The 144179-nt window shown below is 36.1% G+C and overlaps 3 long non-coding RNA genes across 7 annotated transcripts; 1 reads left to right on the top strand and 2 right to left on the bottom strand.

Moving 5' to 3' along the window:
* Positions 1 to 35712: 35712 nt before the first annotated feature.
* Positions 35713 to 128989, bottom strand: LOC141376630 (uncharacterized). Its single transcript, XR_012387219.1, has 2 exons — positions 128273 to 128989; positions 35713 to 36045 (listed from the first exon to the last, which is right to left on the bottom strand). It is a non-coding gene; the product is annotated as an uncharacterized lncRNA (long non-coding RNA).
* LOC101884747 (uncharacterized) lies at positions 51091 to 52561 on the top strand. Its single transcript, XR_224457.6, has 2 exons — positions 51091 to 52121; positions 52178 to 52561. It is a non-coding gene; the product is annotated as an uncharacterized lncRNA (long non-coding RNA).
* LOC137496711 (uncharacterized) lies at positions 67861 to 73761 on the bottom strand. Of its 5 annotated transcripts, none has more exons than XR_012387216.1 (7): positions 73713 to 73761; positions 73032 to 73229; positions 72404 to 72437; positions 70987 to 71042; positions 70746 to 70893; positions 70558 to 70634; positions 67861 to 69234 (listed from the first exon to the last, which is right to left on the bottom strand). It is a non-coding gene; the product is annotated as an uncharacterized lncRNA (long non-coding RNA). The 5 variants fall into 5 exon arrangements; XR_012387217.1 differs by having other exon boundaries at positions 73036 to 73229; XR_012387215.1 differs by having other exon boundaries at positions 73045 to 73229.
* Positions 128990 to 144179: the final 15190 nt, after the last annotated feature.

Below are 144179 nucleotides of genomic sequence, written 5' to 3'. Positions count from 1 at the left end.
AAATCAAATAAAATGACGAAAAGACTCACTAGTTAACCCTTCACTATCTGTTTTACTATAATACGAGGAGTTCTTTTGAAAATGTGAATTTTTATGATAATTAATACTAGAGGATGACATTTAAAATATTGTCTAGCTAGCTCGTCCTGATTTTGCCAAGTGCTAGTTGTCCTGAGATCAACATATTTTATGATGACCCAGGGACAACATCTCTATCAGCCAATCAAACGTTATTACTACATCATTATGAGCCTCCTGCAGAGTCCGCCAAAAACGCAAATTCAAAAAAGAAAACACACCCACCCACACACAGGCAACTGCCATTTTCACCAGTGAAGAGGACAGGTGAAGAGGACAAGTGAAGAGGTGAGATCACCGGTTTTCTTCTGTAAGTTTACAGAAGCAGTAATGATTGTAAAATTCATATGTGTTTATGGATTTGTCCCTTTTTTCCAGCGAAGTGAACGAGCAACGTTTAACTTTTGTTTGCATTAAGTTAGCCTAATTAGCCGTCCCTACCTAACGTTAGATTAGCGTGCTGCTCTACCGTTACTGTGATTTACTTTCTGGTATTAATTAAAACAAGCTAACAATATTTTTGAATATTTAAATCTAGGAAACGTTATTAAACGGGACTAAACTTGCCCTCTGGCTAATTTAGCGAAATTTTTTTTCTAATAATTTGGTTTTTAGCATGTATTATGTCAATTTCATTTAAAGACACGCCAGAAATGTGGACCAAAACAGCACTAGTTTAAACACAAGACAGTAACGTTAGTACAGTAACGTTATTTGAGGTGTTAACTTATCTACTGTGAATCGCTGCTGCAAAATTCAACTAACGTTAGTGATATAATTTAATTATTCTGTTAATTATGTTGACCTCAGGTCATGATCGCTTATTTATTTATTTATATATATATATATATATATATATATATATATATATATATATATATATATATATATATATATATATATATATATTAATCTCAGGCCATCATCACTGATTTATTAATATTATTAATACGTTAAACTCAGGTCATCATCACTGATTTATTAATTCGTTAGAGGTCATCATCACTGATTTATTAATAATAATATGTTAACTTCAGGTCATCATCACTGATTTATTAATATTATTAATATGTTAACCTCAGGTCATAATCACTGATTTATTAATATTATTAATATGTTAACCTCAGGTCATCATCACTGATTTATTAATACGTTAACCACAGGTCATCATCACTGATTTATTAATATTATTAATGCGTTAATCTCATGTCATCATCACTGATTTATTAATATTAATAATATGTTAACCTCAGGTCATCATCACTGATTTATTATTATTATTATTAATACTTTAACCACAGGTCATAATCACTGATTTATTAATATTATTAATACATCATCATCACTGATTTATTAATATTACTAATACGTTACAGGTCATCATCACTGATTGAATAATTAATATTAATATGTTAACCTCAGGTCATCATCACTTATTTAATTATATTATTAATATGTTAACCTCAGGTCATCATTGATTTATTAATATTAAGATGTTAACCTTAGGTCATCATCACTGATTTGTTTATATTATTAATATGTTAACTTCAGGTCTTCATCACTGATTTATTATTATTAGTAATTTGTTAACCCCAGGTTATCATCGCTGATTTATTAATATCATTAATATGTTATCCTCAGGTCATCATCACTGATTTATTAATATGTTAACCTCAGGTCATCATCACTGATTTATTAATATTATTAATACGTTAACCTCAGGTCATCATCACTGATTTATTAATATCATTAATATGTTAACCTCAGGTCATCATCACTGATTTATACATATTTTTAATATGTTAACCTCAGGTCATCATCACTGATTTATTAATATTATTAATACGTTAACCTCAGGTCATCATTGATTTATTAATATTATTAATATGTTAACCTCAGGTCGTCGATTTATTAATATGTTAACCACAGGTCATCATCACTGATTTATTTATATTATTAATATGTTGACCTCAGGTCATCACTGATTTATTAATATTATTAACATGTTAACCTCAGGTCATCATCACTGATTTATTAATATTATTAATGTGTTAACCTCAGGTCATCATCACTGATTTATTAATTATAAATTGTTAACCTCAGGTCATCATCACAGATTTATTAATATTATTAATATGTTAACCTCAGGTCGTCATCATCACTGATTTATTTATACGTTAACCTCAGGTCGTCGATTTATTAATATTATAAATATGTTAACCCCAGGTCATCATCACTGACTTTTTAATATTATTAATACATTAACCTCAGGTCATCATCACTGATTGATTAATTAATATTATTATGTTAACCTCAGGTCATCATTGATTTATTAATATTATTAATATATTAACCTCAGGTCATCATCACTGATTTATTAATATTATTAATATGTTAACCTCAGGTCATCATCACTGATTTATTAATATTATTACTACGTTAACCACAGGTCATCATTACTGATTTATTTATATTAATAATGCGTTAATCTCAGGTCATCATCACTGATTTATTAATATTAATAATATGTTAACCACAGGTCATCATCACTGATTTATTTATATTATTAATATGTTGACCTCAGGTCATCACTGATTTATTAATATTATTAACATGTTAACCTCAGGTCATCATCACTGATTTATTAATATTATTAATGTGTTAACCTCAGGTCATCATCACTGATTTATTAATTATAAATTGTTAACCTCAGGTCATCATCACAGATTTATTAATATTATTACTACGTTAACCACAGGTCATCATCACTGATTTATTTATATTAATAATGCGTTAATCTCAGGTCATCATCACTGATTTATTAATATTAATAATATGTTAACCTCAGGTCATCATTACTGATTTAATAATATTATTAATACATTAACCACAGGTCATCATCACTGATTTATTTATATTATTAATGCGTTAACTTCAGGTCATCATCACTGATTTATTAATATTATTAATATGTTAACCTCAGGTCATCATCACTGATTTATTAATATTATTTATACATTAACCTCAGGTCATCATCACTGACTGATTAATTAATATTAATATGTTAACCTCAGGTCATCATTGATTTATTAATATTATTATTATGTTAACGTCAGGTCATCATCGCTGATTTATTAATATTATTATTATGTTAACCACAGGTCATCAGCATTGATTTATTTATATTATTAATATGTTGACCTCAGGTCATCACTGATTTATTAATATAGTTAACATGTTAACCTGAGGTCATCACTGATTTATTAATATTATTAATATGTTAACCTCAGGTCATCATCACTGATTTATTAATATTATTAATGTGTTAACCTCAGGTCATCACTGATTTATTAATTATAATTTGTTAACCTCAGGTCATCATTAAGGATTTATTAATATTATTAATATGTTAACCTCAGGTCATCATCACTCATTTATTAATACGTTAACCTCAGGTCGTCGATTTATTAATATTAATAATATGTTAACCCCAGGTCATCATCACTGACTTATTAATATTATTAATACATTAACCTCAGGTCATCGTCACTGATTGATTAATTAATATTAATATGTTAACAGGGTTCAACGCTAAGGATTTTTTCTACTGGCCCGATTGGACCAGTGGTTCAGATTTTTACTTACCCTGCCAAAATTTTCACTGGCCCAATAAAAGAAATAAAAAAGTTAGCCACATATATTAAATAATGTTTCACGAAATAATGTCAGGCGGTTCATTCCACTGTGGCGACCCCAGATTAATAAAGGGACAAAACCGAAAAGAAAATGAATGAATGAATGAAATTATTGTCAGTAGTTGTAGAATTTAAATATTTGAAAAATATTTAGCAGTAAAATATAGCAGTATGGAAAACGTGCACGTATTTTATTGCAAAACAAAAGGTGGCTGACTTAAAAGTGACGGCAAACTAAGCAAAACATCACATTTATTTCGTCATGCTGTACCCATTTAAATGTTTCCACAAAGTTAGAAACAGACATTTCCTTTAGCCTCATAATTTAATGTCGCGGTCATGTTGCCGTCTATTAAAATTTTGTGACAAGGCAGCACTGCCCCGATCGGGCCAGTAACAATTCTGTCTACTGTCCCGAGCATCTCTCACACTGGCCCCGGGCCATCGGGAAGTCCTTACTGTAGAGCCCTGGTTAACGTCAGGTCATCATTGATTTATTAATATTATTAATATGTTAACCTCAGGTCATCATCACTGATTTATTAATATTATTAATATGTTAACCACAGGTCATCATCACTGATTTATTAATATTATTAACATGTTGACCTCAGGTCATCACTGATTTATTCATATAATTAACATGTTAACCTCAGGTCATCACTGATTTATTAATATAATTAACATGTTACCCTCAGGTCATCACTGATTTATTAATATTATTAATAAGTTAACCTCAGGTCATCATCACTGATTTATTAATATTATTAATGTGTTAACCTCAGGTCATCATCACTGATTTATTAATTTTAATTTGTTAACCTCAGGTCATCATCACTGATTTATTAATATTATTACTACGTTAACCACAGGTTTTAATCTCTGATTTATTAAAATTATTAATACGTTAACCTCAGCTCGTCGATTTATTAATATTATTAATATGTTAACCTCAGGTCATCATCACTGATTTATTAATATTATTAATACGTTAACCACAGGTCATCATCACTGATTTATTAATATTATTAATGCATTAATCTCAGGTCATCATCACTGATTTATTAATATTAATAATATGTTAACCTCAGGTCATCATCACTGATTTATTATTATTATTATTAATACTTTAACCACAGGTCATCATCACTGATTTATTAATATTAATACATCATCATCACTGATTTATTAATATTACTAATACGTTACAGGTCATCATCACTGATTGAATAATTAATATTAATATGTTAACCTCAGGTCATCATCACTTATTTATTTATATTATTAATATGTAACCTCAGGTCATCATTGATTTATTAATATTATGATGTTAACCTTAGGTCATCATCACTGATTTTTTACATTATTAATATGTTAACTTTAGGTCATCATCACTGATTTATTATTATTAGTAATTTGTTAACCCCAGGTTATCATCACTGATTTATTAATATGTTAACCTCAGGTCATCATCACTGATTTATTAATATTATTAATATGTTAACCTCAGGTCATCATCACTGATTTATTAATATTATTAATACGTTAACCTCAGGTCATCATCACTGATTTATTAATATTATTAATACGTTAACCTCAGGTCATCATTGATTTATTAATATTATTAATATGTTAACCTCAGGTCGTCGATTTATTGATATTGTTAATATGTTTACCACAGGTCATCATCACTGATTTATTTATATTATTAATATGTTGACCTCAGGTCATCACTGATTTATTAATATTATTAACATGTTAACCTCAGGTCATCATCACTGATTTATTAATAATATTAATGTGTTAACCTCAGGTCATCATCACTGATTTATTAATTATAAATTGTTAACCTCAGGTCATCATCACATATTTATTAATATTATTAATATGTTAACCTCAGGTCATCATCACTGATTTATTAATACGTTAACCTCAGGTCGTCGATTTATTAATATTATTAATATGTTAACCCCAGGTCATCATCACTGACTTATTAATATTATTAATACATTAACCTCAGGTCATCATCACTGATTGATTAATTAATATTAATATGTTAACCCCAGGTCATCATTGATTTATTAATATTATTAATATGTTAACCTCAGGTCATCATCACTGATTTATTAATATTATTAATATGTTAACCTCAGGTCATCATCACTGATTTATTAATAATATTAATACGTTAACCACAGGTCATCATCACTGATTTATTAATATTAATAATATGTTAACCTCAGGTCATCATCACTGATTTATTAATATTGTTAATACATTAACATCAGGTCATCATTGATTTATTAATATTATTATTATGTTAACCACAGGTCATCAGCATTGATTTATTTATATTATTAATATGTTGACCTCAGGTCATCACTGATTTATTAATATAGTTAACATGTTAACCTCAGGTCATCACTGATTTATTAATATTATTAATATGTTAACCTCAGGTCATCATCACTGATTTATTAATATTATTAATACGTTAACCTCAGCTCGTCGATTTATTAATATTATTCATTTGTTAACCTCAGGTCATCATCACTGATTTATTAATATTATTAATACGTTAACCTCAGGTTATCATTGCTGATTTATTAATATCATTAATACAATAAACTCAGGTCATCATCATTGATTTATTAATATACTGGTCATCATCACTGATTTATTAATATTATTAATATGCTAACCTCAGGTCATCATCACTGATTTATTAATAATACGTTAACCTCAGGTCATCAATGTTAATATTGTGGATTTTTACTTTATATTAGCAAATTCGGGTCAAAATTGGTATTTGCTAGATGTTGATTTCATGCATTGCATAAATAGTTTTTTCTAGAGAAGGTAAATAACAGTAAACAACAAAATGCATTCTTTGGAGAGCAAACATTTGTAATATTTTGTATTTGTTTTCTCTATCTTAAAGTTTATAGTATTTATTTTTTAGGTGTTTTATGGTTGATAAAGACCAGGCTGAAGTCAATGCCATCCGTAAGGTGTTCAACGAGTCAGACATTCTCCTTTGTTGGTACCATGTAACGCAAGTAAGTACTAAGTTAAGATACTGCTTTTGTTTTTCCTCATTTTATAGATTCATATTCTATTTTTATCAACTGTCATATTAATATATTTTTTATGTAAATCTCTAACAGTATTACCATTCAAATTTTTTTTTATCTTCAGTTGCTAATGAATCAGTGGATTGAGCTTAAGCTTATTTCACATTGCAACATGTCACACAACATACTGTAATATTACTTGACATTATCTGGGTATTATTGTGTGTTTATGTCAGTCATCGATGCACTTAAGCAAAAAAAAAAGTTCAAACTTTTGCTGAGCTATAGCAATAACATATATTGTTTTTACTTTGATTTAAGTACCCCTTAACTTGAAGCTTATAATACTTGATCCTAATAATGTCGAATGTGTCATGGAAGTTCTGACCATATTAAGAATGTTGTGTTACGTTTTTCCACCATTTTTTACACACAGGCAGTAACTCGTTGGCTGTCAATATCTGAATCTGGTGTGAGTGGACCTGAAAAGGCAGATTCAAGAGCGCACATCATACAGTTTATGTCAGAGATGAAATGCTGTTCAAAGGTGTGTTGCTATTTGTTTTAGGATGCTTTCACACCTACACTTTTGTTTCAGAACCTGTCTTGTTTGGCCAGTTAGCGCGGTTCGTTTGGCATATGTGAACAAGGCAATTGCGCTCTATTCCACGCCAAAGTAATCGCTCCGAGACCGCCTGAGTGAGGTAGTCTCGGCTCGATTGAAACGAACCCTGGAGCGCGTGCACGCCTTGTCAATCACCACCAAACCACCACCAAACCACCACCTCTCCTGACAGCTGAGCGGAACGCTGCAAAATAAACCCTGGCACTCTGACCAATGTGAGGAGAGTTTACTCGCACGTGACTTGTATTAGCTCTTTTGGTCCGATTAGAAATTTTGCAGTGTGAAAACGAACCGCTCCAAGAGCAAAGAGCAACAATGTTAACATTTTTAATCTCTTTTTCGGAACAACTAAATCAATTGACAGGTGTGAAAGCACCCTTATAGTACAATTGTATGTTCTAATGTGTCATTCTACTTTGGTAACAAGCTTGTAACATGCATTATTAATATGTGAAAAAATTATGTTAATGACAGCTAATATAAAATGGTAACCCACATACAGTATGAAGAGTTCAGATGCAAAAGCCTCTAAGTCAGGTCTCAAACTGCTGACCCTCAAACCATTTGCGGCCCTGCCTCCTCCATCCGGCCCACAACTGACATCAAAAATATAATGATATTTAGCCCATCAAAACATATATTTTTGAATCGCTATCATTGTTGTGCTATCACATACTTCTGGTTTTGACTCCCTACCTACTGGACATTTAAAGTTACATTTTAAGTGACAGGGTTACTTTCGATTTCTCTCAGTGTGCGGTCAAGAGTAACACATGCAGAATATTTCCGGGGCTGATTTAAATATTGAAAAATATGTCCGCAAGCGCTCTGTTTTTGTAAATATTCAAGGGTCATTTGATTATAATCCGTTTTATACCCCCTGTACTTTGTTGTACAAACACCTCTTTATGGCTTACACATGTTTGTGTAAATATGATAGTTTTGCTAATATTCGATTCAAATGGTCTCATGAATAGATTTTCCTCATATACATATTAAGATTTGGATAAATGTGCATTAGTAAAATTTTACTGTTGGCTGTATTGAACATGTTAAAGTAAATATGAATATGTACATCCTTATCCCCTCTTTATTTTATTTTTACCAAAAAGAATGATATTGAGAAAAACGATTGCCAGCAACGTCAATAAAGTTACCCAAACTACATTCTACTGTCGTACGCTGAAAATTTGCATATTTTCCAGCCTTTATTATTTATGCTGTTATTTAACTTTAAAGGCAATGAAAAAAACACACCTTACCATAAAAGTTCAATTACAGAACCTACACACAGGAGCTGTAGAAAAAAAATTCTAATTTTAAGAGAAATTTTCAGATAACACTTGCATCTGGCCTCTTCTCACTCACACACAATTACTCTCCTTCAAAAATGAATTTATGCTGCTTATCAACTGTGTTCAGAAATAAACTAGGCTAGGTGTGCAGAGTTTCATAGATTAACTTTACATATTTTACACACATTTGTAAGCATTCCATTTATATTAACAACCTTAATTAATACCTTTTTAGGTCAGTTTAAAGTACATTTTACAGCATGAGCTAAATGTTTTTGTTTTAAATAAAGATATATTTTAATTCTGTTCTGAATAACATTTCAGATCATGGATCTTACATAGTCCAAAAGGAATTGATTAAATTTATAATAATTTGATTAAATGTGAAACTATGATTTTATAATTTATGATAACTTTTCTTTTTTGTTATAAACATGGATTGTTTGGTGGGTCTGTTTTAGTTACTGCAAATAGTATTATGTTATGTTGTTTTATCCAGTCATAGACCTACAGTGATTTAGACAGTATAAGAACAATAAAGATTCTCAGTAGATTTACCATACACACTGGGGTATATGTCTGTGTGAAGGATTATTTAATGACCTAAAAATCTACAGCAGTTCTTATGCTAACATCATGAAACATGATTTTCCTTGTCAATTTTTACAGGCACAAGATTTTAAGGAAAAGGCTGAGATGTTTCACTGCCAGTTTAGGAACTTCAAATATGTCTGCAAGTACTTCAGGAACAACTGGGAGACAATTGGTCATCTGTGGTCTAACTTTGGAAGATGCTATAAACAGAGACTCTGACACAAACAGGGTGACTGGTCTGAAATACGCGATACCCCCATGAAAAATGGAAGTGTTGGCAGGTGTGCTCACCAGTTTAATATTTGATCTGCTATAGTTAGAAATCAGACTATTATATCTTTTAAACGTAACGCCTGTTTCACACCGCAAGTGTCAGCGGCGCGTGTTTTTTTGGCATCCATGTTAACAGATTAGAACTTTCATACCGCACGCAGCAGCAGCGCGTCAGCGAGCCGTGAGCATCGCTGAAGCAGCAGTGCAGCAATAGCGCTGCTCACGCTCAATTAAAGTGACAGTGCATTGATAATGACCTAAATACATTGAATAACAGTAAAAAGTAACAATTTTACCCAATAAATGTCAATAATATGAACTGATTTACATATAGTCAATCAAATGAACTTAAACTAATAAAAACTGCAACAAACCTTTATTTCGGCTCGAACTACAAAACCAATAGTAAAACAGTTTTAGTATCAGTTTTGTTGGAGAGGGGAAGTTATTTACGGGAATTGTAGTCCATAGCAAAGTGTATTGTGGGTTCGACACGCATGCTGGATGATGTGAACTCGCTGTGTGCTGTGCTGCTTAAGCAGAGGAAGAAAGCTTTATTTGGCTTTGCTTTATGTTTGCTCAAGTTATTTCACCTGGGAGCTGTTTGCACTGTGAACCTGACAACACGAAAATAAGTAAAAGAAGGGCATGCATTGATCACTTTTATCTGTCTCATCCTTTGCACGAGCATAAATTAACATGCAGTTACTCTGCCGCTGGACATTACTGAAGTGGATTATGTATAAATATCATTATAACTACTGTATAGATATAACTATAGGCTTACAACATCCTGTCAATCAAAAACCAAATATCACTGGCGATTGTCTTCTGACGTACTCCTCATAGAGTTTGAGAAGCATACAGTACTGTTTGATCTATAAAATTTGTAAAATAAAGATTTGCAGGTTAAAGAAACAGCAAAGGAGGAGGTTGCCGTTGGTCTTGTTGCAGATAAAAAGTTTGAAAAGTGTATTTGTATATAGAGAGACATAAGTAACTAGATAGAATAGACAGCGATATGTTGATCTCTGCAGCAGCTGCCGAAGAGCTGCGCGTTGCAGACGCAGCTGGTGTGAAAGGCAAACACCTGCGTGCTGCTTCTGCTCGACATACGCGCTGCTCACGCACTGCTTTCGCTTGCGGTGTGAAACAGCCATAAGGACTTATTATGCTGTTCTGTCGCCATCTTGTGGATAGAAAACGTCAACTGTCGCTGACGAGCTGTCTCTCAGAAATTGAAAATATTTTAAAATAAGCACTATTCTTGCAAATTAACTGCATAGTCGCAATCAAAACAACTACATTCTCGACTAAAAAAGCCTCAAAAGTATATTTTGTTGTGTAACAGCAATAATATTTGTCAAACTGTAGTGTCTGCTGTATGTGGGCGGAGTTATACACAAAGGGTAAAAAGGGAGTACGGATGCTTAAATTACTTAAATATATCACGGCTATCAGCCAATTCAAAATCCAGACAGAACTGTTGTGTGTGTATGTATATGTGTGTGTGTGTATATATATATATATATATATATATATATATATATATATATAGTTAAAAAATATTTACTATTTTCCCAAGTGTATATAACCACTACTGTAAGAAAATGTCAGAATCTGGTACATTCTTTCTGTATTATCTTTGCTTGAACTGACCCGATCTAATCCTGTTTATATTAATTGAACCTGCTCCCGACCAGGTTTGAGCTACCAGAACTCGGATCAGTTTTGAAGAACGAAACGATCCTGGATCGTGTCAAATCGTCATTATCCAAATCCAGCTAACCGAGTAATCCACGTACGAAGAACTGACCCTAGATGTCAGTTTTGCTATTAAACCAAGAAGAAAACGCAAAGAAAACAAAAGTTTTTTTATTTTTTTTTATTTTGTACAGTATATCTGATATCAGTTTAGAACATAACATTTACAATAGAACAACTGTCTAAAATGAAATAAAATTCTAATTGTAAAAACGTAATCTGAGTTTTGTTTTTGTTTACCACCTTAGTTGTGTACTAAGCTTATTTCAGGCAGTCCTCTAGAAAGGAAGAAGAAAACATCAACTGCGAGAGGTTCCAAGAAATAAGTTGCCAAATCAAAGCATGATTCAGGGCCCAGGTTTTGCACATTTATCTTGTTCAATGCTCCTCCTGAAAAACAAACAAACAATAATGTTACTTGCAATCACAAGTTGCCTGTTATACAAAATTACAAAAGATGCTAGATTTTCATTTTCTAGTTGATAAATTGACTTCTTGATAAAGGGACTAGACAACAGGCTGAAAAGTTTGTACTATGTTAATATTACAATAAAACACATCACGTTTAATAAAACACTATAACATCTCCAAAAACTGCTACTTTTCCATGTCATAAGAGAGTTTGTGCTGCTGGGCCTAGTAAATCTGAAATGGTTTTACACAAAACTAAAATCTAGAAGCTCAATCCTTAAAATGTGTTTAAATTTCAGCTTTAAACAGACTTAAAGAGTTTATTAGGTTTTAAAGAGTTAAGGAAGTCTGAACAAAATATTTATTGCTTGTTTTTATGTAAAAAAAACACACACACACACACACACACACACACATATATATGTGTGTGTATATATATGATTTTTAAAAGATGATTTTAATAAATCCGGGATGATGACCTGAAGTTAACGTACTAATAATATTACAAATCAGTGATGATGACCTGAGGTTAACATATTATTATTTTTAAAAAATCAGTGATGATAACCTGAGGTTAACATATTAATAAATCAGTGATGATGACATGAGGTTAAGATATTATTAATATTAATAAATTAGTGATGATTACCTGAGGTTAAGATATTAATAAATCTGTAATGATGATGTATTAATAAATCAGTGATGATGACCTGAGGTTAAGATATTAATATTAATAAATCAGTGATGATGACCTAAGGTTAACATATTAATAAATCAGTGATGATGACGTATTAATAATATTAATAAATCAGTGATGATGACCTGAGGTTAACATATTAATAATATTAATAAATCAGTGATGATGACCTGTGGTTAACATATTAATAATATTAATAAATCAGCGATGATGACCTGAGGTTAACATATTAATAATATTAATAAATCATTGATGATGACCTGAGGTTAACATATTAATAATATTAATAAATCAGGGATGATGACCTGAGGTTAACATATTAATAATATTAATAAATCAGTGATGATGACCTGAGGTTAACATATTAATAAATCAGTGATGATGATGTATTAATAATAATATTAATAAATCAGTGATGATGACCTGAGGTTAACATGTTAATATTATTAATAAATCAGGGATGATGACCTGAGGTTAACATAATAATAATATTAATAAAACAGTGATGATGACCTGTGGTTAACATGTTAACATTAGTAAATCAGTGATTATGACCTGTGATTAACGTATTAATAATATTAATAAATCAGTGAATATGACCTGAGGTTAACATATTATTATTATAAATAAATCAGTGATGATAACCTGAGGTTAAGATATTATTAATAAATCAGTGATGATGACCTGAGGTTAAGACATTATTAATATTAATAAATCAGTGATGATGACCTGAGGTTAAGATATTATTAATATTAATAAATCAGTGATGATGACCTGAGGTTAACATTAAATATATTAATAAATCCTTGATGATGACCTGAGGTTAAGATATTATTAATATTATTAAATCAGTGATGATGACCTGAGGTTAACATATTAATAATATTAATAAATCAGTGATGATGACCTGAGGTTAAGATATTAATAATATTAATAAATCAGTGATGATGACCTGAGGATAACATATTTATAATATTAATAAATCAGTGATGATGACCTAAGGTTAACATATTAATAAATCAGTGATGATGACGTGTTAATAATAATTATAAATCAGTGATGATGACCTGAGGTTAACATGTTTATAATATTAATAAATCAGAGATGATGACCTGAGGCTAACATAATAATAATATGAATAAATCAGTGAGGATGACCTGAGGTTAACATATTAATAATATGAATAAATCAGTGATGATGACCTGAGGTTAACATATTAATAATATTAATAAATCAGTGAGGATGACCTGAGGTTAACAAATTAATAATATTAATTAATCAGTGATGATGACCTGTGGTTAACATGTTAACATTAGTAAATCAGTGATTATGACCTGTGGTTAACGTATTAATAATATTAATAAATCAGTGATGATGACCTGAGGTTAACATATTATTATTATTAATAAATCAGTGATGATAACCTGAGGTTAACCTATTAATAAATCAGTGATGATGACCTGAGGTTAAGATATTATTAATATTAATAAATCAGTGATGATGACCTGAGGTTAACATGTTAGTAATATTAATAAATCAGTGATGATGACCTGAGGTTAACAAATTATTAATAAATCAGTAATGATGACCTGAGGTTAAGATATTATTAATATTAATAAATCAGTGATGATGACCTGAGGTTAACATTAAATATATTAATAAATCCTTGATGATGACCTGAGGTTAAGATATTATTAATATTATTAAATCAGTGATGATGACCTGAGGTTAACATATTAATAATATTAATAAATCAGTGAGGATGACCTGAGGTTAACAAATTAATAATATTAATTAATCACTGATGATGACCTGTGGTTAACATGTTAACATTAGTAAATCAGTGATTATGACCTGTGGTTAACGTATTAATAATATTAATAAATCAGTGATGATGACCTGAGGTTAACATATTATTATTATTAATAAATCAGTGATGATAACCTAAGGTTAACCTATTAATAAATCAGTGATGATGACCTGAGGTTAAGATATTATTAATATTAATAAATCAGTGATGATGACCTGAGGTTAACATGTTAGTAATATTAATAAATCAGTGATGATGACCTGAGGTTAACAAATTATTAATAAATCAGTAATGATGACCTGAGGTTAAGATATTATTAATATTAATAAATCAGTGATGATGACCTGAGGTTAACATTAAATATATTAATAAATCCTTGATGATGACCTGAGGTTAAGATATTATTAATATTATTAAATCAGTGATGATGACCTGAGGTTAACATATTAATAATATTAATAAATCAGTGATGATGACCTGAGGTTAAGATATTAATAATATTAATAAATCAGTGATGATGACCTGAGGATAACATATTTATAATATTAATAAATCAGTAATGATGACCTGAGGTTAACATATTAATAAATCAGTGATGATGACGTGTTAATAATAATTATAAATCAGTGATGATGACCTGAGGTTAACATGTTTATAATATTAATAAATCAGAGATGATGACCTGAGGCTAACATAATAATAATATGAATAAATCAGTGAGGATGACCTGAGGTTAACATATTAATAATATGAATAAATCAGTGATGATGACCTGAGGTTAACATATTAATAATATTAATAAATCAGTGAGGATGACCTGAGGTTAACAAATTAATAATATTAATTAATCAGTGATGATGACCTGTGGTTAACATGTTAACATTAGTAAATCAGTGATTATGACCTGTGGTTAACGTATTAATAATATTAATAAATCAGTGATGATGACCTGAGGTTAACATATTATTATTATTAATAAATCAGTAATGATAACCTGAGGTTAACCTATTAATAAATCAGTGATGATGACCTGAGGTTAAGATATTATTAATATTAATAAATCAGTGATGATGACCTGAGGTTAACATGTTAGTAATATTAATAAATCAGTGATGATGACCTGAGGTTAACAAATTATTAATAAATCAGTAATGATGACCTGAGGTTAAGATATTATTAATATTAATAAATCAGTAATGATGACCTGAGGTTAACATTAAATATATTAATAAATCCTTGATGATGACCTGAGGTTAAGATATTATTAATATTATTAAATCAGTGATGATGACCTGAGGTTAACATATTAATAATATTAATAAATCAGTGAGGATGACCTGAGGTTAACAAATTAATAATATTAATTAATCAGTGATGATGACCTGTGGTTAACATGTTAACATTAGTAAATCAGTGATTATGACCTGTGGTTAACGTATTAATAATATTAATAAATCAGTGATGATGACCTGAGGTTAACATATTATTATTATTAATAAATCAGTGATGATAACCTAAGGTTAACCTATTAATAAATCAGTGATGATGACCTGAGGTTAAGATATTATTAATATTAATAAATCAGTGATGATGACCTGAGGTTAACATGTTAGTAATATTAATAAATCAGTGATGATGACCTGAGGTTAACAAATTAATAATAAATCAGTAATGATGACCTGAGGTTAAGATATTATTAATATTAATAAATCAGTGATGATGACCTGAGGTTAACATTAAATATATTAATAAATCCTTGATGATGACCTGAGGTTAAGATATTATTAATATTATTAAATCAGTGATGATGACCTGAGGTTAACATATTAATAATATTAATAAATCAGTGATGATGACCTGAGGTTAAGATATTAATAATATTAATAAATCAGTGATGATGACCTGAGGATAACATATTAATAATATTAATAAATCAGTGATGATGACCTGAGGTTAACATATTAATAATATTAATAAATCAGTGAGGATGACCTGAGGTTAACAAATTAATAATATTAATTAATCAGTGATGATGACCTGTGGTTAACATGTTAACATTAGTAAATCAGTGATTATGACCTGTGGTTAACGTATTAATAATATTAATAAATCAGTGATGATGACCTGAGGTTAACATATTATTATTAATAAATCAGTGATGATAACCTGAGGTTAACCTATTAATAAATCAGTGATGATGACCTGAGGTTAAGATATTATTAATATTAATAAATCAGTGATGATGACCTGAGGTTAACATGTTAGTAATATTAATAAATCAGTGATGATGACCTGAGGTTAACAAATTATTAATAAATCAGTAATGATGACCTGAGGTTAAGATATTATTAATATTAATAAATCAGTAATGATGACCTGAGGTTAACATTAAATATATTAATAAATCCTTGATGATGACCTGAGGTTAAGATATTATTAATATTATTAAATCAGTGATGATGACCTGAGGTTAACATATTAATAATATTAATAAATCAGTGAGGATGACCTGAGGTTAACAAATTAATAATATTAATTAATCAGTGATGATGACCTGTGGTTAACATGTTAACATTAGTAAATCAGTGATTATGACCTGTGGTTAACGTATTAATAATATTAATAAATCAGTGATGATGACCTGAGGTTAACATATTATTATTATTAATAAATCAGTGATGATAACCTAAGGTTAACCTATTAATAAATCAGTGATGATGACCTGAGGTTAAGATATTATTAATATTAATAAATCAGTGATGATGACCTGAGGTTAACATGTTAGTAATATTAATAAATCAGTGATGATGACCTGAGGTTAACAAATTATTAATAAATCAGTAATGATGACCTGAGGTTAAGATATTATTAATATTAATAAATCAGTGATGATGACCTGAGGTTAACATTAAATATATTAATAAATCCTTGATGATGACCTGAGGTTAAGATATTATTAATATTATTAAATCAGTGATGATGACCTGAGGTTAACATATTAATAATATTAATAAATCAGTGATGATGACCTGAGGTTAAGATATTAATAATATTAATAAATCAGAGATGATGACCTGAGGCTAACATAATAATAATATGAATAAATCAGTGAGGATGACCTGAGGTTAACATATTAATAATATGAATAAATCAGTGATGATGACCTGAGGTTAACATATTAATAATATTAATAAATCAGTGAGGATGACCTGAGGTTAACAAATTAATAATATTAATAAATCAGTGATGATGACCTGTGGTTAACATGTTAACATTAGTAAATCAGTGATTATGACCTGTGGTTAACGTATTAATAATATTAATAAATCAGTGATGATGACCTGAGGTTAACATATTATTATTATTAATAAATCAGTGATGATAACCTGAGGTTAACCTATTAATAAATCAGTGATGATGACCTGAGGTTAAGATATTATTAATATTAATAAATCAGTGATGATGACCTGAGGTTAACATGTTAGTAATATTAATAAATCAGTGATGATGACCTGAGGTTAACAAATTATTAATAAATCAGTAATGATGACCTGAGGTTAAAGTATTAATAATATTAATAAATCAGCTATGATGACCTGAGGTTAACATATTAATAATATTAATAAATCAATTATCATGACCTGTGGTTAACGTATTTATAATATTAATAAATCAGTGATGATGACCAGAGGTTAACATATTATTATTAATAAATCAGTCATGATAACCTGAGGTTAACATATTAATAAATCAGTGATAATGACCTGATGTTAAGATATTAATAATATTAATAAATCCATGATGATGACCTGAGGTTAAGATATTAACAATATTAATAAATCAGCGATGATGACCTGAGGTTAAGATATAAATAATATTAATAAATCAGTAATGATGACCTGAGGTTAAGATATTAACAATATTAATAAATCAGCGATGATGACCTGAGGTTAACATATTAATAATATTAATAAATCAGTGATGATGACCTGTGGTTAACATGTTATCATTAATAAATCAGTGATTATGACCTGTGGTTAACGTATTAATAATATAAATAAATCAGTGATGATGACCTGAGGTTAACATATTATTATTATTATTATTAATAATAAATCAGTGATAATAACTTGAGGTTAACATATTAATAAATCAGTGATGATGACCTGAGGTTAACACATTAATAATATTAATAAATCAGCGATGATGACCTGAGGATAACATATTAATAAATCAGTGATGATGACGTATTAATAATATTAATAAATCAGTGATGATGACCTGAGGTTAACATATTATTAATAAATCAGTGATGATGACCTGAGGTTAACATATTAATAATATTAATAAATCAGTCATGATGACCTGAGGTTAACATATTAAATATATTAATAAATTAGTGATGATGACCTGAGGTTAACATATTAAATATATTTATAAATCAGTGATGATGACCTGAGTTTAACATATTAAATATTTAATAAATTAGTGATGATGACCTGAGGTTAACATATTAATAAATCAGTCATGATGACCTGAGGTTAACATATTAATAATATTAATAAATCAGTGATGATGACCTGAGGTTAACATATTAAATATATTAATAAATTAGTGATGATGACCTGAGGTTAACATATTAAATATATTTATAAATCATTGATGATGACCTGAGTTTAACATATTAAATATATTAATAAATTAGTGATGATGACCTGAGGTTAACATATTAATAAATCAGTGATGATGACCTGTGGTTAACATGTTATCATTAATAAATCAGTGATTATGACCTGTGGTTAACGTATTAATAATATTAATAAATCAGTGATGATGACCTGAGGTTAACATATTATTATTATTAATAATAAATCAGTGATAATAACTTGAGGTTAACATATTAATAAATCAGTGATGATGACCTGAGGTTAACACATTAATAATATTAATAAATCAGCGATGATGACCTGAGGATAACATATTAATAAATCAGTGATGATGACGTATTAATAATATTAATAAATCAGTGATGATGACCTGAGGTTAACATATTAATAAATCAGTGATGATGACCTGAGGTTAACATATTAATAATATTAATAAATCAGTGATGATGACCTGAGGTTAACATATTCATAATTTTAATAAATCAGTCATGATGACCTGAGGTTAACATATTAATAATATTAATAAATCAGTGATGATGACCTGAGGTTAACATATTCATAATTTTAATAAATCAGCGATGATGACCTGAGGTTAACATATTAATAATATTAATAAATCAGTGATGATGACCTGAGGTTAACATATTAAATATATTAATAAATTAGTGATGATGACCTGAGGTTAACATATTAAATATATTAATAAATTAGTGATGATGACCTGAGGTTAACATATTAATAAATCAGTGATGATGACCTGAGTTTAACATATTAATAATATTAATAAATCAGTGATTATGACCTGAGGTTAACATACTCATAATTTTAATAAATCAGTGATGATGACCTGAGGTTAACATATTAATAATATTATTAAATCAGTGATGATGACCTGAGGTTAACATATTAAATATATTAATAAATCAGTGATGATGACCTGAGTTTAACATATTAAATATATTAATAAATTAGTGATGATGACCTGAGGTTAAAATATAAATGATATTAATAAACCTGTGATGATGCCAACATATTTAACAGAATAAATTATGAAATCACTAACGTTAGTTGAATTTTGCAGCGATTCACAGTAGTTAAGTTAACACATCAAATAACCTACTGTCTTGTGTTTAAACTAGTGCTGTTTTGGTCCACATTTCTGGCGTGTCTTTAAATGAAATTGACATAATACATGCTAAAAACCGAATTATTAGAAAAAAGGTCGCTAAATTAGCAAGAGGGCAAGTTTAGTCCCGTTTAATAACGTTTGCTAGATTTAAATATTCAAAAAAATACTGTTAGCTTGTTTTAATTAATACCAGAAAGTAAATCACAGTAACGGTAGAGCAGCACGCTAATCTAACGTTAGGTAGGGACGGCTAATTAGGCTAACTTAATGCAAACAAAAGTTAAACGTTGCTCGTTCACTTCGCTGGAAAAAAGGGACAAATCCATAAACACATATGAATTTTACAATCATTACTGCTTCTGTAAACTTACAGAAGAAAACCGGTGATCTCACCTCTTCACTTGTCCTCTTCACCTGTCCTCTTCACTGGTGAAAATGGCAGTTGCCTGTGTGTGGGTGGGTGTGTTTTCTTTTTTGAATTTGCGTTTTTGGCGGACTCTGCAGGAGGCTCATAATGATGTAGTAATAACGTTTGATTGGCTGATAGAGATGTTGTCCCTGGGTCATCATAAAATATGTTGGTCTCAGGACAACTAGCACTTGGCAAAATCAGGACGAGCAGAATTTAGTTCCAGCCCTGCTTCAACACACTACCTTTAGATTTAGTTTGATCAGGTGTGTTTAATTAGTATAACTGCAGTGTTACCCTGTAGATTGTGCAGTAAATAACTGTAAAATAGCCAGTGTTTTGATGTAATAAAAGGAAACAGTATTTTACTGTAAAAGGAGTAGACTTTGTATGAAATTGTGTAGTGCAAAGAATAAATTACAGTAATTTATTTTATGTACTCATTACAACTTTGACAATAAATAGCAAATTACTGTACAACCATACCGTCCCATCCACTCTGATGCTTTATGTTGCTAGACGTGCATTTTGAAGGCTGAAAACAATGATTTGGGCATCACCACACACTCCCACAGGCTGTCTGTCTTAAAAAGTTTTCAGAAAATGCTGGCCCTTTAAGGGAGTCAGGTGTTTGATTTGTTTACTGCTGAGTGTGCTTCATTCTCTGTCCATCAATTCAGATGTAGAGTCTGATATGTTTTAGGCTTTAAATAAGAATCTACAATGAGTAAGTAAAATGTGTTTCTACAATGAGTAAGTAAAATGTGTTGCCGACTTTATTTTTGTTTATATAATTATTTGTAACTTTTTATTGAGAATTGAGTTTTTAATTATTTTAAACTTTAACATTTAAAATATATATATTTTTTTTTGCATGGTCAGCATTGAGGAGAGAGTAACACATTTCACCGCAGCACTTTGTGTGTGTGTGTGTGTGTATAATACCTATACCTGCTGCAGTCAACCTAAAACCTACAGTAGGTTGACATAAAACGAAAATAACACCCATTCTTGTCTTAGGACATTTTATTTGGCAAATTTTAAAATAACAGTAAGTATATGTGACATGTTAAATATATAGTATAATTTGCTGGTTTTAAACATACAGAATAATAATAAATATAGTTATGAAACAACCATAACACCAAATGTTGACTAATGAAAGTACATTTATAACAACTATTTATTTGTTAGACTTCTGTATTGTCAAACCATGTTGCATACAAATGCATTCAACAGACCTATATGACAGTGCATTGCTGTAGAGGACAAATAAAACACGAGACAGGTGTTTAGAAAGAGTATAGTTTATTTAGTTTGACATGCAAACTTATCTAAACAAGACACACTTTCAGAAAACAGCCCGGAAACATTATAATGCGCGCGCTCGTGAATATAACCCGCGGTTGTCTTCAACTGTTGTCTTCAATAGTCCTTCTTTGCTCAACAACTGAGCTGAAAAACAAAGCAAAACATTACAACAGTCAGACATGGAGCAAAGAGCATAGAATTACCAAGAGGCGACACTCTACAATTTGGGAAACAATAACGCGCTTTTTGAATAAAATAAATAAATAAAAAGCAGCTGCTTTCCATCGCGACAGCAATGACGAGCGATCGCTATCACTTGAAACTGGCGGAATCCGGGTCTGTTGCTCTTGGTCATTCTAAGCTCTTTGCTAAAGGTTTAATCATAACAGTTACCATGGTTTCTATTTCAAACTATAGTAAACTAAAGTTTGAATCTATAGTTTAAAATAGAAGATGAGTGGGCCTCGCTACTCCCACCCACCATAACCCTCGCAGCGAGGCCCCACTACCGGCCGCCCGTGTTTCCCCGAGGGTCCTCGGGGGTAGTGTTCTCCCTGCCTAGGGCTCAAAGGCCGCCTCGCTGACAGAGCACACGAGCTTTATAGGAATGCATATGCAAATTTTTACAAGGCACGTCACTGTTGTCTCGCTGTCATGGCGAGCGCTGAGGAGGGCTCCCCTGATTGGTCCACAGAGACTAGGGAATCTGCGTCAGGGCGAGTTGCCGTCTGCTGTGGACAAAAATATATTAAATATATTTAATATATATTTTTACATTTTTGGTGCTGTGTAATATTCTGATATACTTTATACGGTTCCTTTTACAGCATCCATGGTGTAAATTAAGCGTTTCCGGCGAATTGAATGCCAATGCAAAATCCGGTGCGTTTAAGGTCTGTTTTCTTTCAAAATCAGCGATCTCCACAAGCTGAGTGATATCCGATTTAAAGTGGGTCTCAGATTGTACAAGAAGCACTGCATTAAATTACATTTCCCCCGCCATATCCTTATAATATGAGCAATATATTTTACCCCAGTGTATTCAATGGAGCTTCTGCGTTAGCCTGCCGATTCTGACGGGCGCGTGCGAGTAAACAGCTTTTTGTCTCGTTTTACGCTTGAGCAACTAAATAAATGCAAAAGTTTATTTAACTGAATGTATGTTAATGACATTACAACATCGATGCTGTAAGGAACCGTATAAAATGGAAAAAAAGTTCACAATAACAGGTCACCGGAAGTGTATCAGCATGGAAACAGCGCTAGCTCGGCATATACCCTATTTAAATAGGAACTTATATACATCTAATATATCTAGAAAACTACAGGAGTATTACATACTAAGCAACAGAATCCTGTGGTGCCACAGAAATGTTTAAGTGATACCACACACTACCACAAGAATACCGCAGGAGTATTACATACTGTACAACACAGAATCCTGTGGTAAAACATCCCAAAAAAACAACAAAGTACTACACAATCATCACATGGTTTTTGTTTTGTACATTTGATGGTTTACCACATGAAATACCACATGCTAACACAAAAATATTACAGGAATATAACAGTAATACCACACGCTCTACCACAAGAATATCCCAGGAATATTACATATTGTATAACAGAATCCTGTGGTAAATACTACCACAATATGAAAGTGATACACTACCACAAGAATACTACAGGAGTATCACATACTGTACAGCACAGAATCATGTGGTAAAACGTCCCAAAAAACAACAAAGTACTACACAGTTACCACATAACATTTGATGGTTTACCACATAGAATACCGCAGGTAATGTTTGTAATGGAGGGTGTCGGTCATCTTGTTGTTTCAATTGCAAATTTATTCCAGTACACAAACATTTGCACACTGAAAAGATTTTACAATAAATATGAATGCATGTGATGTTACTTTGTAAGAATAGGTATTTCTTAATTAAACGACTTAAATGCAGAACATACTGATTTTACCTTGCACTGAGAAAAAAAAAATGTTTTAGAAAAAAACAGAACAAAAAAGCTAATTCTTGTGATATTGTACTGCAGAAATTGCTGTAGCAATCCTGTGATATTTAGCTGTGTTGGTATTACCACACAAAAACAACAGAGAAACCACATACTTTATCCAATGGTAAATTCCTGTGAAATTTCACTGCAGAAAGTGCTGTAGTAATCCTGTCATATTTAGCTTTGCTCATTTTTTTGTGTGGTAAATTTATGTTGTACTGCTGAAATACCACAGGATTACCACAGGACATTTTTGTAAATCCGGTCGCACACCAGAAGCGAACTTAAGTCCAACTTTTGTGCTACAGAAAAGCCCAACAGTTTGTAACGACATAAGGGCATGTGCTAGCTAGACAATATTTTAAATGTCATCCTCTAGTATTAATTATCATAAAAATTCACATTTTCAAAAGAACTCCTCGTATTATAGTAAAACAGATAGTGAAGGGTTAACCAGTGAGTCTTTTCGTCATTTTATTTGATTTCTTTTTTATTACTACAGGTTTGGAACAACATGAGGATCAGATTATTTATTATTATTATTAATTTATTTTTTTGCTTTGGATGAAGTTTTTATATTTTTATTGTTTTTATTCAATGATATGTGCATGATTGTGATAAATGTAGGCAGTTCCTTTGAAAATATGCTATGTACCAGGGATGTCAAACTCCTGGAGGGCCGCAGCCCAGCAGAATTTAGTTCCAGCCCTGCTTCAACACACTACCTTTAGATTTAGTTTGATCAGGTGTGTTTAATTAGTATAACTGCAGTGTTACCCTGTAGATTGTGCAGTAAATAACTGTAAAATAGCCAGTGTTTTGATGTAATAAAAGGAAACAGTATTTTACTGTAAAAGGAGTAGACTTTGTATGAAATTGTGTAGTGCAAAGAATAAATTACAGTAATTTATTTTATGTACTCATTACAACTTTGACAATAAATAGCAAATTACTGTTCAACCATTACCGTCCCATCCACTCTGATGCTTTATGTTGCTAATTATAGAGACGTGCATTTTGAAGGCTGAAAACAATGATTTGGGCATCACCACACACTCCCACAGGCTGTCTGTCTTAAAAAGTTTTCAGAAAATGCTGGCCCTTTAAGGGAGTCAGGTGTTTGATTTGTTTACTGCTGAGTGTGCTTCATTCTCTGTCCATCAATTCAGATGTAGAGTCTGATATGTTTTAGGCTTTAAATAAGAATCTACAATGAGTAAGTAAAATGTGTTCAAATGTTTTTGAGGGTTTCTAAAATAAGGCTGTGTTTTAAGTTATATTGTTGTTATCTTGAACTGTGTACTTGAAAGCTACATTGTTAGCCCCTCCTCATATAACTTCTTACATTTATTGTATATTGCATACTGCCATAATGTACAGATGTTAACAGTTTTATGTATCTTTCTGGCAACTAAGCCAAAATTAAATTCCATCGCCTCAGTAAGGTAACATGTGCACAGAAATCATCACAGGGAATCACAAAAACATATGATACACTTAACCATCCACACACAAAAGCTCCACTGTCAGCTCCCAGGTTGTGAGTTTGTTGCTATAAGTATTTTTCAGAGCTGTGTTTCCACCTATGAATTTATATTAGAAACAATAGAAAAGTTTGTTGTCATGAGATTTTTTAAGTATAAAATATTGGATTCTTTGGTTTTTCGGTGTTGCCGACTTTATTTTTGTTTATATAATTATTTGTAACTTTTTATTGAGAATTGAGTTTTTAATTATTTTAAACTTTAACATTTAAAATATATATATATATTTTTTTTGCATGGTCAGCATTGAGGAGAGAGTAACACATTTCACCGCAGCACTTTGTGTGTGTGTGTGTGTGTGTGTGTGTGTGTGTGTGTATAATACCTATACCTGCTGCAGTCAACCTAAAACCTACAGTAGGTTGATATAAAACGAAAATAACACCCATTCTTGTCTTAGGACATTTTATTTGGCAAATTTTAAAATAACAGTAAGTATATGTGACATGTTAAATATATAGTATAATTTTCTGGTTTTAAACATACAGAATAATAATAAATATAGTTATGAAACAACCATAACACCAAATGTTGACTAATGAAAGTACATTTATAACAACTATTTATTTGTTAGACTTCTGTATTGTCAAACCATGTTGCATACAAATGCATTCAACAGACCTGTATGACAGTGCATTGCTGTAGAGGACAAATAAAACACGAGACAGGTGTTTAGAAAGAGTATAGTTTATTTAGTTTGACATGCAAACTTATCTAAACAAGACACACTTTCAGAAAACAGCCCGGAAACATTATAATGCGCGCGCTCGTGAATATAACCCGCGGTTGTCTTCAACTGTTGTCTTCAATAGTCCTTCTTTGCTCAACAACTGAGCTGAAAAACAAAGCAAAACATTACAACAGTCAGACATGGAGCAAAGAGCATAGAATTACCAAGAGGCGACACTCTACAATTTGGGAAACAATAACGCGCTTTTTGAATAAAATAAATAAATAAAAAGCAGCTGCTTTCCATCGCGACAGCAATGACGAGCGATCGCTATCACTTGAAACTGGCGGAATCCGGGTCTGTTGCTCTTGGTCATTCTAAGCTCTTTGCTAAAGGTTTAATCATAACAGTTACCATGGTTTCTATTTCAAACTATAGTAAACTAAAGTTTGAATCTATAGTTTAAAATAGAAGATGAGTGGGCCTCGCTACTCCCACCCACCATAACCCTCGCAGCGAGGCCCCACTACCGGCCGCCCGTGTTTCCCCGAGGGTCCTCGGGGGTAGTGTTCTCCCTGCCTAGGGCTCAAAGGCCGCCTCGCTGACAGAGCACACGAGCTTTATAGGAATGCATATGCAAATTTTTACAAGGCACGTCACTGTTGTCTCGCTGTCATGGCGAGCGCTGAGGAGGGCTCCTCTGATTGGTCCACAGAGACTAGGGAATCTGCGTCAGGGCGAGTTGCCGTCTGCTGTGGACAAAAATATATTTAATATATATTTTTACATTTTTGGTGCTGTGTAATATTCTGAGATACTTTATACGGTTCCTTTTACAGCATCCATGGTGTAAATTAAGCGTTTCCGGCGAATTGAATGCCAATGCAAAATCCGGTGCGTTTAAGGTCTGTTTTCTTTCAAAATCAGCGATCTCCACAAGCTGAGTGATATCCGATTTAAAGTGGGTCTCAGATTGTACAAGAAGCACTGCATTAAATTACATTTCCCCCGCCATATCCTTATAATATGAGCAATATATTTTACCCCAGTATATTCAATGGAGCTTCTGCGTTAGCCTGCCGATTCTGACGGGCGCGTGCGAGTAAACAGCTTTTTGTCTCGTTTTACGCTTGAGCAACTAAATAAATGCAAAAGTTTATTTAACTGAATGTATGTTAATGACATTACAACATCGATGCTGTATAAGGAACCGTATAAAATGGAAAAAAAGTTCACAATAACAGGTCACCGGAAGTGTATCAGCATGGAAACAGCGCTAGCTCGGCATATACCCTATTTAAATAGGAACTTATATACATCTAATATATCTAGAAAACTACAGGAGTATTACATACTAAGCAACAGAATCCTGTGGTGCCACAGAAATGTTTAAGTGATACCACACACTACCACAAGAATACCGCAGGAGTATTACATACTGTACAACACAGAATCCTGTGGTAAAACATCCCAAAAAAACAACAAAGTACTACACAATCATCACATGGTTTTTGTTTTGTACATTTGATGGTTTACCACATGAAATACCACATGCTAACACAAAAATATTACAGGAATATAACAGTAATACCACACGCTCTACCACAAGAATATCCCAGGAATATTACATATTGTATAACAGAATCCTGTGGTAAATACTACCACAATATGAAAGTGATACACTACCACAAGAATACTACAGGAGTATCACATACTGTACAGCACAGAATCATGTGGTAAAACGTCCCAAAAAACAACAAAGTACTACACAGTTACCACATAACATTTGATGGTTTACCACATAGAATACCGCAGGTAATGTTTGTAATGGAGGGTGTCGGTCATCTTGTTGTTTCAATTGCAAATTTATTCCAGTACACAAACATTTGCACACTGAAAAGTTTTTACAATAAATATGAATGCATGTGATGTTACTTTGTAAGAATAGGTATTTCTTAATTAAACGACTTAAATGCAGAACATACTGATTTTACCTTGCACTGAGAAAAAAAAAATGTTTTAGAAAAAAACAGAACAAAAAAGCTAATTCTTGTGATATTGTACTGCAGAAATTGCTGTAGCAATCCTGTGATATTTAGCTGTGTTGGTATTACCACACAAAAACAACAGAGAAACCACATACTTTATCCAATGGTAAATTCCTGTGAAATTTCACTGCAGAAAGTGCTGTAGTAATCCTGTCATATTTAGCTTTGCTCATTTTTTTGTGTGGTAAATTTATGTTGTACTGCTGAAATACCACAGGATTACCACAGGACATTTTTGTAAATCCGGTCGCACACCAGAAGCGAACTTAAGTCCAACTTTTGTGCTACAGAAAAGCCCAACAGTTTGTAACGACATAAGGGCATGTGCTAGCTAGACAATATTTTAAATGTCATCCTCTAGTATTAATTATCATAAAAATTCACATTTTCAAAAGAACTCCTCGTATTATAGTAAAACAGATAGTGAAGGGTTAACCAGTGAGTCTTTTCGTCATTTTATTTGATTTCTTTTTTATTACTACAGGTTTGGAACAACATGAGGATCAGATTATTTATTATTATTATTAATTTATTTTTTTGCTTTGGATGAAGTTTTTATATTTTTATTGTTTTTATTCAATGATATGTGCATGATTGTGATAAATGTAGGCAGTTCCTTTGAAAATATGCTATGTACCAGGGATGTCAAACTCCTGGAGGGCCGCAGCCCAGCAGAATTTAGTTCCAGCCCTGCTTCAACACACTACCTTTAGATTTAGTTTGATCAGGTGTGTTTAATTAGTATAACTGCAGTGTTACCCTGTAGATTGTGCAGTAAATAACTGTAAAATAGCCAGTGTTTTGATGTAATAAAAGGAAACAGTATTTTACTGTAAAAGGAGTAGACTTTGTATGAAATTGTGTAGTGCAAAGAATAAATTACAGTAATTTATTTTATGTACTCATTACAACTTTGACAATAAATAGCAAATTACTGTTCAACCATTACCGTCCCATCCACTCTGATGCTTTATGTTGCTAATTATAGAGACGTGCATTTTGAAGGTTGAAAACAATGATTTGGGCATCACCACACACTCCCACAGGCTGTCTGTCTTAAAAAGTTTTCAGAAAATGCTGGCCCTTTAAGGGAGTCAGGTGTTTGATTTGTTTACTGCTGAGTGTGCTTCATTCTCTGTCCATCAATTCAGATGTAGAATCTGATATGTTTTAGGCTTTAAATAAGAATCTACAATGAGTAAGTAAAATGTGTTCAAATGTTTTTGAGGGTTTCTAAAATAAGGCTGTGTTTTAAGTTATATTGTTGTTATCTTGAACTGTGTACTTGAAAGCTACATTGTTAGCTAGTTAGCCCCTCCTCATATAACTTCTTACATTTATTGTATATTGCATACTGCCATAATGTACAGATGTTAACAGTTTTATGTATCTTTCTGGCAACTAAGCCAAAATTAAATTCCATCGCCTCAGTAAGGTAACATGTGCACAGAAATCCTCACAGGGAATCACAAAAACATATGATACACTTAACCATCCACACACAAAAGCTCCACTGTCAGCTCCCAGGTTGTGAGTTTGTTGCTAAGTATTTTTCAGAGCTGTGTTTCCACCTATGAATTTATATTAGAAACAATAGAAAAGTTTGTTGTCATGAGATTTTTTAAGTATAAAATATTGGATTCTTTGGTTTTTCGGTGTTGCCGATTTTATTTTTGTTTCAAGAGTTCCCACTTAGCTGATAATCAATAAAGCGTATTTGGCATGCTGTCCCGGGAGAGAGCCCTGAGCTCGTAATATCCTCGAGCCCGGGGCTCCCTCCCGTTAGAAGGGCGAGAGGGGAATTCGAGGTCAGGTAGGTCTCGAGAACTCCCCTGCTGGTCACCGTGAGAAGTGTAAACTCAGGTTGTATTGGGTGATAATTTGTTTTAGTCGATTGCTATGGTTTATGTTTTTGGACGGTGGGAGGAAACCGGGGAACCCGGGGAAAACCCACGCGAACACGGGGAGAACATGCAAACTCCACACAGAAACACCAACCAGCCCAATGGGTTGGACTAGCGGTGTTCTTGCTGTGAGGCAACAGTGCTAGCTACTGGGCCACCGTGTCGCCCGATCAGAAAAAGTGGGAGGATGTAGGGGTGGAAGGGGGGAGCTTCAAGACGAAGATAACTGGAGTGGAAAACTCAGGTTATTTATAATGCTTCCGTAATCATCTAATAGGGCTGATTACGGAGCTAACAAGGAGCCAGCCGTGTTGATTATAAGCACGTGATCCTCTCGAAATTAGTTTATGAATAAACCACACTTCAAGAGTTCACACTTAGCTGATAATCAATAAAGCGTATTTGGCATGCTGTCCCGGGAGAGAGCCCTGAGCTCGTAATATCCTCGAGCCCGGGGCTCCCTCCCGTTAGAAGGGCGAGAGGGGAATTCGAGGTCAGGTAGGTCTCGAGAACTCCCCAAAAGGCAAAGGTTTTCATCTCGGGACAGCAGCCGCGTATTGAAGTGCCCCCCAAAAGGCGAGAGGTCAGTGCCATATCCGGCTGCTGAATGTAAATCGAAGTGAGATAGGTTACTGCAGGAGAAAAGTTGAAACTGATTCTTAGGAGAGGCTGGGGACTCTGTTGGAGTTGGGTTCGGGGAGGCAGGGTTGGGGAGCCTAACGGAAGAAAGGAGAGTAGCAGAGGGATTTGGTGCTAGAAATAGGAAAGTAGCGGAGGAACTCAACGCTGGGAAAGTGGAATGTAGTGGGTAGGGGAGAGGGGTTATAGAGGGGGTGGAGAGAAGAGCGGAAGCATTCGACGCTGGAAGGAAGTAAAGAGGGTGCGGAGGAACTCAACGCTGGGAAGAAGAGAGCATGAGATGCGGAGGAACTCGACGCTGGAAAGGTAAAGAAAAGAAACCTATGGGGATCAGAGCTCTGGGTCAACTCCGTGGGAGTTAGAGCTGTAGGATTGGACTACTACAGGAGTCTGGGAAGGGAGGGAGAGGTGGAGACTCCTGTAGGTGGTGGGCTGAGCAGGACTCCGGGGGAGTCAGAACGTGGGAAGACTCCTTGGGAGTCAGATTGGTGAGTGATGTTTTTGAAATATAGAAAGAGTAGCGGAGGAACTCAATGCTGAAAATAGTAAAGTAGCGGAGAAACTCAACGCTGAAGAAAGAAAGTAGCGGAGAAACTCAACTGAAAGGGGGATTGGGAGTTAAGGGTGGGGAGAGGAGAGAAGTTGTAAGAGGGGGGAGAGGAAAGAGCGGAAGCATTCGACGCTGGAAGGAAGAGAAAGAGATGCGGAGGAACTCAACGCTAGGGAATATAGGACAGGAGATGCGGAGAAACTCAACGCTAAAAGGTAGGAAAGATGCATATTTGGCCGGGGCGAGAGAGAGAGGGGAGGGGGGACTCCGTGGGAGTCTTAGCTCTGGGGGTAACTCCGTGGAAGTTAGAGCTGAAAGATTAGGCTCCTACAGGAGTCTAAATGGGGAGGGGGTGGTGGAGACTCCTATAGGAGGTGGGCTGGGCAGGACTCCGGGGGAGTCTAAGCTTAGACTGGAAAGGTAAGAGTAGCGGAATACTCAACGCTAGAAGGAAGTGATAGTAGCGGAGCAACTCGACGCTGAAAAAGAAAAGAAGCGGAGAAACTCGACGCTGGAAAGGGGGTAGGGAGTAAAATATATTGAGGAGGTGGGGGGAAAGTGGGAGGGGATGGAGGAAAGAGCGGAAGCATTCGACGCTTGAAGGAAGGAAAGGAGGTGCGGAGGAACTCAACGCTTTAGAACATAAAATAGGAGATGCGAAGGAACTCAACGCCAGAAAACAAGAAAGTTGTCGATTGTGGAGGGGGGGGTTTGGGGTAATTGATTGACTCCGGGGTAGTCAGGCCTTGAATGGTGATACTTAGGCTGAAGAGATGAGAGTAGCGGAAGAACAACACTAGAAGGAAGAGATAGTAGCGGAGCAACTCGACGCTGAAAAGAAAAAAGTAGCGGAGAAACTCGACGCTGGAAAGGGGGTAGGGAGTAAAAGATGTTGAGGCAGTGGGGGGAGAGTGGGAGGGGATGGAGGAAAGAGCGGAAGCATTCGACGCTTGAAGGAAGGAAAGGAGGTGCGGAGGAACTCAACGCTTTAGAACATAAAATAGGAGATGCGGAGGAACTCAACCCCAGAAAACAAGAAAGTTGTCGATTGTGGAGGGGGGGGTTTGGGGTAATTGATTGACTCCGGGGTAGTCAGGCCTTGAATGGTGATACTTAGGCTGAAGAGATGAGAGTAGCGGAAGAACAACACTAGAAGGAAGAGATAGTAGCGGAGCAACTCGACGCTGAAAAGAAAAAAGTAGCGGAGAAACTCGACGCTGGAAAGGGGGTAGGGAGTAAAAGATGTTGAGGCAGTGGGGGGAGAGTGGGAGGGGATGGAGGAAAGAGCGGAAGCATTCGACGCTTGAAGGAAGGAAAGGAGGTGCGGAGGAACTCAACGCTTTAGAACATAGAATAGGAGATGCGGAGGAACTCAACGCTAGAAAACAAGAAAGTTGTCTGTTTTGGGGGCGGGGGGGGGGGGGGTTTGGGGTAATTGATTGACTCCGGGGGAGTCAGGCCTTGAATGGTGATACTTAGGCTGAAGAGATGAGAGTAGCGGAAGAACAACACTAGAAGGAAGAGATAGTAGCGGAGCAACTCGACGCTGAAAAGAGAAAAGTAGCGGAGAAACTCGACGCTGGAAAGGGGTAGGGAGTAAAAGATGTTGAGGTGGTGGGGGAGAGTGGGAGGGGATGGAGGAAAGAGCGGAAGCATTCGACGCTTGAAGGAAGGAAAGGAGGTGCGGAGGAACTCAACGCTAGAAAGGAGAAGAAGGAGGTGCGGAGAAACTCGACGCAGGAAGGAAGTGAAGACTGAAAAGATTTTATACTGGTAGCCTTGGGGAAAAAAAAGTCGTGCTCCTGTTGGGGTCGGGGTTCAGGCACTCTTGGGAGAGAGATAGGGGGAGATTATCTGCTGAACTGGGAGCGCTGAAAGACGGGGGGGGGGGGGGGGGGGGGGGGTTGGGGAACAGGCAGAATTAAATTTCTGTCCTTGTATTCAAGATAGTGGATGTCGTGAGTGCGAGCTGTGAGGATGAATTGATATCCTCTCCAAATGTATACATGCATCACGCTGAGGCTGTTACGTGTAATTGAGCTAGACGATAATAACGAGTAAACGCTTTTATGGAGGCGTTTAAACTGTTGTGAAGTGTCGATAGTGGTATGTTGAATGGAAGTGTATGTGAGCTCAGGCAGAGCGTCACTGCTGCGACAGTGAAGCGGGGGGGAAAAGAAGCTCTGCAGCTTCTCTGCTGTTGCAGAGGTGTGGTGGAAGTCAATTTCGGGAGGCGGGTACGCTTTCCCGAAAATGTATAACTGCTGTGCAGTGTTGGGGAGTGGGAAGGAAAGGAGCTGCACTGTGACAGTGGTGCAATGGGAGAATAAGGCTTGGCTGAGCATCTCTGCTATTGCAGGTACGGTGGTAGTCAGTATTGGAGCATTATAGGTGCTCCCACAAAAATATTAAATATCAGAAGTGATGTGTGGAGATGAAAGTAAGTAGGGGCTCAGGTAGAGTGTCACTGCGGTTGTTGTGATGCTATGGTGAGTGTAGCTCAGCGGAGCGCTACTGCTATTGGATAGGTGCAGTAGTGATCGGTATTGGAGAGTTTTGAATGCTCTCGCAAGAATATTAAATACTGTTAGTAGTGATATGTAGAGAGGAAGTGAATAAGGGCTTAGCTACAGGTGCAATGGGTGAGGATGGCACAGTGGAGCGATTCTGCTGCTGCAGAGGATCAGTATGGAGACAATGTGTGCTCCTGCAGAAGCATTTACTGCTGTATTAGTGCAGGGCAGTGTGACGAGTGTTATTGGACTTGTAAGTGTATAGAGCTTGCTTAGAGCATCCCTGCTGCAGTAATAGAAAAATTTAGGCAACCCCTAAATAAGTTGGAACTGTGGTGAGTGAAAATGTATGGGTGTATGGGATAGTTTAAGTTGTGCTTACACTTAAAACATTTGAATTGTGTGAGTGGGGTAAGGGATGTCGAAAATGTATATAGGACATGCTTTGCCGAAATAATCGGTTTGCTTGCTTAATGGAGAGAGATAGTGTTCCTCCAGTCAGATCAGATATGGTGAGGTGGATAGTGGGATTGCAACTGATGGTAATTCAGAGAATCTCAAAACCCGAAGACTAGTGTGAATATGGCATTATGGATGTGGGCTGTATGATTGGAAATGCATCCTTGTGTAGATTGTGATTGCATTTGGAATGGATGTGGAGTGTAATAGGTTGGATGAAGGTCAGCTTCTGGGCCGGCTGTCCTAATGTCTGGAATGAGAAACAAGAAAAAAAAATCAGAAATTTAATTTACAACATGATACATGTATAGCAAACATGACAAAATTGTTTTAGCTGATATCTAATGCAAGGCATCTTAATAAGAGCATGGACAATTGTGAGCTTCGTTGTCGCAGTCTGCGAGGATGATCGAGGTGGGCATTTGTTCCCCCACAGGATAGCAGGTGGATGCAGAGCTGGGGATATGGGGTGTAGCTTGTCTGGTGGTCCTAGAAATTCTTCTTGAAGATTTATTTAAATGTCCTATTCATGCAGTCAAGCGAAAAGTTAGTTTCTTTACCATTTTCACCTCCAGCCGGCGTGCCATTATAAGTTACATATGGCACTGTATATGCAAGTATGGGTCATTGACGTATTACGATTGGACTTTTGTGTTAAATTCTCACTGGTTGGGTAGTAGTCTTTACAGAAGTTAAATGCTATCAGATCTGGCAGAGGTTTTTATTTATTTTATTTATTTATTATTTTATTATTATTATTAATTCATTTATTATTATTATTATTATTATTATTATTTGTCAATTTATTTATTTATTATATCAAATCCCAACATCAAACGCTTAATTCACTACTTAATGGAAACTGTATGAATGAAATGTTTGTTATGGGCTTTACTTAATTTGTTTAAATACATGTTAGGAATCTTAACTTCTAAAATTCTTAATCTTAACTTAATTTGCAAGCATGTCTGTCTCAGTTCATTCACGAGTCTTTTATGGCTGGGTTCATTCATGAATTGTTGAGAGGGCGGAACCATATCGAGTTTTAAAAGCGCATTGGATGAGGGCGCTGCTCCTTCGCTATTGGCTCGATGGGGCGTCAATCAAAATCGGAGGCCAAGTTTGTTTACCAGTGTTGTGTGAAGACACTGCGGCACACCAGCGGCTAGTTTGGATGATAACAGCGCGGTCCATCGACGTATCAATATGTCGTGGATTAATGTCGTGCTCTTTGCAGTGATTTACTTATGGATTTGTGGACGGGCTTGAAGGGTGAGTTCTTATGAATCTTCTAATCACGCAAGTCTTGTTTTTAAAAGATTTGTAAATGGTTTAGTCTTTGATGGAGATTAGTTGTTTCCGCGATGCTTCCCCTTAAAAGCGTACTATACGTTACCGAGGGTGCACCGCTAGGAAGCAGTGAGTTAGGCTTTTGCGATGTTTTGGATCGTCGACGCCTAGAGTTTAGGTGGAGTTGTGGACTGCGTTTGCGTGAGGCAGTTTGAAGTGGAGATGGAAGAGCTGGTGGGCAGCACCGGCGTTTTTGCGGGAATTTAGGCTCGATTTTGGCGAGGCTGCGGCTGAATTCTCAGGGAGAGTGGAGCTCTGGCTGGAGTTGTTGTTGTTGTTGTTGTTGTTGTTGTTGTTGTTGTTGTGTGTTCTTCCGTATCGATAGGTTAAATGGTGCGATGCTGGAGCGTTTTGTAGCGGGAAGCGAGCTTCAAGACGAAGATAACTGGAGTGGAAAACTCAGGTTATTTATAATGCTTCCGTAATCATCTAATAGGGCTGATTACGGAGCTAACAAGGAGCCAGCCGTGTTGATTATAAGCACGTGATCCTCTCGAAATTAGTTTATGAATAAACCACACTTATATAATTATTTGTAACTTTTTATTGAGAATTGAGTTTTTAATTATTTTAAACTTTAACATTTAAAATATATATATATATATATATTTTTTGCATGGTCAGCATTGAGGAGAGAGTAACACATTTCACCGCAGCACTTTGTGTGTGTGTGTGTGTGTGTATAATACCTATACCTGCTGCAGTCAACCTAAAACCTACAGTAGGTTGACATAAAACGAAAATAACACCCATTCTTGTCTTAGGACATTTTATGTGGCAAATTTTAAAATAACAGTAAGTATATGTGACATGTTAAATATATAGTATAATTTGCTGGTTTTAAACATACAGAATAATAATAAATATAGTTATGAAACAACCATAACACCAAATGTTGACTAATGAAAGTACATTTATAACAACTATTTATTTGTTTGTATTGTCAAACCATGTTGCATACAAATGCATTCAACAGACCTATATGACAGTGCATTGCTGTAGAGGACAAATAAAACACGAGACAGGTGTTTAGAAAGAGTATAGTTTATTTAGTTTGACATGCAAACTTATCTAAACAAGACACACTTTCAGAAAACAGCCCGGAAACATTATAATGCGCGCGCTCGTGAATATAACCCGCGGTTGTCTTCAACTGTTGTCTTCAATAGTCCTTCTTTGCTCAACAACTGAGCTGAAAAACAAAGCAAAACATTACAACAGTCAGACATGGAGCAAAGAGCATAGAATTACCAAGAGGCGACACTCTACAATTTGGGAAACAATAACGCGCTTTTTGAATAAAATAAATAAATAAAAAGCAGCTGCTTTCCATCGCGACAGCAATGACGAGCGATCGCTATCACTTGAAACTGGCGGAATCCGGGTCTGTTGCTCTTGGTCATTCTAAGCTCTTTGCTAAAGGTTTAATCATAACAGTTACCATGGTTTCTATTTCAAACTATAGTAAACTAAAGTTTGAAACTATAGTTTAAAATAGAAGATGAGTGGGCCTCGCTACTCCCACCCACCATAACCCTCGTAGCGAGGCCCCACTACCGGCCGCCCGTGTTTCCCCGAGGGTCCTCGGGGGTAGTGTTCTCCCTGCCTAGGGCTCAAAGGCCACCTCGCTGACAGAGCACACGAGCTTTATAGGAATGCATATGCAAATTTTTACAAGGCACGTCACTGTTGTCTCGCTGTCATGGCGAGCGCTGAGGAGGGCTCCCCTGATTGGTCCACAGAGACTAGGGAATCTGCGTCAGGGCGAGTTGCCGTCTGCTGTGGACAAAAATATATTAAATATATTTAATATATATTTTTACATTTTTGGTGCTGTGTAATATTCTGAGATACTTTATACGGTTCCTTTTACAGCATCCATGGTGTAAATTAAGCGTTTCCGGCGAATTGAATGCCAATGCAAAATCCGGTGCGTTTAAGGTCTGTTTTCTTTCAAAATCAGCGATCTCCACAAGCTGAGTGATATCCGATTTAAAGTGGGTCTCAGATTGTACAAGAAGCACTGCATTAAATTACATTTCCCCCGCCATATCCTTATAATATGAGCAATATATTTTACCCCAGTATATTCAATGGAGCTTCTGCGTTAGCCTGCCGATTCTGACGGGCGCGTGCGAGTAAACAGCTTTTTGTCTCGTTTTACGCTTGAGCAACTAAATAAATGCAAAAGTTTATTTAACTGAATGTATGTTAATGACATTACAACATCGATGCTGTATGAGGAACCGTATAAAATGGAAAAAAAGTTCACAATAACAGGTCACCGGAAGTGTATCAGCATGGAAACAGCGCTAGCTCGGCATATACCCTATTTAAATAGGAACTTATATACATCTAATATATCTAGAAAACTACAGGAGTATTACATACTAAGCAACAGAATCCTGTGGTGCCACAGAAATGTTTAAGTGATACCACACACTACCACAAGAATACCGCAGGAGTATTACATACTGTACAACACAGAATCCTGTGGTAAAACATCCCAAAAAAACAACAAAGTACTACACAATCATCACATGGTTTTTGTTTTGTACATTTGATGGTTTACCACATGAAATACCACATGCTACCACAAAAATATTACAGGAATATAACAGTAATACCACACGCTCTACCACAAGAATATCCCAGGAATATTACATATTGTATAACAGAATCCTGTGGTAAATACTACCACAATATGAAAGTGATACACTACCACAAGAATACTACAGGAGTATCACATACTGTACAGCACAGAATCATGTGGTAAAACGTCCCAAAAAACAACAAAGTACTACACAGTTACCACATAACATTTGATGGTTTACCACATAGAATACCGCAGGTAATGTTTGTAATGGAGGGTGTCGGTCATCTTGTTGTTTCAATTGCAAATTTATTCCAGTACACAAACATTTGCACACTGAAAAGTTTTTACAATAAATATGAATGCATGTGATGTTACTTTGTAAGAATAGGTATTTCTTAATTAAACGACTTAAATGCAGAACATACTGATTTTACCTTGCACTGAGAAAAAAAAAATGTTTTAGAAAAAAACAGAACAAAAAAGCTAATTCTTGTGATATTGTACTGCAGAAATTGCTGTATCAATCCTGTGATATTTAGCTGTGTTGGTATTACCACACAAAAACAACAGAGAAACCACATACTTTATAAAATGATAAATTCCTGTGAAATTTCACTGCAGAAAGTGCTGTAGTAATCCTGTCATATTTAGCTTTGCTCATTTTTTTGTGTGGTAAATTTATGTTGTACTGCTGAAATACCACAGGATTACCACAGGACATTTTTGTAAATCCGGTCGCACACCAGAAGCGAACTTAAGTCCAACTTTTGTGCTACAGAAAAGCCCAACAGTTTGTAACGACATAAGGGCATGTGCTAGCTAGACAATATTTTAAATGTCATCCTCTAGTATTAATTATCATAAAAATTCACATTTTCAAAAGAACTCCTCGTATTATAGTAAAACAGATAGTGAAGGGTTAACCAGTGAGTCTTTTCGGCGTTTTATTTGATTTCTTTTTTATTACTACAGGTTTGGAACAACATGAGGATCAGATTATTTATTATTATTATTAATTTATTTTTTTGCTTTGGATGAAGTTTTTATATTTTTATTGTTTTTATTCAATGATATGTGCATGATTGTGATAAATGTAGGCAGTTCCTTTGAAAATATGCTATGTACCAGGGATGTCAAACTCCTGGAGGGCCGCAGCCCAGCAGAATTTAGTTCCAGCCCTGCTTCAACACACTACCTTTAGATTTAGTTTGATCAGGTGTGTTTAATTAGTATAACTGCAGTGTTACCCTGTAGATTGTGCAGTAAATAACTGTAAAATAGCCAGTGTTTTGATGTAATAAAAGGAAACAGTATTTTACTGTAAAAGGAGTAGACTTTGTATGAAATTGTGTAGTGCAAAGAATAAATTACAGTAATTTATTTTATGTACTCATTACAACTTTGACAATAAATAGCAAATTACTGTTCAACCATTACCGTCCCATCCACTCTGATGCTTTATGTTGCTAATTATAGAGACGTGCATTTTGAAGGCTGAAAACAATGATTTGGGCATCACCACACACTCCCACAGGCTGTCTGTCTTAAAAAGTTTTCAGAAAATGCTGGCCCTTTAAGGGAGTCAGGTGTTTGATTTGTTTACTGCTGAGTGTGCTTCATTCTCTGTCCATCAATTCAGATGTAGAGTCTGATATGTTTTAGGCTTTAAATAAGAATCTACAATGAGTAAGTAAAATGTGTTCAAATGTTTTTGAGGGTTTCTAAAATAAGGCTGTGTTTTAAGTTATATTGTTGTTATCTTGAACTGTGTACTTGAAAGCTACATTGTTAGCTAGTTAGCCCCTCCTCATATAACTTCTTACATTTATTGTATATTGCATACTGCCATAATGTACAGATGTTAACAGTTTTATGTATCTTTCTGGCAACTAAGCCAAAATTAAATTCCATCGCCTCAGTAAGGTAACATGTGCACAGAAATCATCACAGGGAATCACAAAAACATATGATACACTTAACCATCCACACACAAAAGCTCCACTGTCAGCTCCCAGGTTGTGAGTTTGTTGCTAAGTATTTTTCAGAGCTGTGTTTCCACCTATGAATTTATATTAGAAACAATAGAAAAGTTTGTTGTCATGAGATTTTTTAAGTATAAAATATTGGATTCTTTGGTTTTTCGGTGTTGCCGACTTTATTTTTGTTTATATAATTATTTGTAACTTTTTATTGAGAATTGAGTTTTTAATTATTTTAAACTTTAACATTTAAAATCTATATATATTTTTTTTGCATGGTCAGCATTGAGGAGAGAGTAACACATTTCACCGCAGCACTTTGTGTGTGTGTGTGTGTGTGTGTGTATGTGTATATAATACCTATACCTGCTGCAGTCAACCTAAAACCTACAGTAGGTTGACATAAAACGAAAATAACACCCATTCTTGTCTTAGGACATTTTATTTGGCAAATTTTAAAATAACAGTAAGTATATGTGACATGTTAAATATATAGTATAATTTTCTGGTTTTAAACATACAGAATAATAATAAATATAGTTATGAAACAACCATAACACCAAATGTTGACTAATGAAAGTACATTTATAACAACTATTTATTTGTTAGACTTCTGTATTGTCAAACCATGTTGCATACAAATGCATTCAACAGACCTATATGACAGTGCATTGCTGTAGAGGACAAATAAAACACGAGACAGGTGTTTAGAAAGAGTATAGTTTATTTAGTTTGACATGCAAACTTATCTAAACAAGACACACTTTCAGAAAACAGCCCGGAAACATTATAATGCGCGCGCTCGTGAATATAACCCGCGGTTGTCTTCAACTGTTGTCTTCAATAGTCCTTCTTTGCTCAACAACTGAGCTGAAAAACAAAGCAAAACATTACAACAGTCAGACATGGAGCAAAGAGCATAGAATTACCAAGAGGCGACACTCTACAATTTGGGAAACAATAACGCGCTTTTTGAATAAAATAAATAAATAAAAAGCAGCTGCTTTCCATCGCGACAGCAATGACGAGCGATCGCTATCACTTGAAACTGGCGGAATCCGGGTCTGTTGCTCTTGGTCATTCTAAGCTCTTTGCTAAAGGTTTAATCATAACAGTTACCATGGTTTCTATTTCAAACTATAGTAAACTAAAGTTTGAAACTATAGTTTAAGATAGAAGATGAGTGGGCCTCGCTACTCCCACCCACCATAACCCTCGCAGCGAGGCCCCACTACCGGCCGCCCGTGTTTCCCCGAGGGTCCTCGGGGGTAGTGTTCTCCCTGCCTAAAGGCTGATTTATACTTCTGCGTCAAACACCGGCGTATGCTACGGCGCTGACGCATAGCCCATCGCCGTGGCCGTCGCCGTCACTGACGTGCACCTCTCAAAAATTGTAACTACACGTCGCAACAACGCGTAGCGCAAGCTCTGTGATTGGTCGGCTTGCTAGCGCCGACGAGTATGGGCGGGACCGAGAGCCGCGCGAATGGCGCGAGCGATTGTTTACAAGTGTGGAGTCCCGTGAAGGAGCTCCGGATGGAAAGTTTTGTTCTTTGTTTACCTCATGGTTAAAGTTGTTGCACGTCCGCTGGTTCCTGCCTCAAAATGAGCGAGTTTGAGTCACTTGTACATCCAGGAAGTGTTCAGAATAGCAAAACAGAAGCGAAGAAACTCGACACAGAGGAACATTTACACCTCACTGCCCACTAGCGTTTCGGAAGTGTTAATGCAGACCAACGGAGACAGCGCGCAGAAGTATAAATGCCCAGCCACGCGCGTTGCCTGCGCCGTGAGTTGCGCCGGTCACTTGACGCAGAAGTATAAACCAGGCTTAAGGCTCAAAGGCCGCCTCGCTGACAGAGCACACGAGCTTTATAGGAATGCATATGCAAATTTTTACAAGGCACGTCACTGTTGTCTCGCTGTCATGGCGAGCGCTGAGGAGGGCTCCCCTGATTGGTCCACAGAGACTAGGGAATCTGCGTCAGGGCGAGTTGCCATCTGCTGTGGACAAAAATATATTAAATATATTTAATATACATTTTTACATTTTTGGTGCTGTGTAATATTCTGAGATACTTTATACGGTTCCTTTTACAGCATCCATGGTGTAAATTAAGCGTTTCCGGCGAATTGAATGCCAATGCAAAATCCGGTGCGTTTAAGGTCTGTTTTCTTTCAAAATCAGCGATCTCCACAAGCTGAGTGATATCCGATTTAAAGTGGGTCTCAGATTGTACAAGAAGCACTGCATTAAATTACATTTCCCCCGCCATATCCTTGTAATATGAGCAATATATTTTACCCCAGTATATTCAATGGAGCTTCTGCGTTAGCCTGCCGATTCTGACGGGCGCGTGCGAGTAAACAGCTTTTTGTCTCGTTTTACGCTTGAGCAACTAAATAAATGCAAAAGTTTATTTAACTGAATGTATGTTAATGACATTACAACATCGATGCTGTATAAGGAACCGTATAAAATGGAAAAAAAGTTCACAATAACAGGTCACCGGAAGTGTATCAGCATGGAAACAGCACTAGCTCGGCATATACCCTATTTAAATAGGAACTTATATACATCTAATATATCTAGAAAACTACAGGAGTATTACATACTAAGCAACAGAATCCTGTGGTGCCACAGAAATGTTTAAGTGATACCACACACTACCACAAGAATACCGCAGGAGTATTACATACTGTACAACACAGAATCCTGTGGTAAAACATCCCAAAAAAACAAAGTACTACACAATCATCACATGGTTTTTGTTTTGTACATTTGATGGTTTACCACATGAAATACCACATGCTACCACAAAAATATTACAGGAATACAACAGTAATACCACACGCTCTACCACAAGAATATCCCAGGAATATTACATATTGTATAACAGAATCCTGTGGTAAATACTACCACAATATGAAAGTGATACACTACCACAAGAATACTACAGGAGTATCACATACTGTACAGCACAGAATCATGTGGTAAAACGTCCCAAAAAACAACAAAGTACTACACAGTTACCACATAACATTTGATGGTTTACCACATAGAATACCGCAGGTAATGTTTGTAATGGAGGGTGTCGGTCATCTTGTTGTTTCAATTGCAAATTTATTCCAGTACACAAACATTTGCACACTGAAAAGTTTTTACAATAAATATGAATGCATGTGATGTTACTTTGTAAGAATAGGTATTTCTTAATTAAACGACTTAAATGCAGAACATACTGATTTTACCTTGCACTGAGAAAAAAAAAAAATGTTTTAGAAAAAAACAGAACAAAAAAGCTAATTCTTGTGATATTGTACTGCAGAAATTGCTGTAGCAATCCTGTGATATTTAGCTGTGTTGGTATTACCACACAAAAACAACAGAGAAACCACATACTTCATCCAATGGTAAATTCCTGTGAAATTTCACTGCAGAAAGTGCTGTAGTAATCCTGTCATATTTAGCTTTGCTCATTTTTTTGTGTGGTAAATTTATGTTGTACTGCTGAAATACCACAGGATTACCACAGGACATTTTTGTAAATCCGGTCGCACACCAGAAGCGAACTTAAGTCCAACTTTTGTGCTACAAAAAAGCCCAACAGTTTGTAACGACATAAGGGCATGTGCTAGCTAGACAATATTTTAAATGTCATCCTCTAGTATTAATTATCATAAAAATTCACATTTTCAAAAGAACTCCTCGTATTATAGTAAAACAGATAGTGAAGGGTTAACTAGTGAGTCTTTTCGTCATTTTATTTGATTTCTTTTTTATTACTACAGGTTTGGAACAACATGAGGATCAGATTATTTATTATTATTATTAATTTATTTTTTTGCTTTGGATGAAGTTTTTATATTTTTATTGTTTTTATTCAATGATATGTGCATGATTGTGATAAATGTAGGCAGTTCCTTTAAATATGCTATGTACCAGGGATGTCAAACTCCTGGAGGGCCGCAGCCCAGCAGAATTTAGTTCCAGCCCTGCTTCAACACACTACCTTTAGATTTAGTTTGATCAGGTGTGTTTAATTAGTATAACTGCAGTGTTACCCTGTAGATTGTGCAGTAAATAACTGTAAAATAGCCAGTGTTTTGCTGTAATAAAAGGAAACAGTATTTTACTGTAAAAGGAGTAGACTTTGTATGAAATTGTGTAGTGCAAAGAATAAATTACAGTAATTTATTTTATGTACTCATTACAGCTTTGACAATAAATAGCAAATTACTGTTCAACCATTACCGTCCCATCCACTCTGATGCTTTATGTTGCTAGACGTGCATTTTGAAGGCTGAAAACAATGATTTGGGCATCACCACACACTCCCACAGGCTGTATGTCTTAAAAAGTTTTCAGAAAATGCTGGCCCTTTAAGGGAGTCAGGTGTTTGATTTGTTTACTGCTGAGTGTGCTTCATTCTCTGTCCATCAATTCAGATGTAGAGTCTGATATGTTTTAGGCTTTAAATAAGAATCTACAATGAGTAAGTAAAATGTGTTCAAATGTTTTTGAGGGTTTCTAAAATAAGGCTGTGTTTTAAGTTATATTGTTGTTATCTTGAACTGTGTACTTGAAAGCTACATTGTTAGCTAGTTAGCCCCTCCTCATATAACTTCTTACATTTATTGTATATTGCATACTGCCATAATGTACAGATGTTAACAGTTTTATGTATCTTTCTGGCAACTAAGCCAAAATTAAATTCCATCGCCTCAGTAAGGTAACATGTGCACAGAAATCATCACAGGGAATCACAAAAACATATGATACACTTAACCATCCACACACAAAAGCTCCACTGTCAGCTCCCAGGTTGTGAGTTTGTTGCTAAGTATTTTTCAGAGCTGTGTTTCCACCTATGAATTTATATTAGAAACAATAGAAAAGTTTGTTGTCATGAGATTTTTTAAGTATAAAATATTGGATTCTTTGGTTTTTCGGTGTTGCCGACTTTATTTTTGTTTATATAATTATTTGTAACTTTTTATTAAGAATTGAGTTTTTAATTATTTTAAACTTTAACATTTAAAATATATATATATTTTTTTTGCATGGTCAGCATTGAGGAGAGAGTAACACATTTCATCGCAGCACTTTGTGTGTGTGTGTGTGTGTGTGTGTGTATAATACCTATACCTGCTGCAGTCAACCTAAAACCTACAGTAGGTTGACATAAAACGAAAATAACACCCATTCTTGTCTTAGGACATTTTATTTGGCAAATTTTAAAATAACAGTAAGTATATGTGACATGTTAAATATATAGTATAATTTGCTGGTTTTAAACATACAGAATAATAATAAATATAGTTATGAAACAACCATAACACCAAATGTTGACTAATGAAAGTACATTTATAACAACTATTTATTTGTTAGACTTCTGTATTGTCAAACCATGTTGCATACAAATGCATTCAACAGACCTATATGACAGTGCATTGCTGTAGAGGACAAATAAAACACGAGACAGGTGTTTAGAAAGAGTATAGTTTATTTAGTTTGACATGCAAACTTATCTAAACAAGACACACTTTCAGAAAACAGCCCGGAAACATTATAATGCGCGCGCTCGTGAATATAACCCGCGGTTGTCTTCAACTGTTGTCTTCAATAGTCCTTCTTTGCTCAACAACTGAGCTGAAAAACAAAGCAAAACATTACAACAGTCAGACATGGAGCAAAGAGCATAGAATTACCAAGAGGCGACACTCTACAATTTGGGAAACAATAACGCGCTTTTTGAATAAAATAAATAAATAAAAAGCAGCTGCTTTCCATCGCGACAGCAATGACGAGCGATCGCTATCACTTGAAACTGGCGGAATCCGGGTCTGTTGCTCTTGGTCATTCTAAGCTCTTTGCTAAAGGTTTAATCATAACAGTTACCATGGTTTCTATTTCAAACTATAGTAAACTAAAGTTTGAAACTATAGTTTAAAATAGAAGATGAGTGGGCCTCGCTACTCCCACCCACCATAACCCTCGCAGCGAGGCCCCACTACCGGCCGCCCGTGTTTCCCCGAGGGTCCTCGGGGATTGTGTTCTCCCTGCCTAGGGCTCAAAAGCCGCCTCGCTGACAGAGCACACGAGCTTTATAGGAATGCATATGCAAATTTTTACAAGGCACGTCACTGTTGTCTCGCTGTCATGGCGAGCGCTGAGGAGGGCTCCCCTGATTGGACCACACAGACTAGAGGGAATCTGCGTCAGGGCGAGTTGCCGTCTGCTGTGGACAAAAATATATTAAATATATTTAATATATATTTTTACATTTTTGGTGCTGTGTAATATTCTGAGATACTTTATACGGTTCCTTTTACAGCATCCATGGTGTAAATTAAGCGTTTCCGGCGAATTGAATGCCAATGCAAAATCCGGTGCGTTTAAGGTCTGTTTTCTTTCAAAATCAGCGATCTCCACAAGCTGAGTGATATCCGATTTAAAGTGGGTCTCAGATTGTACAAGAAGCACTGCATTAAATTACAGTTCCCCCGCCATATCCTTATAATATGAGCAATATATTTTACCCCAGTATATTCAATGGAGCTTCTGCGTTAGCCTGCCGATTCTGACGGGCGCGTGCGAGTAAACAGCTTTTTGTCTCGTTTTACGCTTGAGCAACTAAATAAATGCAAAAGTTTATTTAACTGAATGTATGTTAATGACATTACAACATCGATGCTGTATAAGGAACCGTATAAAATGGAAAAAAAGTTCACAATAACAGGTCACCGGAAGTGTATCAGCATGGAAACAGCACTAGCTCGGCATATACCCTATTTAAATAGGAACTTATATACATCTAATATATCTAGAAAACTACAGGAGTATTACATACTAAGCAACAGAATCCTGTGGTGCCACAGAAATGTTTAAGTGATACCACACACTACCACAAGAATACCGCAGGAGTATTACATACTGTACAACACAGAATCCTGTGGTAAAACATCCCAAAAAAACAACAAAGTACTACACAATCATCACATGGTTTTTGTTTTGTACATTTGATGGTTTACCACATGAAATACCACATGCTACCACAAAAATATTACAGGAATATAACTGTAATACCACACGCTCTACCACAAGAATATCCCAGGAATATTACATATTGTATAACAGAATCCTGTGGTAAATACTACCACAATATGAAAGTGATACACTACCACAAGAATACTACAGGAGTATCACATACTGTACAGCACAGAATCATGTGGTAAAACGTCCCAAAAAACAACAAAGTACTACACAGTTACCACATAACATTTGATGGTTTACCACATAGAATACCGCAGGTAATGTTTGTAATGGAGGGTGTCGGTCATCTTGTTTTTGTAATTGCAAATTTATTCCAGTGCACAAACATTTGCACACTGAAAAGTTTTTACAATAAATATGAATGCATGTGATGTTACTTTGTAAGAATAGGTATTTCTTAATTAAACGACTTAAATGCAGAACATACTGATTTTACCTTGCACTGAGAAAAAAAAATGTTTTAGAAAAAAACAGAACAAAAAAGCTAATTCTTGTGATATTGTACTGCAGAAATTGCTGTAGCAATCCTGTGATATTTAGCTGTGTTGGTATTACCACACAAAAACAACAGAGAAACCACATACTTCATCCAATGGTAAATTTCTGTGAAATTTCACTGCAGATAGTGCTGTAGTACTCCTGTCATATTTAGCTTTGCTCATTTTTTTGTGTGGTAAATTTATGTTGTACTGCTGAAATACCACAGGATTACCACAGGACATTTTTGTAAATCCGGTCGCACACCAGAAGCGAACTTAAGTCCAACTTTTGTGCTACAGAAAAGCCCAACAGTTTGTAACGACATAAGGGCATGTGCTAGCTAGACAATATTTTAAATGTCATCCTCTAGTATTAATTATCATAAAAATTCACATTTTCAAAAGAACTCCTCGTATTATAGTAAAACAGATAGTGAAGGGTTAACTAGTGAGTCTTTTCGGCATTTTATTTGATTTCTTTTTTATTACTACAGGTTTGGAACAACATGAGGATCAGATTATTTATTATTATTATTAATTTATTTTTTTGCTTTGGATGAAGTTTTTATATTTTTATTGTTTTTATTCAATGATATGTGCATGATTGTGATAAATGTAGGCAGTTCCTTTGAAAATATGCTATGTACCAGGGATGTCAAACTCCTGGACGGCTGCAGCCCAGCAGAATTTAGTTCCAGCCCTGCTTCAACACACTACCTTTAGATTTAGTTTGATCAGGTGTGTTTAATTAGTATAACTGCAGTGTTACCCTGTAGATTGTGCAGTAAATAACTGTAAAATAGCCAGTGTTTTGCTGTAATAAAAGGAAACAGTATTTTACTGTAAAAGGAGTAGACTTTGTATGAAATTGTGTAGTGCAAAGAATAAATTACAGTAATTTATTTTATGTACTCATTACAACTTTGACAATAAATAGCAAATTACTGTTCAACCATTACCGTCCCATCCACTCTGATGCTTTATGTTGCTAGACGTGCATTTTGAAGGCTGAAAACAATGATTTGGGCATCACCACACACTCCCACAGGCTGTCTGTCTTAAAAAGTTTTCAGAAAATGCTGGCCCTTTAAGGGAGTCAGGTGTTTGATTTGTTTACTGCTGAGTGTGCTTCATTCTCTGTCCATCAATTCAGATGTAGAGTCTGATATGTTTTAGGCTTTAAATAAGAATCTACAATGAGTAAGTAAAATGTGTTCAAATGTTTTTGAGGGTTTCTAAAATAAGGCTGTGTTTTAAGTTATATTGTTGTTATCTTGAACTGTGTACTTGAAAGCTACATTGTTAGCTAGTTAGCCCCTCCTCATATAACTTCTTACATTTATTGTATATTGCATACTGCCATAATGTACAGATGTTAACAGTTTTATGTATCTTTCTGGCAACTAAGCCAAAATTAAATTCCATCGCCTCAGTAAGGTAACATGTGCACAGAAATCATCACAGGGAATCACAAAAACATATGATACACTTAACCATCCACACACAAAAGCTCCACTGTCAGCTCCCAGGTTGTGAGTTTGTTGCTAAGTATTTTTCAGAGCTGTGTTTCCACCTATGAATTTATATTAGAAACAATAGAAAAGTTTGTTGTCATGAGATTTTTTTAAGTATAAAATATTGGATTCTTTGGTTTTTCGGTGTTGCCTACTTTATTTTTGTTTATATATATTATTTGTAACTTTTTATTGAGAATTGAGTTTTTAATTATTTTAAACTTTAACATTTAAAATCTATATATTTTTTTTTTGCATGGTCAGCATTGAGGAGAGAGTAACACATTTCACCGCAGCACTTTGTGTGTGTGTGTGTGTGTGTGTGTGTGTGTGTGTGTGTGTATAATACCTATACCTGCTGCAGTCAACCTAAAACCTACAGTAGGTTGACATAAAACGAAAATAACACCCATTCTTGTCTTAGGACATTTTATTTGGCAAATTTTAAAATAACAGTAAGTATATGTGACATGTTAAATATATAGTATTATTTGCTGGTTTTAAACATACAGAATAATAATAAATATAGTTATGAAACAACCATAACACCAAATGTTGACTAATGAAAGTACATTTATAACAACTATTTATTTGTTAGACTTCTGTATTGTCAAACCATGTTGCATACAAATGCATTCAACAGACCTATATGACAGTGCATTGCTGTAGAGGACAAATAAAACACGAGACAGGTGTTTAGAAAGAGTATAGTTTATTTAGTTTGACATGCAAACTTATCTAAACAAGACACACTTTCAGAAAACAGCCCGGAAACATTATAATGCGCGCGCTCGTGAATATAACCCGCGGTTGTCTTCAACTGTTGTCTTCAATAGTCCTTCTTTGCTCAACAACTGAGCTGAAAAACAAAGCAAAACTTTACAACAGTCAGACATGGAGCAAAGAGCATAGAATTACCAAGAGGCGACACTCTACAATTTGGGAAACAATAACGCGCTTTTTGAATAAAATAAATAAATAAAAAGCAGCTGCTTTCCATCGCGACAGCAATGACGAGCGATCGCTATCACTTGAAACTGGCGGAATCCGGGTCTGTTGCTCTTGGTCATTCTAAGCTCTTTGCTAAAGGTTTAATCATAACAGTTACCATGGTTTCTATTTCAAACTATAGTAAACTAAAGTTTGAAACTATAGTTTAAAATAGAAGATGAGTGGGCCTCGCTACTCCCACCCACCATAACCCTCGCAGCGAGGCCCCACTACCGGCCGCCCGTGTTTCCCCGAGGGTCCTCGGGGGTTGTGTTCTCCCTGCCTAGGGCTCTAAAGCCGCCTCGCTGACAGAGCACACGAGCTTTATAGGAATGCATATGCAAATTTTTACAAGGCACGTCACTGTTGTCTCGCTGTCATGGCGAGCACTGAGGAGGGCTCCCCTGATTGGACCACAGAGACTAGAGGGAATCTGCGTCAGGGCGAGTTGCCGTCTGCTGTGGACAAAAATATATTAAATATATTTAATATATATTTTTAAATTTTTGGTGCTGTAAGAATTGAAATATTGCAAATATTCTGATGTCTTTGACAATTCAAAACATGAGCTGAAAACAGAGACTGGTAACTTCACAACTCAGCAAGGGGAATGCGGGAAAAACCAGTTCCTGCTGCATTTGCATCTGAGTCTGCTTCATCCCCCCAACTCACACATATGGTCATTTCAATGTTTGAATGTTCTAGAATTAACCAAACTGACTTTAACTATCATGTTTGATATCATTTGAAATGTCTCAGTGCGATTGGTACAATGGTCTCATTCTCTCAGAAATAGACATAATCAGAACAATAAATATATAACTTCAGGCATCTTTTGATCCACTGTGAGGGGTGTGACACTAAGTGTGAATGCCTTTTGTTATACATTCACACCCCCTTCCTTGAGGGAATTCTTGGATTATTTAAGGTAAGGCCTAAGAAGGACTCAGGGCGATTCTGCCTAACCAGATTAGCCCATAACATGGGGTTTGCCCCATGTTATGTATATTTCAAAGTCAGGAATGCATCTTTTTCATCTTGGATTTATCTTTGATAATTTGATGTTTTGTATTGATCATTTATGAATTGACTGATTGAATTGGCATAATACATTTACCTGACTAATAAATTGTTATGTTTTGAATGATTCAAACAGAGTTCGTGTTATTATCACTGATAAATGTTGTTGTCCATAGCACTACAAGCCACTGTACAGGTTAGTAACGGACTAAAACATGTTAGACGGAGCAGCGTGGCACGCTATTCAATGTTGTTAGAGATCCGACTAACAAATTGGCATTATTTCATGTATACTTGGACTGTAAAAGGCCAACTATTTAGAACAACAAAATATTGTTGAAACTACTTTAAATGTGGATATTTAGGCCTTCATCTACAATAGTATAATCCTGCGTGATTATTATTAAAATACTCTGTCTTGAATTAGTAGATAACAGATCTATGGGGACCACATAAAAATCTCCTAAATTGAGTAAGTAGTGTTCTGCCTTTCTAGGAGAGTGGTTAATCGCCTCTGTTTAATGACCAAGACTGACAAGCTTGTAGTAAGAGATTGTATACCCGGCCGGTGCAAGACTCGAGATGCTATCGGAATCTGAGTAAATGAAAATAAGGTATAATAACAAATCAAAAGAATATTCAATCATAATCTAAAATAATGTGAAAGGAAACAAAATAATCTTCTCAATGTTTTATAATTGGAGTCAGATAAAACGAGGATAAACATATTAATATTCTAAACCATCTCATACTAAAATTGGAGTCAGATATGAGTTAAGTTTAATGTAAATCAACATTGTGCACTGGAAAGACCGAACATGCAGTGAACCTTCATCCACCATTGGATACCGTCATTGGACCAACTGGCTGGACCCTACAAAATGGTGACCCATCTCCGTGATCTCCCAACTCAGGCGAGGTACGTCTTTCCAGCACAAAATGGATTTATATCAACCAAGAGGTTTGGATCTTCTATTCTATCTTCAGAGGTTTGGATCTTCTATTCTATCTTCAGAGGTTTGGATCTTCTATTCTATCTTCAGCTGCTGTGGTAAGTCAATTCTTCTTTGCCTATTAGAAATGTTGAGGGAAAGCTGGACGCACCCTATATAAACACATTGATAGAATGAGTCGGAAATGCTCAAAAATGTTAGACCGGAATGCGTTATCCGGTGGGGTTGAGAATTAGACAAAACCACTTTGATTATCAGGGACATGATAGCAGCAGTATAGATTAATGCCATCCCTTGCTCTGAAATCTCTTTGTCTGCTAGGCAGCAAGAGTTGAAGCTTAAAATTGGAATAACATCATCCAAATTATATTCTGGGACTCAGTGGAGAGTCATAAATTAGATCCTAAAAGTTTAAATCAAAAACTATCCATTGTTTTAAATCTACTGTTTTATAAAAAAGAGAAAAATGGAAAAAAGGAAAACAGGAAAAAAATGGTTTAAGATTTAAAAACAATTGTAAACTTTTAAATTGGATTAATAACAACAGTCTGTTTAAGGCATTTGCATGTGAAAAATAAAGGTGAGCAGAACAGAATGATTTGATTGCAAAAAGACAAATAAGCTCTAATGAAAACTCTGCCTTTACAAATCAGAAATTTGCCATTTAAATTTAATGGTGATAAATTCAAATATGATGCTGATCAACTACACTGTAATCCCGAATAAGTTGACAAAACTCAAAAAATTTGAGGCAATCAGTTATGTCAAATTTTTTAAGTTATGAAATTATCTATTTTAAGTGAACAGAAACATTCAACTAACTTAAAATACCCAAGTTACTCAACTTATACATTTTAATTGCAATTAACTTAATTATTTAAATTTTTCCAAACTTTAAATACTTAGTCACCCAGCTCATACATTTTAATCTTTAATTTCTTTCAACTTTAAATACTTAAATCACCCAGCTGATAGCATTTTTTACTCATTAAGGTTAATTAAGATAAACGAATTTTAAGGATTTAAGTTAATAGAGCTCAATTCAATTAATTAGTAACGCATTAGGGTTTACAGTGTAAAATATCCACTATACTTTAATTTAATCTCAAAACAAACTAAATATAAAAGAAATTCTAAGATTTTAACTTTAAATCAGCCCTTAGACCTCCTAATTGCTCAAACCTTTTCATATTCAAATGTCCTGACAGAGAGCAGAGAAATCTCACCTCAGTGATAATAAGATGCTCAGAATGTGTTTGCTGTATTTGCATAAAACAATTACATTCTTCCATTTGGCCACGAGCCTTTGCTGACCCTTTTGTTCTCCATGCAACTTACAAGCAAACACAGCCCTGATCACAAGATAAAAGCATTAAGCTAAAATGCACTGTTGTTCTAAAAACACTCTCCAGAGACCAAATTTAATTAAATTTTAATATTTACTATTTTAATATAATATAATTACATTAGGAATAAACAATAATGAACATTATATTATAATCGCCAATCATGGCACTAAAGACTAAAGATGAAACATCTTTCATCTTGAGGAGGTTCGCTTTCTTTATGCTTAATGAAAACACTGACAGAACTACAATAGCATAACTGATTGTAAACCAATATAATCCTCGCTGAAAAAACACCACCTACAATTAAAATTTGATCAGAGAGTTAAACTCACCAGAAAAATAATGAAAGGGGGATGGATATGATAACATTCAGAGTTACCAAAGTTTTTATGGGTCAAAAGATCTAAGAATCTGTGAGTCACACCATAAAATGACAACCGTTAAGCAGAGAACACCAAAAGGGTGAAATGATTTCTGCCAACAGATCTGACTGTTAATGAGAGCAAAAAATGAACTATGGGTATCGGCCCATTAGATTGTGAACTAAAATTAGTGAAAAATCATTGATTGATTCAGAAAAATGTCCCCAGCGGAACTGGGAGATAATGCTCAGAATACAGCAGACTGTGTAAACAGGTGTTACACACTCACAATATGCTGAAATCAACGACAGCAATTCAGATCTGACCAGCAACATCATGTGGCTTCCAGAATTAATATTGCAAAATGATGCATTAACATTAATTCCACATGATTGAATTTGAAACTGATGAAAATTATAAAATAACTATGGTTCTTCTCTGCTTTTGTTCTCACCTTAGGCGGACAAATAACAAAGAACACTCAAGATCCGGTCCACATCAAACAAATACAAATGAGGGCAACAAAAGGTTAGGCCATAACCTGAGAGGCCAAAAGTCTTCCGTCTTGCATCTCAAAGCAAGAACCCCTGTGGTGCTAACACCTCACCTGCAGTGAGTCCTCTGAAAAAAGTCTTTGATCAGTCATCAGAATAACAATTATCCACAGCTGATCTTATCAATGGATTCAGCACTGTAGGAGGCTTTGTGATTTCACAAAACATCTTACTTCAACTAAGATGTAAATTTACATGTTAAATGAAACAGAGACACAAAAAGATCTCATAGTTAAAATCTTCCCAAATTGCTTAATAGCAATGGGACTAAAACCCTGGTTACCTAGAGGCGATAAAGAACTTTACTGCATTGTTCCTGCAAAGACCAATAGCAACAGACTCTATTGTCACAAATCCTAGTGGCATTTTTAAATTTGTTTTTATACTATTCACATGTTAAACCACATGTCCTGTATGAAAATGGAATTAACTATGTTGAAATTCATGATATTTGTTTCTTTGATCTCCAAAAGTAGAAAACTCTGCTATCCCCTGTATAGCTGCAGTTTGAACTACAAACAGGAGTATAGAGTGTGATAATTAAATTAACCATGAAAATGCATTTTTTACAGGATCCAGCTTTGAACATTGCACCTTAACATGCTCCGTAAAAGATATTATATGGAATCAATTTGAGCCGGAACACACCTCATGTTCACATTCTTATGCTGGCTCCCTGGTATAACAGGACTAAAATTTTGCAACACAATTATAAAAGTTGATTACCATTGTTCGGAGCATTACACGGACACATAGCCACAGGTAAACCCAGGCACATAGATAACACCTTAGTCTTCAAAGACCCAGGAGTCAAATCTCCTTAATTGAGATCGTTTGTCCATGTTTATACAAACAAAACACATTAGCCTCACACACATAGAACAGAATAATTAATCTGATGACAGACGAGACAACAAACACCCTCTGACACCCTCTGTCAGCTGAAAAGAAATTACACATTTGCATGGCTTTGACAACAAATTGATGGTATAAAACTTCAATAGAGGCGAACTTGCCAATAAATTTAAGATAGATACACTGACTGTTATGAGGATGGTTGACAAACCAGAGGGCCCCTGGTTTTCCAATCTATCACCAATAACAGGTATAAGTGCTAAAGTGATTAAAATTAAACCGAAGTGAGGACACTTCTAATAATCACTAGGACATTTAAATTTGACAAATACCATCAATTGTGTTCAAGCCCCCCCACACACACATAAACACACAAACACACACACACACACATAAACACACACACACACACACACACACACACACACACACACACACATATACACACACACACACACACACACACACACACACACACACACACACAAACACACACATTATTATAGATATACCTTCATAATTATGGTTAAATAATGTGATTACTATCATGTATGACAAATATCTTCACGTTTTTTCATTTTGAAAATGAATGTCATTTATTTGAATGTATTGTCATGATGATATGTTTTATGATGCATACTGCCTGTTTTACTGTTTTAATAAGTTGCACTGACCTTTTGATAGCTTTACCTTGAGTAATTCAAACCAAGAATATTTAATATTCTCCCTATCATTATACCCTATCTCAGTGGTGACAAAGAATTATCTGTTTTTGATTGGACCATTTAAACAGATTGAAAGAGACCTGAGACCAGTTGTACGACTCGCACTTGCTGACTTTTATGCTTTGATCATATATTTTATGCTTAACCTCATGACTTTCTCCAATGCAGAATGACACAAGTTCATAACTGTTCAATCGCTGAGCCATCAAGTTGCTGTTTAGGTGTCCGAGAGAAGGCAGTGTATACACACTGTAGACCCCCACATGCCGATGTCTGCATATCTGGAGGTGACCAGATTCATCAGAAGAAGCAGACTATGAGAAGCCCACACGACGTGGACACTTTTGTCAGGGGAAGGACACAGTGGAAGCTATGAAGGCCTGTATGGACTGAATGAGCAGTGCATTCGGGTCAGGCTCATCAAAAGAGGTGAAAACGAGCCTGGACCTGTTTAGCTACCTGCTGAACACGACTTACAACTGATAATGCTGCAGAGACTGTCTTGAACTGCCCCTGAACGACCTCAACAAGGATACATAGTGACCCCATGGACACATTTATATCTGACCCACGGGATCAAATGGGGGTTATCTGTAAGAATTGAAATATTGCAAATATTCTGATGTCTTTGACAATTCAAAACATGAGCTGAAAACAGAGACTGGTAACTTCACAACTCAGCAAGGGGAATGCGGGAAAAACCAGTTCCTGCTGCATTTGCATCTGAGTCTGCTTCATCCCCCCAACTCACACATATGGTCATTTCAATGTTTGAATGTTCTAGAATTAACCAAACTGACTTTAACTATCATGTTTGATATCATTTGAAATGTCTCAGTGCGATTGGTACAATGGTCTCATTCTCTCAGAAATAGACATAATCAGAACAATAAATATATAACTTCAGGCATCTTTTGATCCACTGTGAGGGGTGTGACACTAAGTGTGAATGCCTTTTGTTATACATTCACACCCCCTTCCTTGAGGGAATTCTTGGATTATTTAAGGTAAGGCCTAAGAAGGACTCAGGGCGATTCTGCCTAACCAGATTAGCCCATAACATGGGGTTTGCCCCATGTTATGTATATTTCAAAGTCAGGAATGCATCTTTTTCATCTTGGATTTATCTTTGATAATTTGATGTTTTGTATTGATCATTTATGAATTGACTGATTGAATTGGCATAATACATTTACCTGACTAATAAATTGTTATGTTTTGAATGATTCAAACAGAGTTCGTGTTATTATCACTGATAAATGTTGTTGTCCATAGCACTACAAGCCACTGTACAGGTTAGTAACGGACTAAAACATGTTAGACGGAGCAGCGTGGCACGCTATTCAATGTTGTTAGAGATCCGACTAACAAATTGGCATTATTTCATGTATACTTGGACTGTAAAAGGCCAACTATTTAGAACAACAAAATATTGTTGAAACTACTTTAAATGTGGATATTTAGGCCTTCATCTACAATAGTATAATCCTGCGTGATTATTATTAAAATACTCTGTCTTGAATTAGTAGATAACAGATCTATGGGGACCACATAAAAATCTCCTAAATTGAGTAAGTAGTGTTCTGCCTTTCTAGGAGAGTGGTTAATCGCCTCTGTTTAATGACCAAGACTGACAAGCTTGTAGTAAGAGATTGTATACCCGGCCGGTGCAAGACTCGAGATGCTATCGGAATCTGAGTAAATGAAAATAAGGTATAATAACAAATCAAAAGAATATTCAATCATAATCTAAAATAATGTGAAAGGAAACAAAATAATCTTCTCAATGTTTTATAATTGGAGTCAGATAAAACGAGGATAAACATATTAATATTCTAAACCATCTCATACTAAAATTGGAGTCAGATATGAGTTAAGTTTAATGTAAATCAACATTGTGCACTGGAAAGACCGAACATGCAGTGAACCTTCATCCACCATTGGATACCGTCATTGGACCAACTGGCTGGACCCTACAGTGCTGTGTAATATTCTGAGATACTTTATACGGTTCCTTTTACAGCATCCATGGTGTAAATTAAGCGTTTCCGGCGAATTGAATGCCAATGCAAAATCCGGTGCGTTTAAGGTCTGTTTTCTTTCAAAATCAGCGATCTCCACAAGCTGAGTGATATCCGATTTAAAGTGGGTCTCAGATTGTACAAGAAGCACTGCATTAAATTACATTTCCCCCGCCATATCCTTATAATATGAGCAATATATTTTACCCCAGTATATTCAATGGAGCTTCTGCGTTAGCCTGCCGATTCTGACGGGCGCGTGCGAGTAAACAGCTTTTTGTCTCGTTTTACGCTTGAGCAACTAAATAAATGCAAAAGTTTATTTAACTGAATGTATGTTAATGACATTACAACATCGATGCTGTATAAGGAACCGTATAAAATGGAAAAAAAGTTCACAATAACAGGTCACCGGAAGTGTATCAGCATGGAAACAGCACTAGCTCGGCATATACCCTATTTAAATAGGAACTTATATACATCTAATATATCTAGAAAACTACAGGAGTATTACATACTAAGCAACAGAATCCTGTGGTGCCACAGAAATGTTTAAGTGATACCACACACTACCACAAGAATACCGCAGGAGTATTACATACTGTACAACACAGAATCCTGTGGTAAAACATCCCAAAAAAACAACAAAGTACTACACAATCATCACATGGTTTTTGTTTTGTACATTTGATGGTTTACCACATGAAATACCACATGCTACCACAAAAATATTACAGGAATACAACAGTAATACCACACGCTCTACCACAAGAATATCCCAGGAATATTACATATTGTATAACAGAATCCTGTGGTAAATACTACCACAATATGAAAGTGATACACTACCACAAGAATACTACAGGAGTATCACATACTGTACAGCACAGAATCATGTGGTAAAACGTCCCAAAAAACAACAAAGTACTACACAGTTACCACATAACATTTGATGGTTTACCACATAGAATACCGCAGGTAATGTTTGTAATGGAGGGTGTCGGTCATCTTGTTGTTTCAATTGCAAATTTATTCCAGTACACAAACATTTGCACACTGAAAAGTTTTTACAATAAATATGAATGCATGTGATGTTACGTGATGTTACTTTGTAAGAATAGGTATTTCTTAATTAAACGACTTAAATGCAGAACATACTGATTTTACCTTGCACTGAGAAAAAAAAAATGTTTTAGAAAAAAACAGAACAAAAAAGCTAATTCTTGTGATATTGTACTGCAGAAATTGCTGTAGCAATCCTGTGATATTTAGCTGTGTTGGTATTACCACACAAAAACAACAGAGAAACCACATACTTCATCCAATGGTAAATTCCTGTGAAATTTCACTGCAGAAAGTGCTGTAGTAATCCTGTCATATTTAGCTTTGCTCATTTTTTTGTGTGGTAAATTTATGTTGTACTGCTGAAATACCACAGGATTACCACAGGACATTTTTGTAAATCCGGTCGCACACCAGAAGCGAACTTAAGTCCAACTTTTGTGCTACAGAAAAGCCCAACAGTTTGTAACGACATAAGGGCATGTGCTAGCTAGACAATATTTTAAATGTCATCCTCTAGTATTAATTATCATAAAAATTCACATTTTCAAAAGAACTCCTCGTATTATAGTAAAACAGATAGTGAAGGGTTAACTAGTGAGTCTTTTCGGCATTTTATTTGATTTCTTTTTTATTACTACAGGTTTGGAACAACATGAGGATCAGATTATTTATTATTATTATTAATTTATTTTTTTGCTTTGGATGAAGTTTTTATATTTTTATTGTTTTTATTCAATGATATGTGCATGATTGTGATAAATGTAGGCAGTTCCTTTGAAAATATGCTATGTACCAGGGATGTCAAACTCCTGGAGGGCCGCAGCCCAGCAGAATTTAGTTCCAGCCCTGCTTCAACACACTACCTTTAGATTTAGTTTGATCAGGTGTGTTTAATTAGTATAACTGCAGTGTTACCCTGTAGATTGTGCAGTAAATAACTGTAAAATAGCCAGTGTTTTGATGTAATAAAAGGAAACAGTATTTTACTGTAAAAGGAGTAGACTTTGTATGAAATTGTGTAGTGCAAAGAATAAATTACAGTAATTTATTTTATGTACTCATTACAACTTTGACAATAAATAGCAAATTACTGTTCAACCATTACCGTCCCATCCACTCTGATGCTTTATGTTGCTAATTATAGAGACGTGCATTTTGAAGGCTGAAAACAATGATTTGGGCATCACCACACACTCCCACAGGCTGTCTGTCTTAAAAAGTTTTCAGAAAATGCTGGCCCTTTAAGGGAGTCAGGTGTTTGATTTGTTTACTGCTGAGTGTGCTTCATTCTCTGTCCATCAATTCAGATGTAGAGTCTGATATGTTTTAGGCTTTAAATAAGAATCTACAATGAGTAAGTAAAATGTGTTCAAATGTTTTTGAGGGTTTCTAAAATAAGGCTGTGTTTTAAGTTATATTGTTGTTATCTTGAACTGTGTACTTGAAAGCTACATTGTTAGCTAGTTAGCCCCTCCTCATATAACTTCTTACATTTATTGTATATTGCATACTGCCATAATGTACAGATGTTAACAGTTTTATGTATCTTTCTGGCAACTAAGCCAAAATTAAATTCCATCGCCTCAGTAAGGTAACATGTGCACAGAAATCATCACAGGGAATCACAAAAACATATGATACACTTAACCATCCACACACAAAAGCTCCACTGTCAGCTCCCAGGTTGTGAGTTTGTTGCTAAGTATTTTTCAGAGCTGTGTTTCCACCTATGAATTTATATTAGAAACAATAGAAAAGTTTGTTGTCATGAGATTTTTTAAGTATAAAATATTGGATTCTTTGGTTTTTCGGTGTTGCCGACTTTATTTTTGTTTATATAATTATTTGTAACTTTTTATTGAGAATTGAGTTTTTAATTATTTTAAACTTTAACATTTAAAATATATATATATTTTTTTTGCATGGTCAGCATTGAGGAGAGAGTAACACATTTCATCGCAGCACTTTGTGTGTGTGTGTGTGTGTGTATAATACCTATACCTGCTGCAGTCAACCTAAAACCTACAGTAGGTTGACATAAAACGAAAATAACACCCATTCTTGTTTTAGGACATTTTATTTGGCAAATTTTAAAATAACAGTAAGTATATGTGACATGTTAAATATATAGTATAATTTGCTGGTTTTAAACATACAGAATAATAATAAATATAGTTATGAAACAACCATAACACCAAATGTTGACTAATGAAAGTACATTTATAACAACTATTTATTTGTTAGACTTCTGTATTGTCAAACCATGTTGCATACAAATGCATTCAACAGACCTATATGACAGTGCATTGCTGTAGAGGACAAATAAAACACGAGACAGGTGTTTAGAAAGAGTATAGTTTATTTAGTTTGACATGCAAACTTATCTAAACAAGACACACTTTCAGAAAACAGCCCGGAAACATTATAATGCGCGCGCTCGTGAATATAACCCGCGGTTGTCTTCAACTGTTGTCTTCAATAGTCCTTCTTTGCTCAACAACTGAGCTGAAAAACAAAGCAAAACATTACAACAGTCAGACATGGAGCAAAGAGCATAGAATTACCAAGAGGCGACACTCTACAATTTGGGAAACAATAACGCGTTTTTAGAATAAAATAAATAAATAAAAAGCAGCTGCTTTCCATCGCGACAGCAATGACGAGCGATCGCTATCACTTGAAACTGGCGGAATCCGGGTCTGTTGCTCTTGGTCATTCTAAGCTCTTTGCTAAAGGTTTAATCATAACAGTTACCATGGTTTCTATTTCAAACTATAGTAAACTAAAGTTTGAAACTATAGTTTAAAATAGAAGATGAGTGGGCCTCGCTACTCCCACCCACCATAACCCTCGCAGCGAGGTCCCACTACCGGCCGCCCGTGTTTCCCCGAGGGTCCTCGGGGGTTGTGTTCTCCCTGCCTAGGGCTCAAAGGCCGCCTCGCTGACAGAGCACACGAGCTTTATAGGAATGCATATGCAAATTTTTACAAGGCACGTCACTGTTGTCTCGCTGTCATGGCGAGCGCTGAGGAGGGCTCCCCTGATTGGACCACAGAGACTAGAGGGAATCTGCGTCAGGGCGAGTTGCCGTCTGCTGTGGACAAAAATATATTAAATATATTTAATGTATATTTTTACATTTTTGGTGCTGTGTAATATTCTGAGATACTTTATACGGTTCCTTTTACAGCATCCATGGTGTAAATTAAGCGTTTCCGGCGAATTGAATGCCAATGCAAAATCCGGTGCGTTTAAGGTCTGTTTTCTTTCAAAATCAGCGATCTCCACAAGCTGAGTGATATCCGATTTAAAGTGGGTCTCAGATTGTACAAGAAGCACTGCATTAAATTACATTTCCCCCGCCATATCCTTATAATATGAGCAATATATTTTACCCCAGTATATTCAATGGAGCTTCTGCGTTAGCCTGCCGATTCTGACGGGCGCGTGCGAGTAAACAGCTTTTTGTCTCGTTTTACGCTTGAGCAACTAAATAAATGCAAAAGTTTATTTAACTGAATGTATGTTAATGACATTACAACATCGATGCTGTATAAGGAACCGTATAAAATGGAAAAAAAGTTCACAATAACAGGTCACCGTAAGTGTATCAGCATGGAAACAGCACTAGCTCGGCATATACCCTATTTAAATAGGAACTTATATACATCTAATATATCTAGAAAACTACAGGAGTATTACATACTAAGCAACAGAATCCTGTGGTGCCACAGAAATGTTTAAGTGATACCACACACTACCACAAGAATACCGCAGGAGTATTACATACTGTACAACACAGAATCCTGTGGTAAAACATCCCAAAAAAACAACAAAGTACTACACAATCATCACATGGTTTTTGTTTTGTACATTTGATGGTTTACCACATGAAATACCACATGCTAACACAAAAATATTACAGGAATATAACTGTAATACCACACGCTCTACCACAAGAATATCCCAGGAATATTACATATTGTATAACAGAATCCTGTGGTAAATACTACCACAATATGAAAGTGATACACTACCACAAGAATACTACAGGAGTATCACATACTGTACAGCACAGAATCATGTGGTAAAACGTCCCAAAAAACAACAAAGTACTACACAGTTACCACATAACATTTGATGGTTTACCACATAGAATACCGCAGGTAATGTTTGTAATGGAGGGTGTCGGTCATCTTGTTTTTGTAATTGCAAATTTATTCCAGTACACAAACATTTGCACACTGAAAAGTTTTTACAATAAATATGAATGCATGTGATGTTACTTTGTAAGAATAGGTATTTCTTAATTAAACGACTTAAATGCAGAACATACTGATTTTACCTTGCACTGAGAAAAAAAAATGTTTTAGAAAAAAACAGAACAAAAAAGCTAATTCTTGTGATATTGTACTGCAGAAATTGCTGTAGCAATCCTGTGATATTTAGCTGTGTTGGTATTACCACACAAAAACAACAGAGAAACCACATACTTCATCCAATGGTAAATTCCTGTGAAATTTCACTGCAGAAAGTGCTGTAGTAATCCTGTCATATTTAGCTTTGCTCATTTTTTTGTGTGGTAAATTTATGTTGTACTGCTGAAATACCACAGGATTACCACAGGACATTTTTGTAAATCCGGTCGCACACCAGAAGCGAACTTAAGTCCAACTTTTGTGCTACAGAAAAGCCCAACAGTTTGTAACGACATAAGGGCATGTGCTAGCTAGACAATATTTTAAATGTCATCCTCTAGTATTAATTATCATAAAAATTCACATTTTCAAAAGAACTCCTCGTATTATAGTAAAACAGATAGTGAAGGGTTAACTAGTGAGTCTTTTCGTCATTTTATTTGATTTCTTTTTTATTACTACAGGTTTGGAACAACATGAGGATCAGATTATTTATTATTATTATTAATTTATTTTTTTGCTTTGGATGAAGTTTTTATATTTTTATTGTTTTTATTCAATGATATGTGCATGATTGTGATAAATGTAGGCAGTTCCTTTGAAAATATGCTATGTACCAGGGATGTCAAACTCCTGGAGGGCCGCAGCCCAGCAGAATTTAGTTCCAGCCCTGCTTCAACACACTACCTTTAGATTTAGTTTGATCAGGTGTGTTTAATTAGTATAACTGCAGTGTTACCCTGTAGATTGTGCAGTAAATAACTGTAAAATAGCCAGTGTTTTGATGTAATAAAAGGAAACAGTATTTTACTGTAAAAGGAGTAGACTTTGTATGAAATTGTGTAGTGCAAAGAATAAATTACAGTAATTTATTTTATGTACTCATTACAACTTTGACAATAAATAGCAAATTACTGTTCAACCATTACCGTCCCATCCACTCTGATGCTTTATGTTGCTAGACGTGCATTTTGAAGGCTGAAAACAATGATTTGGGCATCACCACACACTCCCACAGGCTGTCTGTCTTAAAAAGTTTTCAGAAAATGCTGGCCCTTTAAGGGAGTCAGGTGTTTGATTTGTTTACTGCTGAGTGTGCTTCATTCTCTGTCCATCAATTCAGATGTAGAGTCTGATATGTTTTAGGCTTTAAATAAGAATCTACAATGAGTAAGTAAAATGTGTTCAAATGTTTTTGAGGGTTTCTAAAATAAGGCTGTGTTTTAAGTTATATTGTTGTTATCTTGAACTGTGTACTTGAAAGCTACATTGTTAGCTAGTTAGCCCCTCCTCATATAACTTCTTACATTTATTGTATATTGCATACTGCCATAATGTACAGATGTTAACAGTTTTATGTATCTTTCTGGCAACTAAGCCAAAATTAAATTCCATCGCCTCAGTAAGGTAACATGTGCACAGAAATCATCACAGGGAATCACAAAAACATATGATACACTTAACCATCCACACACAAAAGCTCCACTGTCAGCTCCCAGGTTGTGAGTTTGTTGCTAAGTATTTTTCAGAGCTGTGTTTCCACCTATGAATTTATATTAGAAACAATAGAAAAGTTTGTTGTCATGAGATTTTTTTAAGTATAAAATATTGGATTCTTTGGTTTTTCGGTGTTGCCGACTTTATTTTTGTTTATATAATTATTTGTAACTTTTTATTGAGAATTGAGTTTTTAATTATTTTAAACTTTAACATTTAAAATATATATATTTTTTTTTTGCATGGTCAGCATTGAGGAGAGAGTAACACATTTCACCGCAGCACTTTGTGTGTGTGTGTGTGTGTGTGTGTGTGTGTGTGTGTGTGTATAATACCTATACCTGCTGCAGTCAACCTAAAACCTACAGTAGGTTGACATAAAACGAAAATAACACCCATTCTTGTCTTAGGACATTTTATTTGGCAAATTTTAAAATAACAGTAAGTATATGTGACATGTTAAATATATAGTATAATTTGCTGGTTTTAAACATACAGAATAATAATAAATATAGTTATGAAACAACCATAACACCAAATGTTGACTAATGAAAGTACATTTATAACAACTATTTATTTGTTAGACTTCTGTATTGTCAAACCATGTTGCATACAAATGCATTCAACAGACCTATATGACAGTGCATTGCTGTAGAGGACAAATAAAACACGAGACAGGTGTTTAGAAAGAGTATAGTTTATTTAGTTTGACATGCAAACTTATCTAAACAAGACACACTTTCAGAAAACAGCCCGGAAACATTATAATGCGCGCGCTCGTGAATATAACCCGCGGTTGTCTTCAACTGTTGTCTTCAATAGTCCTTCTTTGCTCAACAACTGAGCTGAAAAACAAAGCAAAACATTACAACAGTCAGACATGGAGCAAAGAGCATAGAATTACCAAGAGGCGACACTCTACAATTTGAGAAACAATAACGCGCTTTTTGAATAAAATAAATAAATAAAAAGCAGCTGCTTTCCATCGCGACAGCAATGACGAGCGATCGCTATCACTTGAAACTGGCGGAATCCGGGTCTGTTGCTCTTGGTCATTCTAAGCTCTTTGCTAAAGGTTTAATCATAACAGTTACCATGGTTTCTATTTCAAACTATAGTAAACTAAAGTTTGAAACTATAGTTTAAAATAGAAGATGAGTGGGCCTCGCTACTCCCACCCACCATAACCCTCGCAGCGAGGCCCCACTACCGGCCGCCCGAGTTTCCCCGAGGGTCCTCGGGGGTTGTGTTCTCCCTGCCTAGGGCTCTAAAGCCGCCTCGCTGACAGAGCACACGAGCTTTATAGGAATGCATATGCAAATTTTTACAAGGCACGTCACTGTTGTCTCGCTGTCATGGCGAGCGCTGAGGAGGGCTCCCCTGATTGGACCACAGAGACTAGAGGGAATCTGCGTCAGGGCGAGTTGCCGTCTGCTGTGGACAAAAATATATTAAATATATTTAATATATGTTTTTAAATTTTTGGTGCTGTGTAATATTCGGAGATACTTTATACGGTTCCTTTTACAGCATCCATGGTGTAAATTAAGCGTTTCCGGCGAATTGAATGCCAATGCAAAATCCGGTGCGTTTAAGGTCTGTTTTCTTTCAAAATCAGCGATCTCCACAAGCTGAGTGATATCCGATTTAAAGTGGGTCTCAGATTGTACAAGAAGCACTGCATTAAATTACATTTCCCCCGCCATATCCTTATAATATGAGCAATATATTTTACCCCAGTATATTCAATGGAGCTTCTGCGTTAGCCTGCCGATTCTGACGGGCGCGTGCGAGTAAACAGCTTTTTGTCTCGTTTTACGCTTGAGCAACTAAATAAATGCAAAAGTTTATTTAACTGAATGTATGTTAATGACATTACAACATCGATGCTGTATAAGGAACCGTATAAAATGGAAAAAAAGTTCACAATAACAGGTCACCGGAAGTGTATCAGCATGGAAACAGCACTAGCTCGGCATATACCCTATTTAAATAGGAACTTATATACATCTAATATATCTAGAAAACTACAGGAGTATTACATACTAAGCAACAGAATCCTGTGGTGCCACAGAAATGTTTAAGTGATACCACACACTACCACAAGAATACCGCAGGAGTATTACATACTGTACAACACAGAATCCTGTGGTAAAACATCCCAAAAAAACAACAAAGTACTACACAATCATCACATGGTTTTTGTTTTGTACATTTGATGGTTTACCACATGAAATACCACATGCTACCACAAAAATATTACAGGAATATAACTGTAATACCACACGCTCTACCACAAGAATATCCCAGGAATATTACATATTGTATAACAGAATCCTGTGGTAAATACTACCACAATATGAAAGTGATACACTACCACAAGAATACTACAGGAGTATCACATACTGTACAGCACAGAATCATGTGGTAAAACGTCCCAAAAAACAACAAAGTACTACACTGTAAATTCTAACATGTTCAGTTTACTTAAAAAAAGTTTGGAAACCGATTGCCTTATTTTTGCAATATAAACTTACAAGGAAATCTTAAGTTAAGTTTAATTATTGCCTTGTAGTAAGAAAACTAAAACTTATAAAGTAAACTAACTGTTAAAAATTAAGTAAGTTTAATAGAAAATTCTAGTTAACATACTTGTCATTATTTAGTAATCTTACTTAGGGTTTTATAGTAAGATTACTTTAATAACTCTATTTAACTAATACTGTTCTACCATGTTCAGTTAACATCTTGAATGCTAGTAGTCTCAACATTGTTTTAATCCACCATTTTAAGTAATGTCAACTAAAGAAACTACGTGCAATCGGTTTCCACATTTTCTTCAATTAAACTGAACATAAAATATGTAGTTCAACCTACAAGTAATGACATTACACAGGTCTTAAATGTAAACATTTTATTTGACAAAATTAGCAGAATTTCACAATACACTTGTGATATTTTAGAATCACAATACACTTGTACACAATACAGTTTTGTAAAAACCAATATAGACAAAAAATACAGACAAAAAATATAATAAACAATACAGATACAGACATGCAATACAGACAAAAAATATAATAAACATGTTCAACCCTAAAACACAAGTTTTCGAAAAGGTTTGAAAATCTATCAAAAAAACTTTAAATACTTGACACTTGGAAAAAAAGATACTTGAATTAGTGTAATTAAACATGCCATTGCACCAGCACCTTAAACATGGCAGCATATAGACACTCACAGAGGAACAGATATTAAGCTTTAAAGCTAATTTGTTAGACTGTGTAGTTTAGATTTTCCTACAGAAAATATCACATTAGTGTGGTCAAAAGTATTGAGTTTGGTATCAATCAATACTGAAATATTAAAAATATCCATTTTCCACCAGCATTTGAGTGCTACTGAGCTCGTTCTTAAACACCATTGATTGGCCACTGTGTTCACATGCTCAACAGAAATGACTGTGATTGGCTGTGACTGTCATAGGTTTACCATTTTTCACTGAGTCCAAACAAAGTTACACAGACACTGAAGTGTTTCAAAGCCATGTCGATAGCTGATTTGTTTAGAAGCTAAAATATAGGCTATCTGGTGATGAATCGACTGATCGACAGTGCTTTGAAGTTATCCAGTGTCTTTGTATCTTTGCACCTGGTGAACAGTGGTGAAGTGTGGTAAAAATAATGACCTTCAAAGCCAATCAGTCATATCTACTGAGCATGTGAACACAATGGCCAATCAGTTCTTGCAATGTTAGTGGGAAATGGATGGACTTTTTTTTTTTATTTCAGTACCGATTGGTACCAAACTCAATACTTTTGACAACCCTATAAATCACAATACACTTTTTTGGTAAAAAAAAAAATTGTTTTAAACACCAAAATGCTGCAGTTCTAAATGTAACACTGCAAACAGCAACATGTTAAAAAGCAACACTTTGTAATTAAACATGCCATTATACCTGAACCTTTAAACATAAAGCACAGCAGTATATAGGCACTCGCCGAATAAAACACATTACGCTTCCCTCCCAGCAAAAGCAACACACGTTGAACAAATTCAAATGCATTGCTCAAAGTCTTTGGGTAGTCCGAATTCAGTGTGTAAATCAAAGCAAAAAAAGAGACATACTGCATGTGGCAAAGTCCATAACCACTTTTCCTTCCAGTATAAAGGCCCACATTGCATCCATAATGAGGTTCTTTAGACATCTTCACACACGACAGTCAGCAGGCCAACATCTTCTGCACTGAAGTCCGACTCTACAATTACATCCTATGAATAGAGAAAGAAAAATAAGTAAAGTTTGATATTCTAAATGGCACTAATAAAGCCTGTAGTGGCCAGGAGACCAAAAGCAGAGGTGAAAAAAAATACAATTCCTTGTGCTTAATTTAGTAACACTTTAGTAGGAACCAATTACCCTATTAACTAGTTGCTTATTAGCATGACTATTTGTGTTTATAGTACATTTTACATTCAAATGCTTCTTATAAGAAGGCCTTGCTATGGTGCTCCTGCTTCAATGTAGACCAACACGATGGATTTGCCTGTACTGCTTCTACTAGGCTTGTCATGATAGTGGAATTTATTACCAATCCATATAGTAATTTTAAAAACATCCATTTCCTGCTAACATTTGAGCATTGTTGAGTGTCATTTCTGTTAAGCATGTGAACAGAATGGCAAAACAGTGCTGTTTAAAAATGTGCTCAAAAGTGCTTAAAATGTTAGCATGAAATTTGCTGCTTAAAATTGCAGCAGAGATTGGTACTAAATTCCAGTATCTTGAACATGATACTATTCTAAAGGAACAATAAATTTTTTTAATTAAAGAAACACTGTAATGTAATAAAACAAACTGCAGTAAAAGTACTTTTAAAACATTTTCAAGAAATTAAATGCAAATGTGTGAGAGACCAATTGGTGATACATAATCAGTATAAATATTTTGTAGGGAAAACTTAATAAATTGGGAACCGATTCATGAATGCATTTGGTTTTGCTAGATTAAAGCAGTGAGTCAAGTTTGCATTATTTAGCACACTTTTTAAAAATGTATTAATAACTATTTTTTAATAAGAAAATTGATGTTTTAGTATGGCTTTTAGAACAAGGGTGCAGCCATCTACAATCCCACAGCAGGTGACTTCACAGGGTTGGTTATAATACGGAGCACCTTTGACTTTGTGGCTTTTAACACAATCTTTTTACATCTTAATCCAGCAGGTTCTTTCAACTGAAATTATATTTCTCTCAACATATTACATAGGTATTACACTTATTAAGATTTTTTTTTTCAAGCTAATCTTCCTCCTTTTCAAAACAAGTGTGTTTAAAAATTAAAGAAATGCATTCATTACTTCACTGGCCTATGAAGCTAACTGACCCTGTGACGGCACAAGCTGCTGTATTTGCAACATAGCAATGCTCTTGCTCCAAAGGCCATAATATAACATCCCTCTTACTTTCAAATACTTACATTAAATGCATTTGTTTTATTTTTATAAAATTGAAAATTTTTATTAATAAGTGAAGTAAACTGGAATGACTGCTTCATTTCCAGTCTAAGAAAGCAGAAACAATAATACTACTTACAAAACACATCCTGAAAATTTCTTTAGACTCATCCCTCTAAAGGACTGAAAGACCCCGGAGAACTGCTGCCAGATGACCTTGAAAAAGTAAAGACAGGTAGACATGCATTATAGCCCAATGAAAACATCAAATGCAATTTATTGCAATCAAATGCAAATTATGATTCAAAGATGATGTCACAAAAATACCTTTGAATTAACATGTTGAAAATTTCTTCTAGTTTTCTTCTGCAATTTTCTCCTGTTTTTTTTTTTTTATTTCAATCAAACGAGCAGTGTGTGTCCAATGCAGCGTAGAACTTGGATCTCACATTTCTTCCTGATATTCGATTGAATTCTGCAAAGATCCAATCAAAACATTATTAGTCATTAATAACATTCAAAAACACAAATTCACAAAATCACACAAAGTTTTGAAAAGAAAACAAACCTTCTGCAGCACTTGCATCAGCTGGTGTTTCCTCTATGACTTCCTTCTGGATGTCACTGTTGTGCACAAAAACGTAAAGTGTTATTGACATGGCTAAGCGAAATTCTAAAACAAAAAACAGAAATCAGAAACACATGCAATGATACAATGCAATGCCATTAAGCAACAGATGTTACACTTTAACATGACATAGTTAAATGTTCTTGAATAATAAAAGCTGCCAAATACTCCCGGCGCCTGTCATCAAAAGCATGAGCTATACTTGTCACCAAACAGTAATAAACACAACCCCCGATTAAATATAATCATGGCATTGTTGCTGTGCCTTACTTTTATGCGCATTAAAAGTGGAATAAATATTTGTCTCAATTGATGTCTTTAAAAGGACACTGAACTTTCTGACTAGGGTTGCACGGTTTACCGGTACTATGGTAGTATCGTGATACTATGGCTCCAAGATACTGGCGGTGCCACTGTAGTTTGTAAACGGTAGTATTGTCATTAACAGTCTGCCTACAATACATAATGCTGCATGTGAAAAAGTCACTAAAATACTTACACGATTCAGCAACAATAGATCATTGTATTTTAATAGTCTATGGAGCCTTCTAAGGTTGTAAAACTGTAGAATTTGCGCCTTTTATAGTAGCCTATTGCATATTTTGTGATGGTTCATTTTGAATCGGAATTCGTTTATTTCTGTTCCTGTCAATATGATATAATAGCTACAACAACCGTGACAATCTATTAAAAAGAATGACTCATAAAGTGAAATTTTGAATTACTTTGGATTCTTATCCGATAATAAGTGTGAAAAAAGTATGATAGATGAAAAACCCAAAATAGCAACAGGAAACAATTTTTGACCACTTCATATAGCCTAGGTTTGTTGGAAAAATGCTTTTTTCTTTATGTATCTTTATTTTAATGTATTTTTTTTGCTGGAATGAATACATTTTAGGTGAAGAGATGTGCAAATACTTTTTTCAACAATAAGGGAATTATTTAAATTCAAGTAGGCCTATAATAACATATACAATATATTATTTCTGACATTTTTCTTTATTTCATGGATTTAAGTTATGAATTACAGTATTGCAATACTACTTGGTATCACCATACTTCAGCTGGTATAGTATTGTAACATAAATTAATGGTATCACAACACAACAACCCTATTTCTAACTAGTCCTCAGATGATTATTCAAATGGACAAAATATTCGGACTATTCTTGATCATGCAGTTCTTTGCTGAGAATTTTGTTAAATGTACTTTTAATGCATTAAACGATTTAAAATTACCCTGACACTCAGTATGGAGACAAGGTAACGTTAATAGAACAATTCATGAATATGTTCTATGGCTTGTGCGGTATTGTTCAAAAAGTTTTCTTTGATGTGTAAGTGCAAAACTTACATTTCCACTGCATATCAGCTCACAAACTGGTAGTCTGAAATAAAAAATAAATAAAGGGTATAATGATATTACAAACCAAATATGCCACTCACAATACTCTAATGGTGTGCTACATTTTAAACAACCTTGTAATTGTTCAAATTTATTTGCCCTAAATTGTTAAAAATTTGTGAAACCTTCTTTAAAATGCAAACTAACAGGTTTGGCAAAGCCTGTTTCTTTACAGAAAGTTTGCTTATAACAAAGGCTTGTTGATGCCTTTGTGTGATATTGAGCAAACAAAGGGATGTTTCTGTGCTTGGTTGTACGAGTTATACCACTTCATCATTAACGTTATCCATCACACATATTCAGTCGCGTCTGGTCAGATTTATTTGTCATTACAGCAAAACAAAACACTCAATAACGTAACGGCAACACTGGAATAAACCTTCAAAACGGCATAAAGAAAAGACAAATAGCATATGAAACAAATAAATGAGTTAATTAAATATCTCTCGCATTTTCATAAGTTTAACTTTAAGTTTCATAGGGATTGTTAGCATAAGCACACTTTAGCATCATGTGTAAATATGTATCTGCCTCATACAGTGACACAAATCGTAATCGCATCGAAATCCTAAATTACCTACGACACTCACGGGTCCATTTTGAGCTGAAACTGCTTTATAATGTTCTAAAAGCCTCGGCGGGTTAAAACTGCTGCTGCCCCGGCGATCATGGAGAAAAAAACGACTGGTCTGGTCATGAGCCGCTCGCTGACGCCGGACCGAATCACAGCTGATCTCCTCACCTGCTTCCTGCAGGTGATCTCATAAAAGTAAATCTTTAAAAAAACACGCATATTTTCGTCACAACAAGCGCCACTAAAGTTCAGCGATAACTAACGTTACTGTATTTGTAATGCGGATAAATAGGTTTCGTTTTCTTTTTTAAAAATGTAGACCTACAGCTATGTGTTAACTTTACATCTATTTGAACGGATCATTGCGCGCGCTCTTGCTCTCTCAGTGCATCATTTAAAATGGCGCGGCCCGCTCTTTTAGAGCATAACGCACACTTTACAAATTACTACTAACTTTACAAATTATTAATAGTTATTAAAAAGGACTAAGCAGCTAAAAATAGCTTATCTAGTAAAGTAGACAGTATTGCAAATAACGTGCAGTGGTCAAAACGTTTAGTCACAACATCATGGGCTATTAATTAGTTCACAAAACAGCAAACAATTTCACAAAGTGCAGGAAATAAACAGATTACTGATACTATACAAATAAAATCAAAGTAGTAATTAAAACGAAAAGTTTACCTTGATTTACAGCAGTACATCTTCTCAATATGAAATCCTGTCCTTCAATGGCGGTGCTGGGTGGCGGTTGGTTGTGACTCGGGATGGGGGATGGGAAATCACCACCCAGTACGCATGCGTAACAGCATGGCTTAGCCCTTATAAGCAATTTTACTCAAATTACATTAGTTATGGGAACTTTATACCTTACTATGTCAGCAACACTAATGCATTTCTAGTAAACTCAACAATTAGCTTAAAATTAAGTAAACACACTAGAATTTTGATAGTAAGGAATACTATTCGCATTTACAGTGTACACAGTTACCACATAACATTTGATGGTTTACCACATAGAATACCGCAGGTAATGTTTGTAATGGAGGGTGTCGGTCATCTTGTTGTTTCAATTGCAAATTTATTCCAGTACACAAACATTTGCACACTGAAAAGTTTTTACAATAAATATGAATGCATGTGATGTTACTTTGTAAGAATAGGTATTTCTTAATTAAACGACTTAAATGCAGAACATACTGATTTTACCTTGCACTGAGAAAAAAAAAAATGTTTTAGAAAAAAACAGAACAAAAAAGCTAATTCTTGTGATATTGTACTGCAGAAATTGCTGTAGCAATCCTGTGATATTTAGCTGTGTTGGTATTACCACACAAAAACAACAGAGAAACCACATACTTCATCCAATGGTAAATTTCTGTGAAATTTCACTGCAGAAAGTGCTGTAGTAATCCTGTCATATTTAGCTTTGCTCATTTTTTTGTGTGGTAAATTTATGTTGTACTGCTGAAATACCACAGGATTACCACAGGACATTTTTGTAAATCCGGTCGCACACCAGAAGCGAACTTAAGTCCAACTTTTGTGCTACAGAAAAGCCCAACAGTTTGTAACGACATAAGGGCATGTGCTAGCTAGACAATATTTTAAATGTCATCCTCTAGTATTAATTATCATAAAAATTCACATTTTCAAAAGAACTCCTCGTATTATAGTAAAACAGATAGTGAAGGGTTAACTAGTGAGTCTTTTCGGCATTTTATTTGATTTCTTTTTTATTACTACAGGTTTGGAACAACATGAGGATCAGATTATTTATTATTATTATTAATTTATTTTTTTGCTTTGGATGAAGTTTTTATATTTTTATTGTTTTTATTCAATGATATGTGCATGATTGTGATAAATGTAGGCAGTTCCTTTGAAAATATGCTATGTACCAGGGATGTCAAACTCCTGGAGGGCCGCAGCCCAGCAGAATTTAGTTCCAGCCCTGCTTCAACACACTACCTTTAGATTTAGTTTGATCAGGTGTGTTTAATTAGTATAACTGCAGTGTTACCCTGTAGATTGTGCAGTAAATAACTGTAAAATAGCCAGTGTTTTGCTGTAATAAAAGGAAACAGTATTTTACTGTAAAAGGAGTAGACTTTGTATGAAATTGTGTAGTGCAAAGAATAAATTACAGTAATTTATTTTATGTACTCATTACAGCTTTGACAATAAATAGCAAATTACTGTTCAACCATTACCGTCCCATCCACTCTGATGCTTTATGTTGCTAATTATAGAGACGTGCATTTTGAAGGCTGAAAACAATGATTTGGGCATCACCACACACTCCCACAGGCTGTCTGTCTTAAAAAGTTTTCAGAAAATGCTGGCCCTTTAAGGGAGTCAGGTGTTTGATTTGTTTACTGCTGAGTGTGCTTCATTCTCTGTCCATCAATTCAGATGTAGAGTCTGATATGTTTTAGGCTTTAAATAAGAATCTACAATGAGTAAGTAAAATGTGTTCAAATGTTTTTGAGGGTTTCTAAAATAAGGCTGTGTTTTAAGTTATATTGTTGTTATCTTGAACTGTGTACTTGAAAGCTACATTGTTAGCTAGTTAGCCCCTCCTCATATAACTTCTTACATTTATTGTATATTGCATACTGCCATAATGTACAGATGTTAACAGTTTTATGTATCTTTCTGGCAACTAAGCCAAAATTAAATTCCATCGCCTCAGTAAGGTAACATGTGCACAGAAATCATCACAGGGAATCACAAAAACATATGATACACTTAACCATCCACACACAAAAGCTCCACTGTCAGCTCCCAGGTTGTGAGTTTGTTGCTAAGTATTTTTCAGAGCTGTGTTTCCACCTATGAATTTATATTAGAAACAATAGAAAAGTTTGTTGTCATGAGATTTTTTAAGTATAAAATATTGGATTCTTTGGTTTTTCGGTGTTGCCGACTTTATTTTTGTTTATATAATTATTTGTAACTTTTTATTGAGAATTGAGTTTTTAATTATTTTAAACTTTAACATTTAAAATATATATATATTTTTTTTGCATGGTCAGCATTGAGGAGAGAGTAACACATTTCATCGCAGCACTTTGTGTGTGTGTGTGTGTGTATAATACCTATACCTGCTGCAGTCAACCTAAAACCTACAGTAGGTTGACATAAAACGAAAATAACACCCATTCTTGTTTTAGGACATTTTATTTGGCAAATTTTAAAATAACAGTAAGTATATGTGACATGTTAAATATATAGTATAATTTGCTGGTTTTAAACATACAGAATAATAATAAATATAGTTATGAAACAACCATAACACCAAATGTTGACTAATGAAAGTACATTTATAACAACTATTTATTTGTTAGACTTCTGTATTGTCAAACCATGTTGCATACAAATGCATTCAACAGACCTATATGACAGTGCATTGCTGTAGAGGACAAATAAAACACGAGACAGGTGTTTAGAAAGAGTATAGTTTATTTAGTTTGACATGCAAACTTATCTAAACAAGACACACTTTCAGAAAACAGCCCGGAAACATTATAATGCGCGCGCTCGTGAATATAACCCGCGGTTGTCTTCAACTGTTGTCTTCAATAGTCCTTCTTTGCTCAACAACTGAGCTGAAAAACAAAGCAAAACATTACAACAGTCAGACATGGAGCAAAGAGCATAGAATTACCAAGAGGCGACACTCTACAATTTGGGAAACAATAACGCGTTTTTAGAATAAAATAAATAAATAAAAAGCAGCTGCTTTCCATCGCGACAGCAATGACGAGCGATCGCTATCACTTGAAACTGGCGGAATCCGGGTCTGTTGCTCTTGGTCATTCTAAGCTCTTTGCTAAAGGTTTAATCATAACAGTTACCATGGTTTCTATTTCAAACTATAGTAAACTAAAGTTTGAAACTATAGTTTAAAATAGAAGATGAGTGGGCCTCGCTACTCCCACCCACCATAACCCTCGCAGCGAGGTCCCACTACCGGCCGCCCGTGTTTCCCCGAGGGTCCTCGGGGGTTGTGTTCTCCCTGCCTAGGGCTCAAAGGCCGCCTCGCTGACAGAGCACACGAGCTTTATAGGAATGCATATGCAAATTTTTACAAGGCACGTCACTGTTGTCTCGCTGTCATGGCGAGCGCTGAGGAGGGCTCCCCTGATTGGACCACAGAGACTAGAGGGAATCTGCGTCAGGGCGAGTTGCCGTCTGCTGTGGACAAAAATATATTAAATATATTTAATGTATATTTTTACATTTTTGGTGCTGTGTAATATTCTGAGATACTTTATACGGTTCCTTTTACAGCATCCATGGTGTAAATTAAGCGTTTCCGGCGAATTGAATGCCAATGCAAAATCCGGTGCGTTTAAGGTCTGTTTTCTTTCAAAATCAGCGATCTCCACAAGCTGAGTGATATCCGATTTAAAGTGGGTCTCAGATTGTACAAGAAGCACTGCATTAAATTACATTTCCCCCGCCATATCCTTATAATATGAGCAATATATTTTACCCCAGTATATTCAATGGAGCTTCTGCGTTAGCCTGCCGATTCTGACGGGCGCGTGCGAGTAAACAGCTTTTTGTCTCGTTTTACGCTTGAGCAACTAAATAAATGCAAAAGTTTATTTAACTGAATGTATGTTAATGACATTACAACATCGATGCTGTATAAGGAACCGTATAAAATGGAAAAAAAGTTCACAATAACAGGTCACCGGAAGTGTATCAGCATGGAAACAGCACTAGCTCGGCATATACCCTATTTAAATAGGAACTTATATACATCTAATATATCTAGAAAACTACAGGAGTATTACATACTAAGCAACAGAATCCTGTGGTGCCACAGAAATGTTTAAGTGATACCACACACTACCACAAGAATACCGCAGGAGTATTACATACTGTACAACACAGAATCCTGTGGTAAAACATCCCAAAAAAACAACAAAGTACTACACAATCATCACATGGTTTTTGTTTTGTACATTTGATGGTTTACCACATAAAATACCACATGCTACCACAAAAATATTACAGGAATATAACAGTAATACCACACGCTCTACCACAAGAATATCCCAGGAATATTACATATTGTATAACAGAATCCTGTGGTAAATACTACCACAATATGAAAGTGATACACTACCACAAGAATACTACAGGAGTATCACATACTGTACAGCACAGAATCATGTGGTAAAACGTAAAAAAAAACAACAAAGTACTACACAGTTACCACATAACATTTGATGGTTTACCACATAGAATACCGCAGGTAATGTTTGTAATGGAGGGTGTCGGTCATCTTGTTGTTTCAATTGCAAATTTATTCCAGTACACAAACATTTGCACACTGAAAAGTTTTTACAATAAATATGAATACATGTGATGTTACTTTGTAAGAATAGGTATTTCTTAATTAAACGACTTAAATGCAGAACATACTGATTTTACCTTGCACTGAGAAAAAAAAATGTTTTAGAAAAAAACAGAACAAAAAAGCTAATTCTTGTGATATTGTACTGCAGAAATTGCTGTAGCAATCCTGTGATATTTAGCTGTGTTGGTATTACCACACAAAAACAACAGAGAAACCACATACTTCATCCAATGGTAAATTCCTGTGAAATTTCACTGCAGAAAGTGCTGTAGTAATCCTGTCATATTTAGCTTTGCTCATTTTTTTGTGTGGTAAATTTATGTTGTACTGCTGAAATACCACAGGATTACCACAGGACATTTTTGTAAATCCGGTCGCACACCAGAAGCGAACTTAAGTCCAACTTTTGTGCTACAGAAAAGCCCAACAGTTTGTAACGACATAAGGGCATGTGCTAGCTAGACAATATTTTAAATGTCATCCTCTAGTATTAATTATCATAAAAATTCACATTTTCAAAAGAACTCCTCGTATTATAGTAAAACAGATAGTGAAGGGTTAACTAGTGAGTCTTTTCGTCATTTTATTTGATTTCTTTTTTATTACTACAGGTTTGGAACAACATGAGGATCAGATTATTTATTATTATTATTAATTTATTTTTTTGCTTTGGATGAAGTTTTTATATTTTTATTGTTTTTATTCAATGATATGTGCATGATTGTGATAAATGTAGGCAGTTCCTTTGAAAATATGCTATGTACCAGGGATGTCAAACTCCTGGAGGGCCGCAGCCCAGCAGAATTTAGTTCCAGCCCTGCTTCAACACACTACCTTTAGATTTAGTTTGATCAGGTGTGTTTAATTAGTATAACTGCAGTGTTACCCTGTAGATTGTGCAGTAAATAACTGTAAAATAGCCAGTGTTTTGCTGTAATAAAAGGAAACAGTATTTTACTGTAAAAGGAGTAGACTTTGTATGAAATTGTGTAGTGCAAAGAATAAATTACAGTAATTTATTTTATGTACTCATTACAACTTTGACAATAAATAGCAAATTACTGTTCAACCATTACCGTCCCATCCACTCTGATGCTTTATGTTGCTAATTATAGAGACGTGCATTTTGAAGGCTGAAAACAATGATTTGGGCATCACCACACACTCCCACAGGCTGTCTGTCTTAAAAAGTTTTCAGAAAATGCTGGCCCTTTAAGGGAGTCAGGTGTTTGATTTGTTTACTGCTGAGTGTGCTTCATTCTCTGTCCATCAATTCAGATGTAGAGTCTGATATGTTTTAGGCTTTAAATAAGAATCTACAATGAGTAAGTAAAATGTGTTCAAATGTTTTTGAGGGTTTCTAAAATAAGGCTGTGTTTTAAGTTATATTGTTGTTATCTTGAACTGTGTACTTGAAAGCTACATTGTTAGCTAGTTAGCCCCTCCTCATATAACTTCTTACATTTATTGTATATTGCATACTGCCATAATGTACAGATGTTAACAGTTTTATGTATCTTTCTGGCAACTAAGCCAAAATTAAATTCCATCGCCTCAGTAAGGTAACATGTGCACAGAAATCATCACAGGGAATCACAAAAACATATGATACACTTAACCATCCACACACAAAAGCTCCACTGTCAGCTCCCAGGTTGTGAGTTTGTTGCTAAGTATTTTTCAGAGCTGTGTTTCCACCTATGAATTTATATTAGAAACAATAGAAAAGTTTGTTGTCATGAGATTTTTTAAGTATAAAATATTGGATTCTTTGGTTTTTCGGTGTTGCCGACTTTATTTTTGTTTATATAATTATTTGTAACTTTTTATTGAGAATTGAGTTTTTAATTATTTTAAACTTTAACATTTAAAATATATATATATTTTTTTTGCATGGTCAGCATTGAGGAGAGAGTAACACATTTCACCGCAGCACTTTGTGTGTGTGTGTGTGTGTATAATACCTATACCTGCTGCAGTCAACCTAAAACCTACAGTAGGTTGACATAAAACGAAAATAACACCCATTCTTGTTTTAGGACATTTTATTTGGCAAATTTTAAAATAACAGTAAGTATATGTGACATGTTAAATATATAGTATAATTTGCTGGTTTTAAACATACAGAATAATAATAAATATAGTTATGAAACAACCATAACACCAAATGTTGACTAATGAAAGTACATTTATAACAACTATTTATTTGTTAGACTTCTGTATTGTCAAACCATGTTGCATACAAATGCATTCAACAGACCTATATGACAGTGCATTGCTGTAGAGGACAAATAAAACACGAGACAGGTGTTTAGAAAGAGTATAGTTTATTTAGTTTGACATGCAAACTTATCTAAACAAGACACACTTTCAGAAAACAGCCCGGAAACATTATAATGCGCGCGCTCGTGAATATAACCCGCGGTTGTCTTCAACTGTTGTCTTCAATAGTCCTTCTTTGCTCAACAACTGAGCTGAAAAACAAAGCAAAACATTACAACAGTCAGACATGGAGCAAAGAGCATAGAATTACCAAGAGGCGACACTCTACAATTTGGGAAACAATAACGCGTTTTTAGAATAAAATAAATAAATAAAAAGCAGCTGCTTTCCATCGCGACAGCAATGACGAGCGATCGCTATCACTTGAAACTGGCGGAATCCGGGTCTGTTGCTCTTGGTCATTCTAAGCTCTTTGCTAAAGGTTTAATCATAACAGTTACCATGGTTTCTATTTCAAACTATAGTAAACTAAAGTTTGAAACTATAGTTTAAAATAGAAGATGAGTGGGCCTCGCTACTCCCACCCACCATAACCCTCGCAGCGAGGCCCCACTACCGGCCGCCCGTGTTTCCCCGAGGGTCCTCGGGGGTTGTGTTCTCCCTGCCTAGGGCTCAAAGGCCGCCTCGCTGACAGAGCACACGAGCTTTATAGGAATGCATATGCAAATTTTTACAAGGCACGTCACTGTTGTCTCGCTGTCATGGCGAGCGCTGAGGAGGGCTCCCCTGATTGGACCACAGAGACTAGGGAATCTGCGTCAGGGCGAGTTGCCGTCTGCTGTGGACAAAAATATATTAAATATATTTAATATATATTTTTACATTTTTGGTGCTGTGTAATATTCTGAGATACTTTATACGGTTCCTTTTACAGCATCCATGGTGTAAATTAAGCGTTTCCGGCGAATTGAATGCCAATGCAAAATCCGGTGCGTTTAAGGTCTGTTTTCTTTCAAAATCAGCGATCTCCACAAGCTGAGTGATATCCGATTTAAAGTGGGTCTCAGATTGTACAAGAAGCACTGCATTAAATTACATTTCCCCCGCCATATCCTTATAATATGAGCAATATATTTTACCCCAGTATATTCAATGGAGCTTCTGCGTTAGCCTGCCGATTCTGACGGGCGCGTGCGAGTAAACAGCTTTTTGTCTCGTTTTACGCTTGAGCAACTAAATAAATGCAAAAGTTTATTTAACTGAATGTATGTTAATGACATTACAACATCGATGCTGTATAAGGAACCGTATAAAATGGAAAAAAAGTTCACAATAACAGGTCACCGGAAGTGTATCAGCATGGAAACAGCACTAGCTCGGCATATACCCTATTTAAATAGGAACTTATATACATCTAATATATCTAGAAAACTACAGGAGTATTACATACTAAGCAACAGAATCCTGTGGTGCCACAGAAATGTTTAAGTGATACCACACACTACCACAAGAATACCGCAGGAGTATTACATACTGTACAACACAGAATCCTGTGGTAAAACATCCCAAAAAAACAACAAAGTACTACACAATCATCACATGGTTTTTGTTTTGTACATTTGATGGTTTACCACATGAAATACCACATGCTACCACAAAAATATTACAGGAATATAACTGTAATACCACACGCTCTACCACAAGAATATCCCAGGAATATTACATATTGTATAACAGAATCCTGTGGTAAATACTACCACAATATGAAAGTGATACACTACCACAAGAATACTACAGGAGTATCACATACTGTACAGCACAGAATCATGTGGTAAAACGTCCCAAAAAACAACAAAGTACTACACAGTTACCACATAACATTTGATGGTTTACCACATAGAATACCGCAGGTAATGTTTTTAATGGAGGGTGTCGGTCATCTTGTTGTTTCAATTGCAAATTTATTCCAGTACACAAACATTTGCACACTGAAAAGTTTTTACAATAAATATGAATGCATGTGATGTTACTTTGTAAGAATAGGTATTTCTTAATTAAACGACTTAAATGCAGAACATACTGATTTTACCTTGCACTGAGAAAAAAAAAAAATGTTTTAGAAAAAAACAGAACAAAAAAGCTAATTCTTGTGATATTGTACTGCAGAAATTGCTGTAGCAATCCTGTGATATTTAGCTGTGTTGGTATTACCACACAAAAACAACAGAGAAACCACATACTTCATCCAATGGTAAATTTCTGTGAAATTTCACTGCAGAAAGTGCTGTAGTAATCCTGTCATATTTAGCTTTGCTCATTTTTTTGTGTGGTAAATTTATGTTGTACTGCTGAAATACCACAGGATTACCACAGGACATTTTTGTAAATCCGGTCGCACACCAGAAGCGAACTTAAGTCCAACTTTTGTGCTACAGAAAAGCCCAACAGTTTGTAACGACATAAGGGCATGTGCTAGCTAGACAATATTTTAAATGTCATCCTCTAGTATTAATTATCATAAAAATTCACATTTTCAAAAGAACTCCTCGTATTATAGTAAAACAGATAGTGAAGGGTTAACTAGTGAGTCTTTTCGGCATTTTATTTGATTTCTTTTTTATTACTACAGGTTTGGAACAACATGAGGATCAGATTATTTATTATTATTATTAATTTATTTTTTTGCTTTGGATGAAGTTTTTATATTTTTATTGTTTTTATTCAATGATATGTGCATGATTGTGATAAATGTAGGCAGTTCCTTTGAAAATATGCTATGTACCAGGGATGTCAAACTCCTGGAGGGCCGCAGCCCAGCAGAATTTAGTTCCAGCCCTGCTTCAACACACTACCTTTAGATTTAGTTTGATCAGGTGTGTTTAATTAGTATAACTGCAGTGTTACCCTGTAGATTGTGCAGTAAATAACTGTAAAATAGCCAGTGTTTTGCTGTAATAAAAGGAAACAGTATTTTACTGTAAAAGGAGTAGACTTTGTATGAAATTGTGTAGTGCAAAGAATAAATTACAGTAATTTATTTTATGTACTCATTACAGCTTTGACAATAAATAGCAAATTACTGTTCAACCATTACCGTCCCATCCACTCTGATGCTTTATGTTGCTAATTATAGAGACGTGCATTTTGAAGGCTGAAAACAATGATTTGGGCATCACCACACACTCCCACAGGCTGTCTGTCTTAAAAAGTTTTCAGAAAATGCTGGCCCTTTAAGGGAGTCAGGTGTTTGATTTGTTTACTGCTGAGTGTGCTTCATTCTCTGTCCATCAATTCAGATGTAGAGTCTGATATGTTTTAGGCTTTAAATAAGAATCTACAATGAGTAAGTAAAATGTGTTCAAATGTTTTTGAGGGTTTCTAAAATAAGGCTGTGTTTTAAGTTATATTGTTGTTATCTTGAACTGTGTACTTGAAAGCTACATTGTTAGCTAGTTAGCCCCTCCTCATATAACTTCTTACATTTATTGTATATTGCATACTGCCATAATGTACAGATGTTAACAGTTTTATGTATCTTTCTGGCAACTAAGCCAAAATTAAATTCCATCGCCTCAGTAAGGTAACATGTGCACAGAAATCATCACAGGGAATCACAAAAACATATGATACACTTAACCATCCACACACAAAAGCTCCACTGTCAGCTCCCAGGTTGTGAGTTTGTTGCTAAGTATTTTTCAGAGCTGTGTTTCCACCTATGAATTTATATTAGAAACAATAGAAAAGTTTGTTGTCATGAGATTTTTTTAAGTATAAAATATTGGATTCTTTGGTTTTTCGGTGTTGCCTACTTTATTTTTGTTTATATAATTATTTGTAACTTTTTATTGAGAATTGAGTTTTTAATTATTTTAAACTTTAACATTTAAAATCTCTATTTTTTTTTTTTGCATGGTCAGCATTGAGGAGAGAGTAACACATTTCATCGCAGCACTTTGTGTGTGTGTGTGTGTGTATAATACCTATACCTGCTGCAGTCAACCTAAAACCTACAGTAGGTTGACATAAAACGAAAATAACACCCATTCTTGTCTTAGGACATTTTATTTGGCAAATTTTAAAATAACAGTAAGTATATGTGACATGTTAAATATATAGTATAATTTGCTGGTTTTAAACATACAGAATAATAATAAATATAGTTATGAAACAACCATAACACCAAATGTTGACTAATGAAAGTACATTTATAACAACTATTTATTTGTTAGACTTCTGTATTGTCAAACCATGTTGCATACAAATGCATTCAACAGACCTATATGACAGTGCATTGCTGTAGAGGACAAATAAAACACGAGACAGGTGTTTAGAAAGAGTATAGTTTATTTAGTTTGACATGCAAACTTATCTAAACAAGACACACTTTCAGAAAACAGCCCGGAAACATTATAATGCGCGCGCTCGTGAATATAACCCGCGGTTGTCTTCAACTGTTGTCTTCAATAGTCCTTCTTTGCTCAACAACTGAGCTGAAAAACAAAGCAAAACATTACAACAGTCAGACATGGAGCAAAGAGCATAGAATTACCAAGAGGCGACACTCTACAATTTGGGAAACAATAACGCGCTTTTTGAATAAAATAAATAAATAAAAAGCGGCTGCTTTCCATCGCGACAGCAATGACGAGCGATCGCTATCACTTGAAACTGGCGGAATCCGGGTCTGTTGCTCTTGGTCATTCTAAGCTCTTTGCTAAAGGTTTAATCATAACAGTTACCATGGTTTCTATTTCAAACTATAGTAAACTAAAGTTTGAAACTATAGTTTAAAATAGAAGATGAGTGGGCCTCGCTACTCCCACCCACCATAACCCTCGCAGCGAGGCCCCACTACCGGCCGCCCGTGTTTCCCCGAGGGTCCTCGGGGGTTGTGTTCTCCCTGCCTAGGGCTCAAAGGCCGCCTCGCTGACAGAGCACACGAGCTTTATAGGAATGCATATGCAAATTTTTACAAGGCACGTCACTGTTGTCTCGCTGTCATGGCGAGCGCTGAGGAGGGCTCCCCTGATTGGACCACAGAGACTAGAGGGAATCTGCGTCAGGGCGAGTTGCCGTCTGCTGTGGACAAAAATATATTAAATATATTTAATGTATATTTTTACATTTTTGGTGCTGTGTAATATTCTGAGATACTTTATACGGTTCCTTTTACAGCATCCATGGTGTAAATTAAGCGTTTCCGGCGAATTGAATGCCAATGCAAAATCCGGTGCGTTTAAGGTCTGTTTTCTTTCAAAATCAGCGATCTCCACAAGCTGAGTGATATCCGATTTAAAGTGGGTCTCAGATTGTACAAGAAGCACTGCATTAAATTACATTTCCCCCGCCATATCCTTATAATATGAGCAATATATTTTACCCCAGTATATTCAATGGAGCTTCTGCGTTAGCCTGCCGATTCTGACGGGCGCGTGCGAGTAAACAGCTTTTTGTCTCGTTTTACGCTTGAGCAACTAAATAAATGCAAAAGTTTATTTAACTGAATGTATGTTAATGACATTACAACATCGATGCTGTATAAGGAACCGTATAAAATGGAAAAAAAGTTCACAATAACAGGTCACCGGAAGTGTATCAGCATGGAAACAGCACTAGCTCGGCATATACCCTATTTAAATAGGAACTTATATACATCTAATATATCTAGAAAACTACAGGAGTATTACATACTAAGCAACAGAATCCTGTGGTGCCACAGAAATGTTTAAGTGATACCACACACTACCACAAGAATACCGCAGGAGTATTACATACTGTACAACACAGAATCCTGTGGTAAAACATCCCAAAAAAACAACAAAGTACTACACAATCATCACATGGTTTTTGTTTTGTACATTTGATGGTTTACCACATGAAATACCACATGCTACCACAAAAATATTACAGGAATATAACAGTAATACCACACGCTCTACCACAAGAATATCCCAGGAATATTACATATTGTATAACAGAATCCTGTGGTAAATACTACCACAATATGAAAGTGATACACTACCACAAGAATACTACAGGAGTATCACATACTGTACAGCACAGAATCATGTGGTAAAACGTAAAAAAAAACAACAAAGTACTACACAGTTACCACATAACATTTGATGGTTTACCACATAGAATACCGCAGGTAATGTTTGTAATGGAGGGTGTCGGTCATCTTGTTGTTTCAATTGCAAATTTATTCCAGTACACAAACATTTGCACACTGAAAAGTTTTTACAATAAATATGAATACATGTGATGTTACTTTGTAAGAATAGGTATTTCTTAATTAAACGACTTAAATGCAGAACATACTGATTTTACCTTGCACTGAGAAAAAAAAATGTTTTAGAAAAAAACAGAACAAAAAAGCTAATTCTTGTGATATTGTACTGCAGAAATTGCTGTAGCAATCCTGTGATATTTAGCTGTGTTGGTATTACCACACAAAAACAACAGAGAAACCACATACTTCATCCAATGGTAAATTTCTGTGAAATTTCACTGCAGAAAGTGCTGTAGTAATCCTGTCATATTTAGCTTTGCTCATTTTTTTGTGTGGTAAATTTATGTTGTACTGCTGAAATACCACAGGATTACCACAGGACATTTTTGTAAATCCGGTCGCACACCAGAAGCGAACTTAAGTCCAACTTTTGTGCTACAGAAAAGCCCAACAGTTTGTAACGACATAAGGGCATGTGCTAGCTAGACAATATTTTAAATGTCATCCTCTAGTATTAATTATCATAAAAATTCACATTTTCAAAAGAACTCCTCGTATTATAGTAAAACAGATAGTGAAGGGTTAACTAGTGAGTCTTTTCGGCATTTTATTTGATTTCTTTTTTATTACTACAGGTTTGGAACAACATGAGGATCAGATTATTTATTATTATTATTAATTTATTTTTTTGCTTTGGATGAAGTTTTTATATTTTTATTGTTTTTATTCAATGATATGTGCATGATTGTGATAAATGTAGGCAGTTCCTTTGAAAATATGCTATGTACCAGGGATGTCAAACTCCTGGAGGGCCGCAGCCCAGCAGAATTTAGTTCCAGCCCTGCTTCAACACACTACCTTTAGATTTAGTTTGATCAGGTGTGTTTAATTAGTATAACTGCAGTGTTACCCTGTAGATTGTGCAGTAAATAACTGTAAAATAGCCAGTGTTTTGCTGTAATAAAAGGAAACAGTATTTTACTGTAAAAGGAGTAGACTTTGTATGAAATTGTGTAGTGCAAAGAATAAATTACAGTAATTTATTTTATGTACTCATTACAGCTTTGACAATAAATAGCAAATTACTGTTCAACCATTACCGTCCCATCCACTCTGATGCTTTATGTTGCTAATTATAGAGACGTGCATTTTGAAGGCTGAAAACAATGATTTGGGCATCACCACACACTCCCACAGGCTGTCTGTCTTAAAAAGTTTTCAGAAAATGCTGGCCCTTTAAGGGAGTCAGGTGTTTGATTTGTTTACTGCTGAGTGTGCTTCATTCTCTGTCCATCAATTCAGATGTAGAGTCTGATATGTTTTAGGCTTTAAATAAGAATCTACAATGAGTAAGTAAAATGTGTTCAAATGTTTTTGAGGGTTTCTAAAATAAGGCTGTGTTTTAAGTTATATTGTTGTTATCTTGAACTGTGTACTTGAAAGCTACATTGTTAGCTAGTTAGCCCCTCCTCATATAACTTCTTACATTTATTGTATATTGCATACTGCCATAATGTACAGATGTTAACAGTTTTATGTATCTTTCTGGCAACTAAGCCAAAATTAAATTCCATCGCCTCAGTAAGGTAACATGTGCACAGAAATCATCACAGGGAATCACAAAAACATATGATACACTTAACCATCCACACACAAAAGCTCCACTGTCAGCTCCCAGGTTGTGAGTTTGTTGCTAAGTATTTTTCAGAGCTGTGTTTCCACCTATGAATTTATATTAGAAACAATAGAAAAGTTTGTTGTCATGAGATTTTTTTAAGTATAAAATATTGGATTCTTTGGTTTTTCGGTGTTGCCTACTTTATTTTTGTTTATATAATTATTTGTAACTTTTTATTGAGAATTGAGTTTTTAATTATTTTAAACTTTAACATTTAAAATCTCTATTTTTTTTTTTTGCATGGTCAGCATTGAGGAGAGAGTAACACATTTCACCGCAGCACTTTGTGTGTGTGTGTGTGTGTGTGTGTATAATACCTATACCTGCTGCAGTCAACCTAAAACCTACAGTAGGTTGACATAAAACGAAAATAACACCCATTCTTGTCTTAGGACATTTTATTTGGCAAATTTTAAAATAACAGTAAGTATATGTGACATGTTAAATATATAGTATAATTTGCTGGTTTTAAACATACAGAATAATAATAAATATAGTTATGAAACAACCATAACACCAAATGTTGACTAATGAAAGTACATTTATAACAACTATTTATTTGTTAGACTTCTGTATTGTCAAACCATGTTGCATACAAATGCATTCAACAGACCTATATGACAGTGCATTGCTGTAGAGGACAAATAAAACACGAGACAGGTGTTTAGAAAGAGTATAGTTTATTTAGTTTGACATGCAAACTTATCTAAACAAGACACACTTTCAGAAAACAGCCCGGAAACATTATAATGCGCGCGCTCGTGAATATAACCCGCGGTTGTCTTCAACTGTTGTCTTCAATAGTCCTTCTTTGCTCAACAACTGAGCTGAAAAACAAAGCAAAACATTACAACAGTCAGACATGGAGCAAAGAGCATAGAATTACCAAGAGGCGACACTCTACAATTTGGGAAACAATAACGCGCTTTTTGAATAAAATAAATAAATAAAAAGCAGCTGCTTTCCATCGCGACAGCAATGACGAGCGATCGCTATCACTTGAAACTGGCGGAATCCGGGTCTGTTGCTCTTGGTCATTCTAAGCTCTTTGCTAAAGGTTTAATCATAACAGTTACCATGGTTTCTATTTCAAACTATAGTAAACTAAAGTTTGAAACTATAGTTTAAAATAGAAGATGAGTGGGACTCGCTACTCCCACCCACCATAACCCTCGCAGCGAGGCCCCACTACCGGCCGCCCGTGTTTCCCCGAGGGTCCTCGGGGGTTGTGTTCTCCCTGCCTAGGGCTCAAAAGCCGCCTCGCTGACAGAGCACACGAGCTTTATAGGAATGCATATGCAAATTTTTACAAGGCACGTCACTGTTGTCTCGCTGTCATGGCGAGCGCTGAGGAGGGCTCCCCTGATTGGACCACAGAGACTAGAGGGAATCTGCGTCAGGGCGAGTTGCCGTCTGCTGTGGACAAAAATATATTAAATATATTTAATATATATTTTTAAATTTTTGGTGCTGTGTAATATTCTGAGATACTTTATACGGTTCCTTTTACAGCATCCATGGTGTAAATTAAGCGTTTCCGGCGAATTGAATGCCAATGCAAAATCCGGTGCGTTTAAGGTCTGTTTTCTTTCAAAATCAGCGATCTCCACAAGCTGAGTGATATCCGATTTAAAGTGGGTCTCAGATTGTACAAGAAGCACTGCATTAAATTACATTTCCCCCGCCATATCCTTATAATATGAGCAATATATTTTACCCCAGTATATTCAATGGAGCTTCTGCGTTAGCCTGCCGATTCTGACGGGCGCGTGCGAGTAAACAGCTTTTTGTCTCGTTTTACGCTTGAGCAACTAAATAAATGCAAAAGTTTATTTAACTGAATGTATGTTAATGACATTACAACATCGATGCTGTATAAGGAACCGTATAAAATGGAAAAAAAGTTCACAATAACAGGTCACCGGAAGTGTATCAGCATGGAAACAGCACTAGCTCGGCATATACCCTATTTAAATAGGAACTTATATACATCTAATATATCTAGAAAACTACAGGAGTATTACATACTAAGCAACAGAATCCTGTGGTGCCACAGAAATGTTTAAGTGATACCACACACTACCACAAGAATACCGCAGGAGTATTACATACTGTACAACACAGAATCCTGTGGTAAAACATCCCAAAAAAACAACAAAGTACTACACAATCATCACATGGTTTTTGTTTTGTACATTTGATGGTTTACCACATGAAATACCACATGCTACCACAAAAATATTACAGGAATATAACTGTAATACCACACGCTCTACCACAAGAATATCCCAGGAATATTACATATTGTATAACAGAATCCTGTGGTAAATACTACCACAATATGAAAGTGATACACTACCACAAGAATACTACAGGAGTATCACATACTGTACAGCACAGAATCATGTGGTAAAACGTCCCAAAAAACAACAAAGTACTACACAGTTACCACATAACATTTGATGGTTTACCACATAGAATACCGCAGGTAATGTTTGTAATGGAGGGTGTCGGTCATCTTGTTGTTTCAATTGCAAATTTATTCCAGTACACAAACATTTGCACACTGAAAAGTTTTTACAATAAATATGAATGCATGTGATGTTACTTTGTAAGAATAGGTATTTCTTAATTAAACGACTTAAATGCAGAACATACTGATTTTACCTTGCACTGAGAAAAAAAAAAATGTTTTAGAAAAAAACAGAACAAAAAAGCTAATTCTTGTGATATTGTACTGCAGAAATTGCTGTAGCAATCCTGTGATATTTAGCTGTGTTGGTATTACCACACAAAAACAACAGAGAAATTACATACTTCATCCAATGGTAAATTTCTGTGAAATTTCACTGCAGAAAGTGCTGTAGTAATCCTGTCATATTTAGCTTTGCTCATTTTTTTGTGTGGTAAATTTATGTTGTACTGCTGAAATACCACAGGATTACCACAGGACATTTTTGTAAATCCGGTCGCACACCAGAAGCGAACTTAAGTCCAACTTTTGTGCTACAGAAAAGCCCAACAGTTTGTAACGACATAAGGGCATGTGCTAGCTAGACAATATTTTAAATGTCATCCTCTAGTATTAATTATCATAAAAATTCACATTTTCAAAAGAACTCCTCGTATTATAGTAAAACAGATAGTGAAGGGTTAACTAGTGAGTCTTTTCGTCATTTTATTTGATTTCTTTTTTATTACTACAGGTTTGGAACAACATGAGGATCAGATTATTTATTATTATTATTAATTTATTTTTTTGCTTTGGATGAAGTTTTTATATTTTTATTGTTTTTATTCAATGATATGTGCATGATTGTGATAAATGTAGGCAGTTCCTTTGAAAATATGCTATGTACCAGGGATGTCAAACTCCTGGAGGGCCGCAGCCCAGCAGAATTTAGTTCCAGCCCTGCTTCAACACACTACCTTTAGATTTAGTTTGATCAGGTGTGTTTAATTAGTATAACTGCAGTGTTACCCTGTAGATTGTGCAGTAAATAACTGTAAAATAGCCAGTGTTTTGCTGTAATAAAAGGAAACAGTATTTTACTGTAAAAGGAGTAGACTTTGTATGAAATTGTGTAGTGCAAAGAATAAATTACAGTAATTTATTTTATGTACTCATTACAGCTTTGACAATAAATAGCAAATTACTGTTCAACCATTACCGTCCCATCCACTCTGATGCTTTATGTTGCTAATTATAGAGACGTGCATTTTGAAGGCTGAAAACAATGATTTGGGCATCACCACACACTCCCACAGGCTGTCTGTCTTAAAAAGTTTTCAGAAAATGCTGGCCCTTTAAGGGAGTCAGGTGTTTGATTTGTTTACTGCTGAGTGTGCTTCATTCTCTGTCCATCAATTCAGATGTAGAGTCTGATATGTTTTAGGCTTTAAATAAGAATCTACAATGAGTAAGTAAAATGTGTTCAAATGTTTTTGAGGGTTTCTAAAATAAGGCTGTGTTTTAAGTTATATTGTTGTTATCTTGAACTGTGTACTTGAAAGCTACATTGTTAGCTAGTTAGCCCCTCCTCATATAACTTCTTACATTTATTGTATATTGCATACTGCCATAATGTACAGATGTTAACAGTTTTATGTATCTTTCTGGCAACTAAGCCAAAATTAAATTCCATCGCCTCAGTAAGGTAACATGTGCACAGAAATCATCACAGGGAATCACAAAAACATATGATACACTTAACCATCCACACACAAAAGCTCCACTGTCAGCTCCCAGGTTGTGAGTTTGTTGCTAAGTATTTTTCAGAGCTGTGTTTCCACCTATGAATTTATATTAGAAACAATAGAAAAGTTTGTTGTCATGAGATTTTTTTAAGTATAAAATATTGGATTCTTTGGTTTTTCGGTGTTGCCGACTTTATTTTTGTTTATATAATTATTTGTAACTTTTTATTGAGAATTGAGTTTTTAATTATTTTAAACTTTAACATTTAAAATCTCTATTTTTTTTTTTTGCATGGTCAGCATTGAGGAGAGAGTAACACATTTCACCGCAGCACTTTGTGTGTGTGTGTGTGTGTGTGTGTATAATACCTATACCTGCTGCAGTCAACCTAAAACCTACAGTAGGTTGACATAAAACGAAAATAACACCCATTCTTGTCTTAGGACATTTTATTTGGCAAATTTTAAAATAACAGTAAGTATATGTGACATGTTAAATATATAGTATAATTTGCTGGTTTTAAACATACAGAATAATAATAAATATAGTTATGAAACAACCATAACACCAAATGTTGACTAATGAAAGTACATTTATAACAACTATTTATTTGTTAGACTTCTGTATTGTCAAACCATGTTGCATACAAATGCATTCAACAGACCTATATGACAGTGCATTGCTGTAGAGGACAAATAAAACACGAGACAGGTGTTTAGAAAGAGTATAGTTTATTTAGTTTGACATGCAAACTTATCTAAACAAGACACACTTTCAGAAAACAGCCCGGAAACATTATAATGCGCGCGCTCGTGAATATAACCCGCGGTTGTCTTCAACTGTTGTCTTCAATAGTCCTTCTTTGCTCAACAACTGAGCTGAAAAACAAAGCAAAACATTACAACAGTCAGACATGGAGCAAAGAGCATAGAATTACCAAGAGGCGACACTCTACAATTTGGGAAACAATAACGCGCTTTTTGAATAAAATAAATAAATAAAAAGCGGCTGCTTTCCATCGCGACAGCAATGACGAGCGATCGCTATCACTTGAAACTGGCGGAATCCGGGTCTGTTGCTCTTGGTCATTCTAAGCTCTTTGCTAAAGGTTTAATCATAACAGTTACCATGGTTTCTATTTCAAACTATAGTAAACTAAAGTTTGAAACTATAGTTTAAAATAGAAGATGAGTGGGACTCGCTACTCCCACCCACCATAACCCTCGCAGCGAGGCCCCACTACCGGCCGCCCGTGTTTCCCCGAGGGTCCTCGGGGGTTGTGTTCTCCCTGCCTAGGGCTCAAAAGCCGCCTCGCTGACAGAGCACACGAGCTTTATAGGAATGCATATGCAAATTTTTACAAGGCACGTCACTGTTGTCTCGCTGTCATGGCGAGCGCTGAGGAGGGCTCCCCTGATTGGACCACAGAGACTAGAGGGAATCTGCGTCAGGGCGAGTTGCCGTCTGCTGTGGACAAAAATATATTAAATATATTTAATATATATTTTTAAATTTTTGGTGCTGTGTAATATTCTGAGATACTTTATACGGTTCCTTTTACAGCATCCATGGTGTAAATTAAGCGTTTCCGGCGAATTGAATGCCAATGCAAAATCCGGTGCGTTTAAGGTCTGTTTTCTTTCAAAATCAGCGATCTCCACAAGCTGAGTGATATCCGATTTAAAGTGGGTCTCAGATTGTACAAGAAGCACTGCATTAAATTACATTTCCCCCGCCATATCCTTATAATATGAGCAATATATTTTACCCCAGTATATTCAATGGAGCTTCTGCGTTAGCCTGCCGATTCTGACGGGCGCGTGCGAGTAAACAGCTTTTTGTCTCGTTTTACGCTTGAGCAACTAAATAAATGCAAAAGTTTATTTAACTGAATGTATGTTAATGACATTACAACATCGATGCTGTATAAGGAACCGTATAAAATGGAAAAAAAGTTCACAATAACAGGTCACCGGAAGTGTATCAGCATGGAAACAGCACTAGCTCGGCATATACCCTATTTAAATAGGAACTTATATACATCTAATATATCTAGAAAACTACAGGAGTATTACATACTAAGCAACAGAATCCTGTGGTGCCACAGAAATGTTTAAGTGATACCACACACTACCACAAGAATACCGCAGGAGTATTACATACTGTACAACACAGAATCCTGTGGTAAAACATCCCAAAAAAACAACAAAGTACTACACAATCATCACATGGTTTTTGTTTTGTACATTTGATGGTTTACCACATGAAATACCACATGCTACCACAAAAATATTACAGGAATATAACTGTAATACCACACGCTCTACCACAAGAATATCCCAGGAATATTACATATTGTATAACAGAATCCTGTGGTAAATACTACCACAATATGAAAGTGATACACTACCACAAGAATACTACAGGAGTATCACATACTGTACAGCACAGAATCATGTGGTAAAACGTCCCAAAAAACAACAAAGTACTACACAGTTACCACATAACATTTGATGGTTTACCACATAGAATACCGCAGGTAATGTTTGTAATGGAGGGTGTCGGTCATCTTGTTGTTTCAATTGCAAATTTATTCCAGTACACAAACATTTGCACACTGAAAAGTTTTTACAATAAATATGAATGCATGTGATGTTACTTTGTAAGAATAGGTATTTCTTAATTAAACGACTTAAATGCAGAACATACTGATTTTACCTTGCACTGAGAAAAAAAAAAATGTTTTAGAAAAAAACAGAACAAAAAAGCTAATTCTTGTGATATTGTACTGCAGAAATTGCTGTAGCAATCCTGTGATATTTAGCTGTGTTGGTATTACCACACAAAAACAACAGAGAAATTACATACTTCATCCAATGGTAAATTTCTGTGAAATTTCACTGCAGAAAGTGCTGTAGTAATCCTGTCATATTTAGCTTTGCTCATTTTTTTGTGTGGTAAATTTATGTTGTACTGCTGAAATACCACAGGATTACCACAGGACATTTTTGTAAATCCGGTCGCACACCAGAAGCGAACTTAAGTCCAACTTTTGTGCTACAGAAAAGCCCAACAGTTTGTAACGACATAAGGGCATGTGCTAGCTAGACAATATTTTAAATGTCATCCTCTAGTATTAATTATCATAAAAATTCACATTTTCAAAAGAACTCCTCGTATTATAGTAAAACAGATAGTGAAGGGTTAACTAGTGAGTCTTTTCGTCATTTTATTTGATTTCTTTTTTATTACTACAGGTTTGGAACAACATGAGGATCAGATTATTTATTATTATTATTAATTTATTTTTTTGCTTTGGATGAAGTTTTTATATTTTTATTGTTTTTATTCAATGATATGTGCATGATTGTGATAAATGTAGGCAGTTCCTTTGAAAATATGCTATGTACCAGGGATGTCAAACTCCTGGAGGGCCGCAGCCCAGCAGAATTTAGTTCCAGCCCTGCTTCAACACACTACCTTTAGATTTAGTTTGATCAGGTGTGTTTAATTAGTATAACTGCAGTGTTACCCTGTAGATTGTGCAGTAAATAACTGTAAAATAGCCAGTGTTTTGCTGTAATAAAAGGAAACAGTATTTTACTGTAAAAGGAGTAGACTTTGTATGAAATTGTGTAGTGCAAAGAATAAATTACAGTAATTTATTTTATGTACTCATTACAGCTTTGACAATAAATAGCAAATTACTGTTCAACCATTACCGTCCCATCCACTCTGATGCTTTATGTTGCTAATTATAGAGACGTGCATTTTGAAGGCTGAAAACAATGATTTGGGCATCACCACACACTCCCACAGGCTGTCTGTCTTAAAAAGTTTTCAGAAAATGCTGGCCCTTTAAGGGAGTCAGGTGTTTGATTTGTTTACTGCTGAGTGTGCTTCATTCTCTGTCCATCAATTCAGATGTAGAGTCTGATATGTTTTAGGCTTTAAATAAGAATCTACAATGAGTAAGTAAAATGTGTTCAAATGTTTTTGAGGGTTTCTAAAATAAGGCTGTGTTTTAAGTTATATTGTTGTTATCTTGAACTGTGTACTTGAAAGCTACATTGTTAGCTAGTTAGCCCCTCCTCATATAACTTCTTACATTTATTGTATATTGCATACTGCCATAATGTACAGATGTTAACAGTTTTATGTATCTTTCTGGCAACTAAGCCAAAATTAAATTCCATCGCCTCAGTAAGGTAACATGTGCACAGAAATCATCACAGGGAATCACAAAAACATATGATACACTTAACCATCCACACACAAAAGCTCCACTGTCAGCTCCCAGGTTGTGAGTTTGTTGCTAAGTATTTTTCAGAGCTGTGTTTCCACCTATGAATTTATATTAGAAACAATAGAAAAGTTTGTTGTCATGAGATTTTTTAAGTATAAAATATTGGATTCTTTGGTTTTTCGGTGTTGCCGACTTTATTTTTGTTTATATAATTATTTGTAACTTTTTATTGAGAATTGAGTTTTTAATTATTTTAAACTTTAACATTTAAAATATATATATATTTTTTTTGCATGGTCAGCATTGAGGAGAGAGTAACACATTTCATCGCAGCACTTTGTGTGTGTGTGTGTATAATACCTATACCTGCTGCAGTCAACCTAAAACCTACAGTAGGTTGACATAAAACGAAAATAACACCCATTCTTGTCTTAGGACATTTTATTTGGCAAATTTTAAAATAACAGTAAGTATATGTGACATGTTAAATATATAGTATAATTTGCTGGTTTTAAACATACAGAATAATAATAAATATAGTTATGAAACAACCATAACACCAAATGTTGACTAATGAAAGTACATTTATAACAACTATTTATTTGTTAGACTTCTGTATTGTCAAACCATGTTGCATACAAATGCATTCAACAGACCTATATGACAGTGCATTGCTGTAGAGGACAAATAAAACACGAGACAGGTGTTTAGAAAGAGTATAGTTTATTTAGTTTGACATGCAAACTTATCTAAACAAGACACACTTTCAGAAAACAGCCCGGAAACATTATAATGCGCGCGCTCGTGAATATAACCCGCGGTTGTCTTCAACTGTTGTCTTCAATAGTCCTTCTTTGCTCAACAACTGAGCTGAAAAACAAAGCAAAACATTACAACAGTCAGACATGGAGCAAAGAGCATAGAATTACCAAGAGGCGACACTCTACAATTTGGGAAACAATAACGCGCTTTTTGAATAAAATAAATAAATAAAAAGCGGCTGCTTTCCATCGCGACAGCAATGACGAGCGATCGCTATCACTTGAAACTGGCGGAATCCGGGTCTGTTGCTCTTGGTCATTCTAAGCTCTTTGCTAAAGGTTTAATCATAACAGTTACCATGGTTTCTATTTCAAACTATAGTAAACTAAAGTTTGAAACTATAGTTTAAAATAGAAGATGAGTGGGCCTCGCTACTCCCACCCACCATAACCCTCGCAGCGAGGCCCCACTACCGGCCGCCCGTGTTTCCCCGAGGGTCCTCGGGGGTTGTGTTCTCCCTGCCTAGGGCTCAAAGGCCGCCTCGCTGACAGAGCACACGAGCTTTATAGGAATGCATATGCAAATTTTTACAAGGCACGTCACTGTTGTCTCGCTGTCATGGCGAGCGCTGAGGAGGGCTCCCCTGATTGGACCACAGAGACTAGAGGGAATCTGCGTCAGGGCGAGTTGCCGTCTGCTGTGGACAAAAATATATTAAATATATTTAATGTATATTTTTACATTTTTGGTGCTGTGTAATATTCTGAGATACTTTATACGGTTCCTTTTACAGCATCCATGGTGTAAATTAAGCGTTTCCGGCGAATTGAATGCCAATGCAAAATCCGGTGCGTTTAAGGTCTGTTTTCTTTCAAAATCAGCGATCTCCACAAGCTGAGTGATATCCGATTTAAAGTGGGTCTCAGATTGTACAAGAAGCACTGCATTAAATTACATTTCCCCCGCCATATCCTTATAATATGAGCAATATATTTTACCCCAGTATATTCAATGGAGCTTCTGCGTTAGCCTGCCGATTCTGACGGGCGCGTGCGAGTAAACAGCTTTTTGTCTCGTTTTACGCTTGAGCAACTAAATAAATGCAAAAGTTTATTTAACTGAATGTATGTTAATGACATTACAACATCGATGCTGTATAAGGAACCGTATAAAATGGAAAAAAAGTTCACAATAACAGGTCACCGGAAGTGTATCAGCATGGAAACAGCACTAGCTCGGCATATACCCTATTTAAATAGGAACTTATATACATCTAATATATCTAGAAAACTACAGGAGTATTACATACTAAGCAACAGAATCCTGTGGTGCCACAGAAATGTTTAAGTGATACCACACACTACCACAAGAATACCGCAGGAGTATTACATACTGTACAACACAGAATCCTGTGGTAAAACATCCCAAAAAAACAACAAAGTACTACACAATCATCACATGGTTTTTGTTTTGTACATTTGATGGTTTACCACATGAAATACCACATGCTACCACAAAAATATTACAGGAATATAACAGTAATACCACACGCTCTACCACAAGAATATCCCAGGAATATTACATATTGTATAACAGAATCCTGTGGTAAATACTACCACAATATGAAAGTGATACACTACCACAAGAATACTACAGGAGTATAACATACTGTACAGCACAGAATCATGTGGTAAAACGTCCCAAAAAACAACAAAGTACTACACAGTTACCACATAACATTTGATGGTTTACCACATAGAATACCGCAGGTAATGTTTGTAATGGAGGGTGTCGGTCATCTTGTTGTTTCAATTGAAAATTTATTCCAGTACACAAACATTTGCACACTGAAAAGTTTTTACAATAAATATGAATGCATGTGATGTTACTTTGTAAGAATAGGTATTTCTTAATTAAACGACTTAAATGCAGAACATACTGATTTTACCTTGCACTGAGAAAAAAAAAAATGTTTTAGAAAAAAACAGAACAAAAAAGCTAATTCTTGTGATATTGTACTGCAGAAATTGCTGTAGCAATCCTGTGATATTTAGCTGTGTTGGTATTACCACACAAAAACAACAGAGAAACCACATACTTCATCCAATGGTAAATTTCTGTGAAATTTCACTGCAGAAAGTGCTGTAGTAATCCTGTCATATTTAGCTTTGCTCATTTTTTTGTGTGGTAAATTTATGTTGTACTGCTGAAATACCACAGGATTACCACAGGACATTTTTGTAAATCCGGTCGCACACCAGAAGCGAACTTAAGTCCAACTTTTGTGCTACAGAAAAGCCCAACAGTTTGTAACGACATAAGGGCATGTGCTAGCTAGACAATATTTTAAATGTCATCCTCTAGTATTAATTATCATAAAAATTCACATTTTCAAAAGAACTCCTCGTATTATAGTAAAACAGATAGTGAAGGGTTAACTAGTGAGTCTTTTCGTCATTTTATTTGATTTCTTTTTTATTACTACAGGTTTGGAACAACATGAGGATCAGATTATTTATTATTATTATTAATTTATTTTTTTGCTTTGGATGAAGTTTTTATATTTTTATTGTTTTTATTCAATGATATGTGCATGATTGTGATAAATGTAGGCAGTTCCTTTGAAAATATGCTATGTACCAGGGATGTCAAACTCCTGGAGGGCCGCAGCCCAGCAGAATTTAGTTCCAGCCCTGCTTCAACACACTACCTTTAGATTTAGTTTGATCAGGTGTGTTTAATTAGTATAACTGAAGTGTTACCCTGTAGATTGTGCAGTAAATAACTGTAAAATAGCCAGTGTTTTGCTGTAATAAAAGGAAACAGTATTTTACTGTAAAAGGAGTAGACTTTGTATGAAATTGTGTAGTGCAAAGAATAAATTACAGTAATTTATTTTATGTACTCATTACAGCTTTGACAATAAATAGCAAATTACTGTTCAACCATTACCGTCCCATCCACTCTGATGCTTTATGTTGCTAATTATAGAGACGTGCATTTTGAAGGCTGAAAACAATGATTTGGGCATCACCACACACTCCCACAGGCTGTCTGTCTTAAAAAGTTTTCAGAAAATGCTGGCCCTTTAAGGGAGTCAGGTGTTTGATTTGTTTACTGCTGAGTGTGCTTCATTCTCTGTCCATCAATTCAGATGTAGAGTCTGATATGTTTTAGGCTTTAAATAAGAATCTACAATGAGTAAGTAAAATGTGTTCAAATGTTTTTGAGGGTTTCTAAAATAAGGCTGTGTTTTAAGTTATATTGTTGTTATCTTGAACTGTGTACTTGAAAGCTACATTGTTAGCTAGTTAGCCCCTCCTCATATAACTTCTTACATTTATTGTATATTGCATACTGCCATAATGTACAGATGTTAACAGTTTTATGTATCTTTCTGGCAACTAAGCCAAAATTAAATTCCATCGCCTCAGTAAGGTAACATGTGCACAGAAATCATCACAGGGAATCACAAAAACATATGATACACTTAACCATCCACACACAAAAGCTCCACTGTCAGCTCCCAGGTTGTGAGTTTGTTGCTAAGTATTTTTCAGAGCTGTGTTTCCACCTATGAATTTATATTAGAAACAATAGAAAAGTTTGTTGTCATGAGATTTTTTAAGTATAAAATATTGGATTCTTTGGTTTTTCGGTGTTGCCGACTTTATTTTTGTTTATATAATTATTTGTAACTTTTTATTGAGAATTGAGTTTTTAATTATTTTAAACTTTAACATTTAAAATATATATATATTTTTTTTGCATGGTCAGCATTGAGGAGAGAGTAACACATTTCATCGCAGCACTTTGTGTGTGTGTGTGTGTGTATAATACCTATACCTGCTGCAGTCAACCTAAAACCTACAGTAGGTTGACATAAAACGAAAATAACACCCATTCTTGTCTTAGGACATTTTATTTGGCAAATTTTAAAATAACAGTAAGTATATGTGACATGTTAAATATATAGTATAATTTGCTGGTTTTAAACATACAGAATAATAATAAATATAGTTATGAAACAACCATAACACCAAATGTTGACTAATGAAAGTACATTTATAACAACTATTTATTTGTTAGACTTCTGTATTGTCAAACCATGTTGCATACAAATGCATTCAACAGACCTATATGACAGTGCATTGCTGTAGAGGACAAATAAAACACGAGACAGGTGTTTAGAAAGAGTATAGTTTATTTAGTTTGACATGCAAACTTATCTAAACAAGACACACTTTCAGAAAACAGCCCGGAAACATTATAATGCGCGCGCTCGTGAATATAACCCGCGGTTGTCTTCAACTGTTGTCTTCAATAGTCCTTCTTTGCTCAACAACTGAGCTGAAAAACAAAAGGTTTAATCATAACAGTTACCATGGTTTCTATTTCAAACTATAGTAAACTAAAGTTTGAAACTATAGTTTAAAATAGAAGATGAGTGGGCCTCGCTACTCCCACCCACCATAACCCTCGCAGCGAGGCCCCACTACCGGCCGCCCGTGTTTCCCCGAGGGTCCTCGGGGGTTGTGTTCTCCCTGCCTAGGGCTCTAAAGCCGCCTCGCTGACAGAGCACACGAGCTTTATAGGAATGCATATGCAAATTTTTACAAGGCACGTCACTGTTGTCTCGCTGTCATGGCGAGCGCTGAGGAGGGCTCCCCTGATAAATGAAAAAGAAATACAACAATACATAAATCAGTCATATTTCAATTATTTACAGATATATACAGATGGGTCAAAAGATCCTAAAGATGAAAAAACGGCAGTAGCAGTTTACATCCCAAAATTCAATATTAAAATATCAAAAAGAATAACGGACCGACTTTCTGTGTACACTACAGAAATTGTAGCTATACTTCTTGCTCTTCAGTGGATAGAAGACGTGAAACCATTAAGATCAGTAATATGCTCCGATTCTCTGTCAGTACTAAACAACTTAATTACTGGAACATCTAAGGCAAGACAGGACATAATGAATGAGATAATGCAAAATTTATTCAGAATCAGACAGGGTGGACTTTTTGTAAGCTTCTTGTGGATTCCTGGTCATATGGGAGTAGTAGGTAATGAAGAGGCAGACCAACTTGCAAAGGAAGCATTACAACATACTCAGATAGAAATAAAAATAAAAATAAGTAAGTCAGAGGTAAAAAACATAATTGCAAAAGAAACAGGTAGAATGTGGCAAAGGGAGTGGGATAATGGAGAAAAAGGCAGACATATGCATAATATTCAAGGATGTGTGGGTGGTACTAGAAATAAGTTTGGTAATAGAAGGAATGATGTGGTAATAACTAGGTTGCGTACTGGTCATTGTTTGCTAAACCAGTATAAGTTCAGAATAGGGAAGCACGAGACAGGATGTTGTGATAAATGCGGGAAAATAGAAACATTAGAACATGTAATTACAGAATGTGTGGCATATGACAATCAGAGATATCAGTTAGTTCAAGGATTAAGTATTTATGGGATTAAAAATTTGTCATTTCAGACCCTATTAGGAAACAGTTCAAATCAAGTTGAAATAATAATGCAATTAATTAATTACTTAAAGGAAACAAAATTGATTAATAGAATTTAAGAATAGCTTAGCAAAATAAGGAAATAAAATTTACTATGATTTTTAACTAGTATTTTTTTCTTTCTTTCTCTCCTCTCCTCCTACTGTTATTACTGTTCTCTCTTCCCTATGGTAATCTCATCCCTCCATTCGTATCATATATCTTTAGTACTCATGCTTTTTCCAACATTATGCGCTCCACACTCCTATCCAGTAGGTGGCGGAAATGCACCATTTAAGTTGGTCTGCCAACCGCCATTAACCCCATAAGAAGAAGAAGAAGGGCTCCCCTGATTGGACCACAGAGACTAGAGGGAATCTGCGTCAGGGCGAGTTGCCGTCTGCTGTGGACAAAAATATATTAAATATATTTAATATATATTTTTAAATTTTTGGTGCTGTGTAATATTCGGAGATACTTTATACGGTTCCTTTTACAGCATCCATGGTGTAAATTAAGCGTTTCCGGCGAATTGAATGCCAATGCAAAATCCGGTGCGTTTAAGGTCTGTTTTCTTTCAAAATCAGCGATCTCCACAAGCTGAGTGATATCCGATTTAAAGTGGGTCTCAGATTGTACAAGAAGCACTGCATTAAATTACATTTCCCCCGCCATATCCTTATAATATGAGCAATATATTTTACCCCAGTATATTCAATGGAGCTTCTGCGTTAGCCTGCCGATTCTGACGGGCGCGTGCGAGTAAACAGCTTTTTGTCTCGTTTTACGCTTGAGCAACTAAATAAATGCAAAAGTTTATTTAACTGAATGTATGTTAATGACATTACAACATCGATGCTGTATAAGGAACCGTATAAAATGGAAAAAAAGTTCACAATAACAGGTCACCGGAAGTGTATCAGCATGGAAACAGCACTAGCTCGGCATATACCCTATTTAAATAGGAACTTATATACATCTAATATATCTAGAAAACTACAGGAGTATTACATACTAAGCAACAGAATCCTGTGGTGCCACAGAAATGTTTAAGTGATACCACACACTACCACAAGAATACCGCAGGAGTATTACATACTGTACAACACAGAATCCTGTGGTAAAACATCCCAAAAAAACAACAAAGTACTACACAATCATCACATGGTTTTTGTTTTGTACATTTGATGGTTTACCACATGAAATACCACATGCTACCACAAAAATATTACAGGAATATAACTGTAATACCACACGCTCTACCACAAGAATATCCCAGGAATATTACATATTGTATAACAGAATCCTGTGGTAAATACTACCACAATATGAAAGTGATACACTACCACAAGAATACTACAGGAGTATCACATACTGTACAGCACAGAATCATGTGGTAAAACGTCCCAAAAAACAACAAAGTACTACACAGTTACCACATAACATTTGATGGTTTACCACATAGAATACCGCAGGTAATGTTTGTAATGGAGGGTGTCGGTCATCTTGTTTTTGTAATTGCAAATTTATTCCAGTACACAAACATTTGCACACTGAAAAGTTTTTACAATAAATATGAATGCATGTGATGTTACGTGATGTTACTTTGTAAGAATAGGTATTTCTTAATTAAACGACTTAAATGCAGAACATACTGATTTTACCTTGCACTGAGAAAAAAAAAAATGTTTTAGAAAAAAACAGAACAAAAAAGCTAATTCTTGTGATATTGTACTGCAGAAATTGCTGTAGCAATCCTGTGATATTTAGCTGTGTTGGTATTACCACACAAAAACAACAGAGAAACCACATACTTCATCCAATGGTAAATTCCTGTGAAATTTCACTGCAGAAAGTGCTGTAGTAATCCTGTCATATTTAGCTTTGCTCATTTTTTTGTGTGGTAAATTTATGTTGTACTGCTGAAATACCACAGGATTACCACAGGACATTTTTGTAAATCCGGTCGCACACCAGAAGCGAACTTAAGTCCAACTTTTGTGCTACAGAAAAGCCCAACAGTTTGTAACGACATAAGGGCATGTGCTAGCTAGACAATATTTTAAATGTCATCCTCTAGTATTAATTATCATAAAAATTCACATTTTCAAAAGAACTCCTCGTATTATAGTAAAACAGATAGTGAAGGGTTAACTAGTGAGTCTTTTCGTCATTTTATTTGATTTCTTTTTTATTACTACAGGTTTGGAACAACATGAGGATCAGATTATTTATTATTATTATTAATTTATTTTTTTGCTTTGGATGAAGTTTTTATATTTTTATTGTTTTTATTCAATGATATGTGCATGATTGTGATAAATGTAGGCAGTTCCTTTGAAAATATGCTATGTACCAGGGATGTCAAACTCCTGGAGGGCCGCAGCCCAGCAGAATTTAGTTCCAGCCCTGCTTCAACACACTACCTTTAGATTTAGTTTGATCAGGTGTGTTTAATTAGTATAACTGCAGTGTTACCCTGTAGATTGTGCAGTAAATAACTGTAAAATAGCCAGTGTTTTGATGTAATAAAAGGAAACAGTATTTTACTGTAAAAGGAGTAGACTTTGTATGAAATTGTGTAGTGCAAAGAATAAATTACAGTAATTTATTTTATGTACTCATTACAACTTTGACAATAAATAGCAAATTACTGTTCAACCATTACCGTCCCATCCACTCTGATGCTTTATGTTGCTAGACGTGCATTTTGAAGGCTGAAAACAATGATTTGGGCATCACCACACACTCCCACAGGCTGTCTGTCTTAAAAAGTTTTCAGAAAATGCTGGCCCTTTAAGGGAGTCAGGTGTTTGATTTGTTTACTGCTGAGTGTGCTTCATTCTCTGTCCATCAATTCAGATGTAGAGTCTGATATGTTTTAGGCTTTAAATAAGAATCTACAATGAGTAAGTAAAATGTGTTCAAATGTTTTTGAGGGTTTCTAAAATAAGGCTGTGTTTTAAGTTATATTGTTGTTATCTTGAACTGTGTACTTGAAAGCTACATTGTTAGCTAGTTAGCCCCTCCTCATATAACTTCTTACATTTATTGTATATTGCATACTGCCATAATGTACAGATGTTAACAGTTTTATGTATCTTTCTGGCAACTAAGGCAAAATTAAATTCCATCGCCTCAGTAAGGTAACATGTGCACAGAAATCATCACAGGGAATCACAAAAACATATGATACACTTAACCATCCACACACAAAAGCTCCACTGTCAGCTCCCAGGTTGTGAGTTTGTTGCTAAGTATTTTTCAGAGCTGTGTTTCCACCTATGAATTTATATTAGAAACAATAGAAAAGTTTGTTGTCATGAGATTTTTTTAAGTATAAAATATTGGATTCTTTGGTTTTTCGGTGTTGCCGACTTTATTTTTGTTTATATAATTATTTGTAACTTTTTATTGAGAATTGAGTTTTTAATTATTTTAAACTTTAACATTTAAAATATATATTTTTTTTTTTGCATGGTCAGCATTGAGGAGAGAGTAACACATTTCACCGCAGCACTTTGTGTGTGTGTGTGTGTGTGTGTGTGTGTGTGTGTGTGTATAATACCTATACCTGCTGCAGTCAACCTAAAACCTACAGTAGGTTGACATAAAACGAAAATAACACCCATTCTTGTCTTAGGACATTTTATTTGGCAAATTTTAAAATAACAGTAAGTATATGTGACATGTTAAATATATAGTATAATTTGCTGGTTTTAAACATACAGAATAATAATAAATATAGTTATGAAACAACCATAACACCAAATGTTGACTAATGAAAGTACATTTATAACAACTATTTATTTGTTAGACTTCTGTATTGTCAAACCATGTTGCATACAAATGCATTCAACAGACCTATATGACAGTGCATTGCTGTAGAGGACAAATAAAACACGAGACAGGTGTTTAGAAAGAGTATAGTTTATTTAGTTTGACATGCAAACTTATCTAAACAAGACACACTTTCAGAAAACAGCCCGGAAACATTATAATGCGCGCGCTCGTGAATATAACCCGCGGTTGTCTTCAACTGTTGTCTTCAATAGTCCTTCTTTGCTCAACAACTGAGCTGAAAAACAAAGCAAAACATTACAACAGTCAGACATGGAGCAAAGAGCATAGAATTACCAAGAGGCGACACTCTACAATTTGGGAAACAATAACGCGTTTTTAGAATAAAATAAATAAATAAAAAGCAGCTGCTTTCCATCGCGACAGCAATGACGAGCGATCGCTATCACTTGAAACTGGCGGAATCCGGGTCTGTTGCTCTTGGTCATTCTAAGCTCTTTGCTAAAGGTTTAATCATAACAGTTACCATGGTTTCTATTTCAAACTATAGTAAACTAAAGTTTGAAACTATAGTTTAAAATAGAAGATGAGTGGGCCTCGCTACTCCCACCCACCATAACCCTCGCAGCGAGGCCCCACTACCGGCCGCCCGTGTTTCCCCGAGGGTCCTCGGGGGTTGTGTTCTCCCTGCCTAGGGCTCTAAAGCCGCCTCGCTGACAGAGCACACGAGCTTTATAGGAATGCATATGCAAATTTTTACAAGGCACGTCACTGTTGTCTCGCTGTCATGGCGAGCGCTGAGGAGGGCTCCCCTGATTGGACCACAGAGACTAGAGGGAATCTGCGTCAGGGCGAGTTGCCGTCTGCTGTGGACAAAAATATATTAAATATATTTAATATATATTTTTAAATTTTTGGTGCTGTGTAATATTCGGAGATACTTTATACGGTTCCTTTTACAGCATCCATGGTGTAAATTAAGCGTTTCCGGCGAATTGAATGCCAATGCAAAATCCGGTGCGTTTAAGGTCTGTTTTCTTTCAAAATCAGCGATCTCCACAAGCTGAGTGATATCCGATTTGAAGTGGGTCTCAGATTGTACAAGAAGCACTGCATTAAATTACATTTCCCCCGCCATATCCTTATAATATGAGCAATATATTTTACCCCAGTATATTCAATGGAGCTTCTGCGTTAGCCTGCCGATTCTGACGGGCGCGTGCGAGTAAACAGCTTTTTGTCTCGTTTTACGCTTGAGCAACTAAATAAATGCAAAAGTTTATTTAACTGAATGTATGTTAATGACATTACAACATCGATGCTGTATAAGGAACCGTATAAAATGGAAAAAAAGTTCACAATAACAGGTCACCGGAAGTGTATCAGCATGGAAACAGCACTAGCTCGGCATATACCCTATTTAAATAGGAACTTATATACATCTAATATATCTAGAAAACTACAGGAGTATTACATACTAAGCAACAGAATCCTGTGGTGCCACAGAAATGTTTAAGTGATACCACACACTACCACAAGAATACCGCAGGAGTATTACATACTGTACAACACAGAATCCTGTGGTAAAACATCCCAAAAAAACAACAAAGTACTACACAATCATCACATGGTTTTTGTTTTGTACATTTGATGGTTTACCACATGAAATACCACATGCTACCACAAAAATATTACAGGAATATAACTGTAATACCACACGCTCTACCACAAGAATATCCCAGGAATATTACATATTGTATAACAGAATCCTGTGGTAAATACTACCACAATATGAAAGTGATACACTACCACAAGAATACTACAGGAGTATCACATACTGTACAGCACAGAATCATGTGGTAAAACGTAAAAAAAAACAACAAAGTACTACACAGTTACCACATAACATTTGATGGTTTACCACATAGAATACCGCAGGTAATGTTTGTAATGGAGGGTGTCGGTCATCTTGTTGTTTCAATTGCAAATTTATTCCAGTACACAAACATTTGCACACTGAAAAGTTTTTACAATAAATATGAATACATGTGATGTTACTTTGTAAGAATAGGTATTTCTTAATTAAACGACTTAAATGCAGAACATACTGATTTTACCTTGCACTGAGAAAAAAAAATGTTTTAGAAAAAAACAGAACAAAAAAGCTAATTCTTGTGATATTGTACTGCAGAAATTGCTGTAGCAATCCTGTGATATTTAGCTGTGTTGGTATTACCACACAAAAACAACAGAGAAACCACATACTTCATCCAATGGTAAATTCCTGTGAAATTTCACTGCAGAAAGTGCTGTAGTAATCCTGTCATATTTAGCTTTGCTCATTTTTTTGTGTGGTAAATTTATGTTGTACTGCTGAAATACCACAGGATTACCACAGGACATTTTTGTAAATCCGGTCGCACACCAGAAGCGAACTTAAGTCCAACTTTTGTGCTACAGAAAAGCCCAACAGTTTGTAACGACATAAGGGCATGTGCTAGCTAGACAATATTTTAAATGTCATCCTCTAGTATTAATTATCATAAAAATTCACATTTTCAAAAGAACTCCTCGTATTATAGTAAAACAGATAGTGAAGGGTTAACTAGTGAGTCTTTTCGTCATTTTATTTGATTTCTTTTTTATTACTACAGGTTTGGAACAACATGAGGATCAGATTATTTATTATTATTATTAATTTATTTTTTTGCTTTGGATGAAGTTTTTATATTTTTATTGTTTTTATTCAATGATATGTGCATGATTGTGATAAATGTAGGCAGTTCCTTTGAAAATATGCTATGTACCAGGGATGTCAAACTCCTGGAGGGCCGCAGCCCAGCAGAATTTAGTTCCAGCCCTGCTTCAACACACTACCTTTAGATTTAGTTTGATCAGGTGTGTTTAATTAGTATAACTGCAGTGTTACCCTGTAGATTGTGCAGTAAATAACTGTAAAATAGCCAGTGTTTTGATGTAATAAAAGGAAACAGTATTTTACTGTAAAAGGAGTAGACTTTGTATGAAATTGTGTAGTGCAAAGAATAAATTACAGTAATTTATTTTATGTACTCATTACAACTTTGACAATAAATAGCAAATTACTGTTCAACCATTACCGTCCCATCCACTCTGATGCTTTATGTTGCTAGACGTGCATTTTGAAGGCTGAAAACAATGATTTGGGCATCACCACACACTCCCACAGGCTGTCTGTCTTAAAAAGTTTTCAGAAAATGCTGGCCCTTTAAGGGAGTCAGGTGTTTGATTTGTTTACTGCTGAGTGTGCTTCATTCTCTGTCCATCAATTCAGATGTAGAGTCTGATATGTTTTAGGCTTTAAATAAGAATCTACAATGAGTAAGTAAAATGTGTTCAAATGTTTTTGAGGGTTTCTAAAATAAGGCTGTGTTTTAAGTTATATTGTTGTTATCTTGAACTGTGTACTTGAAAGCTACATTGTTAGCTAGTTAGCCCCTCCTCATATAACTTCTTACATTTATTGTATATTGCATACTGCCATAATGTACAGATGTTAACAGTTTTATGTATCTTTCTGGCAACTAAGGCAAAATTAAATTCCATCGCCTCAGTAAGGTAACATGTGCACAGAAATCATCACAGGGAATCACAAAAACATATGATACACTTAACCATCCACACACAAAAGCTCCACTGTCAGCTCCCAGGTTGTGAGTTTGTTGCTAAGTATTTTTCAGAGCTGTGTTTCCACCTATGAATTTATATTAGAAACAATAGAAAAGTTTGTTGTCATGAGATTTTTTTAAGTATAAAATATTGGATTCTTTGGTTTTTCGGTGTTGCCGACTTTATTTTTGTTTATATAATTATTTGTAACTTTTTATTGAGAATTGAGTTTTTAATTATTTTAAACTTTAACATTTAAAATATATATATTTTTTTTTTGCATGGTCAGCATTGAGGAGAGAGTAACACATTTCACCGCAGCACTTTGTGTGTGTGTGTGTGTGTGTGTGTGTGTGTGTGTGTGTATAATACCTATACCTGCTGCAGTCAACCTAAAACCTACAGTAGGTTGACATAAAACGAAAATAACACCCATTCTTGTCTTAGGACATTTTATTTGGCAAATTTTAAAATAACAGTAAGTATATGTGACATGTTAAATATATAGTATAATTTGCTGGTTTTAAACATACAGAATAATAATAAATATAGTTATGAAACAACCATAACACCAAATGTTGACTAATGAAAGTACATTTATAACAACTATTTATTTGTTAGACTTCTGTATTGTCAAACCATGTTGCATACAAATGCATTCAACAGACCTATATGACAGTGCATTGCTGTAGAGGACAAATAAAACACGAGACAGGTGTTTAGAAAGAGTATAGTTTATTTAGTTTGACATGCAAACTTATCTAAACAAGACACACTTTCAGAAAACAGCCCGGAAACATTATAATGCGCGCGCTCGTGAATATAACCCGCGGTTGTCTTCAACTGTTGTCTTCAATAGTCCTTCTTTGCTCAACAACTGAGCTGAAAAACAAAGCAAAACATTACAACAGTCAGACATGGAGCAAAGAGCATAGAATTACCAAGAGGCGACACTCTACAATTTGGGAAACAATAACGCGTTTTTAGAATAAAATAAATAAATAAAAAGCAGCTGCTTTCCATCGCGACAGCAATGACGAGCGATCGCTATCACTTGAAACTGGCGGAATCCGGGTCTGTTGCTCTTGGTCATTCTAAGCTCTTTGCTAAAGGTTTAATCATAACAGTTACCATGGTTTCTATTTCAAACTATAGTAAACTAAAGTTTGAAACTATAGTTTAAAATAGAAGATGAGTGGGCCTCGCTACTCCCACCCACCATAACCCTCGCAGCGAGGCCCCACTACCGGCCGCCCGTGTTTCCCCGAGGGTCCTCGGGGGTTGTGTTCTCCCTGCCTAGGGCTCAAAGGCCGCCTCGCTGACAGAGCACACGAGCTTTATAGGAATGCATATGCAAATTTTTACAAGGCACGTCACTGTTGTCTCGCTGTCATGGCGAGCGCTGAGGAGGGCTCCCCTGATTGGACCACAGAGACTAGGGAATCTGCGTCAGGGCGAGTTGCCGTCTGCTGTGGACAAAAATATATTAAATATATTTAATATATATTTTTACATTTTTGGTGCTGTGTAATATTCTGAGATACTTTATACGGTTCCTTTTACAGCATCCATGGTGTAAATTAAGCGTTTCCGGCGAATTGAATGCCAATGCAAAATCCGGTGCGTTTAAGGTCTGTTTTCTTTCAAAATCAGCGATCTCCACAAGCTGAGTGATATCCGATTTAAAGTGGGTCTCAGATTGTACAAGAAGCACTGCATTAAATTACATTTCCCCCGCCATATCCTTATAATATGAGCAATATATTTTACCCCAGTATATTCAATGGAGCTTCTGCGTTAGCCTGCCGATTCTGACGGGCGCGTGCGAGTAAACAGCTTTTTGTCTCGTTTTACGCTTGAGCAACTAAATAAATGCAAAAGTTTATTTAACTGAATGTATGTTAATGACATTACAACATCGATGCTGTATAAGGAACCGTATAAAATGGAAAAAAAGTTCACAATAACAGGTCACCGGAAGTGTATCAGCATGGAAACAGCACTAGCTCGGCATATACCCTATTTAAATAGGAACTTATATACATCTAATATATCTAGAAAACTACAGGAGTATTACATACTAAGCAACAGAATCCTGTGGTGCCACAGAAATGTTTAAGTGATACCACACACTACCACAAGAATACCGCAGGAGTATTACATACTGTACAACACAGAATCCTGTGGTAAAACATCCCAAAAAAACAACAAAGTACTACACAATCATCACATGGTTTTTGTTTTGTACATTTGATGGTTTACCACATGAAATACCACATGCTACCACAAAAATATTACAGGAATATAACTGTAATACCACACGCTCTACCACAAGAATATCCCAGGAATATTACATATTGTATAACAGAATCCTGTGGTAAATACTACCACAATATGAAAGTGATACACTACCACAAGAATACTACAGGAGTATCACATACTGTACAGCACAGAATCATGTGGTAAAACGTCCCAAAAAACAACAAAGTACTACACAGTTACCACATAACATTTGATGGTTTACCACATAGAATACCGCAGGTAATGTTTTTAATGGAGGGTGTCGGTCATCTTGTTGTTTCAATTGCAAATTTATTCCAGTACACAAACATTTGCACACTGAAAAGTTTTTACAATAAATATGAATGCATGTGATGTTACTTTGTAAGAATAGGTATTTCTTAATTAAACGACTTAAATGCAGAACATACTGATTTTACCTTGCACTGAGAAAAAAAAAAATGTTTTAGAAAAAAACAGAACAAAAAAGCTAATTCTTGTGATATTGTACTGCAGAAATTGCTGTAGCAATCCTGTGATATTTAGCTGTGTTGGTATTACCACACAAAAACAACAGAGAAACCACATACTTCATCCAATGGTAAATTTCTGTGAAATTTCACTGCAGAAAGTGCTGTAGTAATCCTGTCATATTTAGCTTTGCTCATTTTTTTGTGTGGTAAATTTATGTTGTACTGCTGAAATACCACAGGATTACCACAGGACATTTTTGTAAATCCGGTCGCACACCAGAAGCGAACTTAAGTCCAACTTTTGTGCTACAGAAAAGCCCAACAGTTTGTAACGACATAAGGGCATGTGCTAGCTAGACAATATTTTAAATGTCATCCTCTAGTATTAATTATCATAAAAATTCACATTTTCAAAAGAACTCCTCGTATTATAGTAAAACAGATAGTGAAGGGTTAACTAGTGAGTCTTTTCGGCATTTTATTTGATTTCTTTTTTATTACTACAGGTTTGGAACAACATGAGGATCAGATTATTTATTATTATTATTAATTTATTTTTTTGCTTTGGATGAAGTTTTTATATTTTTATTGTTTTTATTCAATGATATGTGCATGATTGTGATAAATGTAGGCAGTTCCTTTGAAAATATGCTATGTACCAGGGATGTCAAACTCCTGGAGGGCCGCAGCCCAGCAGAATTTAGTTCCAGCCCTGCTTCAACACACTACCTTTAGATTTAGTTTGATCAGGTGTGTTTAATTAGTATAACTGCAGTGTTACCCTGTAGATTGTGCAGTAAATAACTGTAAAATAGCCAGTGTTTTGCTGTAATAAAAGGAAACAGTATTTTACTGTAAAAGGAGTAGACTTTGTATGAAATTGTGTAGTGCAAAGAATAAATTACAGTAATTTATTTTATGTACTCATTACAACTTTGACAATAAATAGCAAATTACTGTTCAACCATTACCGTCCCATCCACTCTGATGCTTTATGTTGCTAATTATAGAGACGTGCATTTTGAAGGCTGAAAACAATGATTTGGGCATCACCACACACTCCCACAGGCTGTCTGTCTTAAAAAGTTTTCAGAAAATGCTGGCCCTTTAAGGGAGTCAGGTGTTTGATTTGTTTACTGCTGAGTGTGCTTCATTCTCTGTCCATCAATTCAGATGTAGAGTCTGATATGTTTTAGGCTTTAAATAAGAATCTACAATGAGTAAGTAAAATGTGTTCAAATGTTTTTGAGGGTTTCTAAAATAAGGCTGTGTTTTAAGTTATATTGTTGTTATCTTGAACTGTGTACTTGAAAGCTACATTGTTAGCTAGTTAGCCCCTCCTCATATAACTTCTTACATTTAATGTATATTGCATACTGCCATAATGTACAGATGTTAACAGTTTTATGTATCTTTCTGGCAACTAAGCCAAAATTAAATTCCATCGCCTCAGTAAGGTAACATGTGCACAGAAATCATCACAGGGAATCACAAAAACATATGATACACTTAACCATCCACACACAAAAGCTCCACTGTCAGCTCCCAGGTTGTGAGTTTGTTGCTAAGTATTTTTCAGAGCTGTGTTTCCACCTATGAATTTATATTAGAAACAATAGAAAAGTTTGTTGTCATGAGATTTTTTAAGTATAAAATATTGGATTCTTTGGTTTTTCGGTGTTGCCGACTTTATTTTTGTTTATATAATTATTTGTAACTTTTTATTGAGAATTGAGTTTTTAATTATTTTAAACTTTAACATTTAAAATATATATATATTTTTTTTGCATGGTCAGCATTGAGGAGAGAGTAACACATTTCATCGCAGCACTTTGTGTGTGTGTGTGTGTGTATAATACCTATACCTGCTGCAGTCAACCTAAAACCTACAGTAGGTTGACATAAAACGAAAATAACACCCATTCTTGTTTTAGGACATTTTATTTGGCAAATTTTAAAATAACAGTAAGTATATGTGACATGTTAAATATATAGTATAATTTGCTGGTTTTAAACATACAGAATAATAATAAATATAGTTATGAAACAACCATAACACCAAATGTTGACTAATGAAAGTACATTTATAACAACTATTTATTTGTTAGACTTCTGTATTGTCAAACCATGTTGCATACAAATGCATTCAACAGACCTATATGACAGTGCATTGCTGTAGAGGACAAATAAAACACGAGACAGGTGTTTAGAAAGAGTATAGTTTATTTAGTTTGACATGCAAACTTATCTAAACAAGACACACTTTCAGAAAACAGCCCGGAAACATTATAATGCGCGCGCTCGTGAATATAACCCGCGGTTGTCTTCAACTGTTGTCTTCAATAGTCCTTCTTTGCTCAACAACTGAGCTGAAAAACAAAGCAAAACATTACAACAGTCAGACATGGAGCAAAGAGCATAGAATTACCAAGAGGCGACACTCTACAATTTGGGAAACAATAACGCGCTTTTTGAATAAAATAAATAAATAAAAAGCGGCTGCTTTCCATCGCGACAGCAATGACGAGCGATCGCTATCACTTGAAACTGGCGGAATCCGGGTCTGTTGCTCTTGGTCATTCTAAGCTCTTTGCTAAAGGTTTAATCATAACAGTTACCATGGTTTCTATTTCAAACTATAGTAAACTAAAGTTTGAAACTATAGTTTAAAATAGAAGATGAGTGGGCCTCGCTACTCCCACCCACCATAACCCTCGCAGCGAGGCCCCACTACCGGCCGCCCGTGTTTCCCCGAGGGTCCTCGGGGGTTGTGTTCTCCCTGCCTAGGGCTCAAAGGCCGCCTCGCTGACAGAGCACACGAGCTTTATAGGAATGCATATGCAAATTTTTACAAGGCACGTCACTGTTGTCTCGCTGTCATGGCGAGCGCTGAGGAGGGCTCCCCTGATTGGACCACAGAGACTAGAGGGAATCTGCGTCAGGGCGAGTTGCCGTCTGCTGTGGACAAAAATATATTAAATATATTTAATGTATATTTTTACATTTTTGGTGCTGTGTAATATTCTGAGATACTTTATACGGTTCCTTTTACAGCATCCATGGTGTAAATTAAGCGTTTCCGGCGAATTGAATGCCAATGCAAAATCCGGTGCGTTTAAGGTCTGTTTTCTTTCAAAATCAGCGATCTCCACAAGCTGAGTGATATCCGATTTAAAGTGGGTCTCAGATTGTACAAGAAGCACTGCATTAAATTACATTTCCCCCGCCATATCCTTATAATATGAGCAATATATTTTACCCCAGTATATTCAATGGAGCTTCTGCGTTAGCCTGCCGATTCTGACGGGCGCGTGCGAGTAAACAGCTTTTTGTCTCGTTTTACGCTTGAGCAACTAAATAAATGCAAAAGTTTATTTAACTGAATGTATGTTAATGACATTACAACATCGATGCTGTATAAGGAACCGTATAAAATGGAAAAAAAGTTCACAATAACAGGTCACCGGAAGTGTATCAGCATGGAAACAGCACTAGCTCGGCATATACCCTATTTAAATAGGAACTTATATACATCTAATATATCTAGAAAACTACAGGAGTATTACATACTAAGCAACAGAATCCTGTGGTGCCACAGAAATGTTTAAGTGATACCACACACTACCACAAGAATACCGCAGGAGTATTACATACTGTACAACACAGAATCCTGTGGTAAAACATCCCAAAAAAACAACAAAGTACTACACAATCATCACATGGTTTTTGTTTTGTACATTTGATGGTTTACCACATGAAATACCACATGCTACCACAAAAATATTACAGGAATATAACAGTAATACCACACGCTCTACCACAAGAATATCCCAGGAATATTACATATTGTATAACAGAATCCTGTGGTAAATACTACCACAATATGAAAGTGATACACTACCACAAGAATACTACAGGAGTATCACATACTGTACAGCACAGAATCATGTGGTAAAACGTAAAAAAAAAACAACAAAGTACTACACAGTTACCACACAACATTTGATGGTTTACCACATAGAATACCGCAGGTAATGTTTGTAATGGAGGGTGTCGGTCATCTTGTTGTTTCAATTGCAAATTTATTCCAGTACACAAACATTTGCACACTGAAAAGTTTTTACAATAAATATGAATACATGTGATGTTACTTTGTAAGAATAGGTATTTCTTAATTAAACGACTTAAATGCAGAACATACTGATTTTACCTTGCACTGAGAAAAAAAAATGTTTTAGAAAAAAACAGAACAAAAAAGCTAATTCTTGTGATATTGTACTGCAGAAATTGCTGTAGCAATCCTGTGATATTTAGCTGTGTTGGTATTACCACACAAAAACAACAGAGAAACCACATACTTCATCCAATGGTAAATTTCTGTGAAATTTCACTGCAGAAAGTGCTGTAGTAATCCTGTCATATTTAGCTTTGCTCATTTTTTTGTGTGGTAAATTTATGTTGTACTGCTGAAATACCACAGGATTACCACAGGACATTTTTGTAAATCCGGTCGCACACCAGAAGCGAACTTAAGTCCAACTTTTGTGCTACAGAAAAGCCCAACAGTTTGTAACGACATAAGGGCATGTGCTAGCTAGACAATATTTTAAATGTCATCCTCTAGTATTAATTATCATAAAAATTCACATTTTCAAAAGAACTCCTCGTATTATAGTAAAACAGATAGTGAAGGGTTAACTAGTGAGTCTTTTCGGCATTTTATTTGATTTCTTTTTTATTACTACAGGTTTGGAACAACATGAGGATCAGATTATTTATTATTATTATTAATTTATTTTTTTGCTTTGGATGAAGTTTTTATATTTTTATTGTTTTTATTCAATGATATGTGCATGATTGTGATAAATGTAGGCAGTTCCTTTGAAAATATGCTATGTACCAGGGATGTCAAACTCCTGGAGGGCCGCAGCCCAGCAGAATTTAGTTCCAGCCCTGCTTCAACACACTACCTTTAGATTTAGTTTGATCAGGTGTGTTTAATTAGTATAACTGCAGTGTTACCCTGTAGATTGTGCAGTAAATAACTGTAAAATAGCCAGTGTTTTGCTGTAATAAAAGGAAACAGTATTTTACTGTAAAAGGAGTAGACTTTGTATGAAATTGTGTAGTGCAAAGAATAAATTACAGTAATTTATTTTATGTACTCATTACAGCTTTGACAATAAATAGCAAATTACTGTTCAACCATTACCGTCCCATCCACTCTGATGCTTTATGTTGCTAATTATAGAGACGTGCATTTTGAAGGCTGAAAACAATGATTTGGGCATCACCACACACTCCCACAGGCTGTCTGTCTTAAAAAGTTTTCAGAAAATGCTGGCCCTTTAAGGGAGTCAGGTGTTTGATTTGTTTACTGCTGAGTGTGCTTCATTCTCTGTCCATCAATTCAGATGTAGAGTCTGATATGTTTTAGGCTTTAAATAAGAATCTACAATGAGTAAGTAAAATGTGTTCAAATGTTTTTGAGGGTTTCTAAAATAAGGCTGTGTTTTAAGTTATATTGTTGTTATCTTGAACTGTGTACTTGAAAGCTACATTGTTAGCTAGTTAGCCCCTCCTCATATAACTTCTTACATTTATTGTATATTGCATACTGCCATAATGTACAGATGTTAACAGTTTTATGTATCTTTCTGGCAACTAAGCCAAAATTAAATTCCATCGCCTCAGTAAGGTAACATGTGCACAGAAATCATCACAGGGAATCACAAAAACATATGATACACTTAACCATCCACACACAAAAGCTCCACTGTCAGCTCCCAGGTTGTGAGTTTGTTGCTAAGTATTTTTCAGAGCTGTGTTTCCACCTATGAATTTATATTAGAAACAATAGAAAAGTTTGTTGTCATGAGATTTTTTAAGTATAAAATATTGGATTCTTTGGTTTTTCGGTGTTGCCGACTTTATTTTTGTTTATATAATTATTTGTAACTTTTTATTGAGAATTGAGTTTTTAATTATTTTAAACTTTAACATTTAAAATATATATATATTTTTTTTGCATGGTCAGCATTGAGGAGAGAGTAACACATTTCATCGCAGCACTTTGTGTGTGTGTGTGTGTGTATAATACCTATACCTGCTGCAGTCAACCTAAAACCTACAGTAGGTTGACATAAAACGAAAATAACACCCATTCTTGTCTTCGGACATTTTATTTGGCAAATTTTAAAATAACAGTAAGTATATGTGACATGTTAAATATATAGTATAATTTGCTGGTTTTAAACATACAGAATAATAATAAATATAGTTATGAAACAACCATAACACCAAATGTTGACTAATGAAAGTACATTTATAACAACTATTTATTTGTTAGACTTCTGTATTGTCAAACCATGTTGCATACAAATGCATTCAACAGACCTATATGACAGTGCATTGCTGTAGAGGACAAATAAAACACGAGACAGGTGTTTAGAAAGAGTATAGTTTATTTAGTTTGACATGCAAACTTATCTAAACAAGACACACTTTCAGAAAACAGCCCGGAAACATTATAATGCGCGCGCTCGTGAATATAACCCGCGGTTGTCTTCAACTGTTGTCTTCAATAGTCCTTCTTTGCTCAACAACTGAGCTGAAAAACAAAGCAAAACATTACAACAGTCAGACATGGAGCAAAGAGCATAGAATTACCAAGAGGCGACACTCTACAATTTGAGAAACAATAACGCGCTTTTTGAATAAAATAAATAAATAAAAAGCAGCTGCTTTCCATCGCGACAGCAATGACGAGCGATCGCTATCACTTGAAACTGGCGGAATCCGGGTCTGTTGCTCTTGGTCATTCTAAGCTCTTTGCTAAAGGTTTAATCATAACAGTTACCATGGTTTCTATTTCAAACTATAGTAAACTAAAGTTTGAAACTATAGTTTAAAATAGAAGATGAGTGGGCCTCGCTACTCCCACCCACCATAACCCTCGCAGCGAGGCCCCACTACCGGCCGCCCGTGTTTCCCCGAGGGTCCTCGGGGGTTGTGTTCTCCCTGCCTAGGGCTCTAAAGCCGCCTCGCTGACAGAGCACACGAGCTTTATAGGAATGCATATGCAAATTTTTACAAGGCACGTCACTGTTGTCTCGCTGTCATGGCGAGCGCTGAGGAGGGCTCCCCTGATTGGACCACAGAGACTAGAGGGAATCTGCGTCAGGGCGAGTTGCCGTCTGCTGTGGACAAAAATATATTAAATATATTTAATATATATTTTTACATTTTTGGTGCTGTGTAATATTCTGAGATACTTTATACGGTTCCTTTTACAGCATCCATGGTGTAAATTAAGCGTTTCCGGCGAATTGAATGCCAATGCAAAATCCGGTGCGTTTAAGGTCTGTTTTCTTTCAAAATCAGCGATCTCCACAAGCTGAGTGATATCCGATTTAAAGTGGGTCTCAGATTGTACAAGAAGCACTGCATTAAATTACATTTCCCCCGCCATATCCTTATAATATGAGCAATATATTTTACCCCAGTATATTCAATGGAGCTTCTGCGTTAGCCTGCCGATTCTGACGGGCGCGTGCGAGTAAACAGCTTTTTGTCTCGTTTTACGCTTGAGCAACTAAATAAATGCAAAAGTTTATTTAACTGAATGTATGTTAATGACATTACAACATCGATGCTGTATAAGGAACCGTATAAAATGGAAAAAAAGTTCACAATAACAGGTCACCGGAAGTGTATCAGCATGGAAACAGCACTAGCTCGGCATATACCCTATTTAAATAGGAACTTATATACATCTAATATATCTAGAAAACTACAGGAGTATTACATACTAAGCAACAGAATCCTGTGGTGCCACAGAAATGTTTAAGTGATACCACACACTACCACAAGAATACCGCAGGAGTATTACATACTGTACAACACAGAATCCTGTGGTAAAACATCCCAAAAAAACAACAAAGTACTACACAATCATCACATGGTTTTTGTTTTGTACATTTGATGGTTTACCACATGAAATACCACATGCTACCACAAAAATATTACAGGAATATAACTGTAATACCACACGCTCTACCACAAGAATATCCCAGGAATATTACATATTGTATAACAGAATCCTGTGGTAAATACTACCACAATATGAAAGTGATACACTACCACAAGAATACTACAGGAGTATCACATACTGTACAGCACAGAATCATGTGGTAAAACGTCCCAAAAAACAACAAAGTACTACACAGTTACCACATAACATTTGATGGTTTACCACATAGAATACCGCAGGTAATGTTTGTAATGGAGGGTGTCGGTCATCTTGTTGTTTCAATTGCAAATTTATTCCAGTACACAAACATTTGCACACTGAAAAGTTTTTACAATAAATATGAATGCATGTGATGTTACGTGATGTTACTTTGTAAGAATAGGTATTTCTTAATTAAACGACTTAAATGCAGAACATACTGATTTTACCTTGCACTGAGAAAAAAAAAATGTTTTAGAAAAAAACAGAACAAAAAAGCTAATTCTTGTGATATTGTACTGCAGAAATTGCTGTAGCAATCCTGTGATATTTAGCTGTGTTGGTATTACCACACAAAAACAACAGAGAAACCACATACTTCATCCAATGGTAAATTCCTGTGAAATTTCACTGCAGAAAGTGCTGTAGTAATCCTGTCATATTTAGCTTTGCTCATTTTTTTGTGTGGTAAATTTATGTTGTACTGCTGAAATACCACAGGATTACCACAGGACATTTTTGTAAATCCGGTCGCACACCAGAAGCGAACTTAAGTCCAACTTTTGTGCTACAGAAAAGCCCAACAGTTTGTAACGACATAAGGGCATGTGCTAGCTAGACAATATTTTAAATGTCATCCTCTAGTATTAATTATCATAAAAATTCACATTTTCAAAAGAACTCCTCGTATTACAGTAAAACAGATAGTGAAGGGTTAACTAGTGAGTCTTTTCGGCATTTTATTTGATTTCTTTTTTATTACTACAGGTTTGGAACAACATGAGGATCAGATTATTTATTATTATTATTAATTTATTTTTTTGCTTTGGATGAAGTTTTTATATTTTTATTGTTTTTATTCAATGATATGTGCATGATTGTGATAAATGTAGGCAGTTCCTTTGAAAATATGCTATGTACCAGGGATGTCAAACTCCTGGAGGGCTGCAGCCCAGCAGAATTTAGTTCCAGCCCTGCTTCAACACACTACCTTTAGATTTAGTTTGATCAGGTGTGTTTAATTAGTATAACTGCAGTGTTACCCTGTAGATTGTGCAGTAAATAACTGTAAAATAGCCAGTGTTTTGATGTAATAAAAGGAAACAGTATTTTACTGTAAAAGGAGTAGACTTTGTATGAAATTGTGTAGTGCAAAGAATAAATTACAGTAATTTATTTTATGTACTCATTACAACTTTGACAATAAATAGCAAATTACTGTTCAACCATTACCGTCCCATCCACTCTGATGCTTTATGTTGCTAGACGTGCATTTTGAAGGCTGAAAACAATGATTTGGGCATCACCACACACTCCCACAGGCTGTCTGTCTTAAAAAGTTTTCAGAAAATGCTGGCCCTTTAAGGGAGTCAGGTGTTTGATTTGTTTACTGCTGAGTGTGCTTCATTCTCTGTCCATCAATTCAGATGTAGAGTCTGATATGTTTTAGGCTTTAAATAAGAATCTACAATGAGTAAGTAAAATGTGTTCAAATGTTTTTGAGGGTTTCTAAAATAAGGCTGTGTTTTAAGTTATATTGTTGTTATCTTGAACTGTGTACTTGAAAGCTACATTGTTAGCTAGTTAGCCCCTCCTCATATAACTTCTTACATTTATTGTATATTGCATACTGCCATAATGTACAGATGTTAACAGTTTTATGTATCTTTCTGGCAACTAAGCCAAAATTAAATTCCATCGCCTCAGTAAGGTAACATGTGCACAGAAATCATCACAGGGAATCACAAAAACATATGATACACTTAACCATCCACACACAAAAGCTCCACTGTCAGCTCCCAGGTTGTGAGTTTGTTGCTAAGTATTTTTCAGAGCTGTGTTTCCACCTATGAATTTATATTAGAAACAATAGAAAAGTTTGTTGTCATGAGATTTTTTTAAGTATAAAATATTGGATTCTTTGGTTTTTCGGTGTTGCCTACTTTATTTTTGTTTATATAATTATTTGTAACTTTTTATTGAGAATTGAGTTTTTAATTATTTTAAACTTTAACATTTAAAATCTCTATTTTTTTTTTTTGCATGGTCAGCATTGAGGAGAGAGTAACACATTTCACCGCAGCACTTTGTGTGTGTGTGTGTGTGTGTGTGTATAATACCTATACCTGCTGCAGTCAACCTAAAACCTACAGTAGGTTGACATAAAACGAAAATAACACCCATTCTTGTCTTAGGACATTTTATTTGGCAAATTTTAAAATAACAGTAAGTATATGTGACATGTTAAATATATAGTATAATTTGCTGGTTTTAAACATACAGAATAATAATAAATATAGTTATGAAACAACCATAACACCAAATGTTGACTAATGAAAGTACATTTATAACAACTATTTATTTGTTAGACTTCTGTATTGTCAAACCATGTTGCATACAAATGCATTCAACAGACCTATATGACAGTGCATTGCTGTAGAGGACAAATAAAACACGAGACATGTGTTTAGAAAGAGTATAGTTTATTTAGTTTGACATGCAAACTTATCTAAACAAGACACACTTTCAGAAAACAGCCCGGAAACATTATAATGCGCGCGCTCGTGAATATAACCCGCGGTTGTCTTCAACTGTTGTCTTCAATAGTCCTTCTTTGCTCAACAACTGAGCTGAAAAACAAAGCAAAACATTACAACAGTCAGACATGGAGCAAAGAGCATAGAATTACCAAGAGGCGACACTCTACAATTTGGGAAACAATAACGCGCTTTTTGAATAAAATAAATAAATAAAAAGCAGCTGCTTTCCATCGCGACAGCAATGACGAGCGATCGCTATCACTTGAAACTGGCGGAATCCGGGTCTGTTGCTCTTGGTCATTCTAAGCTCTTTGCTAAAGGTTTAATCATAACAGTTACCATGGTTTCTATTTCAAACTATAGTAAACTAAAGTTTGAAACTATAGTTTAAAATAGAAGATGAGTGGGCCTCGCTACTCCCACCCACCCACCCACCATAACCCTCGCAGCGAGGCCCCACTACCGGCCGCCCGTGTTTCCCCGAGGGTCCTCGGGGGTTGTGTTCTCCCTGCCTAGGGCTCTAAAGCCGCCTCGCTGACAGAGCACACGAGCTTTATAGGAATGCATATGCAAATTTTTACAAGGCACGTCACTGTTGTCTCGCTGTCATGGCGAGCGCTGAGGAGGGCTCCCCTGATTGGACCACAGAGACTAGAGGGAATCTGCGTCAGGGCGAGTTGCCGTCTGCTGTGGACAAAAATATATTAAATATATTTAATATATATTTTTACATTTTTGGTGCTGTGTAATATTCTGAGATACTTTATACGGTTCCTTTTACAGCATCCATGGTGTAAATTAAGCGTTTCCGGCGAATTGAATGCCAATGCAAAATCCGGTGCGTTTAAGGTCTGTTTTCTTTCAAAATCAGCGATCTCCACAAGCTGAGTGATATCCGATTTAAAGTGGGTCTCAGATTGTACAAGAAGCACTGCATTAAATTACATTTCCCCCGCCATATCCTTATAATATGAGCAATATATTTTACCCCAGTATATTCAATGGAGCTTCTGCGTTAGCCTGCCGATTCTGACGGGCGCGTGCGAGTAAACAGCTTTTTGTCTCGTTTTACGCTTGAGCAACTAAATAAATGCAAAAGTTTATTTAACTGAATGTATGTTAATGACATTACAACATCGATGCTGTATAAGGAACCGTATAAAATGGAAAAAAAGTTCACAATAACAGGTCACCGGAAGTGTATCAGCATGGAAACAGCACTAGCTCGGCATATACCCTATTTAAATAGGAACTTATATACATCTAATATATCTAGAAAACTACAGGAGTATTACATACTAAGCAACAGAATCCTGTGGTGCCACAGAAATGTTTAAGTGATACCACACACTACCACAAGAATACCGCAGGAGTATTACATACTGTACAACACAGAATCCTGTGGTAAAACATCCCAAAAAAACAACAAAGTACTACACAATCATCACATGGTTTTTGTTTTGTACATTTGATGGTTTACCACATGAAATACCACATGCTACCACAAAAATATTACAGGAATATAACTGTAATACCACACGCTCTACCACAAGAATATCCCAGGAATATTACATATTGTATAACAGAATCCTGTGGTAAATACTACCACAATATGAAAGTGATACACTACCACAAGAATACTACAGGAGTATCACATACTGTACAGCACAGAATCATGTGGTAAAACGTCCCAAAAAACAACAAAGTACTACACAGTTACCACATAACATTTGATGGTTTACCACATAGAATACCGCAGGTAATGTTTGTAATGGAGGGTGTCGGTCATCTTGTTGTTTCAATTGCAAATTTATTCCAGTACACAAACATTTGCACACTGAAAAGTTTTTACAATAAATATGAATGCATGTGATGTTACTTTGTAAGAATAGGTATTTCTTAATTAAACGACTTAAATGCAGAACATACTGATTTTACCTTGCACTGAGAAAAAAAAATGTTTTAGAAAAAAACAGAACAAAAAAGCTAATTCTTGTGATATTGTACTGCAGAAATTGCTGTAGCAATCCTGTGATATTTAGCTGTGTTGGTATTACCACACAAAAACAACAGAGAAACCACATACTTCATCCAATGGTAAATTCCTGTGAAATTTCACTGCAGAAAGTGCTGTAGTAATCCTGTCATATTTAGCTTTGCTCATTTTTTTGTGTGGTAAATTTATGTTGTACTGCTGAAATACCACAGGATTACCACAGGACATTTTTGTAAATCCGGTCGCACACCAGAAGCGAACTTAAGTCCAACTTTTGTGCTACAGAAAAGCCCAACAGTTTGTAACGACATAAGGGCATGTGCTAGCTAGACAATATTTTAAATGTCATCCTCTAGTATTAATTATCATAAAAATTCACATTTTCAAAAGAACTCCTCGTATTATAGTAAAACAGATAGTGAAGGGTTAACTAGTGAGTCTTTTCGGCATTTTATTTGATTTCTTTTTTATTACTACAGGTTTGGAACAACATGAGGATCAGATTATTTATTATTATTATTAATTTATTTTTTTGCTTTGGATGAAGTTTTTATATTTTTATTGTTTTTATTCAATGATATGTGCATGATTGTGATAAATGTAGGCAGTTCCTTTGAAAATATGCTATGTACCAGGGATGTCAAACTCCTGGAGGGCCGCAGCCCAGCAGAATTTAGTTCCAGCCCTGCTTCAACACACTACCTTTAGATTTAGTTTGATCAGGTGTGTTTAATTAGTATAACTGCAGTGTTACCCTGTAGATTGTGCAGTAAATAACTGTAAAATAGCCAGTGTTTTGCTGTAATAAAAGGAAACAGTATTTTACTGTAAAAGGAGTAGACTTTGTATGAAATTGTGTAGTGCAAAGAATAAATTACAGTAATTTATTTTATGTACTCATTACAACTTTGACAATAAATAGCAAATTACTGTTCAACCATTACCGTCCCATCCACTCTGATGCTTTATGTTGCTAGACGTGCATTTTGAAGGCTGAAAACAATGATTTGGGCATCACCACACACTCCCACAGGCTGTCTGTCTTAAAAAGTTTTCAGAAAATGCTGGCCCTTTAAGGGAGTCAGGTGTTTGATTTGTTTACTGCTGAGTGTGCTTCATTCTCTGTCCATCAATTCAGATGTAGAGTCTGATATGTTTTAGGCTTTAAATAAGAATCTACAATGAGTAAGTAAAATGTGTTCAAATGTTTTTGAGGGTTTCTAAAATAAGGCTGTGTTTTAAGTTATATTGTTGTTATCTTAAACTGTGTACTTGAAAGCTACATTGTTAGCTAGTTAGCCCCTCCTCATATATCTTCTTACATTTATTGTATATTGCATACTGCCATAATGTACAGATGTTAACAGTTTTATGTATCTTTCTGGCAACTAAGCCAAAATTAAATTCCATCGCCTCAGTAAGGTAACATGTGCACAGAAATCATCACAGGGAATCACAAAAACATATGATACACTTAACCATCCACACACAAAAGCTCCACTGTCAGCTCCCAGGTTGTGAGTTTGTTGCTAAGTATTTTTCAGAGCTGTGTTTCCACCTATGAATTTATATTAGAAACAATAGAAAAGTTTGTTGTCATGAGATTTTTTAAGTATAAAATATTGGATTCTTTGGTTTTTCGGTGTTGCCGACTTTATTTTTGTTTATATAATTATTTGTAACTTTTTATTGAGAATTGAGTTTTTAATTATTTTAAACTTTAACATTTAAAATATATATATATTTTTTTTTTGCATGGTCAGCATTGAGGAGAGAGTAACACATTTCACCGCAGCACTTTGTGTGTGTGTGTGTGTATAATACCTATACCTGCTGCAGTCAACCTAAAACCTACAGTAGGTTGACATAAAACGAAAATAACACCCATTCTTGTCTTAGGACATTTTATTTGGCAAATTTTAAAATAACAGTAAGTATATGTGACATGTTAAATATATAGTATAATTTGCTGGTTTTAAACATACAGAATAATAATAAATATAGTTATGAAACAACCATAACACCAAATGTTGACTAATAAAAGTACATTTATAACAACTATTTATTTGTTAGACTTCTGTATTGTCAAACCATGTTGCATACAAATGCATTCAACAGACCTATATGACAGTGCATTGCTGTAGAGGACAAATAAAACACGAGACAGGTGTTTAGAAAGAGTATAGTTTATTTAGTTTGACATGCAAACTTATCTAAACAAGACACACTTTCAGAAAACAGCCCGGAAACATTATAATGCGCGCGCTCGTGAATATAACCCGCGGTTGTCTTCAACTGTTGTCTTCAATAGTCCTTCTTTGCTCAACAACTGAGCTGAAAAACAAAGCAAAACATTACAACAGTCAGACATGGAGCAAAGAGCATAGAATTACCAAGAGGCGACACTCTACAATTTGGGAAACAATAACGCGCTTTTTGAATAAAATAAATAAATAAAAAGCAGCTGCTTTCCATCGCGACAGCAATGACGAGCGATCGCTATCACTTGAAACTGGCGGAATCCGGGTCTGTTGCTCTTGGTCATTCTAAGCTCTTTGCTAAAGGTTTAATCATAACAGTTACCATGGTTTCTATTTCAAACTATAGTAAACTAAAGTTTGAAACTATAGTTTAAAATAGAAGATGAGTGGGCCTCGCTACTCCCACCCACCATAACCCTCGCAGCGAGGCCCCACTACCGGCCGCCCGTGTTTCCCCGAGGGTCCTCGGGGGTTGTGTTCTCCCTGCCTAGGGCTCAAAGGCCGCCTCGCTGACAGAGCACACGAGCTTTATAGGAATGCATATGCAAATTTTTACAAGGCACGTCACTGTTGTCTCGCTGTCATGGCGAGCGCTGAGGAGGGCTCCCCTGATTGGACCACAGAGACTAGAGGGAATCTGCGTCAGGGCGAGTTGCCGTCTGCTGTGGACAAAAATATATTAAATATATTTAATATATATTTTTACATTTTTGGTGCTGTGTAATATTCTGAGATACTTTATACGGTTCCTTTTACAGCATCCATGGTGTAAATTAAGCGTTTCCGGCGAATTGAATGCCAATGCAAAATCCGGTGCGTTTAAGGTCTGTTTTCTTTCAAAATCAGCGATCTCCACAAGCTGAGTGATATCCGATTTAAAGTGGGTCTCAGATTGTACAAGAAGCACTGCATTAAATTACATTTCCCCCGCCATATCCTTATAATATGAGCAATATATTTTACCCCAGTATATTCAATGGAGCTTCTGCGTTAGCCTGCCGATTCTGACGGGCGCGTGCGAGTAAACAGCTTTTTGTCTCGTTTTACGCTTGAGCAACTAAATAAATGCAAAAGTTTATTTAACTGAATGTATGTTAATGACATTACAACATCGATGCTGTATAAGGAACCGTATAAAATGGAAAAAAAGTTCACAATAACAGGTCACCGGAAGTGTATCAGCATGGAAACAGCACTAGCTCGGCATATACCCTATTTAAATAGGAACTTATATACATCTAATATATCTAGAAAACTACAGGAGTATTACATACTAAGCAACAGAATCCTGTGGTGCCACAGAAATGTTTAAGTGATACCACACACTACCACAAGAATACCGCAGGAGTATTACATACTGTACAACACAGAATCCTGTGGTAAAACATCCCAAAAAAACAACAAAGTACTACACAATCATCACATGGTTTTTGTTTTGTACATTTGATGGTTTACCACATGAAATACCACATGCTACCACAAAAATATTACAGGAATATAACTGTAATACCACACGCTCTACCACAAGAATATCCCAGGAATATTACATATTGTATAACAGAATCCTGTGGTAAATACTACCACAATATGAAAGTGATACACTACCACAAGAATACTACAGGAGTATCACATACTGTACAGCACAGAATCATGTGGTAAAACGTCCCAAAAAACAACAAAGTACTACACAGTTACCACATAACATTTGATGGTTTACCACATAGAATACCGCAGGTAATGTTTGTAATGGAGGGTGTCGGTCATCTTGTTGTTTTAATTGCAAATTTATTCCAGTACACAAACATTTGCACACTGAAAAGTTTTTACAATAAATATGAATGCATGTGATGTTACTTTGTAAGAATAGGTATTTCTTAATTAAACGACTTAAATGCAGAACATACTGATTTTACCTTGCACTGAGAAAAAAAAAATGTTTTAGAAAAAAACAGAACAAAAAAGCTAATTCTTGTGATATTGTACTGCAGAAATTGCTGTAGCAATCCTGTGATATTTAGCTGTGTTGGTATTACCACACAAAAACAACAGAGAAACCACATACTTCATCCAATGGTAAATTCCTGTGAAATTTCACTGCAGAAAGTGCTGTAGTAATCCTGTCATATTTAGCTTTGCTCATTTTTTTGTGTGGTAAATTTATGTTGTACTGCTGAAATACCACAGGATTACCACAGGACATTTTTGTAAATCCGGTCGCACACCAGAAGCGAACTTAAGTCCAACTTTTGTGCTACAGAAAAGCCCAACAGTTTGTAACGACATAAGGGCATGTGCTAGCTAGACAATATTTTAAATGTCATCCTCTAGTATTAATTATCATAAAAATTCACATTTTCAAAAGAACTCCTCGTATTACAGTAAAACAGATAGTGAAGGGTTAACTAGTGAGTCTTTTCTTCATTTTATTTGATTTCTTTTTTATTACTACAGGTTTGGAACAACATGAGGATCAGATTATTTATTATTATTATTAATTTATTTTTTTGCTTTGGATGAAGTTTTTATATTTTTATTGTTTTTATTCAATGATATGTGCATGATTGTGATAAATGTAGGCAGTTCCTTTGAAAATATGCTATGTACCAGGGATGTCAAACTCCTGGAGGGCCGCAGCCCAGCAGAATTTAGTTCCAGCCCTGCTTCAACACACTACCTTTAGATTTAGTTTGATCAGGTGTGTTTAATTAGTATAACTGCAGTGTTACCCTGTAGATTGTGCAGTAAATAACTGTAAAATAGCCAGTGTTTTGCTGTAATAAAAGGAAACAGTATTTTACTGTAAAAGGAGTAGACTTTGTATGAAATTGTGTAGTGCAAAGAATAAATTACAGTAATTTATTTTATGTACTCATTACAACTTTGACAATAAATAGCAAATTACTGTTCAACCATTACCGTCCCATCCACTCTGATGCTTTATGTTGCTAATTATAGAGACGTGCATTTTGAAGGCTGAAAACAATGATTTGGGCATCACCACACACTCCCACAGGCTGTCTGTCTTAAAAAGTTTTCAGAAAATGCTGGCCCTTTAAGGGAGTCAGGTGTTTGATTTGTTTACTGCTGAGTGTGCTTCATTCTCTGTCCATCAATTCAGATGTAGAGTCTGATATGTTTTAGGCTTTAAATAAGAATCTACAATGAGTAAGTAAAATGTGTTCAAATGTTTTTGAGGGTTTCTAAAATAAGGCTGTGTTTTAAGTTATATTGTTGTTATCTTGAACTGTGTACTTGAAAGCTACATTGTTAGCTAGTTAGCCCCTCCTCATATAACTTCTTACATTTATTGTATATTGCATACTGCCATAATGTACAGATGTTAACAGTTTTATGTATCTTTCTGGCAACTAAGCCAAAATTAAATTCCATCGCCTCAGTAAGGTAACATGTGCACAGAAATCATCACAGGGAATCACAAAAACATATGATACACTTAACCATCCACACACAAAAGCTCCACTGTCAGCTCCCAGGTTGTGAGTTTGTTGCTAAGTATTTTTCAGAGCTGTGTTTCCACCTATGAATTTATATTAGAAACAATAGAAAAGTTTGTTGTCATGAGATTTTTTAAGTATAAAATATTGGATTCTTTGGTTTTTCGGTGTTGCCGACTTTATTTTTGTTTATATAATTATTTGTAACTTTTTATTGAGAATTGAGTTTTTAATTATTTTAAACTTTAACATTTAAAATATATATATATATTTTTTTTGCATGGTCAGCATTGAGGAGAGAGTAACACATTTCACCGCAGCACTTTGTGTGTGTGTGTGTGTGTGTATATTACCTATACCTGCTGCAGTCAACCTAAAACCTACAGTAGGTTGACATAAAACGAAAATAACACCCATTCTTGTCTTAGGACATTTTATTTGGCAAATTTTAAAATAACAGTAAGTATATGTGACATGTTAAATATATAGTATAATTTGCTGGTTTTAAACATACAGAATAATAATAAATATAGTTATGAAACAACCATAACACCAAATGTTGACTAATGAAAGTACATTTATAACAACTATTTATTTGTTAGACTTCTGTATTGTCAAACCATGTTGCATACAAATGCATTCAACAGACCTATATGACAGTGCATTGCTGTAGAGGACAAATAAAACACGAGACAGGTGTTTAGAAAGAGTATAGTTTATTTAGTTTGACATGCAAACTTATCTAAACAAGACACACTTTCAGAAAACAGCCCGGAAACATTATAATGCGCGCGCTCGTGAATATAACCCGCGGTTGTCTTCAACTGTTGTCTTCAATAGTCCTTCTTTGCTCAACAACTGAGCTGAAAAACAAAGCAAAACATTACAACAGTCAGACATGGAGCAAAGAGCATAGAATTACCAAGAGGCGACACTCTACAATTTGGGAAACAATAACGCGCTTTTTGAATAAAATAAATAAATAAAAAGCAGCTGCTTTCCATCGCGACAGCAATGACGAGCGATCGCTATCACTTGAAACTGGCGGAATCCGGGTCTGTTGCTCTTGGTCATTCTAAGCTCTTTGCTAAAGGTTTAATCATAACAGTTACCATGGTTTCTATTTCAAACTATAGTAAACTAAAGTTTGAAACTATAGTTTAAAATAGAAGATGAGTGGGCCTCGCTACTCCCACCCACCATAACCCTCGCAGCGAGGCCCCACTACCGGCCGCCCGTGTTTCCCCGAGGGTCCTCGGGGGTTGTGTTCTCCCTGCCTAGGGCTCAAAAGCCGCCTCGCTGACTGAGCACACGAGCTTTATAGGAATGCATATGCAAATTTTTACAAGGCACGTCACTGTTGTCTCGCTGTCATGGCGAGCGCTGAGGAGGGCTCCCCTGATTGGACCACAGAGACTAGAGGGAATCTGCGTCAGGGCGAGTTGCCGTCTGCTGTGGACAAAAATATATTAAATATATTTAATATACATTTTTACATTTTTGGTGCTGTGTAATATTCTGAGATACTTTATACGGTTCCTTTTACAGCATCCATGGTGTAAATTAAGCGTTTCCGGCGAATTGAATGCCAATGCAAAATCCGGTGCGTTTAAGGTCTGTTTTCTTTCAAAATCAGCGATCTCCACAAGCTGAGTGATATCCGATTTAAAGTGGGTCTCAGATTGTACAAGAAGCACTGCATTAAATTACATTTCCCCCGCCATATCCTTATAATATGAGCAATATATTTTACCCCAGTATATTCAATGGAGCTTCTGCGTTAGCCTGCCGATTCTGACGGGCGCGTGCGAGTAAACAGCTTTTTGTCTCGTTTTACGCTTGAGCAACTAAATAAATGCAAAAGTTTATTTAACTGAATGTATGTTAATGACATTACAACATCGATGCTGTATAAGGAACCGTATAAAATGGAAAAAAAAGTTCACAATAACAGGTCACCGGAAGTGTATCAGCATGGAAACAGCACTAGCTCGGCATATACCCTATTTAAATAGGAACTTATATACATCTAATATATCTAGAAAACTACAGGAGTATTACATACTAAGCAACAGGATCCTGTGGTGCCACAGAAATGTTTAAGTGATACCACACACTACCACAAGAATACCGCAGGAGTATTACATACTGTACAACACAGAATCCTGTGGTAAAACATCCCAAAAAACAACAAAGTACTACACAATCATCACATGGTTTTTGTTTTGTACATTTGATGGTTTACCACATGAAATACCACATGCTACCACAAAAATATTACAGGAATATAACTGTAATACCACATGCTCTACCACAAGAATATCCCAGGAATATTACATATTGTATAACAGAATCCTGTGGTAAATACTACCACAATATGAAAGTGATACACTACCACAAGAATACTACAGGAGTATCACATACTGTACAGCACAGAATCATGTGGTAAAACGTCCCAAAAAACAACAAAGTACTACACAGTTACCACATAACATTTGATGGTTTACCACATAGAATACCGCAGGTAATGTTTGTAATGGAGGGTGTCGGTCATCTTGTTGTTTCAATTGCAAATTTATTCCAGTACACAAACATTTGCACACTGAAAAGTTTTTACAATAAATATGAATGCATGTGATGTTACTTTGTAAGAATAGGTATTTCTTAATTAAACGACTTAAATGCAGAACATACTGATTTTACCTTGCACTGAGAAAAAAAAAAAATGTTTTAGAAAAAAACAGAACAAAAAAGCTAATTCTTGTGATATTGTACTGCAGAAATTGCTGTAGCAATCCTGTGATATTTAGCTGTGTTGGTATTACCACACAAAAACAACAGAGAAACCACATACTTCATCCAATGGTAAATTCCTGTGAAATTTCACTGCAGAAAGTGCTGTAGTAATCCTGTCATATTTAGCTTTGCTCATTTTTTTGTGTGGTAAATTTATGTTGTACTGCTGAAATACCACAGGATTACCACAGGACATTTTTGTAAATCCGGTCGCACACCAGAAGCGAACTTAAGTCCAACTTTTGTGCTACAGAAAAGCCCAACAGTTTGTAACGACATAAGGGCATGTGCTAGCTAGACAATATTTTAAATGTCATCCTCTAGTATTAATTATCATAAAAATTCACATTTTCAAAAGAACTCCTCGTATTATAGTAAAACAGATAGTGAAGGGTTAACTAGTGAGTCTTTTCGGCATTTTATTTGATTTCTTTTTTATTACTACAGGTTTGGAACAACATGAGGATCAGATTATTTATTATTATTATTAATTTATTTTTTTGCTTTGGATGAAGTTTTTATATTTTTATTGTTTTTATTCAATGATATGTGCATGATTGTGATAAATGTAGGCAGTTCCTTTGAAAATATGCTATGTACCAGGGATGTCAAACTCCTGGAGGGCCGCAGCCCAGCAGAATTTAGTTCCAGCCCTGCTTCAACACACTACCTTTAGATTTAGTTTGATCAGGTGTGTTTAATTAGTATAACTGCAGTGTTACCCTGTAGATTGTGCAGTAAATAACTGTAAAATAGCCAGTGTTTTGCTGTAATAAAAGGAAACAGTATTTTACTGTAAAAGGAGTAGACTTTGTTTGAAATTGTGTAGTGCAAAGAATAAATTACAGTAATTTATTTTATGTACTCATTACAACTTTGACAATAAATAGCAAATTACTGTTCAACCATTACCGTCCCATCCACTCTGATGCTTTATGTTGCTAGACGTGCATTTTGAAGGCTGAAAACAATGATTTGGGCATCACCACACACTCCCACAGGCTGTCTGTCTTAAAAAGTTTTCAGAAAATGCTGGCCCTTTAAGGGAGTCAGGTGTTTGATTTGTTTACTGCTGAGTGTGCTTCATTCTCTGTCCATCAATTCAGATGTAGAGTCTGATATGTTTTAGGCTTTAAATAAGAATCTACAATGAGTAAGTAAAATGTGTTCAAATGTTTTTGAGGGTTTCTAAAATAAGGCTGTGTTTTAAGTTATATTGTTGTTATCTTGAACTGTGTACTTGAAAGCTACATTGTTAGCTAGTTAGCCCCTCCTCATATAACTTCTTACATTTATTGTATATTGCATACTGCCATAATGTACAGATGTTAACAGTTTTATGTATCTTTCTGGCAACTAAGCCAAAATTAAATTCCATCGCCTCAGTAAGGTAACATGTGCACAGAAATCATCACAGGGAATCACAAAAACATATGATACACTTAACCATCCACACACAAAAGCTCCACTGTCAGCTCCCAGGTTGTGAGTTTGTTGCTAAGTATTTTTCAGAGCTGTGTTTCCACCTATGAATTTATATTAGAAACAATAGAAAAGTTTGTTGTCATGAGATTTTTTAAGTATAAAATATTGGATTCTTTGGTTTTTCGGTGTTGCCGACTTTATTTTTGTTTATATAATTATTTGTAACTTTTTATTGAGAATTGAGTTTTTAATTATTTTAAACTTTAACATTTAAAATAATTAGTTGTTTTTTTTTTTGCATGGTCAGCATTGAGGAGAGAGTAACACATTTCACCGCAACACTTTGTGTGTGTGTGTGTGTGTGTGTGTGTGTGTGTGTGTGTGTGTGTGTGTGTATGTGTGTATAATACCTATACCTGCTGCAGTCAACCTAAAACCTACAGTAGGTTGACATAAAACGAAAATAACACCCATTCTTGTCTTAGGACATTTTATTTGGCAAATTTTAAAATAACAGTAAATATATGTGACATGTTAAATATATAGTATAATTTGCTGGTTTTAAACATACAGAATAATAATAAATATAGTTATGAAACAACCATAACACCAAATGTTGACTAATGAAAGTACATTTATAACAACTATTTATTTGTTAGACTTCTGTATTGTCAAACCATGTTGCATACAAATGCATTCAACAGACCTATATGACAGTGCATTGCTGTAGAGGACAAATTAAACACGAGACAGGTGTTTAGAAAGAGTATAGTTTATTTAGTTTGACATGCAAACTTATCTAAACAAGACACACTTTCAGAAAACAGCCCGGAAACATTATAATGCGCGCGCTCGTGAATATAACCCGCGGTTGTCTTCAACTGTTGTCTTCAATAGTCCTTCTTTGCTCAACAACTGAGCTGAAAAACAAAGCAAAACATTTCAACAGTCAGACATGGAGCAAAGAGCATAGAATTACCAAGAGGCGACACTCTACAATTTGGGAAACAATAACGCGCTTTTTGAATAAAATAAATAAATAAAAAGCAGCTGCTTTCCATCGCGACAGCAATGACGAGCGATCGCTATCACTTGAAACTGGCGGAATCCGGGTCTGTTGCTCTTGGTCATTCTAAGCTCTTTGCTAAAGGTTTAATCATAACAGTTACCATGGTTTCTATTTCAAACTATAGTAAACTAAAGTTTGAAACTATAGTTTAAAATAGAAGATGAGTGGGCCTCGCTACTCCCACCCACCATAACCCTCGCAGCGAGGCCCCACTACCGGCCGCCCGTGTTTCCCCGAGGGTCCTCGGGTATGGCGTAGTGCTTCGGTCACTGCATCATGAATAATTCAAGTAAAACGTAGCTGTGTTGTCACGATGATTGTGTCTGTCGTAACAGCTCGTAATACTTCTCGTGAATATTAATGTGGTGAAGCGCTCAATCGTTTCGTTACACAATGGCTACGTTGAGCCTGCGTCATCTGCTGCACTTCCTTTAAAGAAGCTCAACATATCTGGCAGCGAGGAATAAACTTACAAACCGTCCTTTTTAACACGAGCTCTGTTAAACCGTCATGAAATGCCCGCTATCCATACTGTTCTCTCATCATAACTTTTTAGCTCTGAAAAAACGATTTCTTGTCAAAATAAAAGTCCCCCATAAACAATAGAAATAAAGTGATCCTTAAACATGAAGAAATGTAAGATAACTCTTATTAACGTCTGTTACAGTGTTAATTAATAAATTAGTTAACACCTTGCTTACAAGAACCATTAATGAACAAATGTAACATTAGATAATGCTGAGTGCTACAATAAGGTTATTAATTACACCAACAAATGCTTTGTTAATGGTAAATCGTATTAATAAATGGGTAACAAACATGAAAAACATGTAAGCTGAAGCTAGGAATTCCACATGAATACTCCAAAACCTGCATGTTATTCATGCTTGTTCACTACACAAAGACATCCATTTCAGACAGATTCCTCTGGCATCCACAGTTCCTCCTGTTGGATGTGGTTCATCTTTTTCATTTGGTGGTTTCTGGATACCGTGGCTCTTGATCATCTCAACCTCTTGTCTTGGTCACAGATGCGCCAGCGAGACGCGCACCAACAGTTTATCCTCTTTTTTAACTATGTGTCACTCATTATGTTGTGTGCACAGCAATACTTTAGGATAAAAATGTGCTACTAAACCTTCACAGTCTGCTCTTACTGCTGGAATCTGCAATCAATGAAGATTCGTCACCAAGGAGATATGAGTCGTCTCGCGCATGCACTCTGTCTCTCTCTCTCTTTTTGCTTGATTTTCATTTTGACAATGCTGAGATTGCATGCATCAGAGTTTTTCACCTTCGTGAGAAATTAAACCCTAGACTAACACAGGCAATGAAAAATTCAACTTCAGTCATTTTCTATTTGGAGAATTACAGTTCCCCTTCGGGGGGAACTTCAGCACTATAAGTGGATTTGATTTGTAAAATCCACGCATTGGGAGGATTCGGATCAGAAGCTGCTTGTCTGGAGAGTATTGAACGGGCCAATGAATGAAATTAATTGGCAGCGTAAGCTTGCGCAGGTGTGCGACATCTGCAATTATCTCAGCATGTAAGCACACCTGAAGCCAGCAGACGCCATCCTTTTCGCTTCAGATCCTTTCTGAGTGAGTCGATGAGGGTTCCTCTTGCTGATCAGCACTTCAGAGCGAACGAGTGTGTCTCCCGGTCCAGAGTGGGTCTTCGCGGTGGCAGACGGTCGAGCTGGGTTACTCCCTTGCCTGCGGTTCTTTGGGTCCGGTCCTCCAGAGCGGTGCGTATAGTTGCAACTTTCCTAAAAGAGCAACACAGTCGTGCAGCACGTCCTTTTCAGGATGGCGCTCCGACTGTGCGTTTCTGGATGCGGGGGTTTCCTGGCTCCGGATGATGGACACGATCACTGCATTGCATGTTTGGGGGTCCAGCATGTTAATGCGGTGCTCGCGGGCGGTTCATGTCGTCATTGCGATGCCATGACCGTTGCACAGCTAAGATCGCGGCTAACTTTCGCAAGAGAGCGAGCCACCCCAGTTGCCTCCTGTTCTAAAAAAGCAGCGGGCGCTCGGGCAGATCTGAGGGTTTCAGCGGGAGATAATCCGCCGCCCACGGGCTCGCGGACCTCTCGCTCCTCACGGCGCTCCATCCAAGCTTCGGGTGGTGAGAGTGATCCGTCTAACCAGATGGTAGCTCTCACACTCGCTGACACCGGAGATCAGATGTCCTCCGCGGCATCGGAGGGTGGGCTTTCCCTGTCCGACGAAGATCCGGACCCGCTCGCCCCCTCCGGGCAGGTGAGCGCTGTCAAATCGGATCCTGAAGCGGACATGTTAGCCGTGCTTTCCCGGGCTGCTTCGGCCGTGGGGTTGGAGATGGTTTATCCCCCAGCTCCGCGGCCGGACCGACTAGATGGGTGCTACGTAGAGGACCAGAAGGCGAAGCCTTCGAAGCCTCTCGTCCCCTTCTTCCCGGAAGTGCACAGTAGGCTCACGCAGTCTTGGAGGGCACCTTTCTCTGCCCGTGCTGCGAGTGCCTCCGCCCTCACCGCCCTTGACGGCGGAGCTGCCAGGGGGTATGAGGCGATCCCGTCAGTGGAGCGCGCTATCGCGGTCAATCTTTGTCCGCGCGGCGCCTCTACGTGGCGGGGTTTGCCCCGCCTCCCGTCCAAAGCCTGTAGGTTGTCTGCCTCCCTCGGAGCCAGAGCTTATAAGGCTGCGGGCCAGGCTGCTTCTGCTTTGCACGCGATGGCCACCTACCAGCGCTACCAAGCGCAGGCGCTGGCCGAGCTGCACGAGGGCGGGTCCAACCCAAGCTTATTACATGAGCTGCGCACCGCGAACGACTATGCTCTTCGGACTACTAAGTCCGCCGCGTGTGCGCTGGGGAGGACGATGTCCACACTTGTGGTTCAGGAACGCCACCTCTGGCTAAACCTGGCCGATATGCGCGACGTTGACAAAGTTCGCTTTCTTGACTCGCCCATATCCCAGGCTGGCCTGTTCGGCGACACCGTCGGTGAATTCACCCAGGAATTCAAGGCGGTGAAAGAGCAGTCGGATGCGATGGGCAATGTCATCTATCGGCGTGGCCGTAAGCCCGCTCCGCCCGCCGAGCCATCCACCTCCGCTGTTCCTCGCCGAGGGCGCCCGCCAACGAGTGCTGCCCCGCCCCCGCCTGCGCCTCCGGCCAAGCGGGCGCGGCGTTCACCTCGAAAGCAGGCAGCCCCTCCTGCCCAGGGCGCCGTTAAGTCCGGTAAACGGACCGCGAAGCGTCCCTGAGACAGGCCATTCGGAGAAGAGGAAACTTGCTCTTTCCCCGCTGGAGGGCGGGGCCCCGATAACAACGGTACTTTTCAGTGCCACCAAAACATCAGTAAAAGAGCACTTTTTCCCTTCCCCGGATGTGACTGCACGAGTTCTGCCAGTCCGGGACGCGCTGCCTTCCGGCTCGCAGACTCTACGTGCTTCGCCAGTGGCTCACGAGCGCTGGGGGGACGGTCTCCCTTCCCTCAGCCCTCCAGCCCCCTCTCCGGAGTCAGGGTGCGGAGCCAGAGCGAATCGCTCTCCTCCAGCTCTTCCGCGGGACCCTCGTGCTTCCCGGATCAGCACACCCACTCCGCGCTGCCCCACCGCTGGTACGTCAGCGATTGTAGCGATGACTCCATTAGCGAGGGCTCTGCCTGCCTGGTTAGCGCGGGCCAGCCCCTCGCGGTGGCTCATACGCACAATCAGACTCGGTTACGCGATTCAGTTCGCGAAACGGCCCCCCAAGTTTACGGGCGTGTATTCCTCCAGGGTCAACCCCCTGTCCGCCCCTGTCTTGCGAGAGGAGATTGCTGCCCTCCTGGCGAAGGGTGCAATCGAGCCGGTTCCTCCAGCCGAGATGGAGAGTGGGTTTTACAGCCCATACTTCATCGTACCCAAAAAGAGCGGTGGGTCACGGCCAATCCTAGATCTGCGCGTTTTGAACCGCTGTCTGCACAGGCTGCCGTTCAGAATGCTCACGCAGAGGCGCATTCTCCAATGCGTTCGTCCTCGGGATTGGTTTGCAGCCATAGACTTGAAGGACGCGTATTTCCATGTCTCCATTCTTCCACGCCACCGCCAATTTCTGCGGTTTGCGTTCGAGGGTCGAGCGTGGCAGTACAAGGTCCTCCCCTTCGGGCTCTCTCTGTCTCCGCGGGTCTTCACCAAACTCGCGGAGGGTGCCCTAGCGCCCCTTCGGCTCGCGGGCATTCGCATACTCAATTATCTCGACGACTGGCTGATTTTAGCCCACTCGCGGGAGCAATTGATTATGCACAGGGACAAGGTGCTTCGGCATCTCCGCCTACTGGGGCTTCAGGTCAACCGAGAAAAGAGCAAACTCGCCCCCGTGCAGAGGATTTCTTTTCTCGGGATGGAGCTGGACTCGATCACCATGGTAGCGCACCTCTCCGAGGAACGCGCTCGCCTGTTGCTGAACTGTCTGAGGGAGCTCGACAGCAAACTAGTGGTCCCACTGAAGTTCTTTCAGAGGCTCCTGGGGCATATGGCATCCGCAGCCGCCGTCACGCCGCTCGGGTTGCTCCATATGAGACCACTTCAGCACTGGCTTCACGATCGGGTCCCCAGACGCGCATGGCACGCGGGCACACACCGGGTCTCGGTTACTGCGCTGTGTCGCCGCGCCCTCAGCCCTTGGAACGACCCCTCGTTCCTACAGGCCGGTGTGCCTCTAGGACAGGCGTCCAGCCATGTTGTTGTTTCAACAGACGCTTCCAACACGGGTTGGGGGGCCGTGTGTCGCGGGCATGCGGCTGCGGGCCTCTGGAAGGGTGCCCAGCTGCATTGGCATATCAATCGCCTAGAGCTGTTGGCAGTGTTCCTCGCTCTCCACCGCTTGTTACCGGTGCTGGAGCGGCAACACGTGCTGGTCAGGACGGACAGTATGGCGGCGGCGGCGTATATCAACCGCATGGGGGGTATGCGCTCTCGCCGCATGTCTCAGCTCGCCCGCCGTCTGCTCCTCTGGAGTCACCCGCGGCTGAAATCGCTGCGCGCCATTCACGTGCCAGGCACGCTCAATCGTGCAGCCGATGCGCTCTCACGACAGCTGTTACGTCCTGGAGAATGGAGACTCCACCCCGAGTCTGTTCAGCTGATATGGGCGCGATTCGGGGAGGCCCAGATCGATCTGTTTGCTTCCCCCGAGAACGCTCACTGCCAGTTGTTTTTTTCCCTGACCGAGGGCTCTCTCGGCACGGATGCACTGGCCCACAGCTGGCCTCGGGGCATGCGCAAGTATGCGTTTCCCCCAGTGAGCCTGCTCGCGCAGTTTCTGTGCAAGGTCAGGGGGACGAGGAACAGGTTCTGCTAGTTGCGCCCCTTTGGCCCAACCGGACCTGGATATCAGAGCTCTCACTCCTCGCGACGGCCCTCCCCTGGCGGATCCCTTTGAGAGAGGACCTACTCTCTCAGGGACAGGGCACCATCTGGCACCCTCGCCCCGATCTTTGGAACCTCCACGTGTGGTCCCTAGACGCGAGGAAGACTTAGGTAACCTACCGACTGCGGTGGTTAATACCATCACTCAGGCTAGAGCCCCCTCCACGAGGCACGCCTACGCCCTGAAGTGGAGTCTATTCACTGAATGGTGCGTCTCTCGCAGAGAAGACCCCCGAAATTGCCAGATTAGTGTTGTGCTCTCTTTCCTTCAAGAGAAGTTGGACAGCAGGCTGTCGCCCTCCACTCTCAAGGTTTATGTGGCCGCCATCTCCGCTTATCATAGCGCGGTAGCTGGCGGCACCGTGGGAAAGCATAACCTGGTCATCCAGTTCCTTAGGGGTGCTAGGCGAATTAATCCATCTCGCCCCCCTCTCATGCCCTCTTGGGATCTCGCCCTCGTTCTCACGAGTCTGCGATCCGATCCCTTTGAGCCACTCGAATCAGTATCTCTAAGATTTCTGTCCCTGAAGACAGCTCTGCTGGTTGCGTTGGCCTCCATCAAGAGGGTCGGGGACCTGGAGGCATTTTCGGTCAGTGACTCGTGCCTGGAATTCGGGCCGGATTACTCTCACGTCATCCTGAGACCCCGCCCCGGTTATGTGCCCAAGGTTCCTACCACCCCCTTTAGAGATCAGGTAGTGAACCTGCAAGTGCTGCCCCCGGAGGAGGCAGACCCAGCCCTTTCTTTACTTTGTCCAGTTCGCGCTCTGCGCATTTATGTGGACCGTACTCAGAATTTTAGATCATCTGAGCAGCTCTTTGTCTGTTATGGCGGTCGGCAGCAGGGAAGTGCCGTATCAAAACAAAGATTATCCCACTGGATTGTGAATGCCATTTCACTCGCTTATTCGAGTCGAGGTCAGCCGTGTCCCCCGGGAGTTCGTGCACACTCCACTCGGAGCGTTGCATCCTCTTGGGCGCGTGCACGCGGCGCTTCTCTAACAGACATCTGTAGAGCTGCGGGCTGGGCGACACCCAACACATTTGCAAGGTTTTACAATCTGCGAGTGGAGCCGGTTTCCTCAAGGGTATTAGGTAACCCTTTGGTGATTGAGGAGACAACTCGGTAGGGTGTTGAAACACGCTTGCTGCGCCATTCTCCCTAACACGGAGGTACGTGCGCCTTTTTTATCTGTCAGTAAAGTTCCCCGTCAGGTGAGCCCTGCAGATTCCTCCGTGGCCCCCAGCACTGACTCAGCGGAGGAGTCACTTGCTGGCCCACTACGTTGTAGGTCTGCCCGCTGGTCAGCCCGCGTTTTGGGTATAGGTGCCTGCTATGCGTGATCCCCACTAGGCGATCCCATATGCTTATTCCGCCACGGTTAAGTCCCCCCCCTGGGCGGACCCGTGTCTTCCCTCTCCGCTAACCACTCTTTTGCTATGCGTACTCCCCCTTTTTAGGGCTAGTCCATATGTAAATTCTGCCATCTATCCCCCCCTTGGGTAACGGATGGCCTCCGCAGCGTCCTCCCTATCGGGATTGCACGCT

The sequence above is a fragment of the Danio rerio genome, chromosome 11 (genome assembly GCF_049306965.1).
Source record: "Danio rerio strain Tuebingen ecotype United States chromosome 11, GRCz12tu, whole genome shotgun sequence".
NCBI classification, from domain to species: domain Eukaryota; kingdom Metazoa; phylum Chordata; class Actinopteri; order Cypriniformes; family Danionidae; genus Danio; species Danio rerio.
Note: the sequence above shows the minus strand (reverse complement) of the source record. Positions and strands in the feature narration are given on the sequence as shown.